The sequence below is a fragment of the Platalea leucorodia genome, assembly GCF_965183815.1.
Source record: "Platalea leucorodia genome assembly, chromosome: 1".
Taxonomy (NCBI): domain Eukaryota; kingdom Metazoa; phylum Chordata; class Aves; order Pelecaniformes; family Threskiornithidae; genus Platalea; species Platalea leucorodia.
The window spans coordinates 159,486,403-159,630,581 of NC_138823.1; the positions used below are offsets into that span (position 1 = coordinate 159,486,403).

At 40.4% G+C, this 144,179-nt stretch overlaps 1 protein-coding gene across 5 annotated transcripts; it reads right to left on the minus strand.

The window, feature by feature from the left end:
• Positions 1–903: 903 nt before the first annotated feature.
• Positions 904–109,275, minus strand: RBM33 (RNA binding motif protein 33). Of its 5 annotated transcripts, none has more exons than XM_082316148.1 (19): positions 109,022–109,275; positions 98,693–98,771; positions 93,708–93,756; positions 91,593–91,669; positions 89,156–89,456; positions 86,912–87,022; positions 80,335–80,506; positions 72,984–73,192; positions 70,882–71,197; positions 65,650–65,708; positions 48,099–48,258; positions 46,941–47,272; positions 45,911–46,159; positions 44,807–45,094; positions 36,567–37,208; positions 23,068–23,274; positions 21,439–21,627; positions 7,845–7,933; positions 904–7,691 (listed from the first exon to the last, which is right to left on the minus strand). In XM_082316148.1, exons 1-19 carry the CDS (start codon positions 109,047–109,049, stop codon positions 7,643–7,645), a joined length of 3,606 nt encoding a protein of 1,201 aa, XP_082172274.1. In that variant the 5' UTR covers positions 109,050–109,275; the 3' UTR covers positions 904–7,642. The 5 variants fall into 5 exon arrangements, with proteins under 5 accessions (XP_082172274.1, XP_082172273.1, XP_082172276.1 ...); XM_082316147.1 differs by having other exon boundaries at positions 23,068–23,277; XM_082316149.1 differs by having other exon boundaries at positions 905–7,691; positions 23,068–23,277; positions 70,882–71,038; positions 109,022–109,274.
• Positions 109,276–144,179: the final 34,904 nt, after the last annotated feature.

The window sequence follows — 144,179 nt, forward strand, 5'->3', positions numbered from 1 at the left end:
TGGTTATTCTTACATTGCTCACTATAAAAATTGCTGCATCACAGGCATTTTTATTACCTCGATGAGCTTTCTAAGGTCACTGCATTGCTGGTCACCAATATGTCCTCTATCGGGGTACAAGCAGAAACAAACAACTTGGAGGATCATCAGTCTGCCCCAAGGTAACGACGTTCTCCTGAGATCCACCCCCAGTAATGAGCCGATGGGCTACTAACGCTTCAGTGAAAATGTACATGCTGGATCACAGGTACCCACTTTGAGTGATACCATGGCAATAGTGGGATTTTTTACATTTAACTTTGTGAATCATTTTAACAAACTATTAAAAAACCCTACGAAGTGCAAGGCAGCCGTTTCTGACCTCTTTTCTTGCTACATAACACGCCAGTGCAATTAGCCTTCATTTATGTTGATATAATTGTGTTCAGAATATAATCGATGGTGACCATACTGAGCTGGCTGAGAGCTCCTCTTTATGTCATAAATGAAGACAGGCAATATTTGAAAGTAGAGATCTTTTATTAGACATGTCATTATGGCTGCAAAGAAGCAGAAAAGCTTTTACACTCACAGGTTTTCCTCCTGTATCTATGTTACGAGATCCTTGTTAGCCTCCAGACCCTTTGAACTAGCCACACAAGCACAAGCCCCTTTTACCTTCATCTATCCTCAGTCACTTGTTTTTCCATCTGGGGCACCTTCGCACAGCTCTGAAAGAACCCCACGCTACGATGCCGATGTAGAAGTAGGGGCCTAGAGATGCTGCCATAATAAAAATGGTAAAATAATATGGTATGTGAAGCTTTTTCTGACAAGTTTGATGTTCAAGTTGTACATCAAGCGACAACACAGGAAACATGATGAAGATCAAGTTTTATTGACATATTTTAGGTACAAAAAATATATTTACATGTTGACATTTTAAACATGGAATTACATGTAAAAAGAACTTGTACATGAGATCATCTTTGTGTTTCCATTTTTACATTCACCTAAATAGGTACGACAAAAAGATCTCTTATGCAAGCCGAGGATTTGGTATAGTTCAGTATTACATTCAAGAAATTAGTAGTAAACACCTTGTGCAGATGATGCTGTAGAAAACATGAGGCAGACGAACTCCCAGTGGAGTCAGTATGATACAGTCGGCTGTTGAATTTATATCCTGAACTGCTAATAAACAAACTCTGTAATCCAGATTAAAGCAATAACATTTGAAGTGGTTCTCAAAACACCCAAATATATACAGTGTTTAAGACTTTACAGGTTAGGAAGGATCACATTCAGTAATAGTAATAGGAGGTAGAATCGTGTCGACAGTGTTCGTATTTCTACGTGGCAATAAAAAAAAGTGCTATTACTATCACTGAATTCAAGAACAGAACTCCTGAAAAAGTGAAAAGGATAAAAGAGTTGTTAATCCCGTTTCGCCTTGCTTGCCAAAAATGCTAGAGCATGTAAACAAAATGTTTTAAGTCTCCAACACGGCTAAAACTGCAAAGCAAAACTGTTAAGTGATGCTTCTCCAGTGCTTTGGGATGGGCAGCATCTCCCAAGGTGTGATACCTGTAAAAGCAACCTCAACTTTATGTACCGAAGTCTGCAAAGAAAAATACAGTACGATGTGCTTTCAGGGTGGGAGATCTAGGCTTCAGGTATCCTCAAAAGAGCTGTAAGAACAGAAAACAGAGGAAAAGATTGAATCCAATGCACTCAGATAGGAAAAAGTCTGGAGAGATGAGCAAAGAGTGAGAAGAGCAGGAACATAACAAGGATACAAATATCCTTGTGGGAGTGGAAAAATGGGGGCAAATGAGATGGAAATGAGGTAAAGCACAGGGCAGAGGCAAAGGGTACCACAAGAAAAAAGAAAGTTGATTTATTCTAAGGGCACTTTGTATCAATAAAAATTGTATGCAATGGTACATAAGATCAGCTGTGAATAAATGAGTGTTGGCACCTTGTCTTTGCTGTAGCTGTAAGTGAAAATGTGTATTAATTAGAAGTTAAACCGCTGAAAGACGTTTCACTGTCTGAAAAAGAAATCCTGCCAAAAAAAAATGGTTTTGTTATTATATAAATAGAAATAAAACTGTAAGGTTCCAAAGTCAGCCTGACAGACACTAGGAAAAATACAATGCATATTAAAAACCATCAGATGCACACAAAGAAAATCCTGAACTACTGAACGAACATACCATTAATACAGCAGTGTTTTAAATTGTGATCTTCCAAGTGACTACACACAACAGTGCAATACAGCTACATTTAACTGTACACAGGTTCTTTTACAAAAACGTTCTTAATCTGTAATACCGTTTAAAACTAGTTAGATGGCAAAAATCGCTTAACCCGAGCGCTGTTACATTAAATAAAAGCAGTGTAACCTGTTGAAAAACAGTGTCTATATAAAGCCCATTTCCAGTTAGTTAGAAAAATCAGTGCATCCAACCAAGAAATGAGAAAGCAACACAGGCACCTAAAAGACCCAGTGAGATTAGCTTTCCCCTTGAGGTTTTCTTTAGTGCAATAAGGACCATACTCTCCACCAAAATAAGCACAGAAGTAGAAAACGGAGGGTTTTTTTGTTTTTTTTTTTTTTTTTTAAATAAAAAAGCCCCAACCCTGCAAAAAGCAGCATTATAAAGAACAAAATGATCCTTCCCAACCATATTATACCAGAAGATGGTATACGTAAGGATCCAATATGAATCAGTGTTTTTGTACACAAGACCCTGTGCTCATGTGGATAATAAGTCATCTCCATGATTAAAAATCAGGTTACAAAAAAACCTTACATAAAATCCTTAGGATTTGATACTAATTGAAGATAAAATACTTTCAAGTATTGTGCTTATGAACTAATTAGAGGTTAAGGCATGATTTAAGGTAACATTGAAACAAAAGCCCTATGTTACCCTAAATGACCTTTATAATATAGCTAACTTTCTGCAATCTGTTCAGTATTTGTTTCCTTCACATTTAATTTCTCATCCAACATGCTGCTAAAAAATAAAAGCACAAAAAAAATAATTAAAAAAAAAAAAAGGTTCGTGTCACTCTGAACAAAAATGCCTTTTTGACAGTGAGCAGATGAAGCCAGATTTCTGCCTTCGAGATCATGACTCACGTAACAAACAGTACCACGCGAAGGACAAGAACAACGTAATATTACGCCAGGGAACAAATCCAGGATATCTCCCGAGTTAAGACAAAAAACAGGCAAAAAAAAAAAAGCCCCAAGAAATGAAACCCCACACCCTCCTGCCCACCCTCTCACCCTGGCTATACGGGCAACGCACCCACACACACATACAGACACGCAGTTACTGTGTGTAACGATGGGAAGCGCCTACGGCAGCTTCTGAGAAAACTGCACAACTTCAAGCTAAACAGATAAAAGATACTCTGTTTAAAAAAATATAAAAAATTCAGCACCAAGTAAAAGGTTTTTTCTTATTCCAAGTAGCTAGATAATGTTAAGAAAAAATGATGAAGACCCTCAAGGTTATTCTGAAATAACCTACGGTTTTATAAAAAGAGCTCTCATCTAGAGCCTTGCAGTGGAAAACTAACACCAAGGAACTAAAATGCTCAGCCTGCTTGGCACTGTGATGGCTAGAAGGACTTTTTTACAGAAATTTGGAAATCTGAAGTGAATCTTCAGATTTAAACTGGGGAGTAAACTAGGTATCTGAAGATACTTTACAGAGGGGGTGCCGGTATTTACTCCTCTTTCCCGAAGTCATATTGGAGATGTATGTGGGCCAAGAACAACATCCCTGTCTAAGCTTATTCTCTACCACTATTTAAACACACGCATGGCAGCTCCTCCAGCTATGAAGATGCTACGGACCTGTCCTCCTGCCTAGCACCAATTACACCGAGCTTTTTGAACACTGCACATCGTTCCATCATACAGTATACGTGCCACATCAGTTGCTAACATTGTGATGAACCAATGTGTTACATGACCAACTTGAATTGTGTGTAAAACCAAAATATCCCAAACTTTTGAGAACAATATTACACGACAGACCTAATTTGTACTTGTACAGCACAATGGAACAAACCTAGAAACCCCATGCCTTGGTCTGACAGCGCACTGTATTTCCCCTCAAAAGTTAAAGGACAGAGATTTATTTTTTTTTTAATTAAAAAAAAAGTAGAACATTCTACTAAAATACCACAGATCATACGGCCAATCCAATCTTTTAGTCAAGGCAAAATATGATTAGTTATAAAGCGAATTCTTCAGTGCTACAAGACGAAAACAAAATAATTTGAAAAAAAAAAGTTGGCTCCATATAATCACCTACTGGAGTTGCCTATTAAAATCATTATAAAATTATGCTAATAAAAACTGTGAACAAATAATACACAGATCAGGATATATGTATTGACTTACTAGCATCTTTATAAAAATTTGAAGATATACACAAAAACACATCAACATTTATGGAACTGTATCCATTAAACTTAGATAAGACAACACAAAAAAACTAACAAATAGCTAAGATGTGGTTGACTGTAAGCATTTTGAGTAACATTTTAATTTTAAAAGGTCAATATTTACATACTACATTAAATGCCTTTTTTTTTTTTTTTGCATCGTATTTTGAATGCATGATAAAGAAAGAACAAGATAATGGTTGCAACAGATCTTCCAAGAAAGTTAACTTAAGATGCTCAGATTTAACTACGTGCTGAAAGAGAACATGGCAAGAACACGTCCATCTAGCTTTACCTCTACTTCCTTTAGGTTTTTTGGGAGGAGACAACAAATGGATCTAAAAGAGCTGTATCGTCCAAACCGATCATTGCCAAGAGATCCACTTTGGAGTTAGGATTTGAGAACTAACAAAACACAAACATTTTAACAAATGACTCACCTAATTGCTACTTTTGCTACTGAGTTTTTTAAGATATCAGAGAGATATGGTGACAACACAGGGTGTAAGTACGTATGTATGTGTATAATAAAACGCATATAGACATACATACATATAGTAAGTTTACATATAGTAAGATACCCAGGTACTGCAATAAGCAGCTAAAATCACCACCAGCAATCTGCCCGTACTCTGTCTATGCACAAGCAATAATCTACTGCAACCGCTTTTAAAGAGGATGCATCTAGTCATTAAACAGGCATTGCTTACATTGCCTCCTACATTTAAACAGATTTGAGGCGATTTCATGTCTTTATTCTAAAGCCACGCATTTGTCTCAAAAAAAATTTAAAAAAAAAAAAACCAACTGAATAAAAATTGTTAAAATGTAAGTTGGCTGAACCTCAGCCTCTTTGGGATGGATTCAAAACCCAAAGCAGGAGTGTTTCTACAAACTTCTTTGACTTTTGAATCAAACCCATATTCTTAGGCTCCAAGAAACCCTCTAACCCCAATAACGTTTGCTTCTGACAGGACAGCTGATCAACTGCAGATGTTCCTACTGCTGAACTCAGCTGCTGGCCTGTCTGGCATTTGCATCTAACCCAGATTTCCAGACACGCACTATTATCGCTCCACTCCGAGATGTCTTCTCGCCCTTCTCATTACAGAGAAGCTGCTCCCTACCAGTGGGATGAATAACTGTTTAATGACTTGTTTGAAAGATAAGCATTTATTTCTTAAAAATAAAAATTACATAACCTGAGGAGGCAGCGTAGGGGTGCTAGTGCTCACAGTGCGAGGAGTTAAACAGCACGTGGCAGAGCCCGTCACCGCGACCAGCTCGCATGAGTCTTCAGGGTCGGCTCCCACTGGGCACTTCCTACCTGCGGCTCATTCTGTCCTGGGCTTGGGTCTCCCCTGAAGTACTAACAGCACTTTATGTATAGTAATTGTGCTGGATGTTCTTAACTATTATGCGTAAATGGGGAACTATACAGACGGGTGTAAAACTCACTTCCACGCAAAAATTCTCATGATGTTACTGCATCTCATCACTAAGTTGTAAATGGGCTTAGAGTATTCTTTAATTTTTTTTCCAAATGCAATATTTCAGAAGTACCACATTATTCTGTATTATTTCAATGAACAAAGAGCTGTTTTATCTAGAAGACTTTTGACAGTACTTATTATTCAATCATTATTTTTAGTAACTTCTACTTAATTGAAAATCTGGACCAAAACTGTAATAAAGCCAATTATGTCTTTGTGACTTGGTTACCATTAAATCTTTAAAAAAAAAACCCCAAAACCCCTCTATGCTACTATAAACTTGCTTAGTTCATCCTTCCACGCTTGGCATGCCTATTTTGGACCCCATTCGCAGCTGTTGCATTACATACCAATAGTGTTCTTCTGCGGTCACTCAGGTAACAAACCTTAAGGTTTCTGTAAGTCCCCCCATTCAAATCGTAGGTGGAGTGCTTAAGAGTACTCCTAAAATAAAGGATGAAGCAACAGCTCACAGTCTAAAAACTAAGGAAATGTTCATAAAAACTGGAATCCAATATAAAGATGACATTTTAATAAGTTTATTCAGAAGTAACTGAAAAAAACTGTTCCTTTGGCAACACCATCTAGATGGTTCTAACCAAAAGGAAATATGGATCTTACTTTGAATAATATATAAACTCCTTAATATTTGCACGTAAATTTTGGGAACTGCCACATTCACCAGCAGATTGACAATGTCCTTAGAGTCCTGTATTTATCGGGAACACATCAAACCAAGTCCTTTCAGTTACGGGTTTCTTATGGTTCAGCATTAGTCACAAAATAAATCTCAGAGAAAAAAAAACCTAATCAAAATAAAGCATAAGGCAATCATGAAACGCTAGCCCAAAAGAACTATTAGGAATGCGCCACTCTTCCTGCGTAACATTTTTGAAGTGAACCATCAAATATTTCTTTTTCCTTGTATCTGGCAAAGTCCTTTAAAACAACCTAGTTACAACTTGGAGTTCACTACCCCACGATGCTACTGAAGGGCAAAGATCCTTGTTTTTAAAAACCAAGGGAAAATACAGCAATGTTATTCCTACACAGGGTTTTATGGAATAAGTGGAACTGGAAGGAGAAGATGGAAGTCTGTGTTGGAATAGAAAAATGCAAAGACAGACTTAACTTATTTACAAAGATCGAAACTACAATTTTCCAGTGTCACCTCCAAAGCTTCTCAGCATACTGCTATTCAGTGAAGTAGACCACGTTTAAATCTATGCAGGAATACCTTCTGTGCTCTCACATATACAACGTAACTAATGTGTTTTGTTCAGAAAAGTGAGTTTTCATTCAAATACCTCGCACTGAAGATAAGAGCAACCATTATCAAATATTCTTTGCTATGAAGGAAGTTTTTAAATCTTTCGATGTAAACGTTCTCTCTCAAGTCACTGTGGTCACACAGTAGGATCTTGAAGAACGGTGTCTACATGCATTGAAAGCATTTTGAAAAAAAAATCTGTAGTTCCACGTGGTTACAACAGAACGTGAACAAACCGAACAGAAATTCCACCTTTGCGGATCCTCTCAAGTTCAGCTCTTCTGCAGGACATCTTGCTGCTTTCTGTAGTTCAACATAGCAATTAAAGACTAAGCTGAAAGGTTTCACAACCCGATGGTTTTGCCACTGCGTCTTGTGTAGCTCCACAGTACGTTTCGGTTAGTGTCAGGTTTTCTCTCGGCAGACATCACTCAACTATCAGTGCCACGTTTATGTGGGACAGATCTATCATGTGCCTGTTAAAAGTTAAAAGAAATTTAAACCTGGTACTCAAACTGATTCTAGGGGTGGAGAACAGACAAGGAGGTTCTATGAACGTCCCTAATAAACAGATGCTTGATTGGCTTAAGAGAAACATTGAGCAGAGGAGACTGCGCTTAATTATTTACCTGTGGAATTTCTGTTGAAATGCTAAAGCATGTGCTGGCTCCTTAAATTTTGCTATGGCTTTCCGTTGTTGAGGAAGCATCTGTAAACTCTGCAGAGACAAAAAGCCAACACATATTTTTAGTATTCACTTAAAATTCCCTTTAAACTAATTTTGCATCAAACCCGTTGAAATTTTGGCATGTTTCTTTTCTCAGAAACACTTATTGGTGTCCAGGGAATGGAAAGAGACTTCTGAGACTGCAGTCAGGGACTCAGCTGAAGGCGTTTGAGCTGGTGCATTCAGTAACTGTACCAACTGGAAAACCCAGACCATCACTGGTTAAGCAAAGGCAACAGCTCTTCAATTCCATCAATAACAGATGAACCAAACCCTGCAGCCAAACTCCCACCAACCGAATGAGAAACATTCGACTGGGCAGAGCTCAACTTCACACTCGAGAGCCTCGGAGTCATTCACCTGATGTACATTAAAGGATTGGGGCTTTCCACGGGTTAAACAGGATAGAAACAGGAAAAAAGTGTTAGGTTTTGACCTCTACACTGTATATCCTCTCACTATTTTAAGAAAAACAAGTGTCTAGCTTTTGACAGACACTAACAACCACATGACCCCAATGAGATGGCTTAGGTCACCACTTCCAAGTCTTCCCAGTAATGGGAAACCAAGAAATACACATCTACCCACAGAAGTCCATGGGATATGTGCTTCCCATACCATGAGAGCAGCATTTCACAGTGCTGTAACTGTCAAAGAAACCCCATGTAGTATTGAGGTCTCCAAAACTATAGCATGCCTCAGCCAGGGCTTTGGAGAACTCATGTCTCCAAACAGTACTCAAGATGAGGCCACCGCTCTGCTCTGCACTGGTGCTGCCTCACCTTGAGCACTGTGTGCAGTTTTGGGTGCCACAGTACAAAAAGGATACGAAGCTACTAGAGAGTGTCCAGAGGAGAGCCACAGAGATGGTGAAGGGTTTAGAGGGGAAGCCGTATGAGGAGCAGCTGAAGTCCCTTGGTCTGTTCAGCCTGGAGAAGAGGAGGCTGAGGGGAGACCTCATCACAATCTACAGCTTCCTCACAAGGGAAGGAGGAGAGGCAGGCGCTGATCTCTTCTCCCTGGTGACCAGTGATAGGACCCGAGGGAGCGGCAGGAAGATATCCCAGGGGAGGGTTAGGTTGGACATTAGGAAAAGGTTCTTCACCCAGAGGGTGGTGGAGCGCTGGAACAGGCTCCCCAGGGGGGCAGTCACGGCGCCAAGCCTGACAACATTCAAGAAGCATTTGGACAACGCCCTCAGACATAGGGTGCGATTTTTGGGGTTGTCCTATGCAGGGACAGGGGTTGGACTCGATGATCCTTGTGGGTCCCTTCCAACTCAGGACATTCTATGATTCTGTGATTCTATGTCCTTGCTCCTTGTTGCAGCAGGAAAAGTCCTGGCAACGCCAAGGTGATCCTGGAAAGCGGTCCTGTGATTCCAGTATGTCACAGCTGGTTTTGGATGTTTAATGGCCTACGCTGCAGCACATTCAAGACAGAATTGTTCTGATTCAGCATTCAGCTTCCAATTATTCTTATGGCTTTGGATGCAAAATTAAAGAATTCCTAACATCTCTCTTTTCTGTGCCTGAGTTTCTATAGAAAGCCAATCCAATTTTGTACTGAGCTTTATATATATATATATATGTACTTATATATGTATGCACACACATACATATACAGGAACCTTAAAACTTTTCTAGATTCATTATAAGCTCCTGGTGGTTACATATAAATGTATGTACACTCCTGCATCTCTCCTGGAACTCAGCAGCATCCCCCTGCATTTGGATGATTCCAGCACTCTGATGGTCAGTCTCCAGGATTTTAGATTTCACCTGCAAAAACTCTGTATCATCGTCTAGACTACTAAAAAAAGGTACCACATATCTTTACATAAACAACTATTCCTTGGGAAACTACGTACAACCTCCACTCGTTGACACATTTAAAGGGTGACATACTTTGAGATCTCTCAGCAAAAGAATTTTTAATTCAACTAATGTGTTCCCTGTTCATTCCATCTAATGCTGCATTTTAAGCAAGACGTCAAATGCCTAGATGAAATTTGCTATTAAAATTGCCTACTTATATCTTTTTTGAACAGGCAAGACTCTCATTGATAAGATGCTTATTTAACAAGAACCATGGCACCTGATAGTCATATTTCTTCATTTCTAAGCCTGACAATTCAGCTCTAGGCTTTTTCTGTAACTTATCTGTGATTTTGAAGTCATTAATTTTGGCAGTAGCTACCTTGCACCTTATTGTAATTGACAGGAAACTTCCCTCTTGCCAGGAAAATCACAGAAGTTTAATACTTCCATCACTCCTCTGATTTCAAAGTGAAAGCTGAGAAAAAGTTAAAGGCTTCAGCAAACCTGATGAGCTTCAGTGGGTTCCTTGCACTGTATAGTTTTTGGAAAGCTGCTACGAGGGAAAGGTTTAGCTAAGTCACTGCAACTTCTTAGTTTCTGAGCTGGTAGGAACGGGCTTTATCTTTAAAAACCAAAACACTTGGCAGATGATTTTTTGCGTTTTTTTTTTAAATCAGAAAGCTCTTGACAAGGTTAAGCACATTTTACCAACGACAATACAGTCATGCTGCACAAAGCACCAATGAAAGACCTTGAACAAAGCTCAGCTCTCCTAGAGGTTATTCGCTGGAGTGGGTGAAGGAGGTGCTGAAGTTTGTGTTCTTTTCCTTGACTGACATCTCTTTATTATGATTTATAGAACTGTATCTAATACACATTCTTTTGACACCACTTTTCTGGCTAGAAAAGGACTAAAGACTAAGTAAGTCCTAGTACTAAGGACTAAGTTTTGAAGACTAAGAATTTATCGCAACCATTAAATAATGAGATTTAGAAACAAGAGACTTATAATACTTAAAAAAATTTCTGAACTGCAGTTAAAAAAAAAAAAGAAATCGAGAGAAGTAAATCTGGCTCTTGTTCCTTTGAAAGAATTTGAAACTTTTAATATGAGAAAAACCTGTTTAAATCACTGAAAGGATGAATATTTCAGAGAACAGTGGGACAAGAGGAGCTGGAAAAGAACCTGGAGATGCATCCCTTCGGCCGTACTCTGCCCGTCCTGCTGTCACCTGCTTCTCTCCCCTCTCCTGAACCATCTCTAGCCCTCCTGCAGACAACTCATCCTCACAACCACCTCAGGTCTCGCTCAACTACCACAGGAGATTCTCACAATGCTTTACGCTCCAGACCCCTGTTATGATCAACTGGAGAAGCTGCATTTAGTGACTTTTTCCACAATAATTGAGCTATTATTGTATTAAAATTCTTGAGATGCACAAAAGTAAAATGTGATGTTGCAGTTTATGCACTAATAATGATAAATTATTAAGAAGCTGCTTGATAATTAGCATAAAAAAATTGACTAAAGGAAGACATTCTGGTATAGTGCAGACATTAGCAAAATTAGGCAAAGTTATCTAAATCTTATTATAGACAACTTATTTATACTTTCATATGAATTAATAAAGTTTACTGACTGACTAGTTTGGATAGTATGTCACAGCCTGTTCTTACGTTGTATTACTGCCTTATTTTCCAAAGCAAAAAAAATAAAGCAATCAAAACACTAAAATACATTTGAATTTTAATACTCAGTTGCTTTGGCAACAAGACATCAATTCTTGGATAAGTCTATTTAAAAGCACGTTTATCAGATTTTATTTCACTTGTCAATACAGACACAACTGTGGAAACAAAAAGCCAACCCATCTGATCCTTTGCTGAACTGCCTAAACACCACCCATTACACAGCCCAGGGGTAAGGCAGCAGCTTCTAGCATCAGGGTCTTCTCAATTACTGCAGTTACACGTGCCTGTGCTTTAACAAGAGAGAGAATTAAGGACTTCAAAATGAAAGGCTAAACTAACGCTACACAAATGATACTTCTCCAGTTGGAAACTGTCCAAAAAATTTTAATGCAAACTGTTTTAATAAAAAGCCTCAGCCTCCACTGCACTCAAACTATGGTAGTGAAAATGATGCAGAATGACTTCATGTTTGTTTAGGTATACTAGGTATATACACCTTATTTAGGTATAGAAAAAAGTTCTGGTTTTGTTTTGCCAAGAAAAAAGACAATTACTAAACTAAGTTACTTTGATGATATGACCACCATGGCCTAAAATACCACCATAAATATCTTTGCTGACAAAGATTTTTAATATCTCAACATAAATCGTGATCTACATTGTGTTTTCAAACAAATCCTAATCTATCATGACTTGGAAGTACGAACATTATTCATCCTGCTAACAAAGATCTCTGGAAAATTTATGTTCTGATTTTGGGACAATATCTACGCATTACTATTTAAACCCCGAGTTTTATGCTTAACAATATTGACTGTCAGGCACAGAAAAAGTAGGTAGAATTTTGCCAGAGTGGGTAGGTCCTGAGCTGCTGCTATCCCACCCTGAGCAGATGGGTTATCAGCCGGGCATACAAACCAGTGTTCCACTTCAGTGGAAACCTGAAGTAAAGTAACTGCATTCTCTTGCTACTGGATTATTTCCGTCTCCTTGAATTTGGGATGATATGCAGTTCAGAGCTGATCCTGCATTTAGATGATGTAAACAGTGATAGTCTGAAGAAAACACATTTTTTTGTGTAACCTGTGGAATTTTATTAGCTCAAAATTTTGTTCAAGGCATTATCTTAAAGACTTACTTCACCAGCTTCTGCTTTTGTTGATTCCAAATACACGTGCTAGGAAAATACATACAAAATTAATTAATTTTGCATATCTTAATCATGCTACCTTGCTAGTTTAACACACTTAAATTTTTTTCACCTTTTTTGAATAAATTTGGCAGCCATTTTTTTCACTGATAACATTCAGTATTTCTAGCATCTATAACATTCTCAGATAGCTTGAGTGCTCACACATTCACTACAAGGTGATCTTGAAATAACCTCCTAGAGAGATGTTATTTTTAATCATGCTTTTTCACCAATCAGACTATCCACTGTGTTAGCCAGATTACTTGTAGAGAGTGCTCTAATAAGTTTCCAAAATGATTGGTACCACTGCCTAATGTATTTCATTAATGTAAAAACCCACACATATGCACACATACATCTTTCATTTTTAAAGTAAAACTTGAAGTATTGCATTAGCTATCGTAGAGCTTGCACAAAAATAGATGCTCACCTATAATGTTTTCAGTATTATTTTTGTTTTCCCACAATATATCTAACTTGTATTTCCAATGCAATACTGTAATCAGTACATCAGGATAGATTTAATCTTTTGTGATTTCTTTTCATACTGCCTAACTACTTCTGGAGAAGATGTTATAACAGGTTAAGAAAAAGTTTCACTGAACAAAAGCTCTTCTTGCATGATTCTCTATATAACTAAATCCACTAATCTAGTATTCGTACATTTTTATCTATTGACTTTGCTTACTTTTGAAGTTACTGGCATTTATTTGAAATTATTACATGTTCAGAGACGAGGGGTTTTTTTAAGTTAATATCTAATATCATGAACAGAAACGACATGATTTTAAAGGAAGCAGTTAAGTCTTATTTTTGGACTACCGACCTCAATGGCTGCTAAAACTTCCACGTGAAGCATGAAATTATGGATTTCCCTCCTACAAATCACCATATGAGAAGCCTCGAAGCAAGAGCTAACTATAACAGCAAGAGGCTGGGGAGATCACTGCCGAAGTAAGGTGAGAAAAAAATACAGACTGGGGCGGGGGGGCAGGGGGAATCCTCAGTGTGTGACAATTAGTAGGAAGCACAACAAATTTTAATCCTGAAGAAAATATTTCTGCTTGACAATGTTTAATATGGGCAAGATTTACAAAAGCTAGTTTGCTCAGAAAAGCTTTTGTCCCTCATTTGAGCCAACAAAGCCAAATGGACCTACAGCAAGTCTCTGCAAAAATATCAGTCCTTCGTGAGAAGTGCTAGTCCTCCTGCAGCACCGCATTTCCAGAAATACCACAAGGATTGCTACGGGGGACTGTGTCAGTGACCTGTTCTGGGTTCAAGCCCTTAACAGCTAGTGCTATGGCTAACACCCGAGTGCCACAACACAAATGCCTTGCATACTACTGATGGATAGTTTTTTTTTTTTTTCCTTACAAAACCCAGATGACTTCCAGTTTGTACTCTAAGGATTGTGTTATGTCCTACTACACACATAACTATGTTACTTAGAAACAGACACATTCAAATCTCTATCAAATACTTCTTTCAATAATGTTCAGATACGGTGAGCACCACAGATTAATGGCATTTTGTGGTGGGTTGACCCTGGCTGGACGCCAGGTGCCCACCAAAGCCGCTCTATCACTGCCCTCCTCAGCTGGACAGGGGAGAGAAAATACAACGAAAGGCTCATGGGTCAAGATATGGACAGGGAGAGATCACTCAAAGACTCATGGGCAAAACAGGCTCGACTCGGGGAAATTAACTTGATTTATTATCCATCAAATCAGAGTACGATAACAAGAAATAAACCTAAATATTAAAAGACACCTTCCCCCCACCCCTCCCTTCTTCCCAGGCTCAACTTCACTCCCAATTTCTCTACCTCCTCTCCCCCAGCAGAGCAGGGGGATGGGGAATGGGGGTTGCGGTCAGTTCATCACACGCTGTCTCTGCCGCTCCTTCCTCCTCAGGGGGGGACTCCTCACACTCTGCCCCTGCTCCAGCGTGGGGTCCCTTCCATGGGGACACAGGTCCTGCCAGGAGCCTGCTCCAGTGTGGGCCTCCCATGGGGGCACAGCCTCCTTTGGGCATCCCCCTGCTCTGGCATGGGGTCCTCCACGGGCTGCAGGTGGAGATCTGCTCCAGTGTGGACCTCCATGGGCTGCAGGGGGACAGCCTGCCTCACCATGGTCTTCACCAGGGGCTGCAGGGGAATCTCTGCTCCGGCGCCCGGAGCACCTCCTCCCCCTCTTTCTTCACTGACCTTGGTGTCTGCACAGTTGTTCCTCTCTCATATTCTCACTCCTCTCTCCTCCAGCTGCACAGGTTTTTTTTTTCCCCCTTCTTAAGTATGTTATCCCAGAGGCACTACCACTGTTGGTGATGGGCTCAGCCTTGGCCAGCGGTGGGTTCATCTTGGAGCCAGCTGGTATTGGCTCTGTAGGACATCGGGGAAGCTTCTGGCAGCTTTTCACAGAGCCACTCCCATAGCCCCCCCACTACCAAAACCTTGCCAGGCAAACCCAACACACATTTCTGAAAAAGTAATTCAGTGTGTTGGTTTTAGACCTTAGGTAGTATCACAAAGAAGCTAAGAGCATCAGGCAGGTTTTCATACAGTACTAATGACAGCTGTTCTCTCATTTTCAAAGAGCACATAATACTAAAGTAATCCTTAGTCTTATGATCCCCATTATAATGACAAAAATATCAGTCTCTTTCCCAAAGTATCATGCCTCATTAGGAATTTGATCTGAATTTAGTATTATTCCGTAACCTACTGATTTTGAAAGGCCAGTCAGTGAGGCAGGGAATGACCAGCCACGCAGCATGGCCTCTGGAGATGGGCTGGTTCTACCAAGCATCACGTGGCTTCCCGTTTAATGGTGGGACACTCATTTTTTCCTCCACAGGAGATTTCCCTGTTGCCACACTGTGCTCCACTAGAATCTCCTTCTATCATGAATTCCTAAACCGAAATATCACAATCTTCCCAAATGTCATAGCTCTGAGAAAACAACTTCATTCACATTTTCTCTTTAAGCTGACCTAGTCAGACGTTCACCGGAGGATGAAAACCCCCTTCCCAGATCCGCTCAGGTGTAAAGGATTGACAATACACACAATAACCTCCAGGGGATTTCAAATGACTGGATACTTTACAGATTCAGGCATACAGATCTACCATACAGCACTTCCCGAGGCCAGCCTGAGATCAGAGGTATTCTGGGCATGTTCCCATTCGACTCTGGAGAAGAGAGATTACATTCTGACATATTCCTAGCATTAAAAATAAAAAACTGGTTTAGGCTGAAGAGGAGTATTTTATATGGAAAGGATTTAGGCAGCATAGAGCTCATACTCATCTTGATTATCTCCTTTTTCTGCTTCCTTAGGCACTGCCATGGGAAGATGCAGATCTTGTGTCGAATGGAAAATGCAACAAAACCAGCATGTCACGATCACTCGTGCTTTTGATTGAGAGTTTGCTTACAAACTGTTTTAAACACATGCTATTTAATTCAACAACTTAAAAAAAAAATGATCAGCAGCTCCGGCTTTTTCTGCAACTGAACTATTACCAGTGACTAAAGCATGAATATCATAAAAGGACCGTTCCCTCTGCAGACCTACACTGACCTCAAATTTCTCCTTTACACATGCTCTGTAATTAATTCTACACTTTTACATCATCACTTAAAATAATATTGAAATAGCCTGTATGATAATAGCAGCACAATAATCTCTAGTTAAGCTTCACTGAAAAACAAAGAGACTTGAGACAAGCAGCAGGACATCCATGAGTAGAAAGCAAGAGGTCTCTTGCAGAAAGCAAACATCTTTGACAGTAAAACTCTTAGGGGTTACACAGAGAGGAAGAAGTTAAAAGGGAGATAACAGAGCACTGGGAGATGGAAACCAAGCAGGCAAGAGTGAGACTGGAGCAAGCACTCATTTCAATTATAGGAGACACACGGGAAATGAAAGTTTCCTCCTTTACTTAATTTCTTTCACTGAAGTAAATGGATTACCGAATAGACTATCCCTTTAGTTCATCAGTGAGTTTGGGACTAGGAGTCGCAGTCCATACAAACCTGCTAAAAAAGGGTATAAGCAAAAAGAAAGTGTAAACTTTCCTAACCAACATAATCTCCAGTACGTGATCCAACCTGCTCTGCAACAAGTCGAATAGCAGCACAGCAGGCACTTTCTAAAAAGAAAGATCAGATTCTATTTATTCTTCCCTCCCATCAATAAATGCAGACAGATTTTTACTATCGCCACAGTCTCCTGACACCTGAAGCATCTTTCCTGGGAGTGACACTTCCTAGCCATTACCAACACGCATAGAGGCTGGCACAGAATGTATTTATTTCAACCTCAGCTGTTGCAACCAATCTCTTCCACCTTCTGCCCCTCGTTCCTGCTTTTCTGCCACCTCTGACTTCCTCCTATCCACCTTTAAAAGTGCTCAGCTTTCCATCTCCATATGCAAGGCAAGATGAAAAGAAAGGATCTTCTCTTATCACTGAGATGAGCACCTCTAGCTCACACGCTCTACAGCAGGGCTGAACTGGACAGGCTCATCACGGACCTGCTCTTCTCTTTCCCCAAGGACGGAGCAGAACTGCCTGTGTCTTCTTCCACAGTCGATGGAGCTGGCAAAAACTCTTGGCTGAAAATGTTTTTACAGGTAGGAAGATCACACAGGTCACCAGGCCAGCCCTGCGCGCCTTGTTTTCTGTGCACACAGAGAACCACCCTGCTGATCCTGGAGGAGCACTCATGTTCTGGGCATGCCCATCATTTCCACTGGTATGCCTTTAAACTAAAAATATATTAATCGATTTTGAACAGAGTGTCAGTGCAGATAGCTGCCTTTACCCTAACTGAGCACTAGGTAGCACTGTCACTCTGAGAAAGCGAACCGAAGCACATCAACATGCCAATTGTTTTGCCCTTCCGAGACCAGAAAAGAAAGGACTGCGTTATCAGAGTAAAACACATATTTTAAAACTTCTCAAGATACACCTACAAACGCAGCATTCTCATCACCTCTGATATACAACAGTGGATTTTCTCAAGATTTTCTTTCTCTTTTTTTTTTTTTTAACATCAGAATTCATGACCTTAAATCTTCACAAAGCAATACTGAGATTTTGCACTGATGTTCTATGTTTGCAACCATTTGATGTAAGAAAATAAGATTAAAGATGATGATGGAACACCTCCACAGAACAACCACTCAGTAGTCAAGTTATCTGGAGATCTAGCAAACGATCCCCTCTACCTACCACCACCTAAAAAAAAAAAAAAAAAAATAGTAACTAGCTGAACACAAGCCTCTTTCAACAGTATAAACACTAATCCTGGATTGAAGAGCACCAAAAAAATGCGCTGGGTTTTTCATGACCTTTGCAACTTGTTTGTAATCTACTTTAGCAAGTGGTTCTGGATGGATGTGTACTGAACGTCACTGCTCCAAGCACAGTCTCCAGGAGGCTCTGTTTTGGTGGTGTGCTCAGAAACCTTCTGTACTTTCCAACACTTTGGAATGCGTAATTTTATTTATAGTATGTATTTATTTTAGATTCAGCCCTCAGATTCTACTGCAGATACATTATTTGTATCTGAAAGCTTATCCTCTCCAGAAACAGTCTGACAGCAAACCATATGTTGAAAGGAAGTACTTTTCCTGCTAATTTAATCATGTTTGAGCTGTAAAATGCAGCTATGACTAAGGGGCTGTTCCTGGAGCCCCAAAGATTTTCCTCTATTCAGTATCTTGAGAATCTTAATGGTATTTTTTTTCTCCTATGTTAATAACAGAGCAGCTTTAATGAAGCAAGGATGAGAATTAAAGAGTCTTCAGTGATTAGGCAATAGAGGGTATTTCAAAGCTCATATACAGGAAAAGAGAATTTTCTCCATTTCTAGGGTATGGAAGAGAAAAAATAATGCTGAATTTCCAACTTCAACTGCAAAAGCCTCCTTCATCTGCTCTTATGCATGCCCAGCTATTCCCAAACCCTGACTCACAGAACCGTCATCTCAATGCAAACTGATGGCAAAGCTAGGAGCATTGAACATCATAAACTGAGGGAAGTTTTCAGCTTCCCTTCCCAAGGTTTGTGCAAGGTACTTGCACCTCAATAATGATATTGACATGAAAAAGCTAAAAATAGAAGTCCAACCCTTTTGTACCCAGAAAAACAAAGTAATGTCTTCCCCCCCCGTTCACCCCATTGATAAATTATAGACTGTTTCCATAAATACGTTAAAACTTTGTTACGCCAGTGAAGATCCTCTTCCTGAGAAAACACATGCAGGATATGCACACTGCAACAAAACCAGGAGCCAAACTATATATTTGAAAATAGGAGCTGGTGCGGGATCAATTGCTCTACAGATGCACCAGTATGGAAGGTGCAGATTAAGCAGAGTACCTGTACCAGGTGGGACAAGCGCTCGTGATCTATTCGTGTAGTCAAAGAGCAGAGAGGTCATTGGGAAGTCTCTCTTCCCCTTCTCTGGGAGCGATGCCTCAGTGTGGCCATTCCCATGTTCATGTCTTCACTGCACCAGAAACTGACACACAAGGCACAATATTCAGATTTATCAGCTGCGTTTGCATGTCACTTTGAAGCAAGCAGCTTGCTTACCATTAAAGGCATATGTCCTACAGTTTGGGAATCTCTACCCTTAACCAGGGATTTGGGTTTTAGATAATCAGCACGTGTTATTTCAAGACACCACCCCGGCCGGAGAACTCCTTAAGTTCTGATTCAGATTTGAAATTTCTTTTACAATTGCAAAAAATAAGTACGAGTGACACATGCATCCTACCCCCAGCCCCCCAGATAAATAAAATTCAAGAAACCGATGTCTCAGAGTTCAGTTCATTAAGGAAAGTTTTGCTGAATATAGTTAACAGCTAAAGACAGGATATTCTCCACCTTAAAGATGGAGTCAGCTACAACTGACTCACCTTTCCCTCGTCTGTCTGTCTCTTGAACTCCATCTGAACCAGCTAAAAACGTGGGCACATTGCTTAATTTCTACAAAAGCAGCTACAATTTCTCATCTTGCTGTTTTCTTGCAATAGCCATCTCCCTGAATCCCTCCTATTTCAGTTCATCAAGCTGCCACACTTCATCTTAGAAGATGAGAGCTCTGCACTACCCCAGATCTCTGTTCTGGTCATGGCCATGACCTCCTGTCCTCATATTCTTGCTATGAAAGGATCACTTCTCCCCTGTATAACTCACTATCCAAACTTCTGAAACATCATTCAGTCTCAAACAAGCCAGGAAATTTTAGCCTTCTACAAGTCAGACTTGAAATTCAAGTGCAGAACTAGCGCAAAAGCCTTCTGCATCGTTAGCTAAATTCAAGCATCTCTTTCAAGTACTACTTCTTGACCTCTGATAACGTGAAAATAGATGATGATTTACAAACCATAATTTCCAAAGGTACAGCTGATGCTGTTGCAAGAATGCAAGTTCTATAGGGCACAGGGATGCACCAAATCACACTGGAAAACTAGTTATCCATTTTTTCCTATAAGCACACCCTTCTAAATTGGTCTGTGACACTGAATTGAGAGACCAGAGTTTGGAGTCTGCTACGAAACAGCAAGCACTGAATAAATTTTTTAGCACATTCTCAATAACTACTCTCAATTGTGAATACTTCCTAGCAGGGTTTCTATTAATCTCCTTCTAATATTCTCATGCAAGATTTAGCAAGTAAACACTGAATAAATGTGCTTTGGAACTGTATGAATAATTTCCAAGAGCACTACAGAACATGAAGGGACAAAGTATTTTGCGAGAGTATTTTTGCTTTCACAAACAAATTAAACCTCTCTGAATTGACGACCTAAATAATTCAGCATTATTCCATTTACTAAATCAGGAAGAAGCGAGGCAGAGCGTACATCTTTAGGAGAGCAGCGTGTTTTGCAACAGAGAGATGATCCCACTTATAAAGAAGTCTCACAGAATAGCTCCAATTCATGCATTGCATTTGTCTGAAAATGTTGATCCTGCCAAAAGGGGCACCCAAAACTGAAAAAAAGAAAGGAAAAAAAATTCTCCTTGTCTGTATGTTTCATTATTCATTGACTGGTATTTTCAAATCTACTACCAAGTCAGACAGGGCCTCCTAAGCCCTTCAGTGCTTTGAAAAACCTCCTGTTTTCCTAAAGTCAGTTTAACTGATGTATCAGTTCCAGGAGGCAGTTTATGAACAGAAGCTTCACAGTGTGTGTGTGCGTGTGTTATAACCTTGCTCACAGGCCCCTCCTAAAGAGAACCTTCTAAAAAAATAAAGGATAAAGAAAATCCTTCAAAGGAGACAGTGTTTTCATCTGAAAAAGTAGATGGTGCTACATGGTACAAAATCTCCACTGGGTAGTGGTCATTAAGTGCTCTTACCCCCCGACTGCAATGACAGGGATTGGTAAACATTAATGCAAGCCAACCATAAAAACAAGTACAGCAACCAAAAATATATTCACTTTGATGTGATCATTTGGCTTTAACAGCCTCACAGAATGGACGTGCTGGTATTGTCTAAGAAAATAACAGATAGTACAAGAACTCCAAAATGAAGGAGACTCTTTTGCAGCAGGAATGTGATGGTTAGCAAAATCCTACCGTACCTCCCGTGTCGCAATATCATCACATGCTTGTCTTTGCTACCAGGTGTAGCATGTGTGGGTGAGGGTGCCTTCAAACATAAATTACCAATAAACACACATTGTATTTAGTGTCAGGGAATTAATTGAGCTTTCCGGAATGAAAGCCTTTTGGCACAAAAATGATAAACCGAGGTTGACCTACCTGAATGGGTCCCACTGACATCAGCAGGTTTTTCAGTTGGACATCAGTAGTTGATGAAGAAAGCCCTTCAACTGACACAATACAGGGCTGAGGTTTGCACTCCACCACTCGCAGGTTCTGTTTATTTGGCATCAAGCGTCCTCGGCCCATCTGGCCTGCTACTCCTCTGCCTCTCCCGTGCATAATGACCTGCCAACAACAAAAGTAACAGTATTTTGATTTACTTACCTAGTGCTTCTGCTCGCTGCATTTGACAGACGATACAAAAGTTGGCGATTTACTTAAAGACTTGATTAAAGTACGCATTGATTTAAAACAGCTTGTTGCTGTTTGCTGATTTGAAAGGCCACTTATTAACATATTCATCCACTGCTTATACAAACCTCTTCTAGAAGGATAGCAAGTTATATATTGGGTTTTACATATATGCATTGCATTGAGGCTAAAAGCCTCAGCGTTAGCACAGATCAACCAAGCAATGGAGGGTCTCAGACCAAAATATATAACCTAGTTTTCAACACTGCTCACATCAGCAGCGTGTGTTCAGCTCACATATTTTGAGTCTGGCCAAAAAAACCCAATCAGTGATCCCTCTCCCTTTTCTCTTCTCAACCCATGGGTAAATTTAATGTACCCACAAGACCAGCAAATTCATTCAAGCACCTCCACTCTCTACTGCTGCCAACTCTCGGGCTGTTATCAGGATGGAGTACTTGCATATGGTAAATAACTTTAAAACAATTTTTTTCAAAGTTCCTTTCCCCCAAACCCTGTAGGATCTGGCACCACAGTATCCTCTGGAGCAGGAAATGTGTGGATTTAATTCTTGTAAATTAAAGGTTGAACAGTTGGAGAGAGGAAAAATAGCAATGAAACAGAGTAACAAACATTAAACAGAGTTAACACTTAACACTGAGTTAACACTCAACATGGTTTTTTGATTCCTACTTGGAAAACCTATGGAGGGTAACAACTTTTCATACTTCTCTGCATCAGCAAGGAAACTTTATCCTTACATGAAGCAGGAAGATTATGGCCAACAGTTCAAAACCAAGATATAATTTAAAAGACAAAATACCAGCTATTTTCAGGGAGTGTGCCAGTTTGCAAATGCAGAAAAGGCACACGCCAGTGCCACCCGAATCCTCTCCCTACCTCCTCCCAGTGCACAATCAGTGCGAAAATCCAGTTACGACATCACCATCTATTTTGAGCAATACCAACTTTGAGGATCGACCAAAGAGCATCCTGCAACAGTCACTGTGTGCTCCTACGTATGCAGGAAACAGCCGGAATAAAAGCTTAAGCACAACTTCAGAACAACTCTTGGTTTTAAAGCCAGAAAGCATCTTGGATACCATCTCCTACAGTAGCTATCTTGGGACGCACGCATTTCCCCCAGGGAGTACTGTGCTGGCCAGAAAGTCAGCAGATGAAACAACCTGCAGGCATCTCCAGTCTGTGCTGGGTACAAACAGGCCTCTCTAGAGTAAAAGCTTTATATGCAATTATGCATCTCCTGGGTCATGCAGCCCTGTGCTAGCAATTGACAAACAGAATGCTAGTTATTAATAGAGCAACACAGCTAGACAGTAAAACTTCTAGCAGCAATATGCATCTAAAAATCACCTTTTTAGGTTGATGGATTCCCTGGATGTTTTTGACTCCTTGAGGAGCTGGTGAATGGATCTGTGCCTGCTGCTGCTGTTGGTGCTGCTGCTGTTGCATTCCCTTTGTCAATGTGACCTTCCGTACTGGCTGCTGTTTCGGCTCCGGGGGTTGTTGAGGCCGCTGGGGCTGGCCCTCTGGGTGAAAAAAGCCAGCATCCTCTCCCCCCTGCTGAAATCAACAACACAACAGGCGGCTCAATGTCCAGGCACTGCAAACCCTCGCCCTGAGCAGCCTCCTGCCACATCCAGCTCGCTCGGCACACAGAGAACGCCCGTCAGTTTGCCTGCTAAAGCAAACCAGCGGCCATGGCAGGCGTGGGCAAGGGCTCAGACTGGAAACTGTGCTTCAGCCTAAAATAAATCCATGGTATCTGAAGAACAGTTTACTTTGTTCAGACTTTATTATAATTACAATGCTCAATAATGTCTTTTCATATACAAAGAAGCAAGGTGTTTTCACCTCTCTTTCCAAATCATTCTTCCTTCCAGGGTTACATGTGAACTATGGTGTGCATTTTGGGGTTTTTTGTTTGTTTGTTTTTAAAAGAGACATACACATTGCCAAAGAAGGAGCAAAGTACGGTGAAGGCTGGAAGAACCAGGCAAATACTCTGCTCATCTTTAAAACTCCAATCTCTCTTTAGTTAAAAACTGGTATTTATTTTGAAGCACATACTTATTCTGCCAACTTCTATACCAGCAGCCTTTTAAGCAGTCTCCTTCCTCAAACACTGCCCATACTTGCAACAGTTCTTCCCCAAGTTTTTCTTTGTTTGTTTTATAAAGCTCCTATTAGAGATATTTATAATCACAAACACAATGAAACACCACCTCAGTGCCTCTCTCATCCAATGTAGCTCTTTTCACTACATCTCTCAGTGCCATCAAGCACAGCAAAAGCATAAGCTCAAAGCACTAAGAGAGAAATGATTCCCTTCCACTGCCTCTACCCAAACAGTTCAGTGTTTTCTACCACCAGACAGGTGATTCTTGAATTTGTGTCCCGCTGTCCAGATCAGATCAATCACTGAAAAACATCCCATGGAGCAAGAGACAGCAGAGGCCAACAAAAGATCAGGTACTTTTGCATCTATAAAGCACATCACGTTATTGCATGGTTTCAACAGCAGTATCTATGCCTTGACTGGATTCCAACTTTGGAACTCAAATGCTAGTGAACATTATAACTGCAGCAGGAAGGCTTTGTCTAAGGCGCTAAACAACCTCAGGTAACCCTGCAAAAGTTCTCAAATAGAAGGCATGTCTAAAGGAAAAAAAAATGATGAAAGCATCTTTATTTACATCGTTTTTTTTCCCCTTTCCTTAAATATTCACAAGTCAACACTTCTTTTGCATCTGTAACGTATGTCACAAGCCAGAGGGTTTCACGCTAACTGACACGTTTCTTGCAGATAAGGAGACAAAATACAAGGCTGCAGAAGGAATAGGTTTGTGGTCTAAGAGCAAGATTATCTTGATTGAGAACATAAATCATTTCCTCTCTACCAGGATTAAACAAAAGCAAAAGAAACACCTATTGAGGACTGGTTACTAAGTCTCTTTGCTATCATTTGAAGAGAAATAGTCCAGTACAGGTGATATGCAAGATAGTCTCATGTTTGCAAGTTCACAGTTCACATCCCTAAATCAAGTCCTCTTTATTATCAAGTATATGCAGGCAACAACTTCTCAAGAACTCAACCACTTAAATCCCAGACAAATCAGCTTCATAACCCCCTTGCACTGTCTACACTTCAAAAGCACAATCGGTCATAGGGAAAACCTTGAAGTTCTTCCCACTTAAGGGCTTTCATCCACAGTGTCCAAAGTGAGAAAGCAATAGAAAACTGCATCTAGCTTTTCCACTTCTAATCACGTTTTTTTCTCTGCTAAACTGAATGGCTCTGTGGCTTCACAGAAAATTTTGTACATAAACCTTTGAGAGCAGTAAATAGTGAGAAATTATAAAGCTTTTCCTTCAGAATCTCTCTTCAATTACTGCTCAAAAATTTAAAAGCAACAGCTCTCCTCCTCTCCTGAAAAACCCAAATGTACACACACAAACAAAACCTTACCAAGAAATCAGCGTTAAATCCTCCTCATTTTAGTGTTAGTTCCAATATCAGCATCACCATAAGCCCTATGCCCTGATCAGGTAATTTCTTTTATTCAACTCTACAGCAGCTGGAAGATGATGAAACTAAAAGGAACAAAAAAATTCTAAGAGGAATTTAAATGCAATAATTGGGAGTTAAAATCTAATCTCTGCTAACTGCCTGCTGTGAAAAACAACCATAAATATTTGCAGCCATTTCTTTCCAAACCAAAAAGCAATCCCAGCACATAGGAAGAGCATTTGAGAGCGAAGCCCTCAGGTACAAACCCATCGAACACGCTCATTACTGAAACTTCAAAAGCAAACAATCATTTCCCATAAAAGGCTAGGATGGCCAACAACCACCCAATATTTAACTACCAAGCCCAATTATCACCAAATAAAACTGTATAAACTAAATACACAACTATAACAGAGTTAAAGGCATAAGCACACAACATTGGTTCACACTGATGAAAAATTTGACGGGGTTTGTTCCCTGCTGGGGTCTCAAATGCCACCTTTGGGTTCACTGCTAGCATGATGCTCCTGAAAAAGTCTGAAAAGGTGGAAACCTCTCCAGACTTTTTAATGAATTAATACATTTCAGAAATAAGAAAACCTATGCAAAACAATAGAGAGTCCACAGGGGAAGAAAAAGGGGATGGAGCAAGGTCTGCTTGTTCCTGCAGCAAGAAGGAAGAAAGGGCAACTGGATCAAACCCTTTCTTTATACTACTGCTCTGAACATCTACTGCTTTTTGAGATGACTTGCAGAGGAAGTGCAGCACCACTTCTCAAGGGAGGTCCGAGAGCAAGCGACTTGGTGCTCGAGGACGAACAGTGCGCCCTGCAAGCCAGCAATATATTGTTTCCCGTCACAGGTAGCCCTGGCTTCAGCTGAAGACAAAAGCTGGTGGTTTTCTTAAGAAAATGAAAACCAAACGTAGACTCCTAGGTCACTATGTGCCTAACAAGCAAAACAACACAGCCTCAGATAACACATTTTAGCACCCATTCTTTTTTCACTGGTTAAAGACATGACAGCGCAAGGAGAAGCACTGTCTGAGCCAAAAGGAACAACCTATGCAGTAGTATTTAGTGGCAAATTAGATTCACCACCAACATCATCCTTTAAACTTCTTCTATGCAAGACAATTAGTGGCTTCTTCAGGCACATCCATGAAGAACTAAGTCAAGCAGAACACCCACAAAGAGCTTTTAACATCTGGACTTAAAGCTATAAAACCTCAGAACATTACTTACAGGTCACATGCTCATATGAGACCATTAACATTTTGGAGGAAAAGACATATGATTGTAAAGATGACCATACATATGTTGACTCCTGATTTTCACTCATGAGGTATACAATAAGCTGGCACCCAGAAGGTAAATCAAAACACACAGCAAAGCTACAGGCAAGCAGGTAAGTGAACTGAAGCTGTATTGCAGAAGCTACCCAAAATGACGCCTAAATCAGAGAAGCTAAATTGCCAGCATCTCTTCTACTTAAAATGTCTCAATTCTAGCTCATTTGAAATCAGCTTTTGCTTTTCCTAAAGACAATTTCTGTATTGCTCATTTTTCATTAGCTTACATCACTGCCCTCCCCAAATTTAAACATGTAACAACAGAAGGAGGTGTTAAAATTTGAAGTCTTCTCTTGTCCAAATACATTTTTATCTGTTTTTTTTCTATAGCATTTTGGGATGTATAAGGCAACACTACATTTTTGAGATGCATCTATTCATCATCATGGCCTGCCTCATACAATTTGATGTACGAAGTGTTGAAACCAGGTAGAATACTTCTCAGTCCACCAGAGAGACCTAAGATTGATGGATACAAGCTCTGATTTTATACTGCAAATTTCCTCTCAAGTCCTCTGCAGAAAAGTGAATTTCCATTCTTTGTCTGCAAACCAATAAAGGAAGAATGTTTTTCTGTTATTGCCTGCTGCTTAATTTCTATATTACAAATCATTCTGACCTTCCAGCTCTGAATTTCCAAGTTTTATAAAAGGTCTACCTTCCTAACATACAGCCAGGAACGAGTTCTCTTGAATGAAACTTTACCATTATTCGGTTAATTCTGGAGTAACGAAAATGCCTTTAAGTGGCAGGAGTTCTGTTTAGGGGAAAGTATAAAAACTACCCTTCAAATTTGAAGTACTGCAAGACTGTTAGCAGTGCCAAAACGACAAGTTAATTTCAAACACTGTGTGTAATTAAACAAAACTCAAAAGATCAAGGCAAAAGGGTTTGATCTACCTGGTGAATTGTTCTCAGACTTCTACTGTGGAAAAGTCTGCACAGTTTGATCTGAAACTGGACTAACAACACAGAGAAATTACGCCATTCAATGGCCATGAATTTTAGAACCGATTCCCTGATACTTATCGAGGCTGTTCTGCAATAGTGAGACCCTCTCACTATACATATATAGAGTCAGTGTTGTGTTTTGAGAAACGTAAGACCATTCTGTCAAATATGAGATCACAAATTCTAAAAGCAGAATTTTATGAGTGACTGCTTGAACTTAGCAAGCTGAAGCTCTCTATCATAATCATTATGACAGTTTTACAATGAAGTTTATTTGCCACCAACATTAGCAGGACAAATTTATTTATAACAAATGCTTTAAAATGTACTGATAAAAATGCCTATTGATACTGTCAGAGCTGCTTGCAATTTGACAGATCAAATCTTATTTTCATTCTTAAACCCCATGAAGGAATGGTATCACCAACTTGCATTCTGTAGTGAGCAAATTGATTAATCCCCCTCTATAGAAATCTCAACTCTTGATTACACCTATCAGACGTTAAGCAGCATTATTCTAGAGTGACAACACTTGACAAATTCCCAAACCATTTTTCTCAGCCTTTGTGGCCCTGCTAGCTTGTATTAACCCTGATGAAAAATTAATTTTCCTTATCTTCGGCTAAACCCCAAAATCCAAATCCGCCAAACTGGCAACTCTTTCTGTAAAGGTATTATGAAAACCTCTAAAAGATTAATTGCATGTCTTCAGGTGACATTAAATTAATTTCTGTACTCGTGACAGACATTTGATACTCCGTACTGAGAGGACAGATAACATTGTCAGGATACACAGAAGGACAGTGGTGCAGTGTCCCAGGGCAGCCTCTTATGAATTCTCCTTTCGATAAGGCCATACCTCACTGTCATTGGCACTGTTAGTGATCTTGCAGCCCATAGACCTCACTGCACAGGTTTCTATTAACTACGACAATGCTGTGTCTATCCATGTAATCTTTATAAAGCTAATTCAAAATCACCCAATAGTAAAGGGATGCGCATGCTGGATAAAGCACTTAAAGGAAATAAACTCTGGTTGATTTGTGTAAAAATAACAGAGAGAAGCAAAATGTTTTCTCAGATGCACTATAACTCAAATTCTCTGTAGCATGATGAAAGCTTAAATCTTGCAGGGAAATCTCAATCCAAAAATGTCTTGTAATCGATTTCCTTTAAGAAAGGAGAAACCCCTCATCTGTTACCAGTTTAAGTCAATATTTCTAGAAATCAGTACCTCTACAGTATCACACTAGATAAGAAGGGAAAAACCCCACCCTTTAGGTTATTAAATTCATCTTCACTTCAAGGACAAGAGAAATTACTATTCATCAGCTATGTAGTATGTAAACTTGTATTTTACTGACACTGCAATTGACTACAGTAAAAAAGACAGACATCTACACAGCCAACTGTGAGCCCCATGTAACAAAGAAAAAAGCAGTAAAGCAAAAACCATGTAGAGCAAGAAAGACTGTCATCTAATATATACGAGTATTTTCTAACCATGATTATCAGAAATGTATATTAAAGACAAACCCCTAATAATTAACTATTTTGACTGGTGCTCCAAATGCTTTACCACTTTGATACGGCCAGTTGACAGACTGGGGACCGGGAATAGGAAGCCTAATCATTTGCCAAATATCCCACGACCAAGTGACATGACCAAGCACTCTTTCTGAACAGTTGAAGATCTGTTTTCAATCTGTCAAATGCCAATGGGAAACACCTGGATACCTTTTTAAAGGCCTTCTAAGACCTTTAAAAGTCTTTTTTTTTAAATTCAAGAATAGCAGTACTTAAAGAAACTCCTGCTGTCTAGCCAGGCTAGAATACACTATGAATAGAAAACTTATCATTAATAACTAGCTTAAGACATACTAATGGTCTAGTTTTGACTCAGAGTACACACAGAAATAAGCTACAGACTACAGAAGTGGTGGAACAACCAAAGCATTCCCCAATCACACCTGAAAAAAAAAAAGACACTTCTGGTGCTGGCCAGTGAATTATGGGTTATTTTTCCCAGCCTAAAACTTTTGCATGGGGCAAACTTACCTCAAACAAGAGCACCCAGACTAAGCAATAAATAAAATGCAGAAACGGTTCCCTTCCTGTGATAAAAAGACACTGCTAAGCTGCTTCAGCAAGCCATGATGTGATGACTATCTTCTTTTCTGTGCCTAATGGTGTATGAAAAGTCAGAACAGCAAGAAGAAAACATCTTGTAAAAAAAGCAGCTAACTCAATTTAATCCCATGTACTAATAGAATTCTTACCTTAAGTATCTCCTCATCTGCCGGAGGAGAACTAAGGCATGGAGAAGGACTGGCCAAAGAGATGTTAGAGAATCCTAGCCACACCCATGCTACACTGAAGTTTTACCAGGAATGACAGAAACACAGTTGATCAGATGTCAAATCACAACATGTTTGTCTAGTACAACTACCCATCAGTCCATTATGAAAAAAATACAAATTCTGTGTCAAAGGTATGGCAAAATCAAGGTTCTGGACTGGATATGTATATTATTCTCAGAATTACAGACAGAAACATAAAAATGAAGGTAAAATACATGTTAGATGTCAATAAACACATTTTTGAGCAGTTTCCAGGTTCCCTTTTCAGTTGCCAGACTCCGGGATAATTTTTTGTATAGAGAATTTTAGCGAGGACTGGACACGCAGAGAAATCACCAAGAGAAAAGGCTTCTGTTGGAAAATATCAGCGATTCAAAACTTCTGACAGCCCAAAGCTCCTGAAGGAGCATTTCTCAGCCGGACACCAGCTACGGCACAGAAAGCCAGTACTGAATATCAGAAACTGGTACAACTGGAGCTTCCCTTTTTGTGCCATGTCTAGTTTTTCTAGTTCATGTTCCTTGAAGCTTAAAACTAACGGCAAGTTGAATCCCTCTGGTGTGTTGCCCTAAGCTCCCTGTGCAGCCTTGACATGGACAACCCGCTTCACCTCCCTCCCCAGCCACTTACAGTGGCAGGATTCTCCCGACTCAGAGCCACACCTCTGTACTAAAGGTCTATTCCAAGTGCTCAAACCTGAAATACCGTTTAACAAAGGCATTTGTGACTTCTCGAAATAGTAAATTTAAATTGGACAAATCTGCGTGTTTCCCTCCCAAGTTCGGAGATTGCAATCAACCGATTTTCATTTGAAAACTAGCTCTTTCTCTTTGCAATGTACTTCAACAGTTACAGTTGCCTTTAGTCATTTCCCATCATGAAACTGGGCTACTAGACTCTCTAACACCAACATCGTATCAATATGAATTTTGCACTATAACACGATGGCAGAAAAAGTCTCCTTTGAGACTTAACACAAGCGACAAGCAATACCAAACACCTTGCTTTCAGGGTGTTCGGGAGGAAGCAGCACTCTTCAACATACAATTTAAAAGTCTCCTGAGGAAAAGGAGAAACCTGTTCTGCAGTCTATAATAGGAAATACTTTATTGCACTTTAGTTCCAAGTTATCCACAGCAAAGTTAAATTCAATTTAGGTAGATATCTCTTCCCCCTTTCGAGGATTTTATTACAAACCCATAAAAAGTACTATCTGCGTTTGGTGTGGTTGTCACCTTAAGTCCCTCTAGTTGCTAAGTGTGTCCACATATGCCCTTATATTTCATTTTCCCAGTAACCAAACACACCCCAACCAGTACAGCATAGCCCACCTCACTACCCCCAAGCCACGAAATACTCTGTCTCTATAGGGACCATCCTCACTGGAGGTCTGGGAGGGCAGGGCTTATTGCTCATTTACAAATGTTTCATGAAAATACTATGCCTTTTTTATAATCTGAATATCACGGGGCTCCCTGACTTCCTTTTTCCATCTGTTTTTTTTTTCTTTTTTTTTGTTGTTTTTTGTTTGTTTGTTTGTTTGATTTTTTTGAGGTGGAAGTAAGAAATTCATGTCCATTTGTGAAATATTTCCAGAGTGAAATCTTGCAGGTTGTGGCAGGCGAAGTCCTTTTTCAACAGCATTTACATTAGCACTGGTTCAAAGGTCTGGCCCATTTTGATACTCTCTAAATGACAAACATGGCATCTGGGCATTCAGATACCATGGTTTCTGCAGCATCTTCAGTCCGCTCCTGATAGAATATGGACATATCCGTACCTCCTTCAAGTACTGGGATACGAATAAACTGCAATGCTGTTCTGCCTCTTAAGAAATAGTACGGTATGCAGCGCGAGTTCCTGCGCTGTTTCTCGCAGCCGGTAGGGCTGCAGAGCCGGGTGAAGGGCTCCCTCAAGAACTTGTCACGCAAATGCCAAAAATCTTTGTGTTTGTCATTCCTGACATATTTAGATGAAAGGCACTATAGAGCTTTCAAGTCAAATATTTTAATTAAACTTGAACATACACATGCAAGCAGAAACAAGTACAAACATTGAGCAAAGTTGGTTGATAAGGTTACATTATCAAACAAGAATCATCTTAATCAGTATCTTTTTCCATATTTAGAACTCCATATTCATCTCTTACACGTCTCAGTTACTCTAAAGATGAATAAAGCTGTCTATCTTCCATTCCAATTCTCTTTTTACAATCCGAGGATGTTTTTTGTGATAGGCTTTTCGAACAAAAAGAACTTGCCAAATCTTTCTTCAAGCTTTTAAGATGAAGCATCATCTCAGGTTTTCAGGAATTACGATCACTAGTAAGATACTGCTTCTAATCCAACAGGGAACACTGAGATTTTTATGTATTTTTATACATATGTATTTATGAAAAAAGCTCATTGTGCAGCTTTCCACAGAGACAAAGATTGGTGTGTTCTTGGTGCAGCATAAGAACCAGCATTTTCAGGCCTTTGGGACAGACACACATCTCTCTGAGCATGGCAGGCCATTTTCTGGCTAGAGAGAAATCACCCAACAACAATATAAGACGACTGAACGATACAGAGATTTTAAGATATTGCCATTTCCCACAGAACCTCCAACTAAATGAAAAAACATGTTTAGCACATTTCATATGATCTTAAGATATTTAAGGTTGTAGCTGGCACAAACCTGTTCTTCCAGGACTAAAGACACGTCTAATATATTAGCTTAAGGAATTCAATTGCACTTGGTACTGGAACTATTTACCAACAGACGGATCACAGAGAACCCAAATGAGACCACCACAAACAGCCAACGTGTTAGAAACCATGCTCCATCAAGAGGGAGTGAAGGACATGAGTGCTCAGAAACAGTTAAGAGATCTTTAAAGAGAGAGACAGCCACGAAGAGGGATATAAATTCTTTCCCATGCCTCTTGAAGGATAATATAATTATTCATAGATTCAAAATTGCACCAAGAAAATGTGGTTTGGTCACTGAGAAAACTGGCCAAAGAAACCTCCAATAATGAGATCTCAGAAAAAGGTTGGTCAAATCTGTCAGGAATGCTACAGAATTCATTCTCCCTTCAAGACAGAATAAATTATTTCTACGGTCCTTTCACCCCTATTTTCTGTAATTTTATGATCACATTCTTAAGTGATTTATTAGGGTGTTTCTTCCCAACAAACAACATTCTACAACCTCACTGAGTTTATTCTTATGCATATCTTTAGGATTGACTTCAGGCTCCTCACCAAGCCAGGCAAATCTCAGATGTTTTCTTAGTAAAATATACTCGTATGAATACTCAGCAAATGTGTTGAACTCCTATATCTGGAGAGGATGGCTCTGAAGACATGCCACACAAACCATAAAGAAGACCAGATCCATCAAAAGACTTTTGTGCTTCCATGAAAAAAAAAAACACCAAACCTCAAAATCCACCTGCTAAACACTAAGTACTGTCTCATTTTCCAGGAACATAACATTAAAGGAGTAATTAAAATTGAAAACTATTCACTGTACTGCCATTCCTGCATAAATTACAGGAGTATTAGAAAGGGATGGGCACATCAGTATTGGGGGGGGGGGGGGGGGGGAAGAGAATTTGTTTTAAAAAGCATCAGACAATATCTAATGATGGTACCTAACATATGTCTGGTACCTAACATATGTCACCTTGACATGCAGACTTAGTCTGACATACTGGAAATACTAAATAATTTTCTACTTTCTTTTCTTTAAGTATAAGAAGCCATAAATTAAGGCATCTTATGCATCAGATAAAGTGGAAAAATTAAAACATTTCTTGGAATTTAATTAGTAATTCTTACAATTCCATAAAAATACTTAAAAAGCAAAATCCTCTGAACAGAGAATTTTGTGGAAACAGATGAAAGACCATTTTATCTTCTTAAGAAACAGGGAATAATTCTACCTGGAGGTCAGAGATCCTCAGTAGTACTGCAGTGCCCAGCAACACAAATAAACATAGTCAGAAGCTTAGACTGGGAAAGAAATTGCCCACAAGAGAAGAAACCATTCTCTTCTGACAGTATTTGTACACCATAAATCTCACCAATACACCAAGTATATCTCCTTGACTGTTAAACAAAAAAACATCACCAGCAACAACGCAACACTATTTAATCCTGTTCTATGGATGGTCCTACTCAATCTAGAACAGTCCTTGCTACCAGCTCCTGTTTTAGGTCAATTAGCTCTGGACAGAATTAGTACGGGTCTGGCCTGAATCAACTCCTTCAGCTGACACCTCTACTATTGTGCTGTACCATGGCTGGCAGGCTGAAAGAGAAGGGACTTTCCAAGTCTCTACCAACACGCATATCAAGAGTGCTTTGAAAAGGAATGTGCGTTGAATCGCAAGCCATCTCACTCACACATGGGTATTCGAAACACCTCTGCACAAAAGAGCTCTAGAAAGGAAAAAGGGTACAAGTGATTAAACCGAGAGCAATGGCAGGGCTGCCTAACCGCAGGATCAAGTCAGAGCGTATAGATAAGAGATACCAGCCACCCCTTCAGCCAAAGGCAGGGAATTAGAGGAAGCACTATCACATGCTAAGGAGAACAGCTAAGAAAAATGAGATTTGGCTTTTGCTTTATATTTAGGGTTGAGGCAAAAGTTGTGAAAATAAATAAAGCATGTGGCAGGAATAAGCACTAAAAATGGAAACTAAATGTGATTTGTGATCTTTATAGTATACAGAGTGCAAGCAGCTTTTAATTCTTCTTTAAAATCCTATCAAAATAGACAAGATTGGTCCCCCTGCTGCTCAATTTTTTCTTTTTCCTTGTGTGGTCAAAGAAATAAAGTCATAGATTTGGCTTGTCACTAACTGGTTAAAAATTAATCAACTATCTTGTCAGTGTTAAACAGCTAATTGCAATGCTTGCTTTTATTCTTCCACAGTTGGAAGAAAAACTTAAAATGTCCATGGCAATATGAAAGAAGTAACAAAGGCTACATGTAAAGAACCTACTTTACCTTGCTGAAACTTCAGTAGCTGAAAGTTAAGAAGGACAGAGCAAATCTGCTTTGTATACAATGAAAGAGGGGTTACACATGCATTTAACGAAGCTAATTGCTCTTGCTTACCATAAGACTTATTGAAACAAATAACTTACGGTTTTCTGAAATAGAGCATTATGATAAAAACTATTTCATTGAGAATGCTAGTTTGGGCACTGATACCCATTTGTTATGAAGAGCTGTATACAGTGGTGACTGGCATTGTTTTGTCTCACCACATAATAAAAAGTTGTGCATGACTGCTTTATTCAATTATTCATGATAACAAACCTGTCATACCTCTTGCAGGCCACTGGGATTCCTGCAGACATATTCAAAAATAAATATTTTTAGCCCAACAGAAGCAATTTCTTTGAACTTCTTGTACTTTATTCTTCTGTACTTAAGTTACCATGTCTGAGGAACTAGACATCCTCCAAGTCAGGTTGTCATCAGCTCTATTTAGTCAATAACATCCTTTATGTTAATATTGTGAAAGACCACATGGTCATTACACAATTCACAATTTTAAATGTATTTAAGTTTTATGAGCTGTAGGAAAGCATTTATAGAAAGTCATTAAGACTTTGGCATTTCAACTTCCTCTCCATCTCTACAGAGTAAAGCGGAGCCTCGAAGGCCTTGTTCAGTCCCTGTTAACACACTGTTCACTTCGTCACAGATTACAGCAGTTCTGCAAGTTTCTCTAATTAATGCTTTGAATAATTTAAGAAGCTTTCTTCCAAAAAACACCTCCAATATACCACAGCATTAAGCCACATCACATCCTTCTTTCTTCCTCAGCATAAACCCAAGGACAGATTTCACACTGATAACACCATCTTGCTATGTCCCCTCATCTCAGTTTCTTCAGAGCTGTAACAAATTAATTTGTCTTTTCATTAAGACAGAAGAAATTTGGTTGAGATACTTTCTAACCAAAGCCCCAGATCTTAAATATGCACACTGCCATCAGGACCAGCATTGTGAGTCCTCCACAACACTGGTGCTCAAGGGACACTCTGCAGATAATAGACCCCTCATCAAAAGATAAGGAAATCTCATTTAGATGCAGAAGTGAACTGGTAACATTTTAAACCCAGCCTCTAACAGAAAGCATCCCCCTCCAATATACTGCTTAAATTAGTTTCACAACACACTTCCCAAGAAAATAAAAACAATCTTCCCTTGAGTACAGAAACCACACTAACACCAGCACCTGCACACAACTAAATTAGGTGGCTTTAACTACCGACTAAGCAGAGCCTAGCTTTTTAACCGAACCTTAAAAACAGCCATCCAAATCCTCTTCTCTGACCAATTATCAGAACTGCCAACTGTAAGCAAAAGGAGCTCATTTGAGGAGTCTTTCAGACTCAAGTTACAATGAACTTAAAAGAAAGGACTATTATATTTCAATGTGATTTCAGTGATAACGGCCTGGCAGTAAAGCATTATAGCAAACATCAGTTGCTGAATAACTGCTAATAACTTACAATTCTGAAAATATAAAATATGGATTATTAGGTCTGCTAAACCTGCTACTTCCCTCGTCAGCTTAGACCCATTTTTTATTTTGGGATTACACGGTATGAAACACACAAAAACAAACGACGACGACACACACACACGAGATGAGCCTTGGAAACTTACCCCTCCTGACAACTTAATCACCCTGACTTTGCTGCCGACATGGGGCCCATCTCCACTACCACTGTTTGTCCGCTGCATGACAGTCCTTTTCACGCCAGGTTTCAGTTCCTGGGGCCTTGCTTGTGCCGAAGCCACTCGAGCAGCCTGCGTCGTGGGCAGCGATGCTGCAGCAGGTTTTGTCTGTAATACTTTCTGCGGCGTCTGAGGCTGACTCGGAGGTACTGTCCTCGTCTGCCGCAGCTGCTTCACCGGCTTCATCTGCTGTCCTTGATACTGCATATTCGCCCCGACCTGTGGGAAATCTGTGGGTTTGGGTTGGATATTTGGAACTACCATATCTTGCTTTTTAACAAGGAGTCTGTTTTTCACATTTTGCCTGGTCTGTAAGCCAGAGTGGGGTATGTAAGGGCTGCCATTGGTGGGGAACTCAGAGGAGTCGTCCTCCTGCTGCATGTAGGACTGTTGCGTAGAAGGTTGCTGCTGCTGCTGCTGCTGCGCAAGTCTTTCGAGCAGTTCCCTCTTTCTAGCACCAGCCTGCTGCTGCCGTCTCAACTCCTTCTGCTTCAGAATTTCTTCTCTTAGACGCTTCTGCTCCTCTATCTTCAAACGATACAATCTAGTTTCTTCATCTTCCTCTGGATACTACAAAGGAAAACACAAATGGATTTATAAAATTCTCAACAAATGCCCAGCTTGGTCAAAACATTACATTTTGTTTCAGATGTTATAAAGCTATGACTCTCTGAAGAGCTTTTTAAATTATCCCTGATACCAAACTAAGGCTATTAGCAGAGTATATCTGGTAAGGTTTATTTGCTATTCATTACAGACAAACAGCTCAAATCTTGTTTAGGACTTAGATACACTACTTCCTAGATGGGGGGGGCGGGGCGCGGGGGAGCTTTAATACCAGTTGAGAAATCTTATCAGAATGCTAAAAAAAAAAAATAAAATTAAATTTTACAAATTGGAACTCATTTAGAAGTTTCTAAAACCAATTAAACTATTAATATAATTCAAGATATCAAAATATGTTTCAAATGGAAAGTAACAATACGGAGGCAACCCACTGTCACACAGGTTTTATCTTGCTCTTTTCTGACAAAGTAACAAAAGGTAGGGTGGTAAATGACCTGAAAGGCCCTGATTAGAACTATTGATTTTTCTCACAGAATTTTCAGCCTGATCTCAAACTCATTTGTCACACAATAATTGGTTATAATGAACAGCGCAAGTCAATCTCTCTGACCTTGAACTCATGCACTCTCTTCAGAATCAAAATGTTGCCAAACGCAGTGTTGGAATATTAATGGTATATAGAGAATGCCTTTAATATTCCAGCCCTGGGCCCTTCTGAAATATTACACACCATCAAATAACGCTTCTAAAGATTCTTCAACTTTGGCACAACAGGTTCTTATGAAAAGCAGTTTGAAATGGGTAAAAGTCAAGGAAATGCAGATTCTCATCATCCTAGAAAAAAAATCAAATTGCTTTTGTGATACAAACACATTCATTTTTCAAAATTACAAAGCATACCTTTTCATTATGTTATTTTTGATTTCCAACAGTTTGAAATATTAAGTTAGAGACTTGTAGAGACTGCTTACAGATGGTAACGAGCATAACATTCTACTATACCCTAACAAAAACAGGCTCTCAAAGTAACAATACTTTGCATTTTCGTAAATTCCAGCATAAAGAATGCTAAAATGTTTCTCACATACTGGGAATCCGTGATGAAGTTATTCACCTTGCAGTAATTGGGTGCAAGCTCTTGTCAACACAAATGCCATTTTTTGCACATACAGGACCCAAATGTGCAACAATTTTTTTTTTTTTTTTAATTCAAGTGCTTTTATCCCTGGTACATCCCAGCATCCTCCCCAACCCAAGGAAAAAAAGGGCAGAACGGATCCCACCATAAAGTTTGTTCACAGATATAAAAGCCCAGTAGAGCAGTATTTGTACTCGCAGAATCCAGATGCACAAATCCTGAACGCTTGTTTCCTTCAGATATAACTGCTTCTTCCCTGAGCACCTACTGATAGGGATTATTCCCACAGTGACTACAAAATAGCTGCATGTCTCACGCTAGAATTCAAGCCTAAACAACGGCTAAAGTAAGACTTCAACAAAACTGGATTTTTTTTTTTTTTTTTTTTTTTATTATGGGCTATAGTTCTGAGATGAGGTCTGACAATGTCCTTTTTAGGAGAATGCTTCATATACCAAAGGGTTCTGATCTTCCTCTATACTTTTCAGACTACAATGGTAATGATTAATGGCTAATCACTGTAACAACTAGATTACAGGTCTTCACTGATAAATGGTAACAGGAACGTACTTCTACAAAGTAAAATGGGCAGTAGTAAGAGACTCAAATATTTCATCTTAAATTGAAAACTGGAGATGATGGATTGTAGTAAAAGAATAAGGCTCTTACAAAATACAGCAAAAGGGTAAGACGCTTAAATATAGTTTGCATAGGATGACAAAATACAGATAAGCTCCAGATAGGAGGAGGAGGATGTGCTGTTATGCAGATCCTGATGCAAAGAATAAAATTTTCAGTCACTTTCAGAAACAGTAAATATCTCAATTACTGAAATTGTCCAAACACAAAACCTCTTCCACTTAATGAGTTAGTTTTTTCACTTGCTTTGCTTTAGATCATAATAGTCTACATTTTATCTAAATGGGTTTGATAGATGCCAGTGAGCCAGTACCAAATTGACCTTCAGAGGTAGCACTATATTTTTTTTTTCTTTATTTTCAATTGAGGGTGTCAATACCAGCAAGAATCTGCATGAGACCAGCTCTTCTATCAGCTGTCCTCTATTATCAGGGACTTGTCTCCTCATATTATCATCTAACCAGTTCTGAATGCCTTGGAAGATGTAGATCACAATCCAGTAAGTACAAAACACTAACTCAAAGGCTACATATAGCAGCACAGAGATGTGTACTTTGTGGCACACTTAAATGAGTCTTGCCAGCAGACAAGGAACGAATGCCCTGAGGGACTCTGACCAATACGGCTGTGCAGCAGGGACAGATACACTGATTTCAACTGCACTCGCAGTAAACACAGAAGACAACTGACAAACTGTATTACCAACACAGATGAAGTTAGATGAATGCTTAGTAAAATCTTCAGGCAACTTGATCTCAAATATAATCTGAAATTTTCCTTTCAGGAACTCAATAATTAGGAAATCAGTACAGATCCTATGAAGTCAATTCCTTCTTAAAGGGTAAGCTTTGAAATCAAGGTCCAAGAGCTCTGAGGTTATATGACAACTGCAGATCAGCTTGTTAACAGGCTATAGGTACCCCTAAATCCTTCACCTACATAAGCAAGTTGCTACTACTGTTAAGTTCTCAGTAAAATACCCTTGCAGGTAGAGTAAGACCAAACAATAAGTGACCCTGCAATCATTAACAAAGTGTTTGAATTAGGAAGTCAGGTTTAATTGGAATTAGTTGTGCAAATCACCCAACAGTACAGATTCAGAATGGGCAACAAACTCCTCACTAGGCTGAAAATGGGCAGTTATATCCTCTGCTGCTCAGCTTTAAGAGGACCTTATATATACTGCGCTATAGTGTGTGTGTGTATATGTACATATGAGCTATAGTACATACAAATGACCTATACTATGTAATAAGGAGCTTCATCATACAGAACAGGCAAGAGTACACCAGGTCAAGATGGGAACAGCGCACAACACCTATTGCTAATGATTTTCATCCCCTTAGTTTAATAAGTCCGGTACAGATTTCTCCAACAAGCAGTAGCACTGCCAAAAACAAAAACAAAAAAGCAACTGGGAGAAAGGAGACATCCTTCAAAGATGTCAAAGTTCACAGCTTTGGAAGTATCCTGCCAAAAGCAACATTACCTGTAGGTGAAGCAGCAGAAGAACTTGAAGCAGCCTTTTTCCTAGATAAATTCTTGACGCTTCACCTTTTTCTGTAGAAAACTCCACAACTTGAAGAAATGGTATATTGTAAACAGCTCCTCCTGTTACAGGAGGCTACAGAGTACAAGGCCAGAGATGCAAAGCAGCTCCCTTGGTTTTGTGGAGGGGTTTTTTTGTTGGGTTTTGGGGGTGGGTGGGGAAGGTTGGTTTTGTTCATTTGTTGTTGTTATTGCTGTTTAGGTTTGTTCGGTTTTGTTTGTTTGTTTTTGAAAGTGGAGATTCTCATCTGCCTTTGAACAATTCTTGAACAAAACTTATTTCATTGCAGTTTGAAGGGAAGACCAAGCCTTAGCTATAGGTTTTCTTCTGCCTTAAGGTCAAAAGAGGCTTTGATGGAAAGTGCCAAAAGAAGGTGTTACAGGCTGCTTTTCCAAGTCTAACTGAAGAGCAGCAGTAAGAGAAGCAGCAGTTCTACATCATTCTCCAGGAGAACTTAAGATGGCACCGTTGATTAAGGAAAAGACAGCAAAGACATGCTCTAAGACAAGGGTTTAAGTTTTCTACTGTAATTTAAGTCCTAGTATCAGTAGCTTGCTTCTTATATAGTGAATAAAAAAACCAAACCCACACCTTTTTAGACGTCTGCAGGCTTTATTACTAGTTAATAGAATTAAATGCAGAGTCATAAAAACCAGATACTATAATTGTTCTGGTTTGCTATCAAGGAACAAAAAAGGAATCATGCAGCCAGGCTCACTTGTGTCCCTCAGCAGAATGGGTGCAAGGACAGAGCAATCAAAATGGTTCGATCTGTGGCACATACACAAACCTGTTCAGCAGGTTTTTTACTTTTTCAGTTGTAACAGAAGAAACAAAAGAGGCTACAATCATTTGTCCAAAAATTTGTGACAAGTCTTCATAACAGGTAAGGCCAGATCCAAATGGCTTTTGGCTTCTTGTGATCAAAACCACAAAGTATCTTCAATAAAGGCACCTGCATACACATTACACATTTCACATTACTGATGACATTGGCTCCTGAACCCCAGGAAGGTACAAGTCACCCTACAAAACACAGGTGCTGTGCATCTTGGACAAGGAAGAGAATTAAGAACAAGGTTACAAGTTACTCTGAGAAGCACACTGCCCTCTTGCAATCTTCTAACTGGAAAAAGATAAGAAGAATCTTCTAAGCACAAGACAGGAGGCAACATTATAAAAATCTGGAAATCAAAACTATTTATACTGGAGAAAACTCAAATTTAGACACGTACAAATTTTCAGGTAGTTAATTTCAAAAAATATGAAAAGGACTTAGATAGATTTGCTCCAATAGCAATGTAGCAACTGTTTTCCATATTGCAAGTCTCTTTAAAAAAAAGACAGCAACATAAAACCCAACAACCCAACGTCAAAATTTACTGGATTTGTGAGAATGGAACGTGAAGGCTTTCTTTCAGTACATCAGGGACATTAACTGCAAAGTAGTTGATAATTAACAGTAGTAGTAGATACTAAAAGTAGTAGTATCACTACACCTGTGATTATGCAGCACTCCACTAATTTCTCTCCTGTCCTGAGCTCCAATATCCATTTCTGCTAAAGAGATTCACTTCACCTTTCTACATTCCCTCCCTTCTTTAAAGTCAAAAATGCTTAATATTGCCTTAATTCCTCTTATCCTAAATTGACCTCAACACGAGCAGAATTAGGCCCACAGTCATCACCCATGCTTTCCAATTTCATTGACAAAATGATTTTTCAGACTGAGGATGTGCAAGTGTAAATCCTGAAGAGTAACTGCTATTCTAAATGGACAAAGGCATTTCAACTCAGTGTTTTGCAGCCTCACAGGAACAGGAACACAAGCATACCATTAGTAAAGTAGAAATATAGTGTTTAATCTTCTAGTCACTCAGGTTGCAAACCTTTCAAATACCTATTTTGAAGGTGAGCAAAACCTTTAATAGCCAATATTGCTATTTTTTTGGTGCTTCCTGAATGACAGGGCATTCATAGATATGGCCACTGACTCTTCAGGAAGAAGGATGCAAAGAAAAGTCTTAATAATTTTCCAGTTGAAGACACTTGCAAAATAACCTGCCCAATTCAGTTATGAGCAATACAGCTAGAAAACATGACAGAACTTAACTCTTTCTCATCTTCACAGAAAGCAAAAGAACAGGATGAAGTTAGCTAATTACAAGAAAAACACACAAAAAGACTGGAAAACATTATAATCTACCTAAGGGGAGAAACGTAATAACCTACATTACAACAATAGTGAAGAATACAATCAAATGCCTGGAAACGAACATTACTAGCGCAGCAATGCTGTTTGTAGAAGTGACAGTAAGAGGCATCAGTGAACAAGGCTATCACAGCGGCACAGCTGAAAAGGTACAACTGCTACTACACCGTTGTTTGCAGCGCAAGGCTCTGTTTCAAGCCCGCTTTGAAAGGAGAAGCGTTCGGCGTGCGCACACATTCACAGAGTTTTCTAGTACTTGCTAAGTGTATCTACAAAGGCTTTACTTTTCTGGTTAAGAATAGGAAACACGAGGAGACATCATTTTTTCCAAGGTAACTTTTTTTTTTATCCTGTTTTGCAAAATCTTACGTGAACTAGGTATCAAAGTGTTTTCAAAGATAGCTTTGACATAGAAATAAAAAGAAAGCTTTATTTGTAAAATCAAGAATTCACATGAGTAAGGCTAGTTAGTCTTTTAACTACAGGTTTGTTAGAATATGTTTAAAACTTAAAATGGAGAGAACAAGATGACTGCTTTGTTTGGATTTTTTTTCTTTTTAAATTCATTTGATTAAGAGGAGTGAAAAATAGTCATTCACGTTTCTAAACACTGGCAGAGATATTTTGGAACTAATGCCTCAATTTTCATATGACTAAACTATAAAAGAACTATAAAAGATGTTTTAGATGAGGAGGCCTGTAGCTGATTTTCTTCAAAACTTACCTTACTAATGTCTTGAAAGACAGAGGCTTCTCTAAGAGGCACTGCATTTTCTGTGACTTAGATTATTCCAAGAGACTGAATTGAGGGGAAGGGGATTACTTAAGTCATTTTTTTCAAAAAAGATCAAAATTAAAAGCTGAAAAGCTGAAATAAGGATTTTTTTTTTTTAATACTACCATTGAAAAGCAAGTGCAGAGGAGGTCAAACACTGCTGGCTATGGGTTTCTTTTGTGCCTCATTTGTGAAAATTGGTTATGACCATCCCTAATTCAAGAAAAAGATGAAAAGCTAATTATGAGCAGCTTAAAGGGAAGACAGTATTATCACAATTAAAGCTTTCAAAAGTTGAAGAAAACCTGGTCCTTGAGACAAGATTAATGGTCAACTAAACTATAAAGATTTACAGTTCTGCTCAGAATAACCTGACACTCAGAAATTATACAAGGGGCATTTAGCCATCATGTTCCTCTGGTACCTCCTGATGTTCAGGATTAACAGCACCATCAGTGCGATCCTACCCACTCTCTCAAGCTAACAGCGCTCATGGAGAGTCTTCTCCAGCTTCCAGGAGGATCCGTGCAGGGAGACAGTCATCTGTTCACACTCCATGATCCAGTGGAGCCCAACGCACTGGCATCTCATTTTTCAATTTTGCAGAGTACCAGCAGAGCAAACAGCATAATTTTCTCCAAAATGAAAAACCTGAGAGCATCTCCTATTTTCCCTCACATCAAAAGGTTTCATAAAAGAGAGATTTTCTTCTTCAAGAGCAAGAACCTCCATGGACGATGCAGCTGCAACCTCCTGCATGCATGCTCAAGACCCTAGAGGAGACTGGGCAGCCTAAAGGAAAACAGCATGAGGACGACTGCTCTCTTAAATAGGCCTTTTTTTTTGAGCTATAAAGCATCATAGGAAATGGAAGGGAAGAGGTTTGCTGACTTAGAAAGAAGTGATTACCTGAAAAAAAAACAAACCAACCTGATCATAATCCTGGAAGACAAAAATGGGCACAATGGGTATTTCAGAAGCTTCTATCATTGATGACGTTTACACAACCTGTCTTTTCATAGTAGAAATGACTCCTCCTCCTGCAAAACAGACTCGCCACAGCCCTGCCAACCTTCTAGACTTCTTTTTTTATCAATGAAGACTGGTTTTGCTATCACATTAAAAAGGAAAGTGCTACTCAGAAGGGAGGCCTCTAGTGGCACCAAAAATATTGGGTGACTAATACATTAAGCGTGCTTACAGTTCACAAGTCAGACTAGAAAAGTTTTTTAAAAGGTGGGAGCTTTTTGTTTGTGGTTTTTTCTTTTTTAAAAAAGAAAAGCCTTACCTCTGGTTCAGATTTGACTTCTGATTTTGCTTGGCCCACTGGTGTGATTGCTTTAGCTTTCATCTCAGGCCTTCCCTGTGAGTTTCCAACACCAGCTACAGATTTGGTGGCAGACATTGTGCTGGTAATGGGTTTGACCTGAGCAGCGGGGGTAGAGGTTCGCCTGTTGTTGCTCATTTCCATAGCATGGGATGGTGCTATCGGCAACTCACGCAAGTTACTATTTCTTGGAGCAGTTGACTGTAGCTGCTGATTTGGACGCTTGACAATATTTTGTGATGGTGTATTCTGAAAAGAAAATTTAAAAACCACAGACTTTCACTACAAACCAGACTAAAGTGTTTCCTGTTTCACATTTTCATGATTCAGTTAAGTTTGAGGGGGAAAAAGCTTTTCCAAGAGGCACAATATTTTCAATGTGAAAAAAAATTACCGAAACGAGAACATTTTAACAATGTTTGTATTTTTCTTTAATTAAAAGGAAAACTGAATCTCACTTGTTTAACATCTTTCTCAGAAATTGGCTGCACTGTATGATTTATTTCCCTAAGCAAAGCTGTTATTCTGAACTACAGTCACCTTGTCTTGAGCACTGCTTCAGACTGTTGTGCTACCCCAACCTACCGGAGCAACAGAACATGCTGCACTGGAGCAAACTCATAAGACGTGAGTGGCACTATCTCAACCAGAAAGCTTACTAGCAGTGGTACAGAGAGGCCTTCAAATTGAAAGACAGTGTCAGAGAACTGGGCTGCAACACAATCACAGGCTAGCAGCAGTTTTAAAATCTTACTAAGCAAACCTATCCTCCAAAACCCCTTTATTGCCAGTTCTTGGGCAACTGCATCATCTCTTATTGGACCCAGATCAAGAAAAACACTGAAGACTGGAGGAGAAAAAGGGAAAGATGCACATGCTATTTTTGAATGTAGGTTATAAAATGATTAAGGCAGAAAAGGAGCAAGAAATGGTGAAAGAAGGTGACAGAGCAGGACGGAATAAATAGGACTCAAAACCCATGCTGGTTAGTTTTGAAACCTGTGCTTACATGCCTGTTACCCATGCAGAACTATGCATGGCCACACTGATGTAAGTGGTACTTACGTGTCTTGGCTTCATTGGACCCTGTCGCGGCTGACACTGCATCCTGTTGTTATTTGGCTGCTGCTGCGTGGCCTGCATGTGAGGCCTGAACTGTGGCTGGTTCATGGGCATCAAGGGCTGTGGTGGCCCTTGGAGATGATGATGGTGTTGCTGCTGCTGCTGCTGGTGATGGTGCTGCTGCTGCTGCTGGTGATGGTGCTGCTGAGGCTGAGGTTGTGGCTGAGGCTGTAATGGAGGATGCAAGGGACCCTTCACATGAAGAGAAAAATTGGGTTTAGTTTCAAGGTAATAAACTCCTGAAAAGTAGCCCCAGGCTCCCAAGTCCTCAAAACATCTATAAGGAGCTAGGGACTGGGCTAAATCAAATATATACTGAGTGAAAACCAGACTAACAGAAGCTGTGCAAGGTAGTTCTACACTTAAACCTGTGTTAAGTCAACAGCTGAAGTGGAAAAAGACAAATGCAAGGGTTCCTGCCCTCTGCCCCCTTTTGTAATGACTTTTAAACTGTTTGGGTTTTGGTCATTTTTTTTTTTTTCCTTCCCTGTTGTTTTTCCCGCAACATCACCAGACCACAGGATTTCCCCACGTTCAAAACACAGACACCAGGAAAAGAACCCACACAAAGCCCACCGACCACGCAGGGCCCTTCACATCGCCCTGCAACATCCCCAAAACATTGACCCGCTTCAAGCTGCGATTCAGCTTCCTCCCGGTTTGCGGGAGGCCCCCCGGCTCCCTGCCGGGCTCCGCCGCCGAGCGGCAGAGGGCGCTCCCGCCCTGCCGCGGGCCCCGCCGGCCGGGGCCGGGGCAAACACTACGGAGCAGCCAGGGCCGGGCCGCAGGCTCGCAAGCGGAAATACATTAGTGCTGGCAACTGGGGAGAAAACGAATCACTTTTAAATGTTACAGGTCCATCTGCCTCCTACCTGTAATCTCAAATAATCCCACTTTAGTTACGCGAGTCCTGTAAGCCTACAAGGCAGCACTGGGCCACTTGGCACGCTCCCTTCCCGCTGCAGCCCCGTACCTGCATGCTGGGCTGCGTGTGTGCGGCGAGGAAGGGCTGTCCGGGAGCCTGCAGGAACTGCTGCCTGGGAGGGATGAACGGCCGCGGGTTTGCTGAACCCGGCTGGTTGAAGTGGAGAATCCCCACGGGACCTTGCGGCTGCATGTTCGGCCGCACCGGCCGCTCCCTGGGAAACACCGGTTGCTGTCCCTGCTGATTGAAGGCTGGCCCAGGCTGGCTGAACGGCATCGGATTTTGGGTAGGGACAGGGTGCGCGCTGTTAAGAAGCGGTGGAGGTGGCGGTGGGGGGGGGCTCCGCTGCTCGAACAAGTGATGGCTTGGAAACCTCGGATCTGTGGGAATCAGGTAAGTACTTAAATGACAACCTCCTCGGGACACAAACACACTTGCAAAACACAAAGCTCTATTTTGACTTGGAAAGGTAACCTGAAATTTGTAGAAAGCAAAATCTTACGAGATGTTTTAATTTTAAGAGCTACCCTCAAGGTTACATTTCTCTTGCTTCTGCCACCTGCATATAAAAGGAACTGATGCTTGAAAGATCAGCACAACTGGGAATTCGCTGGAATTAGGAATACCTTTTAGGAATTCTACTCTAATGAAATAAATGAAGGATTCCAGGGATTAGAGTTTAAAATATGCAAGAACTCACAAAATTTTGATGCCATTTGGCGACCAGATATTTAGCAAAGTTTTATATATTTTGCATGTGTGTGTAAAATATCTATAAAACATACATTATATATATGCACATTACGTATATATGTGTATCTATATATACACACACTACCTATTTTGTTTGCTATGCTGTATCATTTTAGCTAACCTTAAGAGATTTCTTACAGTACGCATATAGTCCAGATGGTTTAAAGAGTTACTAGTGGAAACTAAAGTGTGTGGAGAAGTACCAGTTATCTAAAAACGTAACAACTCACAACAACTTTATTGCAACAGTCACTTAGATACTAGTTTTATTTTGTATCTGTATAAATACACAGATTGATGGTAGTTACAGATGGAGACAGAAGATTACAACAAACAGGGTCTTCTGGTCATCAGGCTCTTCCAAACACTTCATGTTATATGATACACACTTACACTGCATAACCACTTTACAAAAAGTGGATTTTTTATGCTCATGGGAATGAAAATGCCTACCTGCCATGAAGAATGGATCTCTTTCCTGAGGAGGCGGAGGAGGGAGTGGTGGTGGCGGTGGTGGTGGCCCTCTCCACTGGTCCTGGATCGGCAGCCTTGGGGCTTGGGAGAAGTTGGTAGGAACTGGTCCAGGGGTATGCTGCTGAAAGTCTGGAGGGCCCTATTTAATAAGACAGAACCGAGATTAAGACTAGCATCCAGCAGATTATGTATTGCCTGCTATAACTTTTTTCTCTTAAAAATACAATTGCTTTATGAGTTATCTCCTATCATCTGTATAAATTGGCAGCCCTTAGTGAGTCATTGTTTCACAGTGGAAGAGATATTAAACCCCAGTACAGTATCTTGAAATGAATTCACAATGTTTTAGTAATCACTAGCACCACAGGAATGCCATTTCTTCTCAAGCTTATTCAAGTCCATGCAATTATTGACCTTCTTTCCCATTAATCCAAAAAAATCTGAACGTCTACTTTAGAAGACATTCCTGACATTTATCTTCTTAAACTGTGCTATTCTTCACCATCAATTTAGCACAAACGTAAGCTACAGAAATGAAGCAGCTTTACTTAAAAAAAAAAAAAAAAAGGGGGGGACGGGACGACATGACAATTTATGGCATCCAGAAAATTAAAGAAATCATCTTGCAAAAGAAATAACGGAAGAGTAATGCTTCTCTCTATTCACAACTTAGCATCTGAAGCATTATATGAAAGAGTGCAAAATTATCTTTCATCCAGTAAGGTTTTTAAATGTAAAGTGAGCCTTTACATATTGCAGAAAGCAGGATGTTAATCCAAAAGCAGAACTTTGCAGAAGCCACACTTAAAAGTCGCACTATCACAATTTTTTGTTTTATATCAAAAGTTGACAAAGTATCTTGGCAACCTCTGATAACTGGAAGAAGCCATGCCTCACATAAACCATTATATTAACAAACATTTCCTTATTTTGTGTGAGTAAATCAAATAAGTAACGAAAATAATCTAAGAACATCCGTGTTTTCCTCTTTACATGGATTCTGAAATCAGTCATGGCATCTGTTCTGTCTACATTTGATGCTCAGCTTAAAGCTTGCCATTGCTGAAGATGAGCTTCCCAAAACAGATTTCAGACTAAACACTCCCTGCTAGACTGAAATACGGTCATCAGCAAAGGACCAAACAACTACGGTGTTATCATTTATCTGTTGAGCTGCCCTCACCAACAGCACGTGCAGTCTCACTCTATCTTATCTGTACTGCAAAAATACTAGCATTTTAGGAAAATAATTTCTCACACAGCAAAAATGGGTATTTGCCCTGGAAACTGAAGCCCACTCACCATTGAAGTAGTACAAGACAAAGCTGCTTCACACCCTTCTACCAGTACAATACAACTGGGATTGGCAAGGCCCAAAGAAGCAGTGAGAGAGGCACTGAGGATCACAGCCATTATAAAATTGGTGGCCTTCTTGAACACGCCTAAATGGGGATATGTGAGCTACTAAGACCTCTCATTTGGAAGCGAGACTGACTACTTATTTTATGCCATTATACAGCCATCAACTCTAAATACATTATCATTCCTACAGATTAAAGGGTCTATATCCCATTGCCAGTGCTCCTAGTCAGCCGGTCTCCTGTGGGTATTTCATTTAGTGGAAAGACATTATGTTACACTCAAGCATGACAGTCCTCATAACATATATACTGTTTGTAGGAGGAGCTGCTACACTTCTGCAAGTGAACGGTTACCAACGCAAAATATTCTTGCCACCTTAGAAGGGACGAATGCCTTTGAATTTCACAGGCTGTCTGCAAACACCAGCAGTTGGAGGAAGAGGGAGCTGAGCTATTTAGGCTGGAGAAAGTGACATTTGTTTGTCCCATCAAAATCCGTTCAGGTTTAGCTGAACAAGGCTGTTCAACTGCACTGCCCTTCCCTGGTGTTGAGCAGCACGGCACTGGCTGCCTGCCAAAAGAGCAACTGAACACAAACCTTGAAGACCCTGACCCTTCGCTCCCAAAACGCGCCTCTACCATCACCGCATGTAGGAGCTGCCAGAGGTACTTTCAAACTAAGGTTAAATACATTCCCTCATCTTGGAAGCCTCGGTAATAAAAGCCTATTTCTCAAAGCATTGCTCTTACAGCCATCCTAGGGAACACACAGCGCTTCCGCAAGCCGCACAGCCTCGAGGGAGGCACCCAGCAAACCAACTGATATTTAGCTATTTAGTTATTAGTTTATCACTGCATAATACATAAGGTCATTGCAACAGAGGCAGGGGAGAAACCAGTTCATCAGGGCAGTTTACACACAAGATGGTTTTTATCTTGCATCTTATTTACCACACGTAGTCACATGAACATATTGCACCTGGGGAGAGAAAGCAGTCTCGACACACAACCTGCTTTTTCCTATTTTCTGAGAGCTTGACTTGGAAGCTCTGAAATTCTCTCTGTATTTTTCTCTAGACACAATATATGCCTACATATATCTGAGTTATTTCTAAAACAGCCAGCGAAAAACAAATTATGTGGAAACTTACTGAAACCCAGGCTAATAAAGCATAAGTATCACATATTTGCCAGCTGAGCTAAAGATCTGGCAGCAGTAATGATCAGGCTGGGCTTGTTTCCAAGCGCCAAATGGCACTGCAGTGACCAGTCTCCTCTACCTGTTTCTTCCAAATGCAACATATTCTGCTCTGATTGAGGTAACAGTTCCTTATCAGTCTCTCCCCTCACTCCCAAACTTCAGTTTTAGTGCTAGGCTACAAAATACAGGCTTAGGCTACAAAATAAGCAGGCATCTCTGCTTCTATGACCAAATTTGTAACCCAGTCTCAAGCATCTTCCCCAACATTAATTTGTTGTCCAATTAGCCTTACTGTTCTCCTGGTCCTGCGTGCTTTTCAGATACATTCTCTTATCCCCATCATGCCTTTCACTCTGCCCGCTGGTTCCTAATCCCACCGTGGATCCAGCTTCCCAGCTCCCTGACTCCAAGCTGGTGGTCTTGCCTCGTGGCGGCGGGTCGGGAGCTCCTGTTTGCCCCACCCAGACCCTGCCTTTCTTGCCCGTACGCTTGGTCCGGGCAATTTCCTCTCTTTTTGCTGCTAGGGAAGGAGAAGTAAAATGAGAGCACAGGTTGAAAAAGACCCTCTATTTGTATTTTAAATACACACTTCTTCGTACCAGCTTTCCCTCTCCTGCCAGCCCGCACCCTTGTTATTATGCCCAGCTCTACCTCATCCCAAAGGAGCCCTGAATTGCAAATGCATGGGAAGTCCTGTTGAATTTCACACAGCTCTTATGTACCGAAACATCCTCAGTGCAGCCAAACTCAATTTTCTTCCTTGAAAAATAGAGCAACAATAAAACATTTCTAAATAATTCACTTGGGCATAACAATATTTTTCCACCATTTCAATCTTGGTATGAAAGTATTTGGAAAATTTCAACCAAAACGATTCAAAATGAGGCAGGCAACCAGCACATCATCTTGGTTCAAACCACAGAAGTCTGGTAGTACCGCACACGCTGAGAGCAGCTTTGTATTTCCCATCATAAGGAAACTAAACCCGCATGAAGTAAGCTCTAGTTATGGTTTAGAACTGAGTAATACAAGGTTATTTTAGATCTAAGAAAGCTCACACTATTAAAAAAAATGAGATTATAGTTTATTTAAAAAAAAAAATTGCAGAAACCAATAATCAGCAACATATTTTACTGTTAAAGATACAAGTAATACTGATTTCAAGCTCCCTTCAGTACCAGAGGTGTCCATCCACCTTAATTTAAGAAGCAAACATTTACTGTTCTCTAAATACTTTCACTGATTTTAAGACAAACTAACAGTTACTCAACTATTATCCAAAAGCTGGGATCAAAAAATCAAATGCTCACCAAGATACACTGTGAAAATATTTTTTTGCTCTAGTTTCATTAGTGGTATTTCATACAAGTATATCCCACAACACAAGTTTGGGCCAAAATAATTCCAAAACACTCCAACAAAATCAGAGCAAGAAGGTAGTATTTGAAGTCTGGAGTTCTTCCCATTGACCTCTCTCTTTTTTCCCATCCCTCACAGTTAAGAATTCAGGGTTTTTTTCACTTTTTAAGTAAGATTCCAGTTAAACTTTGAGGCTGAGAAGTTTTTAAAGATAACAAATATTTTTCCAATCCTAAAGCTAACTCTCCTTCTCCATTTTGCATTTAAAGTAACATGAAGATCCTCTTTATATCATGCAACAAACATGAGCTGTCCCTCAATGTCAGGATTCATTAGTGCCGAAACAATGACCCTTCCCTGCCAGAGCACTTACTCCACACACAACGGAACAGAGGGTTGGGCTTTTTGAAACCTAAAAGTTTCAAAAATTGCAAAACTACAGAAGTACGGCTGATATAAATCACACCACAGTAAAGCTGCATGCTACACAGGTAACTGAGTATCACTAAGAAATAGCTACTTACTTGGTCACTGAACAGATTTTAACTTTATGGATATGAAATTTTGAAGAACTACTAAAATATGACTGGTCACATTTCTTGGCTGATAACCAAAGGCCAATCATGCAAAATTAATTGCAAAGACATTTGTTATTTGCAAAAAAAAAAAAAATTAATTACCAGTATTTGCTTCTCAAAAAAAAATTAGTTTGATTCTCTTCCATTCACCATCCGTGAAAAAGACCAACCTTCGCTTTTTTCCTAAACTAGCTTTGCTTCTGCTATTCCTGAAGAGTGAAATGAAATTCTGCCCTAAAATTACAGTAACATGGGTAGGGGGAAAGCTTGTATTTTCAGATTTTACATTGCTGAGATTTTTCTTCTAAAAAACCTTTCAGGACAATTCCAACAGGAATTTGCTTGTGTGATGGATTAATTTCACACACTACATGTGAAACTAAAACTCTAAGGTTCAACCAGAGCTACTACTTCCAGGCATAAATGAACTTTTTTTTTAAAAAAGGAAAACTATAGCGGATATAAGTTATGAGGTACTTGACTATTATTCTGAAATACCATTACAGTTTTATTTTTTTCCAATTTAATAGGAGTACACTAATACTACAACTTCAAATTTTACTTATTCCAAATTTTAATTGTCCTAAAAATAGTACAAAGTAAAATAACAGTTGTCCATTACTTAAAAGTTTTTGAGGGTGGTTTGTTTTTATTTTTTTTGCTTAACAGTACTTAAACTACAATTCTAGGAGTAGATTATTTTACCATTAAACTCTACATTCAGCAAGTATTTGCTGGTAATAACCCCCAAGTGCCCTCTGATATTTTGTAGAAAAAAACCACACAGAGCCATTTAACTTCAAAAATTAATGAAGAGCAGGTGCAAAAGCCAGTTTTCATAATGGTCTATTTTTGATAAAATAAGCATACTGTAACATAGATGCATAATAAATCTTTATATGCACAGTAGTTACTCCCATTTTTCATGGTTTTGCTATCCGGACAGTTTCAAATTACAACCAACTATTCAGTACACATATCAACTAAGACTCTCTACAAAAAATAATTTTAACTATTACTTCACCGTTATACTTTTTAGGAAACTTCCCAACTTAATACATCTCAGAGTCTTCAAAATACCTGTTTTCTAGTTAACAGGTTTCAACCGAGCAAAAGTGAGAATAGTAAATTCATATGATCAGCCAAGGCTGCCAGGTTCTACATTTCAGTCCAAGGCTGGGGCCAACTGTGACGCTGGGGGAAAAGAACAAAATATTTATGTGCCTTTCCAGCGAGACCCCGCAAGGCTGGATCACATTCATACAGACAACGGTTCCAAAGACTTGAGTTACCAAACACCCACATGAGAAAGACCCGGCAGAGTGTATATGGTAACTTTTTGGAAGAGTCTTCTCCCCTTCTCATTGTTATCAGATTGATTATTTAGTACCATTATTATTGATTTAGTATCATTATTGTTGAGTATCTAGTATAATTACCAGACTGATTATTTAGTAAAAAGTGCACCAAATGGCAAGGAAAGACTCCTAAAATGGAGCTTTTAGCTAGGTTTAAAGCTGGTTGCAAGAAGAGCACAGAATCAGAAAACAGCACAAGACCTGAAGCAGGCATACCCACTGCAGTCTGGCCTAGACGTCCTTAACCAACTGACACATACCCCTTCCCAAAACTGCAACCACTTCAGCACTGTAGTTCCTTCTAAACCACCACCTGCAGCCCTGGTGTTCACGAGTATTTCAAAGATCTGAGAGAGAAACTGTAGGTTTTGAAAGCTGGAGGGCTCTTGAATGATCTTCTCAGCAAGGCTTTGTGGGCTGCGAGGGAGGACTGCTCTGGCCATTCTTATCTTCTGTGAAAACTAAAACATACCAATGCCTGAACACTGAAAGCGTGGTACTAGACATCAAGATTTTTCTTAAACTACCAAAGAAAGTAATTTTTGGTCTGTATTTTTTCCCTGTTTTTAAGGAATGTGATGAAATCTCATTTAATTTATCCTCTTATAATTCTACTTTGAAAATTCTTACTTTTTTTTTTTTAATACAAGAACTGAGGTATAGAAGGAAATGACATTGGAAATGGGGTTCTGTGTGGATTTCCAGAGAGACCACAATCACAGAAGTTTTAGAAATACTTAAAACAAGAAGATAACCGCACACTGAAGTGCTACTGACAGGTATTTTATTGTCTTAAATCCTTAATTTTGTGAAGTTCACTCTGACAAAAAAAAAAAAACAAACCACCCACTCTTCCTCCCCACACACTATAATTCATAGCACTTCAAACTGACATTTTCATACAATTCCGCATGCCCGCAGATTGCACAATTTGCCTTTTTACTAACTTCCATTATTCAATATAGCTAAGGCATAACTTACACCTTATCAATAATTTTTGGGGAAAAAAACGTAATGCAAACTTATGCTTACAATTCATTAGAGTTGTGAATAGCTCATTGAACATGACTTTCACACACTCAGGCAATCCCACCTTCTGAAAGAACACGAGATAAGGTTACTTTAATCCTTTCAAAGAACTGCACTATTTTGCCTTCCTTTTATCCCTTTAAATATCCTTCCTAGTTAAGAAATTAACATTCTCTCTCATACAATTCTTACACAAATTGTACTTTTACTTTTCTGCATCTCTTGTTAATTACATGATGTTATCTCCAATAATCTATTCATGAAGCACAGATAACTTTGGTTACCAATAAAAGGGAAAACTTAGCATAAATTGCTTAGCACAAAGTTAATCTTATAAAGCAAGGAATAAAGAGGATCTAACAGCTATTATATGACTTATCAGCTTCTCTAAAAGGGTCACTCTACTTTTTTTATGGGACTAATTAAATACCTTAACAATGTCATTGAAACTTCATGAGTCTTTCAATAAATTACACCCTGCCTCTACAACATGTTTTCATTTATTAATCTCACTTAAAATGCAAAGACCTAGGAGAACCCCATTGACAGTTAAGCAGGGCCACTCAGTTAATTCTTCTTATATGGTTTAAATGCAAAGAATAATGACCACTATAACCTATGACAATTAAAACTATAGCCATCTGTCACAAGATGTTAATCCTCTTATTTCAGCAGCTACTAGGCTTTTTGAAAAGCTTTCCTAAAATGCCTACCTTCCAGCGCAAGGAACTGACTTTCCATCCTCTTGTGTGAGAAGCCCTGCTTCATATATCTTGGATATGGTTCAAAAATTTTCAAATAGAAATGTATACATCCCACAAACCATGGCTCTTCACATTCAAGTTTCACAGTATTCTCATTTACTGTGCACAGCATACAGAAAGGGAATGATTCACCGGAATTTTATAATAAAACATATTTTGAGTTTTCCTTAAATATCATTTAAATGACTCATTAGTGTCCCTGTGATTCGGTAACAATCATGTAATTCCATGAAGGTGAACTAAAACCTAGCAAGCACCATGATTCTTCCAATGGATTTGGTATTATAAGACCCCCTTATACAAAAATTCGTGCTTTAAATACATTACAATCAAGAAGGACAAAAATTGAATTTCAGAGCAATCATGAAACTCAAGTCAATGAATGTACGCTACTCATACATGAGTCTTTTCAAAGCTTTTGCGATATATTTTCTGAAGGGAAAACGCAAGGAGATAGCAAGTGGTGGTTCAAGTACGTGGACTGCACAGATCCTAGTACTACAGGCAGATTGAGCCTGAGAGAGAATGGGTTGATATTTCCCTCAACAGAGCTGAAAGTAATTTTTAATAATAAGATGTTGCATATAACTTGGACAAGCGTCTCTTTGACACTACACAACTTCAAGAGATAAGAATTGTGTTGGGACGTTAAGGCACAAGTCCAAGTTATCTGTAACAGAAATCACCAATGCCCAATTTCACTGTTTAAGGTCCCAAAATGTAACTCAGCCATCATGGAAAACCAGTACAAGCAAGGAGAGGAAGGCATGGAATCCCTTGTTATTTAAGCCAATTCATGATCAAGTAGCTAAAATAAAGACACAAGCGATAAAGAAAAAGGAGGATACTCCCAGCACACTAAGACAATCCCAAACATGTCAGGAGATTAAGCTAAAAGTTAGATCCATTGTATATTAAAAGTATCCCTTTTCAGCAAGTTTCAGGGCATCCCCCCCTAATACATCAAGCAGGGACATATTCATGTTGCAAATGGAGACAAAAATACTCACAACTTCAGTGTGTTTCTAAAAGCGAAGCAACAAAGCAGAACAGCCCACAAGCAATCAGTGTTACACAGAAGGATTGCTTCACAGACAGGTTTCTTGGCCCTCCATCTGCTCTACCATCGAGGTATGTACGTTAGAAAAGGAAAATCTGCAGGATAAGTGGTGCCATTCAAGAACAATTCTCAAAAAACACTCCTAAATGAAATGCAGGCATAGGAAAGATATTGTTAACAATAAATCCTAACTCTAGCTTTAAATTCCTAACAGTGCTGATGTACAGAAAAACCACGCTCCCATCTGTTTTGTATGGATGAAGGAAGAACGTCTCCAGCAAGGACAGGCCATAATAAGAAATAGCGTGACAGACAAGTTGTAGCAGCCTGCACTGCCTGAAGGAAGAGTAAGCCCAAACCTCTCAGATTAGAGCACAAACCTAAGTAATTTCTTAAACAGGTATTTTAAACTAATTCATTTGGAAGATTCAGTGTCACTTTAGTTTGCAGTTCTCTTCAGCGGTATGGTGTAGAAGAGTGTGTGATTATTTTTGTTTAGTGCCCTCTAACTTTTTAAGATTAAGTACAATATAGAAATATCACAAACAGAAATTGGAGAAAAAGTGTAAGAGACATTAGTGCCATTCAGAATGATGAACTCTCCTGTGAAAGAAGAGAATTTCATAATCATTTTATTTAAAGAGAATAAAACCCTTCTGTGTATTTTTGTGCTGAAAGCTAACAGTTTTAGGGATGTATAAAAAATTAGGGACCCAAAAGTTTTGGACCTCCTCTGCTTTCAGAACTATTGAGATAAAACATCTAGCAAAATTCATACCTTATCCTTAGACTTGCCAGGGACTAACTCCACAGAAATGTTATTACAATGTTTTTTTACCTAGTGTATCTTGGTGACCTGCAAGTCACTGATAGTTAGAAACAACTCTGAGGTCAGAACTAAACTGGATCACGAATATCGAATTCAGGATTTCTACATTACACTCCAAGCTTGAAGGTGCAGTTATAGTTAATTTAAAAAACAATCTGAGAACCTCAAAGATAAATACATGTGTCTAGGGGATGATGCTTCTCACTTCAACGAAAAATGCTCAGATTGCTAAAAAAAAAAAAAGTCAAGCAGCAGCTAGCTTTACAGAAGACAAATATTAGAATTGCTGCTAACCTGGACTTTGATCTGCATTAGAAAATGCCATTTCAGACCTGACTATTTAGTAGTTAAATGACCTGATTCCTGATTTTTAATTCTGTAAGGAAATCTCATTTTGGTGATGTTTTACACATCTCTGACCTTGCAAATGCTTTGATGCGAGAACTTTACATATCCAAGCTCCCAATGCACCTGCAAGTACTACTCACGTGTTGCATATGAAGGATTGAACATTTTTTTTTCCTTTTTGGGTATCCTACTGTCAACCCATAATATTCCTCTAAATTAACTCATTTTACTGTAACCAGTAGTATGACTTGCTCTTTGATAATGAATGAAGCGTTTTTTCCTTTTAACATTCTAAAGAAATGGCAAGAACTGAAAGTGCAGAAGGTGAATAAATGTCAGTTTATAGATTTGTCAGGGGTTTTGTTTGTTTTTGGTTTTTGTTTTGTTTTTTGTATTGGGATGACACAAATGTACTGAATTATCTTTTAAAAGGAAATTTTCTCAGCTCAGTGAAAATTCCTTAAGAGAACTATACTATCACCTAGAACTCCATATTGTTATACCTAATATATTTTAGTTATTCATTCAGTGTTTAAGCATTAGGTTAGCTTTACTGCATTGTAGTAAGAAGTCAACTGTACGTTTTAATTGGATTCCTTTATGAGTCTTGACTTCTGCAAAATATCTCTTTAACAGTGTCTAATTAATGGCTACATAGCTATACGCGTAATACTTTTTTCCTCTTTGTCTCAATAAAAATTTGTGCTTTGCTCACAAGGCTTCAAAAAGTTCAAACTTAATTCATAAAACTGTATCAGCATCACAGTATATAGCTATATATACACTATATATATCAGCATCTATAGCTATATAGCATATATAGCTATATATACTATATATATCAGCATCACAGTATATAGCTATATATACTATATATATATAAACATATATCTATATCAAAACTCTTTTACTGTGAGGGTGACTGAGCACTGGCACACATTGCCCAGGGTGTGTGGAGTCTCCATCCTTGGAGATACTCAAAAGCCGTCTGGACACGGTCCTGGGCAACCGTCTCTAGGTGGCCCTGCTTGAGATGGGACAAGATGACGTCCAGAGGTCCCTGCCAACCTCAATCATTCTGCGATTCTGTATTTAGCAGGTACCAAATAAAAGCTGAGACTGAAGAAAATCTAGCATCATTAACACAGGGGGAAAAAAAAAAAAATATCTACAACTCTGGTTTCCTTGGCAGTGTTAAGTAGCAATTACTTAACAGAAAGGTAAATAACAATAACTACGAAATATAAATGCACAACTTTTCTGTTTGATTTTAATATCTACAGAGCATGTGCACACTGGAGCTAGCATGACAAGTTAAAGGGTTACTGCATTTAGAAACCATCTATTTCTTTCTTATTTAATAGCTGTTACCATCATGTTTAGCTGCTGCTGCTCCTCCTGCAGATGGGAATTCATTGATATGATTAAATTTGATGGTATGATAATGTATGGTAATCGTGATTAATCAGAAGCCCACTAGCAAATGGAGGATGTTGGGTATTATGTCACCTGCATTTTAAACTGCATTCCCTCTATGCCAGCCTGACAATATTTGACAGCTGGAGGGATCTCATGCTGCATCTGCTTGCTACTACTTATAGATCTGATAAGAGAAAGTGCCCATCATTCCTTCACTATCTTAAGTGCTGTAATTATAGGGCTTTGCAGTCAAGTTGTGAAAACAGTGTTAAAAACGAAAGCTTTTTGCTAGCTGCTGAACAAGCTCCGTCTCACATCTGCAAGGGCTATAATCTGAAAGAAATGTAATTTGATGCAGCAGTCTCATTCAAACATGATTTGCATGAAATGCTGTATAAAGCACTATCCAAGAAATGTCAATCAACACCACCTGATACCATGTATCCTGTTAAATGAAAACAAAATGCTTTCTACACTACCTGTGATCTGCCACTGCTACACAGTAATAGAGAGAAAATTTCATTTACTGTTACTCATTATAGTAAAGCCATAACTAAAGCAGAATAATTGTGAGGAAGTAGGAGAACCATTTTCACAAGGCTTTTTATTTCCATTAACAGTTTGTCTCCTACATACATACTGTTGCAAACATGCACTAGTTACTAAATATCATTAATTACTAAATATCAGTTTAAAACAACTGCCTGTACTCAGATGCAGGACTGTTTAAATTGTCCTTACTGTGGGTACTGGAGAATATGAGCCACAACCTTAGTAACAGTTGCTAAAACCCTTATTCACTCGTAGGAACTCACAATCGAATTTGAAATGATGGGAAAAAAAAAAAATTACTCCCCATTTGCATTTCCCACAACAAACAGCAAACACTATTGCAAGGAGGTTTTCAAAAGCACCGCAAATTTCTGCTTCTACATGCTGCAAGAGGTGTTTACATAAAGGCACGCCCACGGAGCCAGGTACATTGTGATAGCTGTTCAACTGATCCACGTTTGCTAAAATGGTGTTCTAGGCTGATCCAAGTCAGTCCAAGGGCCACTTTGGGGAAAAAGCAGTAAATCATATTCTGACATACCTTTTATAATTAATTTGCATAGCACTAATACATTGTTTGTCTAAAAGAAATGTTTCAAGCAAGTAGCAATGAAGGACACTGACCTCTGTTTGAGCAATAACTGGGCACCTGTTTAAAAAACCTCTCAGATTTAAGCATAAAGAAGCATTTAAAAGCAGCATATGAATTTCAAACAACACTTGAAGGCTCAGAATTCGTCAAACGAGAGCTTTCAGAAATGGTGAAAAAACTGAACCAAGACTAATCAACTGCCTTTCACAGCATCCATTTAAGACAACACCTGACGTCCTGGAAATCAAGCGGAAGCACGTTGAATGGAATATAAAGGAAGTTTACTAAGGTTTTTGCAGCTTAAGAAAAAAAAAAAAATCAAGCATTCTTTTGGGATAAAGATGATTTCGAAAGGAAACTGTAAGGTAAGTTCCAAACCCAAACCACATCAAAACCCCCTGAGAACTGAAAAGACATGCGATGCAGAATATTCAAGGGCCTGAGGACAAGTTGCTCTATTAAAGTCTTATTTTTATACTGAATAAAGCATAACTCATGTTATACAATTCAACTTTTTCAGACTTGAATTCCACAGTTACCTGAAGGGTACCTGGTGCACAAAGGTGTCCTGTCAGAGGAGAAAAGCTGCGTGTGTTAAAAAGCATCAAAGCCTTCCTGGCGTAAGTGAGTCAGGCAGACGCTAGTGCCAGTTCATCTTGTGCTTCGTGCCACTGCAGACTATTCCTAACTGCAGCTCTGAAACTCAGGTTGACTCCAGTAATAAAATGTGTCTGTGAGATGGACACTTGCCCAGCTCACGCTACACCCAGGATGTCAGGTTAAAGACAGAAGCTAAAGTGGAATTTATCCCAATTTCCTGAAAATTCTCCTGGATAAAGATGCAGAGCTGCATTAACAGGCTCTCCTCTCCCTGCAGCAGTTTCAGAGGAGGATCCAGGGCAGAGACAGAGGGGAATGGCCTCAGATCTGAAGAATTCCTCTCTTCTGCCTTGATCAGTGTGAGGCGGGTTCTCCCCAGCTTCCTCTTCACTTCGAATGTCCCACTCCAACCCCAAATTTGGATGCTAGGGATACCTCACAATTTCTGCCTGAAGCATGTTGACAGTGAAAACACCTTCTCTCTGCCATGCTCTATCCCAAAGCGGGCATGACACTCGTTCCACTTTTATATGTCCTTAAAAAAATTGCACACGTGCCACATATGAGTATTACTTCAGTGTTCATTAAGTTAAATAAATGATGTTTGAAGCAAAAAGTCTTCATAAATTTTTCTTCAGGCAAACACTGAAACATTTCAGATGCAGAATGTGCTGGGGGACTCACATAAGGGATGAAAAGATCTGGACCATCAACTTAGCTCCTAGTTTCATATTAAGTAATGATCTGGCCTCTGTAATAGTCAGTTAGCAGCAGCCTACATATAAAGTGTTCAGAAACACCTCTTCCATTTTCTATTTAATTTCTTCTTCCTGTGTTTTACCCCATTCTTCTTCACAGAACACAGGAGTTGAAAGAGAAATTAGCCTAGATAACAAACACCAGAGGACAGGAACCACGATGGTCCCCCTTGTGTAGCAAGAAAAACCACAGGCTCCGTACCTGCACTGAGGCATCTGCAAGAATTAATAATTTGATCAGAAAACATGTGAAAAGTTCAGAAGACCCATACAACTAGTTTATGAATAAAGTCTACTGTAACCTTCCCTTCAGTCCCCAAAGTAGACTGTTATTTGTGAAATACCAACTGCAACACAGACGGGAACTCGGAAAAAGGCATCTTAATGACTTAAAAGCAAAGGCAGATGATAAAGCAAGACCTTCAGAAGGACTTTGCCAAAGAGGTCAGCTTAATCTGTTCTTCAAACAGTTTAAAGAAAACACACAGTTGGCACTTGCACAGTTCCAGGTTAATTCAAGCACCTGGAAAAATATTACCATCGATTATGCTTGAAGATTGGATTACTATCACCTACAGCCACCTGAAGAGTACTGTGCAATTCAGACAAGAACAGAAGCCTTCGCAGAACTCATGTCTTTAACTCCCAGTTACCACAAGTTCACCAGGTTTCTCAGCTGTAACATGCCTCCATTTATTCAGTCCTAATCAGTTAAATATAGCTCTCAAACATCATTCACACTAAGTCACCTTGAATGCTTACAGAGTAAGTGACAGACAACTTCCTTGCTTGATTCAAGATTACTGTAAATGTTAAAATAACTCTTAAGTAGGGAACACAGCTTCATTCCATTATGTCCTTTCTAGTACTTCCTCTCTAAACGCTTCAGGAGTTAAGCTTTAAGTAGGAAACAATTGAAGAATGAGCCCTATCCTGAAATATTAAAATTTAGATTCAAGGTTAAGTGAATTTAATCAGTCCCAACTCCAAGCAGGTTCAATCCTGATCAACATTACCCTGATTTAGTACTACATTATTTCTTATAATTTAGAACTCACACCAATATGCGAACGTGCTCATTACAACTTTGTTCAACTCTTCAATTACATCCTTCTGCAAAAGGCTGTAAGAATTAACCATTACATGGTTACAAGTCACTTCATTAGCACTAAATTAATAACACCTGGTTTCCAATGGATTTACGACTTGCAATTGATTAGCTCTGATTGAGGCTCTTCCTATGTTCGGAGCATACACAAGCTCTCTGCGCTGAGAGGTTTCTCTCCTAGATAAGACAGGAACTCAGAGGCAATTTTTCCTTCAGTTAGGGCCCTAGCCACTTTTCAGTCTCTCCCTTGCAAGAATTTCATTACCTTTAATTCTTCCACCTCTGCCACATTCAATCAAAATAACCATCCAGTTCAAAGTTAAAGGGGAAAGCAGGCTACAAATATTTAATTCTAACCCCACAGTTTTTTAGAAACAAAGCAATCAGAAAAATCAGTTGACTATTACCCTTTGATTAGGCAATCCTAAAAACAAGAGCAAATTCAAGTTATTACATATCCAGAGATTCTTTCTACAATGAGGAAAAGGATGAATGAACTATAGTCTGGAATACTACTTTGATCTTTTTCAAATGGCTTGTCAAAGTTGTCTAACCATTGCTATATTGCTGTAAGTCAACATTTATACATAAACAAGTGAATTATAATGCCACAAAGGCATGTGACATGTAACAGAGCAAAAAAGGTAGTTTTGCAAGATAAAGCGTTCAAGTCAGAAAGCAAATTTGTCTTCAGCTCAAGAGCTAACATACTACATTCAATAAAACAAACATGAGATATGTACACAGTGACACTTAATTCTTAATCTTAATATGACTGATAACCTATGCAAAATTTATAAAGTACTTCATAAAAGAAGTCCATATTATACCCATTTTTTAACTCAGTGAGTCATGGAAAGATTAAGTAACTTTCTCAGGGTCATATAGCAGGTTACTAGCTGAAGTACAGAAAAAAAACCACCAACACTCAGGGCAACCAAACCACAGTACTAGATCCTCTTAGTTAAGCTAGCCCTCCTCCTCGAGAAAAAAAAATATAAATAAAAATTACACTGACTCTTTGCTAGTGTGTTGTTTACATAAAAAGGCAGCAAGCAGTCAAGTATTTTCCTTCAGGCAAAAGGAGCAAGAGTCCTACAAAGAATGTTCAATCTATTTTATTCCCTTTTAAAAACTGTTGCATGCAAGATTAGCTAGGTTTGCAGTACTTCTCAACTTGCAAAACCAAAAGTGAACAGAATTAAAATTTAATTTCACAGTCAATTTACAAAAAAATTAATTTCCAATTTTTCTACACCGATGTAAACACACTTCAAAGATGTCAATTACAATGCCTTTACAGACATTCCTCCAATTTCTTTTCCATCCCAAATTGTGTTTATTGGCAAAGCAACTTAGTGTCAAAGGAAAACAAATGCAAGATACTTGTTTTCATAAAAAACAATTAGCAGTACTTTTAAAATGGTAATAAGGTCTTCACATAATGCTGAAGGCTGCTGAAGAAAACTATTTCCTCTGAAAACCGCAGTATTTTTTAATAGAAAAATACCTCCGGTTAAATTGTTGATGATGAAATGATATAACATGAATTTACTTAATGAAACTGTGGTTTTACTGCTTAACCTTTTTATACTGCACAGAAGAAACACGGCAATTTAAAAACTCAGTTACTGTACAAAATACAGACATCAGAATTCCTCAGCTAGATGTCCTGTACAAAAAATATTCTGCGTCAAAAACAACCAGGTATGTACCTAGCAATGAAAAGTCACAGCAGGTTTCTGAAACCTGCTTCTTTCAAACACATCTGATCTTTATGCAAGTAATTCACTGTGTGATATAAACATCTATTTTCCTCCTTCAACACTGCACACATTAACAGAGGATAATTTTTTGCGTTTTTTATATATTTGGGAAACATAATACATGAGTCTTTATTTGAAAATATTTAAGGCAATATTGCATCAACTATTTATTCTTTTGCTTATTTTAATACTCTGCAAACCACTTGAACTAAAAATTTAGGACAACAAAATTGTGAAATGATGAGAAAAGGTCTAGAAGTATGTACTCTGCCCATTCACAGACCTAAAAAGAAATTATCAAGTGAAATTAGCCTAGTGAAGCAGCTATGTGCCTTGTTTGTTTTGGAAGTTAGAAACATACGAGAAAGCAAGGTCATGCAATGCGTTTCCAATTTTTTACATAAAAATATGAGGGCATTTAAATGTCTGAAGTAATGATAAAAATGAAATTTTGCTCATTTTTACAATGAAAATATATATACTGCTTTTTAAGCTTAGGGATTATTTCAAATAGCCTTTTATTATATCAAATAAAATCAGGATTCTATTTATACAGAAAGAGTCAAGTAATAAAATGAAGCCCATATTCCTTAAGACAAGATGCATTCATGCCTCTCCCACTGGAGAGACTGGTTCAACAATTTTACAGTTAAACAGAATTAATTCTACTCTCAAAAATCCATTGACCTTAAGCTTTTAACAAACATTTTCAACTGCAGAGTGTATTGTCAATATTTACAAATCCTTAAAATTATATTTCACTAGAATAGCTTTTATTTGCTATATTAATATTTCCTTGCAAATGTATGCTTATCCATATCAGAAAAGAAGAAACAGCTGCTACTCACAGGAAATCTCTGGGGTCCTACAGCAGGTCTTGGCTGGGCTGGAACTGGCAGCAAGGGCACTGAAACAAGAAGCGCCTTTTAACACCATTTGTTTTACCTAACAGTTGTTGCTGTTATTTCCAAAAGCCATTGCAGTAAGAAGCCATGATTAAAAATTTACCCTCACATGTCACAGTTCCTACAATTAACTTTAAGCAACCATTCCCTCCCCCGCAACATGCAACAGGGCAATTACGATTCTCCTAGTTAATTTACATAATTCAATTCTGCATTTTCCAGAATTAAATTGCTCCTTGTTGCAGGAAGGAAAACTAGAATACTTATTCAGCCAAAGATGTCTCTTGGACAAAGCTGACAGAGACTCTAACAATAATTTCATGTTCCAAATGGAAGGATACAACGTTAATTTGTCTTCTCAACTTCATGCCCCTCAATATTTCCTAAGTATCTCCCAGTCTCACCACCAACCTCCCACAGCAAGCATGGGCGTGAGAGGCTCTATCTGGTATAAATCACTGTTCATAGGAGGGTAAAATGAGGCAGACAGTGGCAATTAACAGTAAGCAAAAACTGCTTCATCTGGCCTTGCCACCGTAATGGTACACACAACTGTGATCACTGTGCTGATCTCAGATGAAGGACTGCTATTTCATAAGGAGACACCAAGAGGAATTAGGAGAACCTCTTCCTGAAAAATAACCTCCAAAATTAGGATTTCAGGGGCATTAACCTGGATGACTTGTCTATACAACTGCATTTCAAAAGACGAGTCACAAAAAAAATTTCCCAAAACATTCACTTAGTATTATGGCATAATGCATAAAGTATCTACTGCTGGATCACTTTGGGGACCGAATATCTATTTGAATCCCCAGTATGGAGTGTAATGACAGATTTCCCATTTTCCAGTGCAGTTTTTTTCCTCGTTGAGTTGTCTAAGTGTTAAAAGCACAAATTTTCAACGTTAAACAGAAGGCCTAGAGAAGTTAAATAAAACATTTCAATCAAACAGCACTGAACTTGTTTGCTCATTTACTAAAAACTTTTAGTAAGTTTATTTTTCTTCAATTTGTTTTTGGCATTTCTGAAAGTGACAGGGCTAAACATCGACTTTGTAGACAACTACTGTATTACACTTCAGAGCAGGAAACACACCCAACTCATCCCTTAAACTAGCTGCATTTCCCAACAGAGAGTTTGATAAGATGCCTCAGAAATCCCTTTTTCCTTGGTAACTGAAGCACAAGAACTAATGCATTAGTGGTTATTTTTAGTTCACGTGCATGTCTGGTTTTTATCCACTTTTGTTGAGTACTTGTGGTTAAACTAATCGCACCAGTCTTTCAGCGCCGAAGGACTGTGGGCAAACTTTGTATCAGGTTACATGAGAAAATTAGTCGAATAGTCTTATCTTGGCTTCTAATGAACATCTGTCGATATCGAACAGCCATGGCCACCTGGAAAAAACTGACAGGGTGCTCTTGACAGACCTAGGACTAAAACAGCTCAGGTATTACAGGTCAGAGAGGCACTGAGAAAAATCGCATAAGGTGGGAAATGTAGAGAAATGTCAACTGAACAGGGCACTCGTGTCTATTTCAGTATCCTGCCTCTGGCAGTAGCATACAGAGATATATATTTATGTATTTTAAGCAAATTAATTTAATACTCATGAAAGATAGTAGTTCAAACTCCGTGCCCTTTCAATCCTTGGACACCTGCTGAAGCAGCAAAGAGGTCTCAAAAAAACATTCATTTTCCTGATGTCAAATCTTCCACAGGTTTGAAAAAGTATGTTTCAAAAATAATACACAGCATGTTGTTAGACACTATTTTAAGAAGATTATATTGCTTTTGGCTGTAAACTCCAATGCTGTACCTGAAAAGATGAAGAAGCAATTCCCATATTGATTATTTACGGGAATTATAATGTAATTTTTCCCATCATACCAAACAGCTTTTAAAAGGTAAATGACATACTAATCTACTGAGCTGCCATAAACTGCTCATTAGTTCATATCAATTTTGGCAGCACCACAGTATCCTTGAAATAGTTATTTGTGGTATAAATATTAAGGGGAAAAAAACTCAATACTTATTATCACAGGTTGAATTAGTATTTCATAGTACATCCGTGTACAGTCATTCAGCATTTGTAAATCGATCATACTCAAATTTGGACATGTATTCAGCCAAAAATTACTTATAACTCAAAACTAACTTACAGAATAGAACACAAAGAGAAGAGAAAACTATGACAAGCAATGAAAAGACATGAGATTCAAATGCCACAAAATGCACAGCTGAACACCAACTGAACAGTATCTACAGCAGGTATGTGCAGAGACTCACATAACCGTTTTAGGGGTTTTGATAGACTGAGTCCTTCTTAATCACTTATGAAACTTCAAAGACTAAAAATAGTAGAAATTTGTCTGAAACAAAACTGACTTGAAAGTAGCTATTTTTTTGAACCAAGATTCAAGGCTGGGCAGGGAGATGGTGGCCACTGTAAGAGATTTGCCTTTGAGAGTCAAAGGAATAAGCCAATGACAGGATTCTTCAACTCACTTTCAGGCTGAAGTAGCTGGCTACTAGAACTCTTGTACATGCTATTTTATTCACGTGAAAATTTCGTAAAAATTTACAGGAGGTTTGAGTCTATTTTAGAAAATACTGATATACTCGATGCATTTCAAGACTAACTCAAACAAAAAAGATGTTGAGAAAGTATATTTCTATGATTTGCAGTTAGAAAAAGTGTTCCTGCTGCTGACAATTAGAAGTATGTGAGCTTAATCCTGGCATAAAATTAAAGAGGAAAAAAAGGCCAGTCTACACTAAAACATGACAGTACACCATTAAAATTACCAGAATCTAAGTGTGCATATCATACACTTCCAGACATGGCATTTTTAGTTTCCAGGCATCACAGTTTCAACAACAGAATCCTCATAAACTTTGCATCTATCTGACTGTATTCTCCAATGTCTAAAAACCCTCATGTATCTGGAAATATATTCAGCCAAGAACGGGCAGGACATCATCAAGAACATGAAGGCAATCTGATCTTTCATACTTCCTGTTACCCTAAAATAAATGATGCTGCATGTGAAACACATCCTAACGTTGTCAACTACCAGTCTCTGCCTATTGGGGCCTCAAGCAGATGGATTAAACCGAGGAGGACCCTTTAAAAGGAAGTTTAGAACAGGTCTCCCTACTCTGGAATTTCTGTCTACCGTTTGCCTGCAGTAACTGCTTAAAAGTTCATCTTAGTATGCAAATGCCATTGAAGATTTTAGAATTATGCTCCTCTTCCCTGAAGACGACTACTGATTTCCCACACATTTTTCTTAGGTGTGCAAATGTATACTTTCATGTAACATAACCGTACTGCTGCAGACTGAGATGGCCACTACTCTCAGCCACTGCAGAAGACTCAGCTTCCCGTACACGCTCTCTAATGAAGATTAAAATTCTACAGTGTTTTAAAAGATTGCATTTAATAGTATGCTGCACACCTATTAGCAGAAATATTAGGTAGTCTTTCTGAGGATTCCTTCAGTAAAATGGACGGCACAAAGGTATTTCATATGAACCAGCTGCCATCAATGTGTGTAGCAAAGATCTTCCCCACTGAAATACAGGTCTTACACCGTTCAAAAATGGATCACTCATTCTCCAAGGCTGCTCACTCTGAGAGGACAACTAGACTTTTACCAGTCAAGAAATGAATGTGCACACGAAGTCAGCAGTTAAGATTAAAAAAAAAAAAAAAAAAAAAGGACTACACATCCAATATTGAAGATCTCCTAACATGCAGGAGGTACACAACTTTTAGAATGAGGATCTGAAAGTAAAGATAGAAAAAAAGACGATGCTCAAGATAAAGCAAGGCCTCTGGAATACCCACGGTGCCACAGATGATGTGGTAAGGCTGAGACAAGCCTAAACCCACCTGATAATGCGAAAAAACCTCAGACAAAAGAAAGAAGATACACTGGTATACTTTTAACGTTAGGCAAAAGCAAAAATCCTCAGTAACCATTGCTGGCATTAGGAGGAAAGTTGTTCATCTAGATGCAGAAGATTTGTTGACTGTTTCATGGGGGGAGAGAGGACAGGCATCTAGCGTAGTCTAAAGACAATTTTTGCTTTTCACAATACAAGAACTGTTGCTTCGGAAATGTTAGGAAAATGCACAGAAGGCATACATCCAAGACTAAAGTACCTTTTGGACTGCTTCCAGATAATCTGTCCTAATGCATAATTTGGTGGGAAGCACTGGTTTTATTAGACAGGAAAAAGTGAAATAATCTCTACAACGCAGCTACTATGAAGCCATCTGTGAGAAGCCTAACAGATCTCTATCAACTGGCAATATCCTACCCTGCCAAATTCCTACCTTTCATTGGTCAAATAAATGAAGCAAAGATAGCACTGGCTTGGAGCTCTGCCGATTTAAACGTGTGAAAAAAACCAGAAAACCTAATGGTAAATATGTATAAATATATATATATGTATTTCTTTACTTTGCCTAGTCGGAACAGAATCACAAATCAGAGCTATATAGGTGTCTCTTTATTTATCCTCTTAGGGATTAAACACTTCCCAAATAAGTTGTAATGTTAACAGCTCTGCTGAGAGCTGCCCTAAAAAGTGTAGCCCAAAGAATCCTTGTGTTAAGTTAGGGAAACAGTGTACTTGCAGGCTGCAAATCAAACAATCACAAATGTGGCACTGAAAGGAGAACTGAGGGCAGGTATCTTGTCAAGCAAGGATAGCAGCTGGTACCTTTCCCAGAGCAATTACAGTGCAAGGAGTGCCTCAGTGCACTCTCACTGAAACAGGTGGGTGGTCATTCTGTGAATGCTTCGCTGAAGCTGGAATGACATGGGAAATTATAAACTGCAGTACTTACCTAGTTTTGAAAACTGACGTTTGCTACTTTTAAAAAGCATATTCTGTTTTCAGTTCCCATTTTTACTGCTCTTTGCATGCTTTGCAGTAGAGTAACAAAGATGATAAAGAAGTTGAAAAGGCTTTACTATTTCAGCTGGCCACAGTCCAACAACATTATGTCTTACTTTAGGCAAAACATTTGTTTCAAGCTTAAGGAAAATCAGCCTGAAGCACATTTCCATGAAGTAATAAACAAATTGTTGCATCCCTGGCAAAGAATAGGATGAGTCATGCTCGCATGACTGCGAAGGTGTTCAGAAAGCTCACCTTGTACAGGTGTCACTACTGTCCCCTTGAAATGCGGATTTATGTGTATGTTCTTCGGTTGCTGAGGTGTCACTGGAGGTGGAGTCATCATTATTCTAGGCGTTTCTATCTGAGGGGGCATATGTAGCCCTGGAGGAGGAGAAGAATGATGCTGATGCTGTAAAGGAAGCAGAGATTGTAACTGTTGCTGCTGCTGCTGTTGTTGCTGCTGCTGTTGCTGCTGCTGCTGCTGCTGTTGTTGCTGTTGCTGTTGTTGCTGCTGGAACAGACTCCTAACAGGTTGCTGGTGTGTTGGAATTAACCTCTGTGAATGAGTCTAAAGTCAGACAAAAGAATAAAGTCAATAGGCTTTACAGTTAAAATATCCTGACATAAACCAGCACAAAACCAAGACACCTTTGGAGAACAATTAAGGCCAAATATGAACAGAAAAACTTCTTTCCCATATCATCAACTGGAACTGTTAAGAACCATCAGCACAGGAAAGCAAAGGAACAATCGAAGACATTCATGTGAAGGAGAGGACGGCAAAGACCAAGGAAGCACACAAGGAATGCAGACATTCATTCACTTATTTTTAACAGTGAAACTGCCTAGTTTCATATGTAGGATTCTGCATATGTCACTGGAAACTGTCGTCAACTGCTATAAGGTATATGTGATGACGACTAGAAATCTGAGTCCTAGTATCAAAACAAATCCGTTAACTTTTGTCTCATGTATAGAAGAGCCTCTCTGAGAAAACAGACCTAACAGTAGCAACAAAAGTCCAAATACAAATTAAGCTACATTAGGACATCTGTGCAGCCCACCTATCCATACTGCTCGAAGAAAAAACTACTTTAAAGATACCTTTCAAAGGTACCTTTCATAACATAGAAGAAAGTCTCCTGCTGCTCAACACTCTCAAACACAAATGGCCAAAATCAGCTATAATTAAAAAAAAAATCATGTTTCTCTTCAGACATTCTTCTGCTTCTGAACTCACTGACACCAGATATCAGTCCTAGCCCAGTAACTTCCAAATGGCAGTGCAAGAAGAGTCCCAAACAGGCAACCTTTTAGCAACAAAGATGTGACATCATTTTTTCAGCAGCCATATACATAAAGCAAAGCAGCTACAAAGTATGCACAAGAAGAAGATATTGTGATGAGCACAATATGTTTACAACATTTAAGATCAAAATAACCAGCAAAGACTGCAGCAATACAGAAAAAAATTATTCCACCTTCACTGTTTTAAAAGCACGCAATATTCTACTGCAGAGCTCTCAACCGCTGAGATATCCACCGACTCCTGCTAGTGATCAGCACCTAGAGTTACTGCTGTTGGAAAAAATCCCCTTTGTTTAATACAGATGACCTTGTCCTGCAAAGACATACACAGGCTTTGTTCTACAATCTCAGCTTCCAGTACATTTTATGACAGTTAACAAAAATAAGTGTGGGCTACCTCTTGATCACACACTTGCTGGGTTTTTTTTTTTTTTTTGGATGGAAAAAGTAACATCTTGTAGTTTGTGATACAAAACGTGGCGGGGGAGTCACAAAGCTAAATTTCATCTGAAATCCCAAAATACTAATTTATCTAGTGGTGATTACCTTCCTATGTTTTTCTTTGCCTCTATGGCAGCATGGTAGGTATATACAAAGATTTTTCTATAAGTATCAGCAAAAACATTAGTTTGACAAAAAACAAGAAATATTTTTACAGAATCATATTTTTTTAAACTAAATTACTATTCATAATGTGGGACTGAACATGCTTCCATCTTGCACGTAAAGGACTTCCCAGAGGAATTAACTTTTTGGTCCATCCTTATGCAAACCAGTAGGTAAGCCTGATTGCGTTGTATGAGTCGAAATCCACTTTTCATTTGGAGGCCCTGAGATTCCTCAAGTTGAGGCTGGTAACAGGACTAAGCACATACTTTCACAATCACCATGTTATGCAAAGCCCACCTTGCCTAACAGTGCCCTGAAAGATCAAGAAGTGTACATTGGAATATATATTCCACCTTTGTAAAGATTCATGATTTAGAATGCATTCCTCCATAATTTCCTGAAAGTATGTTCAAAGAATACTAAGGATTAAAAGGTACCATTGTCGATGGCTGGTTTGGCAGCAGTGCAGGCCTGTGATCCTTCATTCTTCCCCTATCATTATTGTCTCGCCTTTGTTCTCCCATTCCGTGGCACATAACTGAGCCTCCTCTTCGCCCTCCTCTCCTTGAGCCATACCGTCCCTGTTTAAGCTGCCTTTCCCTCTCTTCAAATTCAAGTAATGCTGCTTTGGCTTCTGCAGAAAGTTCTGTTAAAAGAGAGAGATGGGGAAAAATATTTAGCTTCGTGCTGAAAAGATGGAAAATATCTGAAAAAAAAAAAAAACATTCCTAGAACTATAGAAGCATTCCTGCAACTAACAAAATTTGCAGGCACTTTGATCTCCTTTAGGTGGCATGTTAACATTTCATTGAAGACATCTTTAAAAGGAAAAAGCACACAGATACTTGTGTCTGTTGCACAGTCAAAAAGCAGCAGGTAAATGAAACAAAGATGAACAAAAAGGTTTGGGGGTTTTTTTTGTCGGTTTTTTTGAAATGCTATTGAAGTTTGCCTTATGCTGCAAGAGAAGGCTGTGGCTCCTATCACATTTGTGTTATCCTAAACAACATCTCACTTATCTGCAGAAATGTCGGGCAGCACAGTGAAACCCCCAGTAAACTTTACAGTAAAAGATATGTTGAGTCCTCTGTATAAATGGATTTTATCTGCCAGACTCTTTTGCACATTGGCCTGTTCCAAACAAGGACTTTCTGGTCGATGAAGTGTTTTTACAGTATGTAATTACTTAATATTTTATCTATTATAAATGGTTGAAGAACCAACTGTACTTCACAAGTGATAATTTCACTTAGAGAGAGCACACTTCAAAATCTGTGCTCAGCTCAAGTCAAATACACGGCCACTGATAACACCCACTCAACTCACACCACAGGCAAACACCAGACAGTACCCAATGAAGACTGCCAAATTTGCTTGAAACCTGGGACAATGCTGATAACATTAAGAGAAAACCATGCAATAACAGGCCCAGGTAATCAAATTACTTGGAAACCTAGAAAAAGTCTACAACAAACTTCAGGAAACACACTGTGACAGTATGAGCAGTGCCACTCACCAGGTGTCAGTTACGTAAAGGGGATAAACTTTAACCCAAACGCAGCTGAGGATTTTGCCATGTGCCAGTCAGATCCCTTGTTACCCTCTAAAATTCACTTCTGCCTCTAACAGGGCAAAATTAAGCTACTCTACAAGAAACACATTCCTGACAAATAAAAACATATTTTGAATTCATAAAAATGGCAGTTAGTGCAAGAATTTCATTTTTCCGTTTAAAAAAATCTGCTCTTAATGTTAAAGGAGACTGGGTACAGGGACCGCTTTTCAGGGCAAAGTGGTTTTACTTGCTAATACTACACATAATGGCTATAATATCTGAACACCAGAATAAAAATAGTTTGTATCTGGCAGCTGAGACACTACTACAACGCCTCCGCATCACTACATATCCTCCATCAAGAATACGTAACGGCAGCAATTAGAAAACTACTACAATTTTTTGCAAGTCTAATAGCCAAAGCTACTTAAACCACCATCTTAAACATCTTTGTAAGTAATCTCAATTAGTCTTTGAGGCTGAGGATTGACAGAAGGGCAGAAAAGGGCAAGGACCGTGCGTTCCCACTGCGGCAGTTGTTCTTACTTGGCTACAAAAACTACCTGCACGACTGAGCTGCAAAGACTGTAAATTTGCATGGCCCAGTTTTCAGAGGTATTTAGTACCTCCAGAAAGCAGGGGCTTTTTGATTTAAAAAAAAAAAAAGTTTAGAACTTGCTGACAGCCTAAGAGCACAGCAAAAGTGACAGACTTCTAGAAGCCCAGGATCTGCCATATAGTCTCCGATTTCATTTCTGCATGTTGGTGATGAGACAAGTTTCTCAACCTCCTTTTCTCTCCCCTCTCTGACACCGCAATTAAGTGGCATAAAGCCTTAATTTACAACCACACCAGGTATTCTTATGAAATGCTACCTTTGCCCTAGCACCTGCCTCGAGAGATCGGCAGAGCCCAAGACAATTAGGCTTTACCAGGAAAATCTCAGAGCATGCTTAGAAAGGGGCAAGGAATCACACTCCCTCAAGTCTTAGTACGGTATTAAATGTGCACACTATGGATTTCTGAGAAAACTTAAGACAAATGTACTCTTGTCCAAAGCAATTAAAAGCATTAGATGCGACTAAAACAACCACCTTATCCATCTTTAGATGTCAGGGATGAAAAAAGCTGATTTAATGAGAAAAATAGAGCTCTGGTTTCAAGCCTCCTTCCTGTCCACACCTGAAGCAAGTTCAGTTTCTTCACAAGCTTGCAAGTGTGAAAGGGCTAATGCGGACTTTTAGTTGGTCTGCAGAAAAGACAGACCACTAGCTCCCATATACTTATGGGAAGAAATGGTGCCATTACATTGCAAAGCAACAGCTCTCCTCCCTTTAACCAGAGAGGATCCAAATCCTGCAAGGCGTCCTGGGCGTGCTGCTAGTTGGAAAGTCTTGTTTTCCAAGAACAGGACAGGCAGGGCAATTTTTCTGCCATCTTCCACACTACAGCCCTGAACTTGGCAAGGTAGTTTGGAAAACAAAGTTCAGTCATTGCAACAAGTACCTACCACTGATACTCGTTCAAGATGATAAGAAGCTATTTCCTATTAAACAGATTACAAGTCACATGTGAGAAAAGCAATTCTTAATGAACCCAGGAATAGAGCTAGGCTTCCTACAAGGCCAGATCATGTCTGAGTCTCCCAGCCTCTTGAGCACATATTGAAGGACACTGAATACAAACAACTTTAGAAGAAAGAATGGGCTGCTCCAAACAAAATAACTTCAGAGGGCTGTGCTGATTAAGCTTGGGGAAGGGATGACAGCATCCAGAGCAAAGTCAGTCCTGATGATCTTCAATCTGCAGGTACTTTTCACTCTCTCTAAAATGAAGACTAATAAATTGTTTTCCTACTCACTTCACACAAGTTCTCAAATTTTAAAGGCTGTGTCTTTAAAGACATAGTCCACGTATTCAGTTTTTCAGCCAGAAAAGTGAAACTGTGTGTAACACTGACCTTGGAAAAGATATCCCAACCAAAACAAAAACCCCCGTGAATTCACTGCAGCAAGCATCATTACATGCATACCACATCTATGATGACAGAAGTACAATATAACCATTTGATTTTACAAAAAAGAAGTAAGATTACATTAACATCAAGCACACTTCCCCCACAACATGCCACTGAAGGCAACAGTGTCCCACCTGTGAAGAATGTTGCTTATACACAAAACTGCAGGTTCAGAGCCTCAGAGACAGACTGCAAAAGTGAAGACTCATGCAGTGAACTAAACTTAGGGATACCTCAAGTGCTTTATATCGCTATCAGTCACCACGCAGCACAATATACAGTCAGCTCAGTTATTAGGTGGGCTGTTTATCGAATTTGAGAGCATTGTGCCACACATACAGAGATCAAGGAGAGGAGATAGCGTGGAAGGCAGTTTTGCAGGGAGGGGAGCATGGAAAATAGCCCGTCTTCCCTGAAAGCAAGATCAGACTGCTAACTAGAAAAGAGGTGATGAGCAAAGGAAGAAGAGATCCTCTTTCCCTCCCTAGACTCTTCCAAAACACAGCCAGGTATTCACATGAAAAGGCCCACTGCTTCTCCCTGGCTAAGCGCTTGTGTGCGTTGTGGCCAAAACACACCGAGCCAGGCTGGATGCTGCCGTGCCCCCTGGACAGCGTGCGCAGGCTGCTGCGGCACACGGCCACCGGCTCCTGCCTACCCCAACCCTGAGCACAGGTCTCTGCGGCTACATCTGCCTTGGGTGGCTCCCTGAGAGCAACAGCATTTCAAATCCCCAGGTTTGAGAATCCCAGAATGCCTTTTATCCTGGATAACGCAGAGATTTACAACATAAATCACATTCCAGAACAGCTATTAAAAAATATATATGCATATGCATTTACATATATATGCAAACTAAATTAAGGAAGAAAGAAAATGTTTTCCTTTGTTTTAACTTGTTTTCTCCTCATTATCCAGACTTGCAATCTGATTACACTATGAGCTTCTGCACACACTGCAACAGGACAACAGTGACACCATTCATTTTAATTTCCTAGTTTTGCCTGAAGTCTCAGCCACTAGTTATCAGAGCGAACATAAGCCAACTAAGCAGGATGTAACAAAAAGTACCATCACATCCAGTAACCTTTGTTATCACTTTGCAAATGGCTCTGCATAAGTGTAGGGTTTGGTTTTGTTTTTTAAATTAGGTACAGAGAGAATACTCTAGTTTGATGATGCCAAACAAAGCCATTTTTCTTCACATTCCTTAACAGGTAACTAAATCCAGAGCATAATGACAATTCCAACTCTGAGAAGACTTTAACTACATGCACTGAAAGAAGTCAAATATTTCTCATCAAAGATGATAAACTCAGTATCTCTAGAAATCAATTGCATAGTTGTCCTACAACACCTCTCCTTTAAACTTTTCAAAAGCACTACTTACATTATCTTGGATAAAGAAATGTCTAGAAAAGATCTCAGATACATTCATGAGAATACTCCATATTTTTACATATTTTACCAGCACACACTTATTCTCATCTTGACTGTACAGTTCTCACACACAGTTAATGCAGTGAATCAGCAATTATTTTTCTAGTGTCTCTAAGTGTCAAGATTAATTTCACTATTGCTGGTAATAAAATGGTTTCAAATGACATCTTTAATCAGCAAGTAAGAATGCACTCCTCCAATAGAGACAAGCTGTCACAAAAGGTCACCAAAATGTGACAGGATGGAAATTACGTTTGTAACTTCAACTGAAATGTTAATTCCTCTTTAAGTGTTTTCTCAACTATGTTCAGATTTTAAAGTAAAGAGATGTAGATCCGCAATGAAGTTTAATTTTTAAACCAGTAGCATCTGTAAAAATTTGCTCTATAATCTCAAAAGCAAGCAGATATTCATATGCAAACAACAAGTATTTATTTGTTGCTTATCTTTCCACCCCATGGTCAATCATTTGGTCTCTTTATCAATAAATTAACATGAAAAACTAGTATAAATAGAAACCACTTCATAACAGCAAGATTGTATTTTTGCCAAAGATTAGTTTCAAAAAAAGCTCTTTCATTATAGATTCATCCACATTTGCATCACCTTTTCCTTATATCTCAGAGCTATATCCCAAATCACTTAAACTTAAAAATAAGTCTAATTCAAATCACTGTTCCTTTAACACTCAAGCTCCACTACAAGGTTTCTCCTCATTGGCTGGTCTTGTCTTCACATTAAACTATAGAGTAAATCCACAGATATCCAAAAATGCATGCGATTGTCATTTAACCTTGCAATTATGTGCAGAGATGTAGCTATTCCAGTGCACTCTTGTTCTTAAAATACTCTGTTTTGTAAAGCTACCAGCACCTTTTGTATAAATAAGATATAGTCTGTTTGTTGTATGTAGAAATATGGTCTTATAGCCGAAAACACATTTGGAATGCACCTCAGCTAAAATATTCCTTGCCCATATAGATGACCATGTGCCTCTAGAGGGTTCCTTTCAGTCTTATTCTAATCGGAATCCATTCCTGATTATTAAAACAATGCTGAATAAAGGCCCTTAATGCACACTTTGCCTGAAATTGCAAGTAAGAAGAGCTAAATACAAACAACAGATGAGAAAGATCTTGATTCAAAATCATGCACTGACATCTCACTCACAGCACAACATGGCCTACACGAACACCACTGTGAGAGTCTGGTTCAGCCTTTGCAGCTGACTCCTTGCTGCTCACGAACAAGTCCTCTTAGCCACAGCACCTTTGTTACAGAATTAAGGCTTCTTAATTTTTGCAGGCATAGTAAAAGCCCAAATTCCTTGCAACCGAATTAAAGAATTAGGAGGCTATGCAACTCAAAAGAAAAATCCTTAGAACTAACATCCCTTGCAAAGTAAAGCTTTTAAGGTAAGAGGAAAATTTCATCAGGATGAGTTCTGGCAATCTAGGTATGTGCTCTAGGAACGTAATTCCAAAATGCCCTTTTGTCCCAAAGACACTGACCCATCTGGAAAGAAAGCAGAAGCACCCAGCCACCAAGCTCACACTGCATGGCACCCATCTTAAAGCAATCCCGTGTAAAGAATTCATCCCTACAGTCTGGCAAAACTTGAAGTATCATCAAAAAAATACATCTTCCTCCAGTGGTATCTGACAATTAGCCAACAGTATCTGACAATTTGCCTTCATTACCAGTTCACCTCTCGTGCATATCTTGATTCTCTTCAAAAGATCAGGGCTTTTTCTCCATAGTTTGAATTGATATTTTGGTTCAGTAGCAAAACTACGAGAATGGTACACCTTTCTGAAAGCAAAACCTAATATCTGCCCATCTCCCTAATATCACCTTTTTAATTTGACTTTTTATTATTATTTATTATTATTACCACCATGGTAAAGCCAACAGGAAGAGGCAATATAGTTATCCCCAGTGGGGCAGGTACAACACCACCATCAGGACACATCAGGGGTCTTCAAGTTAACTCTCAAAACCATAAACCAATGTGATTTTATTTATAGACTAAAGAAAGCTGCAAATCTACTGCTTCTACTGAACTAGCAGTGGCGAATTCATTAGCTACATGGAGCAGCGTTCCTAGAAACAAACACACTTGTGTTACACTACTCAAATACGAAGAAAATACACCCTTTTAGACACTGCCTAAAGAATCAAGGTGGTGTAAAAGATCCAGATTGTTCCATGTTAGAAAAGCTGAACCCAGAAAACAGGGGTTTCCATATTTTTATAACACACTCCCCAGCAAGCTACAATTTCTCTAGGCCAATCCAACAGTAGGCACACAACGGTTCACAGCACGCTTACGTTCCTGGGGGAAAACAGCAAACACGCAGGTATTTCACAGCAGAACAAGTAACAAGATTTGTGTTATCAACTGAAAATCTTCCAACGATGGAAGTCCAAAGGAATTCCTTAAAATGTATTCCACCACAATACACAGTGAAGCACGGATCAGACAGCTGCCGCTTGAAAACAGGAAAGCTTTTAAAGACAAAGGTCTCAATGAACAAACATTGCACTGGTTTTCAAAATATGATACGCTTCAACATTATTCCCAAGGAGACAGACACTACACGTACTACAACAGACTACATATGACTTTGGACAACTTGGATATAGGCCAGTCTAAATCAGAAGGCGACCGTTCTACCTTTTGCCATTAAACTCTTTTCTAAAAGCTTTGGCAAGCCTGTCTTTTACTTTCTTTTATTACAGCTCTTCAAAATAGTCCATTGCCACAAAACCTCACCCAAAGTTTCTGGAATGTTTCTCCTTTCTCTTGTCACATCTGAGAGCCTAATTATCGTTCCTTCTTTCCGTTCAGTTTTGAAACGTAATCGTCCAGACTCTTCGTCATCATCCTCTTCTTCATCAGATTCTTCTTTTGTTTCTTCTTGAAGTTCCAGAGATTCAATAGCTGCCTGAATCACAAAATAGAGGACATGCAAACTGAAAAATCTACTTTCTTGTGATCAGTGAGTGTCAAAAACAGCTTTCTTTAAAGGTCCCACTATACAAAATTTGCTGGCATTACACATTGTTCTCATACATTACTCAGTAAACATTTAAGAGCTTGGTGAATTTTCTTAAAATTTAAAGATCTGAATTATATAATAAATTATACAGTAAACTCTATTGAGAAAACATATTTTGCTGCAATATTTCAGGGAATATGGAAACTCCAGTTAGAACCACCATCTGACTAGTAGCTACTTTTGCACACAGAGTGACATTTTATCACTGACTTGACTAAGATGCAAACCTGGGATACCACAAGATTCAGGTAATACAAACATTAAATAACTTCTTTTTTTTTTCCATTTTATAACAACTGTCAGTAGCAAAACACAACAAAAAACAGATAACCTCACATCTCAATTTTTTTCCTGTAGATATGTGTAAGTGTACTTGTCTTTACTTTTTCTACTCCTTGAACACTTCCCAGTTTTAATTCAGCAATTGATGAAGAGAATGGAGAACAGGATTGGATAAAATTTGAATATACTAAATTTGTATATTGGAATACGACTCCCTTGTCCTTATTTACTTTCCAGTTCTCTCCATAACAGAGAACATTTATTTAGATGAAACAGTGTCCTAAATGAAAATGGATCACTCTCCTTCAAATTAAAAAAAGGAAAAAAAAAGTCAATTTCATTTTCCTGTGCTGGCATGATAAAATTAATGTTCATAATGTTACACAAGTTATATTTGATTTCTAGAGTTGAAAATTCTAAGTGTCCTAATATAGTACTATTTTCCATAAAATATTTGGTTACTGTGTGTTTGGTTATTTCTTGTACAAGCCTACTTGCTCATTTCTTAGAGCGTGCACATGCATTTTAATTCTTTGCAAAGCCACTAAATACATCATAACTTTTATGTGGCTTGAGGACAGCTAAAAAATGAGCGAAATAAAACATGCAAAAAATTGTTTAATGTTCTAATTAACAAAATTGGTGCAGTAATTCATATGAAAAAGGCACAGCACGTGTGTCAGTCAGGTGAGCAGATACTAAGTCACAAATCAAGAAAAAGAATTAATGGCAGAATGGTGCAAGAGACTGCAAATTTCCTTATCCAGGAGCCCAACTTCATCCAAAACCAAAAAGAAACATAGGAAGCAAGATCAGAGACAGGATCTGGCAAGACAGTTTCTACTTTAAAAGACAGCAGCACACCATATGAACTTCTGCTCAAAGCTTCTCCAACTTTGGTCTGGCGAATAAATGATCTGCATGCTTAGTTACTGGGCTACTGATCTGAAGTTATTTTAATTTTATCATCTCCTTATCTCAGAATGTGTTTTATCCATTCCAGGCAAACATTCAAGCACTACATTTCCTGACCTCACAAAAATGCTTTATGATACAGCTAAGAGAATAGCCAAAGTTTACAAAAAGCTTTAAGGCTTAATTTTAAAAAAATATATTTACTTATATAACAGCTTTATTGTATCAAAAAATGCAGCTAACAACGGACAGGATAGCAGGCAAAAAAAAAAAATATCCTTCAAGACTACAAGAAATCCAAACCTCAAAAGCAAACCCAAATTGAGCACAACTGGTCTGATTAACATAACTGTGTATAATCAAAGCACCTCTGAGGAAAGGCAGTTGAGACTCATGGAACAGAGGAGGGATGTTAGCAAGGAAAGAGATGCTAACATGGTTTAATAAAAACAAAAACAAGCGAGAAAGACACAGTTAGCATTTTACTTTCAAAATAGGGCCTCCCAAAAGAGAAAGGAGTAGCAACCTCTCTATCAAATCTATGTTTTTAAATACCATAAACCCCATAATTTTACTGTCCCAATGTTATCTTTAAAAACTTCCCCTTCAGGATCAAGATTCGAAGTCAGAACTGTTTTGCAAGACATGCTCTCTCACCACACTGAGCCTCCTGCTTTACTTCAGAGCATAAACCCCAGACACATCCACTCTATGTCCATGCCCCTTAAAAGCTACATTGGAATTCCAGTTTTTATTCACCAAAACTGGTCTCAGTCACATAATATCATCTGTGAGTGCAAAACTTACTCACACAAGGTTCTACATGTGGCTCAGACTAGAATGGTTAATGCAGTCTGCATTGTCCTGAAAAATTTTGCAATGCTTTAATGAAATGCTACAGAAAATATCTGTGGAAACTCCGTTGCCTTTTGATAATTATTCATTTGGGGGGAAAAAAAAAAGGTATCTATTAAAAAAAAAAAAAAAGCAAGTTGTAACAGACTACAAGACTTCTTTCCTACGCAACAATAAAAAACATTTCTCAAACTTTTCTAGACCAGAACTATTCTATTCTTAGCTACTTAAGGCAATTCTGTAGTCTTCTGAGTCTAACTCACTTAATTCATCAGTATAACGCTCATGCCACCTATTAACAAACAACAGCCGTACAAGTGTTAAATATCAAAGACAAAAAAAAAAAAATCAAAGGAGCTAATGAAAAAGCAGGCACCAAGGAAAGGCAGTGCTCGAGAATGCTAACTGACCCATGTCCAAGTCTGATTACATGTATTATTGAGGGATTTATATTAGTTGTGATGGAGATACAAACATGTCTGACAGCCAACCATATGTTCTCTACATACAGCTCCAGGAAAGGTTATCTGAGCTGTGTAGGAGCACACACCCTTACCCCGCAATTTGTTCAATAGCTATAGCATGCAAGACTTCTTTAGATCGTCTCATCTTTTCCAACTTCCAGCCTAACAGGATGAGGTGTTTTGCCAAGATTATAGTATATGAATGGATTCTATGTTTCAAAAGAAATTTATACAGGAAAAGACACAAGTGCAGACATAGAATTAATACATACTAGTACTTACAGGATTCTATTTAATAGTTGCTAATCACGAACATCTCTGAATATACATAAACAGCCCTTGAACAGCCACTTGAGGTCACTTGACTGGACTAGCCAGCCAAGGCTTCTTAGCAGCTGTCCTCAAAGGCAGCTTAACATTTCCCATTATGACACTTTACACAAAGCTACCAAAGAGCTTTGCTGACTCTTCCTTATGAAGAAAAATAATGACCTTTCTTCTATCACAAGGTCAGTCTCTTCTGCCATCCTCATTAAATAATTATGCCATAAATCCCAGTCACTGACCAGAACTCCCCATGCTGGGTTATGATCTGCTATGGAGCAAGACTGAGTGCTCCTGCTCCAAACAGCTTGTCATGCAGTTGCAGGACTGATAACAGACATAGCCCAAGGAAAGCAGGAGAAAACACTAGTCAGCATGATAAACGCTGATCTTAGCACAGGATCCTCCTAAACACGGAACTGTCAAGTGTTCAGGAGAGTTTTGTGCCAGAGTGCTATGATTTACAGAACAGGTAAGCACTGTGAAGGCTAAACCAGATGCCTTCCATGTGAAACATTATGAAGGTGAAACAAAGAACTTCTATTAACTACCTAGAAAATAAGCACTGGAGGCTTCTACCAGGGGCTAACACTAAAGCAGCAGCAATTGCTCAATCCTAAGGGATCAAGAAATAACAGAGAGCAGATAAGAGGATGTTACATCAATTCCAAGGGCACCTCCACTTCACAGATGAAAAAATAGGAATAAAAAACAAACCTAAAAGCTTCTAAATATGTTTAAAACTTGTTGTTTTGATTTGCACTCTCAAACATTTTCCTCCAGGCTGACAGTTAGTATCTTCTAACTTGAACAAAAGAACTAAAATGCTAAGTTTTGGCTAAACACAGATGGAACAATTCAACAGACAGACACATTGGCCTTTTTTTTCCAAGTCTGTATTCTATCAAAAGAAAAGCAGTATGCAGCACTTCTTCATGATTTTCTTGATGAAAGTCCTCCTAATTTCTTAGCAGCATGACCCAAGACACAGTTTAAATTTATGCAATGAGGAAACCCCCTATTATAGATTTCACAGGAGATTAGTTCCAATATAAAACAAAGAAATTACGAATTCTAATTTTTGGAAGTTACATTTTTATGAACGTTTCGTAGAAATAATTAGTGATATTAATACTCTAAAAATATTCAGGATATGGTAACTCATGTAACTGACAGTTTTACCACACCTATTTGCTGCTGAAACTTCTGAGTATTGGGTTTTGCTACAAAGCAAAATATTTTCTGAAGCATTGCTACATTTTTCAAGAAAGCTCCACAAAGAATGTTATTTATTCAAAATCCAAGTTCTAAACACTGTTTCAAATTAAGCATCAAGTGAAAAAGCATGCCTTGAACCTGATCCGGCCAAGGACACAAACTTTTCCTGCCTCTTCCTCACATCTCCCACCCGAGTGCCACCCTCAACAGGTCTCTCACTTCCCTGATTCACCAGTTTCCCCTCATGATGTTCCAACTCCTCAGCCAGTCAGCTCTTCTCTTGGTTTACAAAATTTCTTCATGCAAGATAATAAGAGGCTTTATTTGGTTTTAATGTGGAAACTGCTTAAAATACAACACTACCAAACCCTTTTCTCTATCAGCTTGCTCTCAGTTATTCAGATGCCAACTTTCAATCAAGAAATAATAATGCTATTTATTTGTACTGCATCTATTACAGCTCCATTCTTGTGTTGCATTTTCTACAGGAGAACGCCAACAATTACCCTTGTTTACAAGCAGTGAATGTTATAAGATTTAAATATAAGATTCAAATAAAGAACAAAACTATTCAGAGCTGGAGGCACACATCTAACCATGTAATAAATAGAAGTGCATACTCTACAAAGGTTATCTCTCTTGGTGGTATTCTCATTTGGAGAGTGCAACTGTGAGCCTACAGACTAATGTAAATAAGCTACTTATGAAATAATAAAGGAATAAAAAGATGGTATTATTTTAAAAACAAGAAACCTGTGGCAATCTGCAAGCCATCAGAATAATGCCAGAATGTAGATTAACAGAATAAAGATGTGGCCAAAACATTCACATTACATGATGAATAAATTCTCTAAAACATCTATTAATAAAATCAATTAAAAACTTGCATTAATGTTACCGTTTGAACGACAGGAATTTAGTTCTGAATCGGACAAATTTAGACACCATGATTATTACAGAATCCTCACTAGTTCATACTCTAAAAATAAAGCTATGCTTTTTTAAAGCAGTAAGTTTGACAGTGAATCCCAGCTATGTTCTTAATTTTACATGATGTGCGGTGCCCTCATCATTTCATACAGACTGTGGCTGCAGATAGCACAAATGTGTCAGGCTGCTTTTAAAACACCAGAAAGAAAGCGTATATAATCCAGTGAATGCACAAAAAGTGTCGAAGTGTTTTACAGTTCTTTGGAAGGGTAGATTTAATACTTAGGAAATAGGAAATTAACTATGTTTAAAGTATATTTGGTGTAAGATGTCATGCTTGCAAAGGCAAAGACTGAACAATGCAGGTGACCCCTTTCAATGCATCTCTCTTCACCTACCAAAGAATGTTGTTTTATTATAATAAGTTTCATACAACTAGAGAGTACCACAGCACACGCACTTGTTAGAACTTCATAGAAGAATGCTGCTGTGTCTTTGAGGAATTAATTGCCTGATGAGTTAAAGCTCCAAAGAGGGAACACATTCTGACTACACTTCTCAGCAGGTAATCCATTCAATCCTATTTAATTAAGAGGTGGAATAAAAGTAAAATTAAAGCAGATTCCTGTTGGGGAAAGGAAAAAATCCCACATCAAAAACTTGCTGCAAATTAATAACAGGTATGATACCACTGTTCCAGGCTATAACCAGAGAATGTATACTTGATGGTTTTTAGCATAGGCTTTCTTCTTGCAAATGAAGGAACTCATCCTTTTTCCTAATCGAAGAATTAAGACAAACTTCACAGAAATTTCAGTCCCAATACAACTTCTTTCAAAACAACAAACAATCTGAACTTTGCCTTTCTAAATACAGAACCTTCCATGCTTGTGCTCCTCCTCAAAGTGGGATACCCGAGAACTGTATCTACATTCCCAACAGCAGCAAATGATCCATCTGGAAAGCGAGGCACCATAGCTATTGGAGATTTAACAGACAGCATGCAGTATTACTATCATTCTCCTACCCAAAAGGGTCCCTGAAGTTTCTGATGTTGAAGCTAAGATTAAATATGGACATTTTGAGCTCTCCGTTATGATTTTCATCCCAAGGGGGAGAGGGGATCTGATGTATCCAACAATATAGACGCTATCACAATAAAATCTTATACAAAGAGTAATACCACCAACAATGCAACATTGGCAAAGCTTCATCAGTTCTTACCCAGCAATATGGACAATTCTACAAATTCAAATTCTGAAACAACTAGTTATTTTAAGTTTCCATTAAATTCACAACATACCTCTTCTGATTCATTTGTTATTGTCTGGGATTCTTCCAGCTCCTCATCAGCTGTATATTCTTCTTGTTCTTCCATTCCTTGCTCATTATATGATTGCATGTAATCTTCGTCCTAAAGGCAATAACACAAGGTGAAAAGTCAGAGGCCAACTTTACAGAATTGCAAACCCATTAAGAGATGGGGTCTGTATGCATTGTTACTGTTTCCCGAACTGGAAGAGAAGTATTGTATCTATCAGAACTGTCAGTTGTAAGTGACATATCATATAAGGTTGTATTGCGTTTGCGTGGCAAGGTTTTGGTAACAGGGGAGTTATGGGGGTGGCTTACGTGAAAAGCTGCTAGAAGCTTCCCGTATGTCCAATAGAGCCAATGCCAGACAGCTCTAAGACGGACCCACCGCTGGCCAAGGCCATCAGCGATGGCGGCAGCACCTCTGGGGTAACATATTTAAGAAGGGAAAAAAAGACTGCATAACTGCAGCTGGAGACAGGAGTGAGAATATGTGAGAGGAACAACTCTGCAGACCCCAAGGTCAGTGAAGAAGGAGGGGGAGGAGGTGCTCTGGGCACCGGAGCAGAGGTTCCCCTGCAGCCTGTGGTGAAGACCATGGTGAGGCAGGCTGTCCCCCGCAGCCCATGGAGGTTACCGGTGGAGCACCCCACGCTGGAGCAGGTGGATGCCTGAAGAAGGCTGTGACCCCGTGGAAAGCCCACGATGGAGCAGGCTCCTGGCAGGACCTGTGGCCCCGTGGAGAGAGGAGCCCAGGCTGGAGCAGGTTTGCTGGCAGGGCTTGTGACCCTGTGGGGGACCCACGCTGGAGCAGGCTGTTATTGAAGGACTGCACCCCGTGGAAGGGACCCACGCTGAAGCAGTTCATGGAGGACTGTCTGCCATGGGAGGGACCCCATGCTGGAGCAGGGGAAGAGTGTGAGAAGTCCTCCCCTGAGGACAAAGGGGCGACAGAGACAACGTGTGATGAACTGACTGCGACCCCCATTCCCCATCCCCCTGTGCCACTTGCGGGAGAGGAGGTAGAGAACTCAGGAGTAAAGTTGAGCCCGGGAAGAAGGGAGGGGTGGTGGGGAAAGTGTTTTTATGATTTGGTTTTATTTCTCATTACGCTACTCTGATTTGATTGGTAATAAATTAAATTAATTCCCCCAAGTCGAGTCTGGTTTGCCCATGACGGTAATTGGCAAGTGATCTCTCCCTGTCCTTATCTCGACCCACGAGCCTTCCGTTATATTTTCTCTCTCCTGTCCAGTTGAGCATCCAGCCAGGGTCAACCCACCACAAAGGCATAATTAGCAGGGCTTTATCTAGACAATAATTTCAATGTTATCAAAACCGTAACAGTTTTCATTCAGATCCCAGCAATGTCATCATAAAGATCCCATCTACTTCTGTACTTCTACATCCTTTGACTACAAATCCATAAAGCAAACATTGTAGCACTTTCTTACCAAAGGAAACATGCTCCTGTAGCACATTGCATTAACATCAGGTTTTACCCCATCAAAAATATAAACACTCTTAAAACATTCTGCAAGTGCTCACACATAAACAGGTTCAATTCTGAACAATTATGAACAAAAAACAAGAGCAAAACCTTTCCCAAGTTTGCTTGTATTTTAAAACATCTCATTGAACACATACAGTTTTAATTAAGATTAAATCATTTCACTAGCAATTAAAGCCAGTGCATGTTCTCTAATACACTGCTTAAATTATATTGAATTATGCAGGTGACATTTTCTGAACTAACCTCCAATCTCTTTATTCAGGTTTAGACAGTTCTCAGTTACAAAAAGGATGAACCAGCAGGACATCAATCACTTTGGGATATTAGCACCTTAAAGATGTCTTTAGCAGGTCAATAATCTTTTCACCTTCGAAGGACTTTATCAGATCTTGTCTAAAGCCTGGATAAAAGCTTTTGCATTAAGTACTTCTAACAATTGGCAGTGTATCTCCACCACACAAAGCTGTTTTCTTCCTTAAGGATACAATCCTCAAGGTCATGATTCTCCACTGCCTTCCAGCATGACAAAGGAGCATTACCTACCGCCAAACAAGCTGTCAACATAAACTTTGTCACAGCCTAGATAAAGAAACTGGCAGACAGTGATAATAGGTCTAATTTCCCCTCCTCCCTAGGGAGGTAAACAGATTTCAAATCAGTCTAAAACCCTATGCACGTGAAGCAACGTTATCTTTGAAGATACAATAGAAAGAAACTCACTGGAAATTCATCTAGGGGTTCATTGATTTCAAGGTCTAGCACTTCATCTTCTTCTCCAGGTTCTTCCCCATATTCTATTTGGTCTTCTGTCAGTTCAGGATCATTGCCTTCATAATGTCCTTCCTCTGCATACTCTGAAGCATATACTTCAGGTGCTTCAGATCTGTCATAAACAATTTCATCTTCCCCTTGGTCATACTCAGACTCATGTTCTAGCGATTGATCATTGATGGTCTCAGAGAGCTCGTATGATGTGAGTATGCTGGACGTAGCATTGAGGCTAACTGTGACGCCTTGAGAACTATGGTATGGGGGGAAAAAAAAAAAAAATCAGAGGTTGAAGCATAACAGCCAACTACTCACAAAGATTTAGCAAAACAAAGCCAACAAATACAAATTCTCTAAGTTGCTGGACAAAATTATACCTCACACTCTATTTGATTCCATGCCATATTCTCATAATGCATACTGTACTGCAGCTTATCACCAGCTGCAGGCTATTTGACCAGGGGAATCAAACCAACCAGATGGTTTAGCAGCTCAAACTGGCAAAAGCCCTGCTTGGTAACGAAAGCAGACTGGACTCAATTTTAATTCAAAGACTAACAAATACACAAAATTACTATAACTGCATCTGTTTTCCCAGTATTTCAGAATAAGCTAGTAAATTCATTTTTGTTAAACGTATTAATATTGTTCCTTCTTGATTATCTTGAATTGAAACTTACATTTTTATGACAGATTTAATGTTCTACTCAAAATAATGTAAAATATATAGTCAAGATCTGCCATTTAAATGCCTAAGATTTATTCTAACTTAGTAACAGCACTGGCACAGGCACTGAAAGAAAAAAAAAACACACCAACAAAAACTGGCAAGTTTATAATCTGGAGGAAAAGCAAAACTCGGAATTTACTGTTTACAATAGCTAGTGCCATGAACACATAAAAGTGTGACTAACAAACTGCGGACTACTTCTAAAAGCAGGGGGGAAAAGCTCTTCTTGATTTGATGGCTCTGGGTACAAGGCAAACAATTTTTTTTTTTTATTGCATTCCTATTATTCACTATTTTCATAAGTTTGGGGGAACAAGATCCAGGCAGCTTTGAGCTATTTGCATCTGTAAGACGGAGAAGATTTAACACAAAAACAAAGACATTATGCAGGATTATCATTAACCTCCCAACTATAAAGGCATAAATGAGTTTGAATGGAAATAGAGGAAGAAGGGAGAGGAGCGGAGCAACGCTCTCACTCCCTGGCAATAAAACTGCTAAAAATGCAAGACTTGTGTACAGAAGCCTGCTGCCACTGAGCAATATTATCACACTTTAGATACTTTCTCATCACTCGTGCAGTCACATAGCCATCCCTGCTACCCAGGGCTCACAAGGAGGAAATCCAGAGAAGAAACAGCAAGGACTGTAACTGGGATTCCCCACTTTGAAGGCAACAGTCCAGTCCTCACTCTTGCAGGGAGGAAAACAGCAGCCAACAGAGAGACTGATGGTCTGAGGTATTTCACTACACCTTTATCAGTCCAACACAGGGACAGGACTCCTTATCCTAATTCCAGCCAAGGACAGAACAGAGATCTCAGAGCATATACATATGTATATATGTTATATATATATTCATATATATACATATACATATATACTCATATACATATATATGTATATATGTTATATATATACTCATACCCCTTCAGACAACATGCCTGCATAGCACGCAACAAGTAAAGGAAAAGTTGGCAACACACACAGGCCATTAAAAGCAGCAGTGGTACTGCATCACTTCTGCATCACAAGCATCCTCCTTCCCCCTTCAGTCCAGCTTGAAAAGTAAAAACGTCAACACACTCATTTTGACTTGTAACGCCCATAATTCAATTCTGGAGCTGTATCACCACAGGGTATTCACAGGGCAGGATCCTCAGTAAACTCCCATGGAAGTACCTGCTCAACCCTATGAACTGTGTTCTGCTGTGTAATTGCATACAAATATTTAAGCCACAAATCAAGCCTTACAAACTATGAAGCTCCCCTCCTCAGGGTCCTAGGAGTTAAGATACACTTTTAAAAGAAAGATAGCAGAAAAGGAAGCTGACAGCAATACCAAGAAGGCACAGAAAAAAAGCTCTGTAAGTATTTATAAATAATTCTAAACACATAGGAGATGACGCTGTTTCTTCTTTATAAACTTTAAGAGATTTGAGTTAAATTTATTAATTTGAATAAACAAAAAATAATTTTACTGAAATGTTAAAAATGCTACTGAACACATTATATATACATCATTAAGTAGCTGACTAGGTAAAAAGCAAAACTATTTAAGTATATACCAATAACTTCAGTTTAGTAGTTACTAGTTATCAGTAGTAGTAGTCATTAATAGCTTAGAGTTATTCAAAACACAAGACTTGGAAAAGATACCGAAATTCTTGTTCCTCTTCATTGTCACTTTGCAGAAGATCATCATTCAGCTCTTCATCTGACAAGTCTGACTGATTCTAGGTTTCAGAAAAAGTCAATCATGAATATAAAAAAGGATATAAACTTTTAACTAGGTACTGAAACTACTAAAACTTCTGAACACTAAGTATTTTTATGAAGAATGCATCCCAGACTAAGACCATATCTTCAATGAAATTCCCTAATTTGATGAGAAAAAAAATACACTACAAGACAACAAATCTGAAAAATGTTTGACAGTCCTACAGAAATTTACAAAACTCAAATTTGGCTACTTATCAACACTTTTCACTGACACATTCCCAAATATAGCCAAAGACAACACCTCACTTAAAATACCAGGAAGAAAGGTTAGCTTTAGTGCTCTTATTTAACTGCCTTGTGACCTTGGTACATTAGGCGAGTCAAGAAAAAACACTTAGTTACTGCAGTTTCTTGGAAGCAGAGATACTTAGGAGACTGGAGGAAAGGATATGATGATATGAAGAAAACCGAAAAACCGTAATTATTTTGTAAGTGAAGGAAAAAAAAAAATGAAAATATCATGCCTTTTCTGAACTCCTCTTAATTTATCTATCATACTTTCAGTTTTGGGTTTTTTTGTTGTTTTTTTTTTTTAAATAATTGCCCACTAGGAAGAGATAACTGCATTTTTTCTCAGCAATATTATTTCCATCCTCTAAAGTAATAGGGGCAGAAAGGTTATACAAGGGTAGATTTATCTAGGACTGGGATGAGATTAAGTAGAAGCAAGTTTAGCCTAAATAGCTCAGGGAAAACTTCCGGAGAAATCTATTATTACTCCATCACATGACTCCATACCCACAGGTACTGCTCAGAGACCTGTAACATGGCAAACTGCAAACAATAATAGAAAAAGCACAAGAACACATAATACACTGGAGAAATCTAGTATTGGTTAGTATTCATACAGATAAATTTTTTTTAAGATAAGTAAGTGGCTTTATCAACTCATGTTTCAACTATAAAGATGTATGCAATGTTAACTGGTTATGTTTTTGATAATTGCGTAACACACATCCGCAATCCCTATCCTCCTGGTATTTTATTTTATTTTTTAAACCAGTACGTGACACACAGGAACTTCCTATCTTTAATAGGGATTACTTATAGAATAATTTCAAGAAGCTAACTTGCAACATTTAGAGTGTGATTATAAAAAACTATATCAATTAAAACTCAACTTTTACCAGATCTGGGTTTCTTAAACCTATTCATCTCCAACTAAAACTTTAAAAACTATTTTCTAAATGAATTCAGTTAGCAGATGAAGTGGAGAAAGAGGTGACTAGCCAGTTTTGATTTCCAAACAGAAGCCCTGTCTTCTCCTGCAGATATCTGGCAAATCCAAATACACATTTAGCTGTTCTCGTAGAGTTCAATTTTGGAAACAGGTATCAGAGTGAGGTGTCTATAGCAGACGTGGTGGAACTCATTTCTGTTCTCCAATGCCAGCTGCTCCCATACCCTGCCCTCACTGTAGAGGGGGATATCCTCTGCCTACTCATTAGACAACGCAGTAGTGGACTGTGTGCAGTGAGTAGATCTTTAATAGACACCACTGATGGCTTTTTTTATTTACTCTTTGGTAAATACTGATGGTATTTTGACGAGTAACTTTCAATAGCCAGGAAACTGGCAGTTGAACCGAATTCTCCAGAATGCTAATCGGCACTCAGGAGGCATAATTAGGGGTTTTTTGTTTTGTTTTGAATTGTTAAGTCAATACGAGCTACAGAGAAACTGATTTTGAGAACCATCTCCTTTTTGAACCATGTGTTATGAGAAGAAAGGTTACCTCAGAAAAAAATATTTTTTCTGTAAGTTTTATTTTAAAAAGCCACACTTGGAGGTACTTCCCAAAGGGAAACAGAGCTCTGGGTGCAGAGCGCTCTGGCAACAGGGCAGATCTCTGCTACCTGTGGCTGTCAGGCTTTGGGGAGGTGACTGTAAAATACGTACAAGGCTATACCAAACAACTGAAGTAAGCGGGCAAGTTGAACAACATTCACATTTTAATATTTGTAACAATTCACTTCAATACACATCTCTTACCTTTTTGCCAGTTAGCAAATCCTCTCCAAGCAAGTCATCATCAAGTTCACTGAAAAACATTAACAAATTTAAGAAGCTGAACCTTAGAAAATAGAAACAAACACCATATAGGGTATACACCTTAAAAAACTAATTTGAGGAGAATTGTCACTGAGTCTGCACAAAGCTTTCCTTTCAGCAAAGTATTCAGCAAGTTGAAAAAGGAGATTATATATATTTTTAAATGAAACAATAGACCATACATATTAAATAAGACTACTGTTGCAGTCATTTCATTTCCATATGCTCTCCTTTCCATAGCCCTCCAACTGTAACACAGCACATCAACCTAGACAAAGTGCAGGCATTTAAAACATGGTTAGCTAGGTCCCCACTCCAGATCCTTCACTTCAAGGTTGTTTAGGCATACTGTCCAAAGTGCTGTTTCCCACCTCTCGAGGGAAAAAGCAAGTGAGACAGTAATGTCCTGTGGGCAAGACTCAGTCTACAGGCCACTATGTGGCCCAAGCTGCGCTTCAGCAAGGAGGCACTGGGAGGCCAGCTGGCCTGGGAGCCACTTAGGCCTAGATCTTTCATAAATACTTTATTCCCTCCTCCTGAAGTTGAGGGTAAGGTCAAACAGACATTTGTAGGATGACAAAATCGAATGCATGTTTCACCATCTTTGTAAGGGTGGCTCAGAATTCCGGAAGCACAGAAATACCTGGCTTACAAAACTTCTGCCATCACGTAGCACCTGTCCCATAAATAGGATGCAACACAAAGAACTACAGTCCAGATTAGTTAAGCTTTAGCACAACTGCTTAATCTCATTCTTCCTTCAGTGAAAGAATTACCTAGTGACAGGAGTAAACAGATTCCTCCTTCTATAATAAACACTTATTACTGACAAATGCTCATATTAGAACACGCATGTCCTAAGACTAAAACGAGACGCCAGTGATTTGAAGTATGAGCTGTATTTCAAGAGTGTGAACTTATTTCTACCTGCACACCTTAAAAAAAAAAAAAGCCTTAGATACGCATAAAATTTAAATACCCCAAAGTGAGAATGGGCTATATGAACAGAATGGAAATATGTATAAGAGTTCCTTAGGACTGTATAGGATGTACTTGAGAATGGGGAAGCCAATCCCAAGACATAAATCAGTGCTAGAAGTTGTTTTAGCAGATGGAAACATCTCTTTCAGAGCTGGTTACTGTACAGACAATACAGGAGGGGAATAAAAATCTTGTAGGCTAGATGATATTCCAAATCAGCACGAAATAGGACGTTGTCATCCATACACAGTATTTGTTCATAGTTACTATCTCAAACAGTTCCAGGAATGACTGAACATTAACAAAAAGCAATTGTTTTGCGCTCACTGCAATATTAAACAAAAATTGGGACATAAGACATATCATACATCCCAAAGAGCAAACTGACTAGAACTTAAGCCCTTTATTTCAGAGACAGAAAACTCTACGTAACAGAAATGGTTTCAGAAGAATTTAGAGCCAAAATTGAAGCAGGAAAAAGTCACTAATCTCTTCAGCTGCCAGTAATCTGACAAATGCACCACAAGGTTTGAAAAATATTTCCCAGCACTATGGTCCACCACTGACAGCTTTTAATAAAGCTGCATTAGAGAAATTCCAAAAGACAGCAAGAGTATGTGTTATAGCAACATTCAGATGAAAAGCAAGTTCAGGCAGTAAGAAATCCAGATCAAGAATGAATGGAAAAGAAGGCGGAAGATTAATTTAATTATCTAAACATAGTTAGGGCTATTCAACACATTACTAAAAAATATCCTCGATGTGATTTTTTTTTTTTTTAAAAAGATTAAACGTTTGGTCAATAGAAGTAATCACTTATTCTAGTTTTTTAAAAGCTCTGGCTTATTACTTGACAGTCAAAAAAATTCACACTAGCACATAAATGAAGCTCATAACAGAAACAAAAATGTTTCACAGAATGCCCCTCAAAACATATTAAAATATTCAATGTTATTCAATATTTTCATTTTTCATAAAAAAAGAAAAATCACCACTGGTAACTTTTTGAATAAACAAAGTAACAGAGAAAAGCCTGCAAAGTAAGCAAGCTTCTTTTAAAATAGCCACATCTGAAGTTATCTATCAGAAAAAGGAGGGACCAGAATTACCAGATCTGACTACTAAAACAACAACAACAAAAAAAAAAACCAAAAAACCCCACCCAGATACTAAAAGACCTTAGGTTAGCTGAGAAAAACAGACAAAAACGAATGGTTGCAATCTGATACGACATGAAGCCACACAAAATAAATTAAACTGGAATAAAAGTACACATCTGTGATAGTTCCAAAGACAACTCACCCTCACTATCATCAAGACACAAAGGTCTTTCCAAAACCACAATTCTAGAAAATTAGGGTTAAGATAATCTGAGTTCACTGCTCTCAGAAGAGACGGACCCATTTCCTCCCCTTCCTCAACTCCCAATACTCAACATTCCCCTCACTGAATGAATTGAGCTCACCAAATGAGGAAGAGAATAATAATAAAAAAGAAAGACAACAACAAGTGGAAAGTTTTCTGCCACTGTAGAGAAATGAATAATCTCAGAGAAGGGTCAAAACAAGTGAATTTCAGCAGAAGTCAACTACTAAATCAGCCCTGTCATCTCACAGGATCGCACCAGACCTGCATGTTTTTCCCAAACCCAAGCCTTGGGCTACTTATAGAGATAAACGTATAAATTAATAGCCTGTGATAAAGACGTTAGACTGGCCCTTTCTGGCCTCCAATTTCATGAGCATGCCTCATTAAACATGAGCAGTAGCAAGCACACAAGTGTTTCGGGAAAAGAATTTGCAAAAAAAATGTCATGGGGAAAGTTCTCCAAGAACAATGTTACATTTGTACTCCCAAATAACTGGGGTCTTCCAGCTCTCAGTTATCACCCTCCAATGCCTGAGAAAGGAAAGTGATCTGCAAATTCAAAACTATTTAAATGACTGGGGGATGGTACTCAGTTAAGTAGCAACACAGTAAGAGTTGATGATCAAGATGTATGACTAACAGCATAACTCCTTCACCCTCCCCCACAAAAAGCGATTTAGGTTGCAAAACAAAGCATGAAGGATTAAAAAAACAAGTCTACTGTGTTCATTCGGCCTTCTTTCCATCTTCAAGAAACTGTATTCTATACTGAATTAGGCCAGTAGTTAAAAAAATTAATGCAATTACATTCGGCAACAATATATCTATGTACAGCATTTGTAATTGCCCAGACAACCATAGAACTTAACACTTCCAAAGACAGTTTGGCGATCTGAAAAGAATTAATAATAATAAAAAAATAAATAAAAATTCCAACACATGCAAATAAAATAATATTCTATTAGATACAGTTACAAAAAAACATTTTCTGAAATGATCAGCAAGATGAAACTCTGGAATCTCCAGCACTGCACCTGAAACCACTTCCCTTACAATTTCACTAAAGAATAAACAATATGATTTTTGCCCACCTATTTTAAATTATATGCAATTAATAATAAACACAAACAAAAACTTTTCTGAAACTGAATCCTTGTGTGCTTCAAAGTCTCAGCTTAGTGAAAATACTCTATAACCTTTCTCAAGTCCTATAAAAATAGCTTTGCCACAAGGAGTTAACCACTGGCAATAAGCTTACAACTTCCGATACAACAGCTGTTTGACTCTTCCAAATTTTCTGAAGTGGTAAGAGTGGGACAGCTAAAAACAAATGTGACCAGCCAGCATCTAGGAGCCCACCTATTCATACCATGAAGTCAGCAAGGGCAAAAAGTTCAGAAAATGTTCTAATACAAAGCATTTCACCTGTAATATTGGCTTCAGTATTTCCAAATACCCAGAGTGGGGCTGGGAGGCAGCACAGTACAGTGACCAAGGCTGAACAAGTTATTTTAATTACACTCTCAAACCAGATCATTTCCTTGATGCAGTTCACCATCCAACCCGCAAAGAGCTGTGCTGGCATGACAGAGAGCAGACGCCCCTCACCAGCACTGGGCAGAACACCCTGTACACTGAAGCTATTGTCCAAATTCCTTATTCACTCTTACTCACCTCCTACAGCAATGAAAACTACCTACTTAACCTAGCAGAAAAGCACAGAAGAGGAAACTAATCCCTCTGGAATGACGATAAATGCGGAGTAGCTGATTCACTCCAAGGGCTCAGCTCAGCGGAAAACTACTTTGGGTAAAATCTGTTTACTACAATCACTTGAATGGTTATTAGAAAAGACAAAAATCCATTTGGAATGTTTTTTCCCCCTTTTTACAGTGAAAACCACTGGCAAAGTCTGAACAAGTCTCTCTGTTGCTAAAAAGGAATAATAAAAAAGCAACCCCACAAAAAAGAGAAAAGTTTTCTCCCAGAAAGAATAGACAAGTCTAGCCAGCAGCTTGATTCAAGTCTTTCCCAGCTAGAGTGCCTTCACATAAAAGAATATGCTCTTATTCTCCTCCAAAATAACCAAATTCATACATACTTCTAAATCTTTACAACAGTCATATTTTTTCAATAGAAGCCCATACCTAAGCTCCATTACTCTTGCCCAATGTAAAACTGAAGGAGGATTTTGAGGGTAAGAATTTAAACATCTAGTTAAAAAAAAAATTAAGTTAAGCAAATTCAACTACTAGCAAAATCTATTTAAACCATTGAGATCTACTTAATATTTAAAAGGAAAACCAGGACATTAATTGCAAAGTTAATTACACACCACAAATACTTTGTATTTATCCAATTTCAAGTGGTATCTCTTCACAGCGCTCTCTATATTCCTCAAGGCAAGTATATGTTTGGCACAATCCAGCATCGGCTGACACATGCACAACAACTAACATCTTCATTAGTATCTAAATGTGTGCTACTCTAAATGTTAGAATACAAAATGCCAGAATGGGAAAACAGAGCAATGTAATTCAGCGTACAGAAACTGAACATGAAGATACTCTACCTACCTGTCCCAGTCGTCATCTCCAGCTCTTCTTCTCCAAGACCTTTCTGCACCAGGCTTATCAAACTGATCAAAGTCATCATCTGTAAAGAAGGTGACCACATTAAGTAATTCTTACTGAAATGAAAAGTTTCTGAAGTAATCACTTAGGTGGGATGGGGGGCTGTTTTTTAGAAGATGCAAAAATAGCTTTTTCTGCTTTGCATTGTAACGTGAGGAAAACAGATAAATACCAACATGCTTCGATTAAAAAAAAAAAACCAAAAAAACCAAACAAACAAAAAAAAACAACCCAAAAAAACCATCAGGTACTATATAGCTTTCCCTCTTCTCACTGTTGAGGTGAGGATGGCCCAAGGAAAACAGACAGAGCATGAGATAACCTTCGTTGGCAACATTTACCAGTGGTTTATCCCAGAGACAGAAGCTCCCTAGAAATGCACGAAACTGAGGTGCAACGGAGGTGAAGGGAACCACGCCTGCCAGGTCTCTGCTTGCCTTGGGGGCCACAGGCTCATCTACCTGCACTGAGCCTGCAAAGGCTCTTTGAAAATAGGACTGAACCTCAGGTCAGCACAAGGCCAGACAGCACCAGCAACCCGAAACGGAAGAGGGAAGTCAGATGTAATACAGCATCAATTATCTCGACTGGGGCATTAAAAACACTAAAAGTCATTGAAGCAGGTTACACTGTGTACCTAAGCATGCACATGCCTTCCAAGATAAAACTGGTGCTCCATGTATTTCTCTGAACAAGTACCCTCACTATAGCCTAACAAATCACAAATTACTCTTGTGTAGCTTAGTTGCAAATGATAATTTTGCTACTTAAAAATATTAAAACTTCCACTTATCTGCAAAAGAAATGCAAAGCTCATCTGCTCTGTTCAGACATCCATGTGTCTCATCTGTAAACTGGAAGCACATACCCTTACTCTCCCAACCTGTGGCTACAGCCCAACAGAGAACGCACACCTGAAATAAGTGTCTTTTTACACATTTTAATGACTTTTTTTAAGAGTCAAACAAGTGGGCAAATAAAATTTATGCTCAGCACATGGGGAAACTGGCTGCAGTTCAACAGTCTGCAAAATACAGGATGTGGAGCAATCCAGTCCTTCCAGCCTTACAGTCTGAATTGGTGAACACTAAAATGCCATATATCCAGTCATTCTCCTAACTCTATTTGCACTCAACTCTTTGACCAAGTACAATGCCAAGGATCAACTCTTTTTTGTGTTTGTTTGGGGTTTTTAATGAACCTTCAAAACCAAATCTGTCTTCAGCCCTTTAAACTCAACCCAGTACCCTTTAGTGAATATTCCCCACATGCAATGACAAACCTATTCACTCCTTACTTCATATAATCAAAATATGGGCATTAGTGACTGATAGAAGTTTAAAAGCAGGTAAAAACATTAAAAAGAGAAAAATCGGTTCTTGCAGTGAAACTAAATTAAAAGCTCTCAAACCAGAAATTTCAGTCATAAACAGTTATGAAAATAAGACTGCTGAGTATGAATTACGATGCAACACAAGTCAAGTGTGGCAACTCTTGTTTTGAAACAGTAGGTAAAAACAATTCCCCCTGATCAGGTTCCCCCTCTTACTCCCTACAGATACTTTTATATTTCAATTAATCTTCTATATTTAAACTAATTTACATGGGCCAACACCATCGAAACAAACAGTTGTTTTACATTTCTCTGCTCAAACATCTACATGTTGCAACCTCCTTCACTTCCAATTCCTATTTCACCCACAGGGGAAAGCCAGACAGATATCCAAACATTTACTATCTTCCTCTTAAACACTGAATTTTGTGATCTCTGAAAAAAAACAAAAAAAACCAAAAAACAATGCCACCTTGCTCTCCTCATGGTCATTCAAAACCAGGCTGCAGTGATTATTAGTGCACTGCCATTTTAAGGGCACAAATATTCTGCACCGTCATTGTTCTTACAGCTGGAAATCCACTGACTTGATGTAAGCACCGCCAAAGATATTTTTTTTTTTTTTAAGGTAATGCGACTGGTTTTGCAGCAACCCAAATTACACGTGTCCACATACTGAGTAGCACAGCTCAAGACAACGACCACCATCAGGAAGACAGCAACTTCTGTTTCAGCTATGCCTGCTTGCTTGCAAGATACCGTATTTTTTCATGCCAGGCACCACTTTGAGAACTACAGAGAGCTGTATTATAAACCAACCCCACTTGAAGACAAGACCTTAGCTCTTCAGCACACAATTCTTACACAGATGGACCTTCACATCAGCCAGGTTTAAATCCAGACAACACAAAGTTATGTGCCAAACTTTTTCTCTGTTGAGATCTCTCTACAGCAAAAAGAAACATTCTTCAATATAATTCATAGTGCTTTTCCAGGCCCGACAGTTAACCTTCACGGCCGTAACAGCACTTCAACCTAGTATTACTGCTAGTGAAGAAACAATAACAAAAGCGGGTCCAAGTTCCTGCCAAGCTTGTAGTGTAGACCTGGACCCCACTCAGCCAACATCACGAACCTCCACCCTCCAGCTCTTCCAACCCCTCCAAATTTCTCACATCCTATTCCTGATTTATGAGCAACTCCTACCAAAATCCAAAGCTGAATTACATCCATGCAAAGCCCTTTTCACAAGTCCCCTCTTGCAGGATGCATACAAAAGCCTCAAAAATGACTGGTCAATCTGTGTGTGGTGACCGTAGCTTTTAATAACTGTTCCACCTATGTCCCCACCACCTCCCTGTTCTCATCTCTTCTCTCCCTGTCTCATCAAACACTTATGATATCAAGATCTTTGGGACAGAGGGAGTCAGCTTTTCTTTTTTATGCTTGTTTGTTCTGTGACAGCTGACACTAACAATGAGCGTCACAAATTACAGCATTTTGACATTAAGTGTTGTCAGAGCCCAAAGCAGGTTGTAGCTCTCCTTTAGAAAAAGAGGTCACAACAGTCACGCATCTACAAACAGCATTCATTGCCAGCTTCACCGTTTGTGAGCCAGCAAGCACTGAAATGGACATAGGCCTCACACCTGCAGCGCGATGGGATACCTAAAAAACCTCAGTGAGGAATCATTTTTTTTCCATTTCTAGAACTACACATATTTTCATTTTTCTTCTACTTGTCTAGGCAATAACACTGGAAAATACCAGTAAACAACAGTCAGTGTAACATTTATGGATGTTTCTCCTTAAGAAATTCTTATAAATCAATGTTTGCGTCAAGCATGGTTAAGTGCCTGTAAAACATTAACTTGTACAGAAAGAGGCACACTCAGCATCAGCAGAGCACAAAACCACTGAGAACAACAGCCAAAGATTATTTTTTTATATATGTAATTTTCAGTACTACTGTGTGGGACGTGAGGAGAGAAGAAAAAAAGGGAGGGGGGAATCCATGAACATAAGCTTTTTAAGCAGGAAAATATCCGTTGTGCGAGTTGGAAGAGGTTTTGTATTTCTTCCAGCAGTATCTGCAGCCTAGAAAGGCAGTCGTACATAGCAACTGTTGCTAAGACGTGCCACGCAATGGGTACGGCTCCTCGCCTCAATTCAAGGCTCTGATGGCAAAGCTCACGAGGACGTGTGCGCATTAGCTGGATATCAACCGGAAGATCCTGACAGGTGATCACTAAACACACCAAGGACCCTCTCTAACTTCCAGGCAGCACTAGAAGGAAAAGAAAAACAAGACCTATCAAATACCAAAAAAGCACTGAGTAAGTAAGCAGGACAGACCAGTTACACAGGAAAACAAAAGAAATAATCCACCACTTGGCTCTTCCTACTGCAGCTCTAAGAAAATCGCCATTATCAAAGGGACAGAGAAGTTGCAGGATGCTGCAGAGACTGACTAACACTGGCTGTTTTGTTGACCAGCCTGCCTCGCCAGGCTCTGGCCAGCTGTGAACCAGGATAAGCACAAAGACAGCCAAACACACTTGATTCCCCACACTAAAAGGTTCCTGTTTGCTTTACACTTACCCTGGTGTAGCACCAGTACTGCTATAAGCTGTTCTATACGGCTTATTTTTTGGTTTTATGATATATGCCCAGAACTGTTATCTTTTTTCCTGCTTAATAAGGACAGATCATCCACACTAGAAATCCACAAAGTACAAGCCTCATTTCCTCTTTGGCTATGCTGATGGTAGTTTCTAACTCTGTGGACACCCTTTCAATAAAACCTTCACTAATCATTTTTCTATGTAAAATGGAAGTCCTAAGCTACACAGTCAAGTCTCACAAGCGTAGAAGATGAATCAGCGGGAACACTGCAGAGCTCTTAACGTCTTAAAATGGTACCAACATAGCCTAAAAAGGTAGTCCTACATAGCAACTGTTGCTAAGATGGAGTATTTTACTGCAATGAGATGGCCAAGACTTCTAGACTAGGAAAAACATTTGATGACTGCATTGTTTGTTCTTCCTAGAAATACACCTGCACACTTTCTGGAACACTAACCACATGCCGTCTCATAAACCTCTGTAACAGTTCAAAATTTTGTATTTTGGTTCCCTTCAATATTACACTATCATGAATATCAAACATACTATTAGTTTTAGACATTGAAAAAGCATCAAAGATTTTTCCTTATCCAAAACAAGATGAAGAAGCCACAATGATCCAATAGTTCAATGGATAAAAAAGTATTACACACTGTTTACCCAACAGGTCTTCCAAGAAAGTAACTAAGCTGCACTGCTTTTGGGCAGAACAGGTAAGGGAGCTATTAAAAAAAGGAAGAAAAACAAAACTAGAGGAAAAAACACCACTTGTCTATGCTTAGATTTAATGCTGAACATAGCAAGTCCATCTTGGTCTATCCCATTCCCCAGTATCATATTTAAAACACTCAACATGACAACTTGACAGCATTTCAAGCACAAGTCTCCAGATTAAAAACAGCTTACCAGCTTATCTTCATGTAATAGTTTATATCTACAGAATATTTGTCTTCATATTTCATTGCAAAAGGTTACACAACACACAGGTATTGTAGTGTCTTGATTTTCAGGAACTGAGTATACCATTTAAAAACAGACCTATGCTTCTGCCCGCGACACTGAACTGAGTTTCAGTATCTCTTGCCATGTGATACAGAAGAATAACAGGTTTCATGAGAAACAGCCGTGCCTAAAACACAAGCTGGCAACGCAACTGTACTACTAACACCAGTTGAATGAAAACTTCTGGTAACGAATCACAACAACGTCTAGCAGTAAAAGCACAAGGTCAACAGGAACTCCTGAACCCGAGTCTGTGATGTAAACCTAACACATTATGAAGCACACTATGAATCAAGTCCCATTTATTACAGATAATCAATCCCTCTATCCCCATCATAAAAATCACGTTCACTCCTACTACTGCATTATGCACAAGAACACACATGCACAAACACACCACACAAACACAAAGGGTTCAGTTTATCTTTTCAGGGACAGACATCATGGAGTCTTTATATTGGTAAACAATTACTCACAGAAGCCTTAGGTACTCAGTGACTAAGTATTTGTAACAATGTAACGATTGCATGACATGTTCCTCAACTAGTGTATTTCATGTTTTCCTTCCAAATTACTCCTACAGGACAGAGTTTAGCTTCCTCAAACAAATAAAGTAGAAAAATTAATTTCTACAGGAGATAAGTTCTTTTTAGCTTCTCAAAACCAAGTTTTTTTAGAGAGTTTGTCATGGTGCAAAGCAAGTCACTAGCTTTTTTTTTTTTTTTTTAATAAACTACATCTAAACCCAGAACCACCAAGCCACAAAAAAACCATTTCCAAAGTCTGCTTGGATTTGAAAATATACTTGCTTTAGAAAAACATTTTAAAAGGCCTTGCCTCACAAACGCTTAAGAGTGAATGAAGGCCAAGGGTTTAAATGAAATCCACATGAACTCAGTTCCCAAACGGCTTTGGACACTGATGAGAAACTGCAACGCTCCAGAAACTCTCCAGCATCTTTCACAGCCACCAAAAGTTATAGTTAAAACTGAGGATGCATTACAGCAGAATGTAACACTGGACCAATCACATCACTTACTCGGAGGTTTTGTTGGTCAAGTCAGCGACAACCATCACCTTAACTTATCCTGGACAACAATTTCTGCGTGACCTAAAATCTGAGGTTTAGTATTTGATGCAATAAAGCATCATTTGGCTTTTGTAAAAACAAGTGATACTAAGGCTATGTTTAATTTAGATGACCTGAAATGAGGGAACATTCAGAAGAACGTGACTTTCAGTGAAAGCTTGTCAAAGAAGCATAAAGAGATTAAAAAATGCTATGCTTTAAAGCAAATCTGCCTGCCACAAGCTCATTCAAGTAGTAACGTTTTTTTGGCACTAGTCCTTAGCTGGTACAATAGCCCATGATCATATATTTGTATTTCATGAATTGTAAACTCTATAGGCCTTTGACACTTAGAGGAGTTTTAGTGTGTGCATATTGCAATATAACTGTTTAGTGACCAGTTGCATCAGTCCACCTAATAAAATAGGATGCAATACCCACAGAGACCAAAATATGGCCAGCACTCCATCCACTTTCACCTAGGCACAAATGCAGAATCTATTTCCAGTCCCTGTATGCTGCTGCCGAATAGCCTGAAGCACAACAAATTCAATGGAATTTGTCACACTGGGGAATTTTTACTACATCTTTGAATAGGATAGTGACCCACAGCACAGAGAAAGGTGCTTGCTGTGCTAGCAGTATAAGCTTTTTTCCAATTTTTATCAACAGCTTCACAAGAGGTTTTTAAAGCCACTACATTGCTGAGAGCACAACAGCAGCCCTCAGATTAGTTAAAATGAAATTAAACTGATGACAGCTTAAGTTCAAGCTGAAGGAATAACGTAACAGGCTCAGAGGTAGAGAAACACCCACTCAGCTACTCTTGGTGCAGGACTTCAGCAGGAATATGGAGTAGACGTGTATAGATGGGGTCCTCTTCAGCTCCTCCTCTGCCCCATCCCCTGTCGTGATTTACACCCCAAGGATATCTACACTCAAAGTCTTCTAGACCACTGAAGTTCATCAGCAGTGAATTAATCTGAAAGGAAGAAAACTTACAACAGTTTTCCCTTACTTCAGTATGGCAGACAATCGAGATAAGAAGTGCTCTTTGCTTTGTTTTAGTGATGGTTTGTTGTTTATCCTGAAACCATCTCTCCCTAAATTAGATTAAAATCTAGCTGTAAATTGATTGTAGTAAATACCAAGAAAAAATTTCAGCATCTACACAACACAGTTATTACATTACACTATAAGGAGATTATCCCTAAATCATAGTCTTTTGAGGTCCTTTCCAGCCTGAGCTGTTCTATCTGGTCCAACCTTTCGTGGGAAAGGGAGCCTAGATGAGATAAGTTATCTAGCACCCTCTCCAATCGCATCTTGAAAACCTCCAGTGATGGAGACTCAATCATCTCCTTGGGGAGGTTTTTCCAGCAAGGGATTGTCCTCACTGTTAAAAAAAAAAAAAAAAAAAGTCTTTCTTATATCGAATGGAGCCTCTCCTGGCGCAACTTGTAGCCGTTGCCTCTTGTCTTCTCCATGTGGCTCCTTGTGAAGAGAGGGCCTTCGTGCTCTTTGTAGCCCCCCTTTAAGTAAGAATATGTTACTCAACTTTCAACATGTTTGCTTTGGTTCTGTTCTTATATGAAAGTTTGAATCAAAGTTTGGGAACCATTGACTTAACCATATCAATGGACTAATGAGCAGCTATAAGCCCTCAAAGTGCCTCTTCATCACCAGCATACCCCCTTGAACTTCTGTGTTTCAACACAGCCATTCTAGAATTAGAAGCAAGTTCAATCAGGCTCCACAGCAAAAGAATTTGTGAAGTAATATGAAGCTGTGAATCACTCCCAGAGACCTCACAGACCACCACTTGAAAACTTCACAGTTTATGTTTGTGAAACCTACCACCAAAAGAGCCTTTACCTTCATCCTTAGAAAGCTTAGCTGCACCAACACAAGTATCTGGTCACAAAAGTACATACTGATACCTTATTCTTACGAATTAAGCCAGTATTTCCCAAGAACCTAAAAAATTAGAAATGACCAATGAGTCCACACATGCTGTCCAACAGACAAATCACCTTCCTTCCATCAAATATATTTAAGTGTTCAGCCAACAGAGCCATTTCACATTTCATTTTTCAGCCCTGCAACATATCCTTACAGAAGATTTAAACTTTAATCTGCATCTTCAAAACCAAAACTATCTCACTTTGCCAATTGTTACCCTGCAATGTCATCAAATTAACACTGTTTTTCCAAGACCTATTTTGTATTACTTTATCAATCACTAGATCCTTTTTTTTTTTTTTTTTAGAAAACACTGGGGTGCTGTTACTGCCATATTTTAAAGTCTTTCCCTCCCCCCAAAAAAACCAAAAACTAAATCTAAAACATTAATTCCTACAGTTAAAACTTTAACTGGTCAAAAACATTTAAGCCAAATGACCACTTAGTCCTGGGCTTCTTTCCCATTTGTTACCACTATTGACTTTGGATAGTAGTCCCTTTCCAAGAAGAGTTGCATATACCATTCCTGTAAGTTCTAGGCTTTTTTACCAGGTTTTAAGTGTGTATTTAACAACTTCAACCAGGAATTTTCCTTGACTAGTCATACAGACATAAGTGTGTGACACCTCTGGGTTTCTTCATTCAGGCAAGTGCTGCACAGTGATCATCTAGACTAAACAAATACTGCTTATACGAGCAAGGGTCATATTTAATTGGCCACCATTTATTGATGAGCATAGTGTTAATGCTGAACAAACAACTGCTTGTGCCCACTTAATACAAGCGGATCCTAATTAATGGTTAGACACAAATGGTACTAATCCACAGCAACAAAAAAAATAGTTTTGAAACTGCAGTTTCACCACATAGTTGAAGGTTGTCTGCTGCATACAGCCTTGTACATGAAAGCATGCTCGTTCAACTTGCAGCAGTTTTAAACACAAGAACCAAAATACTCCAGAATTGACACTTCCTTTACTCTGTCCTCACAACACTACAAAAAAACTCCCAGAGATAGAACATGCATGCAAAGTTTACTTCCACACCACATGTAACAGATCCAAACCACAGAAACTAGCACAAAGACTTTTGTATAACAACTTACATTGCAATATATTTAACACCATTAAAACAATGCCCAAGATATTAAAATATTTACTGTTTTACCAATCAGTGCTGTCCTTCCTAGCCTTCTTCCCAAACTCAACTCCTAAACTTGGGAATTTCTTTGTAACATTTACCTTTAGTAGGAAATTTAGTTGTGTTTATGTACTTTGTTACCAATTAAGCTAAAAATGGTGAACAGTATGACCACTTAGGTGAATGATCACGTGGACAAGTCACACTCTTCTCTGTGACACCTACTTACAGAAAAAACACTGACTAAAATCATGACAAACTTTTGTACAGACACGGACAAGTGGGTCAGCTGATGGCTCTGACCAGTCTTTATCAAAAGTGTTATTCCTAGAGAAACAAGGCCCACACCACCAGAAATGGATATGTTCTCTTAACTGTATCTCTTCTGAACACCTCAGTGTGACTCCTGCAAGTCTTTCTTTTAATCACTCAACCAAACGTTCTCATTTTAAAATTTGCTTAATATACCAGTCAGAGCCACAGAGGGTTTTGAGTTGTCATTTAAAATGCTGTGAGAAGAAGTGTCCTTAGTCAAGAAGGAGAGAAGTGGTGCGCCTGAGAGTCCTGGGGCCAAGCACTGACTTCATTTTACAGTTTCCAAGTGAGACCTTCTGCTTCTGGGCAGTCTGTAAAATAAATTATAACTACTCCCCAGATGAGAGGCAAGTTATTCAAACAGGTCACATACTGTAGCTGTAAAAGGTACAAGAAGGAACGTCTCTAAATAAACACATCCATCTCGCCCGGAGGTCCCACACCTGCGGTGAGGGATGAAACTGCTGCCCCTTCCCGGCCCTCCCCGGCCGAGGGGAGACAACAGCTCCCATCACCGCACGACGCCAACCCCCATTAGCACGAGGGGAACCCCTGGGGCCTTGCGGTGCCGGGGAAGCTTCTGCTCCCCGCCGGGAACGCGGGGCCCACCCGCTCCGCCGGCACCCCCGACCCCGCCGACGGCGCCCGGGCGGGAGGCAGAGGGGCGGCGGCGCCACCGCCCCAGAAGGCCCCGCAGCCCCCGGCTCCCCGCAGCCCCGCCGGCCGCTCCGCCCCCAGCCAGGCCCCGCTCCCCCAGGCGAGTCCCCGCAGCCCCGAGCCCCCCCGCGCGCTCCCAGGCGAAGCCCTTCGGGGCCGCGGCACCCACCTGCGCCTCCTCCCAGGGCGGCAGCCATGGCTCTTCGCCTTGCCCAGGCGGCGGCGGCTCCCGGCGGCGACCCCGCGCCGCCTCCAGGAGCGGCGGGGAGCGGGGGGACGGGGAAGGGCTGGGATTCAGCGCCGGGCGGCTCCCCCTCCCGCCGCCCCTCCGCACGCACCCTCGGCAGGAGAACAACAAACTACCACAACATGGCGGCCGCCGCCGTCGCTGTCGCCGCCGCTCCCGCGCTGCATCATGGGACGGCGGAGGACCGGACCCTCCCTCGCGGGGAGGGCGGGCAGCCGGCGCCGCTGGTTGGTTAGCCGGGACCCGGCCGCGCCGCGCGCCGGCCAGCGTCAGCGCCCGCTGCGCATGCGCTCAACGGCTTCCTCCCGGAGGCGCAGGAGTGCGCGTGTGCCGGGAGCGGCACGTGCCGGGGCGGGGGGGCGGGGGGGGGGCGCATGCGCGCAGGGCGCGGCGGCGGGGGCGCGCTGCGGACGCGATGGCGGACGGGCCCCTGCCCCTGCCCCTGCCCCTGCCGCGCCGGGGCGGGGTCCCGCCGGCCGTGGGGTGTGCAGGGAAGGGCCGTGGAGCCGTGCCCGAGTGGTTCCTCACCCTGCCCGGGGTCCCCGCGGGCAGTCCGCGGTGCCTGGGCCTAGCCTCCCCCTCACGGGGCAGCAGGCCCGCCGGCCTCCGGCCCTGAGGCAGGCTGCTGTCCGCAGCCTGGCTCTGTGGGGAGGGCGGCCGAGTCGGCTGCTGTGCCTTTACCTGACCGGGACAAATAGTGGGGAGTGGGAAAGGGAGATTAAGGCGCTGCTTTTCAGCATCCCACGCCTCCCTGACGAGGGTCTGTAGATGTCTCTCCCCAAAGTGGGAGGCTCCTCATGGCACATCCGAAATGCCCGGCTCACGTAGAGCTGCTTCGAGGTTTCAGTAGGTTGTAGGTCCAGCTGTACCCCCCCAAGTTCACCTGCCATGAGTCTTTTCCACAAGAGTGTGGAAAAAACCCCATGTATTAGTGGGATTAAAATACACCATGAAAGGGACAATTTGGGCTACGTTAGGTAGATCTGTGGTTCTCCATCTTTTAAGGCTTGAGAGTTGCAGGAGAGTTAATGCTTGCATAAACTAACTAAAATAGTTGAGGCCATGTTGTTCTTGCTTCTCCCCTCAGACCTCACCTGGGTATGTACTTTACAGGTTCAGTGTTAGAACATGCCAAATCCAGTTCCACTGCAAGCTAAAAGTCCTTTTCTGCTAGCCCTTTCTCTTGGCGCTTCCCTCCTGGCTGCTTAGCTACGTGCTCCCCCTCCCCTTTTCAAAGAACCTAGTGATATTGTGGCTGCAGAGTAGATCAGTTTGGATTACTGATCCCACAGTAAAGTAATTCACCAAAAAGAGTTTTCCTTTTGAGTTTCCTTCCTGCCTTTTCCTAGTTTTCCTTTTAACAGGGGTATCAGGACTTGTGGCATTCTGCACAGACCGGGTTAAACGCAGTATAAAATTATGCCTTCACATAAAACAGATTTTTAGGTTACACCACTTATGAAGAAGCCCAATCTGATCTAAAACAGTTTAACAGAGCCTACTATAACAAGACTAGTTCAAGTAAACGGCAAAACTTTCCCAGGTGGGTGAGTCTTCATGGAAATAATTAACAATGTTAGTATTTAAATTATCGGCATTATCTGATTAAACCCTCGCTATGAGAATAGGGAAGTTCTCATGTCACTTTGTTCCGGGCTCCCTGCAGACTTATCTCTGCATTGCATTTGGTCTCATTTTTTAGGTTTTCTTCACAACTGTACAGCTAGAGATTTATTCTTTACATGTTCCTACAAACTCACAGCCAAATTCTGACTTTAATTTAGGAAACAGACCATCAGTAGGAGATGCTTGCTGATAATTTAAGTCCACCTCTGACTGATTGCCTGATGTGGAGGTGGTGAAATGTGAACTACTACTATCAATGGTAAAAAAACATGATGATTTCCGTGGGGCCAGGATTTCAGCCATCGCTGCTTGGTATCGATCTTTCTTTGTGTAGCTGGTTTGCAATACAAACAGATTTCCTGGCAAGGGGGGCAGTTTTCTGGACCCTTTAAAGGCTGGACAGAGGAGAAGTGTGTGGGGCGACACTCGACCAGCAGCCTGTTACAGTTCACAGCTCTCTTCTCATAATTCTTTGTATCTCTTCTGCTTGAGGCTGGGAAATTAAGTGTTAAACTGTCCTGGTTTCAGCTGGGATAGAGTTAATTTTCTTCCTAGTAGCTGGTATAGTGCTGTGGTTTGGATTTAGTATGAGAATAACGTTGGTAACACGCTGATGTTTTAGTTGTTGCTAAGGAGTGCTTACACTAGGCAAGGACTTTTCAGCTTCCCCTGCTCTGCCAGGTGCACAAGAAGCTGGGAGGGGGCACAGCCAGGGCAGCTGACCCCGACTGGCCAAAGGGCTATGCCATACCGTACGGCGTCATGGCCAGTACAGAAACTGGGGGAAGAAGGAGGAAGGGGGGGGAGGTTCGGAGTTTGTCTTCCCAAGTAACCGTTACGCGTGATGGAACTTTTCCTGGACCTGCCTGCTGATGGGAACTGGTGAATGAATTCCTTGTTTTGCTTTGCTTGCATGCGCAGCTTTTGCTTTACCTATTAAACTGTCTTTATTTCAACCCAAGAGTTTCCTCACTTTTACTCTTCCGATTCTCTCCCCCATCCCATTGGGGGAAGTGAGTGAGCAGCTGTGTGGGGCTTAATTGCTGGCTGGGGTTAAACCACAACATAAACATAAGCAGTATTCGCAAGGAGGATCTTTATGGCATTCAGATATGTAGAAGAGTGTATTTTATAGGTATTTTATGCCCTATATTTTTTCTCATTTTAATAGCTGATTTGATTTCCATGACTGACAGTCCAAAGACAAACCAAGTTACTATTTGCTTAACACACCAATCCGTTATTAAAGAGGAATAAGAGGATAGCTCACTATTACTCTGTTTGTTAATATACAGGCCCTTCAGCCATTTTGCACAGCTCTGGTACAAAAAAGTGGCCGTTCCCGGATGTCTGAACTTCAGCAGGTGTGGAACAGGGACCTAAAATATGATGACAGATAGAAGTATGGTGACTCACCTTCACTCAGGACAGTCCTTGAGTTTTCAAACTCCAGGAGCTATAGTTGCTCTGGATTCTGTACAAAAAACTCCAACTTTTTCTCAATACTACCTAGCCTGTGCTATAAAATGCAAGTGTGCTCGTGCCTTTTCTGTAAGTGGGGGTTAACATACTTGCTGCTTCTGGAATCCATGAATTAAAATGACTTTATATGAACTAATCATCATCAATTTATTTAAATACTTTTGGAAGTTCTGCATGAATAATGTATTTGCCTGTGTGTCTTCCAAAGCAAATCCAGCTGCAGTTGGGAATGCAACAGATTGTCTTGCAAGGAGATTTAAGTGAATAACTGAGCCAGAGCTCAAGAAACCTGTAATCCTCGTTCTGCACTCGCTTGCTGCATTACTGGGGCAGGTTGCCTTGCATCTGCTGCCTCAGATTTCCCTCTCTAAGCTGGGGAGAATAATGCTAAACTTCTTTTTTTCTGATTATTTGAAACCTTTTGGTAGAAATTATTGTGTCCTAACTTCTCCACATTAAGCTGTTTCCGCTGCAATAGTCACTATCAGTTTTATATACACCAGTTTTGGATTTTAACATTTTTTTCCAAAATACTTAGTAGCTTATTTTTTGAGCAGACACATTAATTTCTGATGTTTTTAAAATTTATTTAAATTATTATTTATTTTTGCACGCACACTCAAATGGTTAAAAATTGCCAGTCAGAAATCCAGTAAAGCAGACTTCCAAATTTAATTCCTTTAAACACTTAAAATTAATATGAGGGTAGTAAGAACAGTGATATCAACAGCAAATGGCTCCTGATTCCCTAGAGAAAATGTGCTTCTGGCTTATTTTTTAACCACAGTTACCTCTTCAGGAGCTTTCATTGTAGTCCCACTCAGTCTGGCAAAACCAGCCTGAGTTTTTGTAACATGGCGGGCTGGCTCATAACCTTCTTGTGATGAACCTCTCGAAGTGCCATCTAACGCCAAGGCACCATCTTCCATTCGAAGTTAAGCCTGTTTATAGACGAGTTCCTCCAAATCGGACACTAAACAGATCTTGGGTTATTTCAGCAAAATCCTGTGATGCAGCAAATGTTCTGTCACACCTGGCAGGAAATTCTGGATTTAAAGTGTACAAATGAGGGGTGCAAAAGCAAGTTCACTCTCTTGTAGGTGCCACTGGGCCTGATCTATGACCTATTGACAGTGGCAGTGATCTAGGGAGGCAGCGGTACCTTTTAAAAGATATACACAGGTGAAAGATGCTTTTTCTCTTTAAGCGTATTCCCCAGAAGGGCAAAGGCAGAGTAGGAAATGGGAGAGACTTTAAAAACTAACGAATATCTTACTTAAGGAAAGAGAACAGTATGAGCATTGAAATAATTAAAATATACGAAAAACACTGGTGTGATAAACTTTGAACAGAAAACATTCTGAGCGTGTTACAGCCTCCGGACTAACCGTAGTTCCAGAGCTGCGGGCAGTGTTAATGTGTATCAGCTTTTATTGCTGTAATTTTTCTTTCGGTTTCCTCCCCCATTCTTGTTACTTATTTATCCACTTGTTGCAGCTTATCTGCCTTGTTGTCTGCAATCCACTTGATGCATCTTATTTCAGCTGTAATTTCTTCAGAGCAGCGTGACCTAAGGACCCCTGAAACAGCTGCTAGGGTGGAGAATAGGAGAGCTTGTGTGCTGAGAAATGGTCTAAACAAGCAATGTGTCTGTCAAGTGTGTTATTAATATGTCACGTGTGGAGTCCCTAGAAAGCTGGTCACCCACCAAAGATCAAAATCTCAACAGAATGCATATATTGTTGAAGTATAGTGTAAAATATATAAATTATTACCAGCTCCAACTGGCTGCAGGGAGGTTTGGGCTGTAGCTTTGGGTTCTGAACTAAGAGCAGCACGCAGAAGCCTGGGTATTGCCCTGGACCCCAGTGTTTGCAATATATTTTAGGCATCTAGAGAAAAGAAATCAAGACAAATCAGAGGAATCCAAGTGTTAAACATATTACAGCATTTTATTTGTAATTTTTTTTTTTTCAGTCTGTATGCTGGAAGTCTTACTGACTAAGCTTTGCTTTGTTTCACCAAGAAGCCCATCTGGTGTCAGGGACAGCAGGGGAATCGGGGTGAAGCTGACAAATGTGAGGTAGTCCTTCCTTCAAGAATGACTCAGAGTAAAGTGGAGAATGTCTAAGATGCCCCGTTCTTAGGCAAAGGGAGTGGTACCCTATGATAAGCGTATCAAAATAAGTAAAGGTTGAGTGTTTCCCAACAAGGAGCCAATATACGGCATTGTTGCCCTTGCCCGAATGCTGAGGTTTGCGAAGGGCTTGCTTCCTCCGGACACAGGCCAGGCTGGCCCCTTGCACTCTGTAAAGAGCAGAAAGACATGTGGTGGCTCTAGGCAAACCTCAGAGCATCACAAGCAACTTCTGTGGCCCAGGTTCTTGTGGCCCATACCTGTGAGCAAAGCCCCGTGCTCTGTGGAGCCCCACTGAATGTAGAGACGTTGTGCACAGGTACCAAATGTCAGCTATCGTACATGAACTTCCAGATCAGAGCTTATGTTCCTAAGAACTCCTCATACCAGAAGGCTATAATCCCGTTAAAAGCCTCTGGGAACTACTGCAATGCAAATAATAGTAGCAATAATTAGCTCTGCTTTAATTGATACAGTGTATTCCTCAAATGTCAGTGAAAATTTACTCTACTAAGCCAACAACTTCTCCCCTGGAACTCTGCTGGCTTTAACAGAATTACACGAGGGGTGAATTTGGATCATTGTAGGTTCCTGGCATAAATTATCAGCTGTTGATTCCTTGCCCTTTAAAACTTGGCAAGCATACAGGAAGAGTTTGCCAGACATGCAAGAACTAGGTCTATGCATTTATGGGGAAATCCTTCGGGACTGTGCACAGAAAGGAGTACAATTTGCTAGAAGTACCCAGCTGTGAAATCCAAGAACTCCTGCACACAGCTCTAGCAACTTAGAGCGTATTTAGCTTGGCCTCGATACCAGTGGTTCCTGGAAGCAGTTTTTGGGCCCCCAGCTTTATGAAAGCATGAATATGATTGTAACAAACCCTGTAAACGTGTGGAGATGCTAAGTTTACAGAGTAGCCCTAACAGGGATGATTTTGGTTGGCATAATCTAGAGTCATTTTATGGTTACTCCTGTTTAGCCCAGTGGCAAAGAGTTGTCTCTGCTTAACATTGACAATATAGTTCTGAGCATATCATTGGCATAAATAAGTAAAGATAACACACTTCAAAGCAATCACCATCTTCAGTATGAACAAGATCCGCATCTGGACCTTTTGTCTCTACTGAGCACCCAAGAATTTTGATGCCCCATCCTTCATGGACAGACGTTTGTGTCATAGCACAGCTGCATGCTCAGACACTCCTTGGGGATTCTTTCTAAGGGAAGAATAAATGTCCTCTCGCTCTAGCTGGCTAAAAGTTAGATGCCTAACCTAAACTCGCTGTGTGAACCTCCTCCGTTTAGTTACATTAGATGGGCTGAATGGTGGCTCTTAGCTGTGGGACACCTGTCCTGATAAAAGTGAGGGGAAATAGATCCCAACCATAGAGTCTCTATTTTGACAGTGCTGAGCAAGATTAGAGCCAGTAGCAGATCTCAAGTCTAAAATTTTCCACATTTGCCAGGAAAAGACTCCTGGCTTGTAGAGCTTCGGTGCATATTGCAGGATCAAGCCATCTCTGTGTTTTCTGGGCCTGATGGGTAATGGGTTTAGGCTATAATGGAGTCCTTCAGAGACTCAGAGATACAATGCACCTGATTTTATGGATTATCCATATGTACAAAAGTGTTGTTGCCAAACAAACTCAGGAACAGATCACTCTAGCACATTACCAATAAGCCAATTAGTGAAATGAAGCATTGCAATTATTAGACTTCTTTATGCAAATATGTTTGTCTGTGTGGACAAGAGAATCATTTGGGCTGGGTTTAGTATTCAGGAAGACCTTGCCGGTATGATATCTGGTGATAGTTGCTATAGCTATTATTGACCGGTTTCTTTTTTCGCCCTGATATGTGCGGATGTAAATGCATTGAGTGACGTGAACCTTAATGAATAAAAGGATGGTCAGGATTTAGACCTTATCATGTGGGATTTTTTCAGTAGCTGTGTTTGTTCCATGGGTTTCACAACATCTAACGTTAACTTTGGTTATACTATTTTTCCATCACAGTGATCGGCAGCATCAGTATTTTATTTGGGCCAAAATCCACAAATCTTTCACATTCAACTAATTTCCTTACAAGGAAGACTGACAGAATTAGGCCGTACATATCAAATCAGTTTCATCTGGGGACCTTAGTTTATCTAGTCGATCCAACAGATTTATTTATCACAGCCCGTCCACATTAAGCTGAGCACCTTTTCTATAATGAGTTCCTTGCAGCCCAGGAGCAGGTTACAAACCATGACCCATTACAGCATGCTGTGGTACAGGGAACCAATAGAGATGCGTTATCCAATACAGCCATGGCTTGAAGTGCTATCTTGTATAACAAATTATTGACTTCATTGTACATAGTACTAGGATTTAATTAAGCGATAAGGCCCATCATAGTGGTCCTTTATCTAGCAGATAAGGATTTAGCAAGCTTACCCAAGAGGTCTTTATCTGAAAGATAAGAAAAAGGTACATAAGGTGCCTTCTCCTGTTTTTAAATCTTTAATTGAAAAGACCTTATTTTTTAAGTTCTAGGTTGTTGTCTTTTCTTCATGACTTAGTATTAAAATTCAGATGGACTTTTACAAGGGAGGTTGTAACAGGGAAGAATGTTACCAATGGCCTTCACTGGGTGAAATTAATAGGATTTATGTAGTTTTTATTCACAGTGCACCAGCTCACAGCTCAAGTGGAAATTCTGCCTCTGATCTGCAGGAGATTTTCCAGTGACTCCATGATGCCATGGCCATAAAAGAGATTCATTCATTGCTGATTTCAGAGGGCTACAATTGTGATTATGTTGTAAAGTTTAGAAAAAATTGGGATTACACAATAGAAGAAAACAGGGGATACAGATAATATCAAGACAGTTCTGTTAATGATTGTATTGTCAGCTAAATGATGCCAAAATCTAGTCCTTTACCTGTGTGATGTAAAAACATATAAGCAGAAAACATATTAAAAAATTAAGGCTAATGCAAAGATCTGGCACTTAAAGTAAGATGAACACACTGGAAAACACAAAATAATCCTACTGCTAATGCTCGGTGGAGAAGAACACAGAGGAAATTCTAGAGAAAGGGGAGAAGATCCTATGGTTTTTGTGGGAAAGGCACATAAGGGCTACGGTGTGGTTGAAAACAGAACAGGATCTTTGGACTTAGGAGAAGTAATCCCTAATGTTACAGACACTTTTTTAATAGAATCCTTTCATAAAGGTTCAAGGTTTTTTTAGAAGTAGCTAGACTGTTGCCTCCCCCTGCCTTAGAGGAAGGCTGTTGTGCAATGTCCTTATACTAATAGTTACCTGAGATCTTCCAGGTTACAGTGTGACTGTATCCCTGGCCGGTCCATACTTGTTTGTTCTTACGTGTTGACATTATCTTTTAGCATAAGCGGCATTTCTTCCTTGCCAGCATTTTTCCTTCCCATCCCCATGTAAGCCCAGACAGCAGTCAGCCTTTACTATGCTACATAAACCGAGCCCCCCTTGGACCGTTCTGCCCTTGCAGGTCCTGAAGTGACAACCACGAATTGACTCTGTACCCCGTCGGGGATCAGGGAGGTTTCAGACTCACTGTTCGTTCCACCTCAAGTTGCTTTGTGTGGGCTCTGTGAATTTCTCCTGAATTTCCAGGCATCCAAGACCTTAAGCTGCCAGATACTGGAAATCCAGTAGGTTACTGCCCAAAGCAGTTGTCTACCACATAAATTGATAGCGTTGGCAGCTCTGCTTGTGAAAGACTCCCTGTTCCCCAGATTGTATTAATCATCCTGTTCTGCACCTGTTCCAGCTTGAATTCTTCATGCTTGAACAGGGGCAGTAAAGCAGGGTCTGAAGGGATCAGATTGTATTAGAAGTGCTTGGAGCAATTCAAGCCAGGACCGAGTAGCAATTATAATGAGAGATACCCTCCAGGTTACATGAGAGGCAAATTGCCTCAGCGGTGAGTGGAAGTTTGTAGTACTGCTCTGAGCCTATTTTTCAGTAACCAGGGGATTTCATTTCCATTGTTGACAATCTGACACCTTTTATGGGCAATTGATTCACTTCTTTAAAAAGTATCTGGCACGGAAGCAATAAGTGAGTGGAAAGGTGTGAATTAAAATGTGTACACAGCTAAAGACGATTACTCAGATATTTGCTTAGACCTGAAATCCCAGCTGCGAAGCTGGGATTATTCTTTCTTGCTCCAACTACCCTTCGGTAATTGCCTCATGAGCAATTTTTCTGCTGTGTCTTTTTACTTATTTATTTGCAACTTTGAAAACTGATTGAGCTTTCTGCCTTAGAGAAAGCTATAAGCGTGGTCCCTCACCTTAATATACCCCATATAGAGTTCCCTCACCTTGGAGTAGCCTCTCATTCCTTTAAGCCTTTGAAACAGGTCTCCGATGGCTCATACTCCAGAGAAGCCAACAGACCTTCATCCACTGGCTTCAGGAGAATAACTTTCCCATCACATACTTCATGCTTATTTCACTCGGAAAAGGATTTTATCTGAGTGCTGCTAGCAGGCACTCTGCTGTCCTCTTCTGCCCTGACAACTAGGGAACAAAATCAACCCCCTTCGCTTACATGTATTTCAACATGAAATTATTTTGCTTCATACATCTGAATGATATCTTATAAAAAGGGATTTTTTCTTCCTTCAAATCACGCTCTGGTGGGGCTGCCCCAATCAGCAACGTTTGGTCTCTTGCTCTCTCTGTGTAGTTGTTCCATTAAAGTAGTGTGAAAGCTACAACTGTGTGTCCACTGTCATTCTGTATTAGAAGTCAGGGGTAAGGTAATGATATGCAAGCTTGATCCTTCTGTAATACTTTCCTTGGAAGTACGGCTCTGCCGTTTCTGCTGTCAGCCTGCATTTATAGTGCGGAGAGTGCAGCATGACTTGAAAGCAGCAGTAGGCAATTCCCAGTCTAAGCCTTAGACATTTACATATTTATGCTCACTTCAGCGGAGTAAATATGCTATGAATAAATCCTATTATGTTTGAGACTGTACTTACAGTATAATAAAAACACACAGTACGGTGGTGCAATCTCAGGTTTTCTTTCAGTGTCAATATGGGCATATATTTACTAAATTATGTATTGTTAACATGGCATTCAGCTTCCAGCAGCTGTTAGAATTCCTTGTATAATATGAGAAAATAATGAGAGAAAAGTCCTTTAGTCTTTAAACAAGAATTGAGGAAAAAACGCTGGCTGCAGGTAAAACAGTTCTGCGGGAAATGGCCAGTCTGTAAGGGCTGACTCTACAGCTGTAACTTTTGTTATTATTGCTTTTGAAGTTGGGTGCATCTGAATGTGCCGTCTAATGCAAGTGAATCTTTCAGAGGACATTGCCAGGTATTGCTGATAAAATGCCACGATGTTGCACATGTCACAACCATATGTTGGCGCTGTGTTCTGGGGAAGAGATCGTTTGACACCATAGTAGGTGCCTGCCAAAATTTCTAGGAGTTTCCTTACTGGAAAAGGTGGCTGGCTGATGCTTGGGTTTACATGGTCCCCTCAGCGGTTACTTCAGCATTATGCTAAGATAAGGGATCCCTATGAGAAGAGAGACGGTGTTTTCTTGTTACGAAAGGGCCAGCCAGAACACCTGGTTTCTGTTCTGAGTCTTGCTGCCGACCTTTTCTGTGACCTTCCTCAAGACACAACACCTTTCTCTGCTTCCATTTCCTTCCCATCCTTCTCCATGTGTATGGTGTGAACTCTTCATGATATTATTATCCAAAGAAATTTGAAACGCTTTCATTATTTGAAAGCAATGATTTTTTTTGTGTGCAAATCTTGAGCACCAGCCATACAACATATCACCCAGAGAAGTCCCACAGAAACCAATGAGCTGTTCACTGTAGGAGGCTCTGTATTGGGCTTCACATCACTGTGGATATCTCTTTGCTTCTACAGCTTGACCCTAAATCTGTTGAAGTAGAAGAGTTTTGCATTACCTCAGCACAGACAAGCCCCTAATGTTTGCAAAAAGCCTTTCAGTAAAGCAAAAGATCGAGCCCATCTGCTAGATCATGTATGAAGCCTACCTATCTGAATTGGAATAGTTGTAGGACTTTCCATAGAGTATTTTACAGATTCTGCCTAGGCTCAAGCTTTCACTTCTTCAGACATGACCTGTACTGCAGAGGGAACTTCCAGGCTGAGAAGCAGACTCAGAGGACCTGAAAGTGTAACAATTTTGTGTATGTCCTCCCACTACAGGGTATGAGGAGTCTCTTATGGAGAACCTAAACAAAGGAAAAGATGCTTACAAGACTTGTGGAGTAAGGAGAGTTGAAAAATAAAAAAAGGTAAAGAACTATAAAAACTGTAAAAAGAATAAGACAGAGCTCCAGCTAAGCACAACAGAACTCAAACCGTAGATAGTCATGTAAGGTTGTTGATGATAATTCAGGCTTTGCCAGACACAGGGATTTGGGCTGAATCCAGTAACCTCTACTTGACAGAGAAAAGATACGAATATCAATTAAAGGCTTTGATATTTGCCATTGAGACCAAAATGTTCTTCTTAACTTTGAGGGAATAATGAAAAAAAAAAACCCTCCAAAAAGGTGTTTGATGCTCATTTTTCAGACAAAGTATTATCTGTGAAATTTCCAGAAGGAATGCTTTTTAAGAAAGACCAATTTTAATAAACAGTTGCAGGAAGAAGTTTGTGCTAATGCAGTCTGCAGCCCTGAACATGCTGTGGACTGTGTGTTGAGTGTGTGACGGGTAGAAGAAGAGTTGCTGTGACCTGTGCTTATCTCAGAAGAACACCTTTACACAATGCCGAAGTGGCCGTGCTTACTTTAGGACATAAAACGTGCAACTTGCTTTATGTGGAGTTGGCATGCTGTGACAGTGGCCGTTTCACTTCTCATAATTGCCCCTCTTTTCCTTTACGGTCATCAGGACTGTTTTTTAAATATATTGGTTGTCTTGCTTTGTACATTTACTTTGTGAGGTCTTTGAGGTAGGGACAGTCACAAAAGATAGGCAAATGCAGATCCCATTCTCAGTAAGAGTCTCCAGGTATAATGAAACATGAAGACCTCATAGGAGCATCACTTTGGTCAAAGCTTGAAGAAGATTAAGAATCAATATGCAGTTATACTCTGAGCAGCTACCGGAAAAAGTAGCTCAAGAAACAGAAGAAATATCTTGTTTACTGCCTTTCATTGAAGTCTGGATCAAATTTGCTTATATTTCATTGCAGTTTTGGTTTAGGGAAAACAGAGATTTCCTTCTGTTAGGCATCAGCACTCTTAGGAACTGTTGAGATTGTGATACATTCACAGGCCATTTATTCAGTCAGCACAATCTCCCTTCACGCCATTTACCATAGGATCATTATTTAAAAAGCAAATGAGTCCTAGAATGCAGAGTGCCTACACCTGTATCAGTAAAGAGAAGACATCAGAGATTACCCTCTGACCCTGGGGATGAGTGACCCGGCTCACTGAACTCTGTAACTCCCAAAACAGGGTGGCCAGACTTACCTCACCAGTCAGCACTGTCATACCCATTTGAAAATGAAGAATAAAATGATACAGGAGGACTAATGGTCTACGGAGATATTTGAGCTACCTCAGCTATTGCTAGAAGTCTAGTGTCGCAGGACTCAATGTCGGCTAATTTTCAGTCTTTTCAGGTCTATGACTACAGATATACCCTCAGGGTTACAATGCAGATCAGTGTAAAGATACCAGCATGAACTCATCCAGACCTGGCTCAGGACCCAGAAATAAGCTAGCCACAACAGCATGAGGCTCCAGATACACCAATTCATCACAGTCAGACTGCTTCCCAGACAGTGCAGTGTAGACCTTCACAAGGGTGTATCCAAGATCACAGAAGAAGTTTGACCTTATGGCAGAAATCAATTCCTCTCCCCTAAATCTCCACAGGACTGTTGACTCATTGTTTCACTCTTTAGGAGATTAGTTTTCATTTCTGCGGCAAATCAAACACGAGTCTTCTGAGGACCGTTGTTCCACGGGGTGCAGACTGCTGACAGTTTTTCCCAGACTTGAAGGCCCATAAAATAAATTATGTGGTTATCTATTGGGGGACAGCAAGATACTTTTAAATCTGTAACAAATATATTTCTAGATTGAGTCTGTTAAGATTGTAGTCGGTAGGAATTTTGCCACTGTTCTCAGTGAATATAGCCCTGAGAAATTTGAAAGCACTAAGACCTTGAGTGAGTTTTCATTTTAGAAAACATGAGAAATGGTATATGAAGAAAACTTTTGTACAAACTACAGTAACTTGACAGATCTTCTGCTGAGGATAAAGCGCACCAGAGCAAACCAATATGTCTTAATTAATAGTTCTGTCTACTCAGTACAACTGCAGTAATACTAATCATTGCCTGAGAAGCTGTGGAAGAGTCTTGGCTGAATACAAAGCCTTTTTAGATTTCTGTTTGATTTGCTCTTTCAGGACTGTGGTGTTTTGAAGATAAATAAAAACTGCTAATGAATATGTATATGTTTCCTGATGTAGAGTATGTCAGTGAATATTCTAGGATGGTTTTGTAGTCTGCAATGAACATGCTCCTTTGAAGTTTTTACTGATTTAAAAATGCAGTCATTATGTTTGGGTCACACATCTGTTTACTGATTTAGTTAGAGAAAGAAACTAAACTTAGACAAAATATTTCAAGACAAGAACTCTTTTCAACCTCAAATGGCAAAACACCTGGAAAATTCTTTTCAATAGCTGCAAGACTGTTAAAAATTCTTGTAACAATATGGAACAAGCTTGATCTTTACCTGTTAGAAAAAACAACAAAACCCACCATTTTCTCATCTGCTTAAACAAGAAAACTGAATTTGTTAAGAGACACAGGAGGACTAGAGATATCCATATCAAGGTCGTCTAGGGACTATACTGTTCAGTGCCTGCTGTCCAGCATGCTGACTTCATGCCCTGCCTTCCAGGGAGAGCGGTGGCAGCTGGGGTCTAGTGGGGCAAGCACCCATGCTCTGCACCCCTGAGCAATCCCAGGGACAAGAGAAGAACTGGCTGCATGGCGATTTACTCGGCGGCTGTTCGTGTGGTCTGATTTCAGAATCACAGCTGCAGGAACATCCCTTGACTCGACTTTGATGGGAAGCCAAGGTGGGTGAAATGAAGTCTTAAGTTTTACTTCAAAAGTAGGGGAAAAATGGAGCACCCAGTACTTAACATTAGATTTGTGTTTTATCTTTGTGATTTTTAACATTCCAGTGTCAATCAAAAGACTTTAGTGAGAGCATCATCCTGGTGCATAAGGTACTGCATAAGCTTAGGATAAGGCAGTTCCTGTCCCAACAAAATGACAGTCTAAAAGATAAAACAGAGGAGATGGGAAAAGGAATAAGGGCTTGAAGAGGCAACGTTGCTTACACCACGTTGTAAGAAGTGAAGAATGTGATGTCCCCTCCAGTCTAATTCACAGACTGGCAATAGATTTGTAGGCAGCAGCCTCACAGAATCACAGAATGCTTGAGGTTGGCCGAGACCTCTGGAGAGGTCATTTGGTCCAGGTCCCCTGCTCAAGCAGGGTCACCCAGAGCCAGTTACCTTGGACTATGTCCAGATGGCTTTTGAATATCTCCAAGGATGGAGACTTCACAACCTCCCTGGGCAACCTGCTCCAGTGCTCAGTTACCCTCACAGTAAAAAAGGTGTTTTCTGATGATGACGGAGCCTCCTGTAGTTTTATTTTGTGCCCATTGCCTCTGGTTCTGTCACTGGGCACCACTGAAAAGAGCCCACCTCTGTCCTCTTTGCAGCCTCCCTGCAGGTGATATCATTGATAAGGTCCCCCCTGAGCCTCCTCTCCTCCAGGCTGAGCAGTCCCAGCTCTCTCAGCCTTCCCTTACAGGAGAGATGCTCCAGTCCCTTCATCATCTTCATGGCCATTCATTGGACTCTCTCCTGTATGTCCATGTCTTTCTTGTACTGGGGAGCCAGAACTGGACACAGCACTCCAGGTGTGGCCTCACCAGTGCTGAGTAGCCTCCTAGATATTAAAGGTGAAACACTCAGGGAACAAGAAATTAGGGCTACCTAACACTAGCATCTATGAGAAAATGCAAGCCAGATTTATCCAGCGATCTCCTTGCCTTTCACTCTGTGGAACAGCTGGAGGTGGTTTGTTCTGAGCCAGTAAGGCTCTTCCATTTTGTACCAAACTGACACCTAAAATTGGATGACGGGGAAGGCATCTTACAGCCTGAAATCAGCATTCCCCTGGTGTCAAAAGGGGAAGGATATGTTACTAATGTGTACTTGAGATTTGAGTCATGTCCGGTTGACATATGCTCTTGGAGTCCTGAAGAGTGGCTTGCTAACACAGATCACGTACTGAGAAATATGGTAACGGGCTTCCCTTGCAAAGACCATCCTGCAAATAGTGCGTGGAGCTGTCTGAAGACTCTTGCTCTGTCCCTCACCCTGATGAGCTGCAGCTCTGCAACATGCTGCTGGGCAAGGTAACCATGGGGGGACATAGGTACGTGAGCAAAGCAGCAGGTCTGGAGAGTCATGTGGATGAGCTGAGGGAGGAGCAAGTGGTGAAAGTGCCTTAGAGTGGATACTATGAGGATTTGTGGGAACACTGGAAGGTGCCGTAGGCAGAGTATGGTCATGTTTGCAGATATTCTGAGGTTGCTTTAAGGATCTGCTGTGTGGATCTAAATGAGTAGTCCTCATGAATAACCTAATAGTAATGTAAACATGGACAATGTGAACCCTGAAGTTAACAGAGGTCTCAACCTAGTTCCATGAACTCAGGATTTGCTAGAAGCCAAAATGCATAATATTTTCCCAACTGAATCCACCTTGCTAGACTAAGCTTTATTTTATCAAACAAATGCTATAGTTAGTGCAATCCATCCAATTTGGTAGTTGAAATTAACTGTATAGAATAGATGGCATTGCACTGCCACTTAGATACTACATCCAGCCTCTCCCCAGTACAATCAAATGGTTTCAGGTATTATAAACACCATGCCAGCGTTACAGAGATGTTCATTTGAATTTTTGATAGTCTGGGATAAAAAAAGCTGAGCTGTTTAGATCTTTTAGGTGACACTTTCATCATCATTTTAGCTTCCTTAATTGGTTGCTTCTCTCCAAACCTGGGTGTGTCTGTAAAATAGAGCATAGCTCATCTTCTGTATGTGAGCGCTCATTTAACCTTCCCATGGATACTCGTGGTTTACTTTTCAAGTAAAAATAGCTTTGACATCTTTGCATATCTCATGGATCTTGTTCTTGGTACCAGGAACAAGATTCCTAGGTAATCTAGATTACTAGACTGTGTCTAGTAAATTAGATAGATGAAACCTTTCCCTGCTCTTCTGTACCTCTCCAAATTGCTCTGGGCAACATAGCTCATTTGAATTGAGTTGTTTTTTTCATGATAGGAAGCAATTCTGCATCCACCTTTGGAGAAAAAGGGATGGCATTGGTCCTAGGAGCACTGCTGATAGCTGTGTGCCAAACAAACCACTCAGATCAATCTGCAGCCATCAACAAATGGGACCCCACTCCCTCACTCCACCCATTACTTAATGAGTGAGATCAGAAGTGGGCTTTCAATACATATTCCATATATTTATTTCAGTTAACTACAGAAGCTTATCTCACAATTCCTTCCTGGATTGGACCTTCTTGGGTCATTCCTGTTGGAAAATCTGTTAAATGCTGTAATCTCTAAAAGAAATGCATGCACGCATAAATGTACATATGTGCTTATACCTAAAAATGTGGTGGCTTTCTCATGAGTAGAAGTCTTCAAATCAGGAGTAGAATGTTCGCTTAACGATACTTCTTAGCTCAGCCAGAAATAATAGACTGAGCAGAGGGCTTGATGAAACTCTGTTACCTGTTCAGTGCAGGAGATGAGACAAAATAATTCCCACTGTCCCTTCCGACCTTGGAGAACTATGGAAAGAGAAGCCAAGAAATAACCAATGTAGGAGAGGGGATACACGAAAACTTAAAGCAGATAAATGCTCCTAAGTGTCATATAGATCTTTTAAGCAAAAACTTACACTTGATTTGAGTGGAATCAGAACAATTTTCCTGGATATGTAAATTCCCTGGGAGCAGCTGCCTCTCCTCTGACTCCAAGCTTTCATAGAGCTTGAACCCTTGGTCCTGTGCAAGTGTGGTGCCTCTTAATTGCAAGGCTGCATGCTTTAGGAGAGCCTGAGACCAGGAATCAGCACAACCAGATTGCAAGAGGTGTGCCTGCCTTGGACTCAAGGTATGTTTAAGCACAATGAGGAGATTGGAGGAAGTCAAATCATGAACAGGATTGATGCAGGGTAAAGCCGTGGAAGGGCCATCATTCAGTCACCAAACATCTTGGTGCAGCTGTTGGTGCAATAGCAAAAATCCCAACCTTAGCTACACCTTGAGGTGCATCAATGAATCTTGAAGTAAAGGCAGAGATTTCCAATATTTGTCGGTGTCAAGATGTGCCATACACATCCCTTCACACACACACGCATATATAACACTTTCCAAAACTGCTGTCCTAGCAGACCAGCCACATCCAACCATTTGGGTTGCATTTAAGGTTATTTTGGAAGCAGTGTTCACCTCTGCTGTGGGATGTGGGGACACTGCTTAATATGAGGGCATTTATAAGACTCAAAGCACAGAGAGTTGACTTCAGCCACCAATGCTGAAGCCATTGTAGCCTGCAGCCCAAACCTCCTTACAGCCCTGAAATCCTCACTCTGGATCTCTCTGGAGCAGATGCTGCTCTGTGTGTGTGTGTGTGCGCGCTACTCCTCTGATGCAACTAACTGGAGATTAGTGAAACCCTGCTTTTACTGATGACTTAAAGCAGGATTCCTAATCCCTGCAGGGGAGGGGACCACTCCTGCAACCAGCAATGCTCAGCATCTGACATAAGTACAGCACTGCAGTCCTGTAAGAAAATTAGCATTACAATCAGCTTTACTGCATCCCCCAGAAATCCGGTAAGGAGGAAGTCTCCAGTGAGGTCATTTCATGCCGGGTGGTTTGCCATGGTAACTCCAATTCCAGCCTCGCACTGGCGCTACCTGGCTGGAGCTTCGTGCAGGCAAGGCAGGAGGCTCTGCCACTGAGGCTCCCCGGTTCTCCATTCACTTAGGTCGCTGGTGTCACCCCCTGGATTGGTGGCAGTAGCAGAGAGCCCTTGGAGCAGACCTGTGACATGCCGGCAAGTGCTGTTTCTCTCCAACGTAGGCACCAGATTGCAGATGCCAATGGGAGGAAGGACACTTATCGATCGGCATCGGGCTCTGAACGAGTCCAGGCTGAGCTCAGGTTGGGCTGCCTGATCCCAGGCAGAGCCGGAGGGTTTAGGGAAGGTTTCAGTTCCAATGATGAAGCTGACAGGTGTCAGGCTGCAGCTGCGGAGCGAAGGCTGCTCTTTGATGGGAGCTGCTGACCTTCTCGCTAATCTGGGGGAGAGCCGTGGCCAAGTGCTCTCTGCAGTTAGAGATTTGCAGGGAAAACTGCAGCATCTTTTGCCTGCTTGATGTTTTGTCTATGTCAGGTTTGACAACTACTTAGAGAAAAGATTAATTTTGTTGTTTTTTTTCTTGACAAGCATTTTGTGTTTAGTTATTCAGAAGCCAGGGATTAACAGTCGCATTCCTCGGTTTCCAGCAGGAGCTATGCCAAAATGCACGTTTGCTTGCAGTCAGGAACCAACGCTGCCTGCTGTGGTGCTGATGGCGCTGACTTTCATTGTACCTCCCAGAATCTGCTCAATTTACATTGTCAATGTGAATGAACTCAAGAGCAAATGTCTTGGTCAATGACTGCACAAGTACCACCTCGTGTTCAGTCCTTACGTTTACACAGCAGCCTGCGGAGCTGTGTTGAACAGATTATTTCAGAAAGTGCTTTCGGACCATGCCAGGTATCCATTAAGCAGAACAGGTTAGCAGTGCTGGTTAGTGCCTGTTTAGCAAAAGGGATCTTCTGCAGCAAGCTAAGGGAGCGCTGTTACAAAATGTTTCTGGCTTGAAAGCCAGGCTTTGTTGGACTAAACATCCCGCCTACCAATTTGATCTTGTTCCAGCAGTTATTCCAAAGAGCTGACGTATATCTAGTTTGTTACCATTCTGACTGTAAGAAAAGAGCGATCTCTGAAACACATTGGACCAATTCTGCAAATGCATATAGGGTGGATGTCTCTGCGAGTTTTGGATGTGGAAGCTCTGGCCGAAGAAGGATGTCAACGCCAGGTTTTGTCTTGTGCCTCCCAGGAGGCTCAACACAAGACAAGGGAGGAAAACGGCTTCATGATGTCTTTGCGTTTCTGGGCCTCACGACTGATCCAAGGGCTGGCACAGCTGCCAGCCGTCACCCCAAGCGTTGCTATAGCTCATAGATGCTGCCCATAGTTGCCCACCAGCTGCTATGCAACCCAAAATAGCCTCAGCACAAAGCACTCCAGGAAGCCCCCTCTTCTTTTCCCTCCATGTCCCCTTCATCCAGCGCTCTGATGTGGAGGGGTTACACTGAAATGAAGAGGTTACCTCATGAATGAATTGAATTAATTTAATTCAATTTTAATGAAGTGAAAAAAAAAGCAGATTTTCTCTTGCAGATTTGAAATGAAACAGCATTTTGTTTTTCTAATGGTTCTCAGCATTTATTTTCACTTCTTAAGATAATGTTAATACTTGCTTCATCTCTTTTTGCCTTGTAGGAAATAACAAGAGATATTAAGGATTTTTCTCTTCCCTTTTCCATCAGCTTTTCCTCTTGCCACTCTGTAGCTATTTAATACTTGTCTGGTTATTACAAATGGTGCAGGGAAGAATGGTAAAAAAAACCCATTTATAAATGTTACTAAATTGATGGCATTTCTTTTTCTTTTCTATTTTTCCCTTTGAAACACTTCCAAAATGTGTAAATTTAGAAAAGCTAGGTCTTGATCCTACAGCTATGTAAGAAGTTATGTACCAGGTCAGGACAGAAGTCCATCTGGCACAGTATTTTTCTCCAAGAATGACCAGTAAGAGGTACATAGTGCCAAGACCGAAAAAAGAAAGCAAGAACAGTTATATGTACTCAAAGTATTTTCCGCTGGGGGACTAGAAATGATACCTTGGCATGTAATACTGTTTCACCCTCATCACTGCCATCTTCTTTTTCGCTTGGTATGGGACCAAGGTTCAAAGACAAGGTTAAATCTTTTGCTCCTGCTGCAAAATTGAAGTAATGAACAACCACAAGTGACCATTGAATTTGGGGGGGGGGGGGGGGTGTCTCCAAAATTTCAGGCCATACACAGTGAAATATTTATAGACATTCTTAGTTTCTAAATGTGTTGTGGCCATTCAGCACAGACTGCCTGTGAAAGACCTGAGTACAGCCATGGTGTGGGATGAAAATATTTGTTGAATAGGCAATACCAGTCAAGGAGGTTGCTGGAATGCTTGGATGAGAAATTAATCTTATCAGACCCAGTAGAAAATGGAGAGGACATATATTGAGAAAAATTGGAAATTAACTGAAAAATATGTTTAGGAATTTTTACTTAAGCCTCTTAAAAAATAGTGTAGAAAAGCAAGACCCATTTGTTTGCTTGTTCTTTTTGTATTTCTCTTTCCCTTTGGTGTTGTATTTCTTCCTGAATAAAGGAATTTCTTTCTAAAAGGTTTTACACAATTTTCCCCTTTATACAGCATTGGTGTATATTACAGCATAGCTTAAACATCCCATCTCAACATCGCCTACGTTTCACTGTGGAGCAGGTAGTCCCTGATCACCCACACACCGATATCTCACGACTGTACCTGATGGATGCTGCTCGGGAGGTTTGTTACGAGAAACCATTACTGTTCAACTGATCAATGCAAAAAATCTTACTGGGGTGCTGATGGGTGTGCTGAGAGGACAACAAGGTCCCCTGGCCTCCCAGCCCTGATCACGTTATATTACGATCATGGAGATGCTCTGCTCATGGAGGGGGCTTTTCACTCTCCTTTGCCTGCTCAGCTTTTGACAGTTTTTCTTTCTCATTGAAGAAGACATCCTGCATCCTACAAAAGAGATGATTTAAGTGACGTCTTTGAGGCGTGCAAATTGTAAGCAGGATTTGCTGCTTTGAGTTAGTATTTCATTCCCTGCCATGAAGACAAGTGTAGGACAGCTCCTGAGGGTTACCCTGCCATGCCTGCTGCTAACGTGCATTTGCCACAGCTTTAAACTTACCTCTGAGACAGGAGATGAGCTGTCGGAGAGCCTGCATTTTTATTCCTCCTCTTGCCTCAGGTGCATTGCTCTGGTTTGGTCATCCTCACCAGGACATTTAGAGCTTTGCCATGAACCAAAGGTTTTGGCGTTGACCCTGTGAAGCCACGTGAGGTTTTCACCCCTTGCTTTGGAGCAGAGGGCTGGGAAATGCAACACCATGGTTGTACCCTCCTAGTGAAAGAGGCTGTCAGGGAGAAGATGAGGAGGAAGAAGGATGATCCTAGGGAGCTTTCTAAGGGTATCTGGTCAGCTTTAAGGCAGAACAAAGCTGCCTTAACACTTGGGTTCGTTGCTGACTTTTAGGCTTGGAAAATTGCCCATTTGGCTGCTGAGGCAGCAGCCTGAATTGTTGTGCAACTTGGCTGTGAAGGGAATGCAAAGGGATTTCTTCCCCTTCAGGTTCACGCATCGCTAACCATGCCAGGCGTGTTGCTCCATACTGTACACCCTGAATGAATAAACTGCTTCTAATAAAGAACCGGTGTTGCTAATATCTTCGTGTAATTTAAACCAAGGCTTTTTGAATTTAGCTCATTTGGGGAAGAAAAAAAAAACCACTGATGTTGCAAACGCTTATGCATCTGATTAACTTCGCCATTTAGCTTAATTTGCAGGATCAGGGCCTTAGCTATCAAGAGGCTACATGGCATTACAGCCCTTCTATACATCTTCATTAGAGTATCTTTCTTACGAATTTGCTTTCATGCGTGTTTTTACAACCTCAGTCATAAACTGGATTGTATCTGCCAGCAGCAGTGTTTAACTATGTCAGCTCCTCGGTGCCTGAGCTAATCCCTTGTCCTTCTTGACAGGAGTCGGGGGGAGTGCTGTTTCCTAAGGATCGACGCACAAAAGTTGCCATGTTGCTGGTCATTTGCCTAAAAAATTGAGGAGATCATGAGTTTTTATTTGGGCCAGCATTTATGCCCATTCAAGGTTTTTTGTTTCGTTTTTTTTTTCAAATTCGTATAAAAGCAAAATTGTTATTTCTCTCAAATTTACTCATTTTCAGGATTTCAGGTGGGCGGTTCTTCCTGCTAAGCTTTCTCTTCCTTGTATTCCTCTCCTTTCCATTCTGGCCTCCCCACAGTTTTTACTCTTCCTTTTCTATTTTTTTCTATTTCTAGTCCATTTTCTCTTCCATTTCCAATTTTTTTTCAGTGACATGATGGCAAAATAGTTCCTCACAGCTTCCTCCAGCTGCCGCGGCTGCTGCATCTCCTATTTTCAGATTTTAAATCTGGCAACCCTAGTGGGTATCCATCTGGGGAATTATACAGGTGCAGAAAGGAGCAAGTGTTTCTCCTCGCGAAGGTCTGCGTTGTTGCTGCCCTTCCTGGCGCTGAAGGACATGCTCCCTCAACCGGCAGCTCCCTCCGAGGTGCCATGACTCTTGGCTGTCCCCCACCCAAAGCACTGTGTGAAAAGCTTGACAGAGGCTGAGATACGAATGCAGATATTAAAACACAAAGACTTCATTTTTTTTAAGGGTTGCACCTAATCCTTTCCCTCCTGGGGCCCTATTTTTTGGAGTCCAAATATTTGTTACAGGACTCGTAACTTGTAGAGGCAGATGTAGCACTGGCAGCCTCCCAGTTGTAAGAGACATGGAGGAAAATTTCAGCTACGTGGGGCTCCACATAAGTGCTGGTGAAGCATCCCCAAGCCGGGGGATCCTGCCAGCTGTCTCCTTGCCATGCCATCAGAGACGCAAGTGCAATATGTGGGCACTCAAAATAAACACGCGCGGGCAGTCCCTGCTGAGAGTTCATGGCAGGCAGAGCTCTGCTGGAAGTTGCTTTAGATACAGGGCTTTACATGCCTCAAAGATATATATACATAATATATCTGTTTATTTGAAAATTGTTTTATGAGTTGTTGGGTTTTTTCCATGGCATGTGCAACCTTAAATTATGAAAGAAGTAAATTACGGCAGAAGTAGAGCAGATATCTGTAAATTAAGATATCCTTTCCATTAGTCACAGTATTATGTTAAAGTGCTTTAACTTTTTTTTATTTGGTTACATCACTTGGTAAATTAGGCCCCAGTCCTACAGTGTGAGACAGGAGAAAGGAGCCCAAAGTCCATACAGAGCACCCGTGAAATCTTTGCACCTGCCTTCTTGCTGCACAAACTGGACATCAGTCAAAAGTTGCATTTGGTTATAAAAAAAATCCGGGATGGGCAAGTGTTGGTCATTTGGTGCCTCGGAACTGCTCAGTGGCACCTCCAGGTCCCCCACTGTCCCCAGTGGTTTCTGGAGCTGCCGACTGGTCTCCCTGGAGCTGGGGCCACCTCGCTCGCCTCTACTGGTCCATGGAGCCTGGCCAGAGTGGGCCCAGGGAGCAGGAGCCTGCAGAGCTTTGCGGAGGTGAGGGGCTCCCTTGGGGGACTGTGCTTGCTGAGGTCAGCTGGGCTTTTATAAGGAGCGATGGGCACAAGTGTCTGCTGGTACCCTGAAATGCTGCCTCTCAAGGCAGCATCCCGGGTCTGAGGTTTGAAAAGAGGTTTGCAGAAGGGCTGAGCACCACCTGCGGCTGGGAGCGGGGCTGGGAGTGGAGGGGGAAGATCTTTCTAACACTGGTGGAAAAAATTGTATTTTTTTGGTTCAGTTTTCAGACAGACTTTCTGGCATGCCCACCAGCCTCAGAAGCGCTTCCTCATCCCCAGGGAGCTGCTTTGCTGCTCCTGCTGCTGACTTGGGTCTTCCCCAGGGAAGAGGTTGAGTCTCCATCCCTGGAGGTATTTAAAAGACGGGTAGACGTGGTGCTTAGGGACATGGTTTAGTGGTGGACTTGGCAGTGATAGTTTAACGGTTGGACTCGATGATCTTAAGGGTCTTTTCCAACCTTAATGATTCTATGATCCCTGGAGGACAGCAGTGCTGCTTGCCCTGGGGAACGCCGCCAGGTGCTGCTGCCTGTGTGATGGGAGTAGTGCCATGAGAGCAGGGCAATCATTTGCTTTCCAGTGAAAATAAATCTGATACCAGCTCCTATTTTGCTTCATTGCAATAACTGCCTCAAAGAGACCAGCGAGTGGAGGGTGATCAGGACGGGCTGGCTTTGCAGTCCCCTTTCTGCAAAACTTTCCTTCCTAATGAAATCCCCTTTCTGTAAAATTTCTCTTCCTAACCAATGTCCCTTTTCTGTAAAACTTCCAGTTTTCAATAAAACTACCAGTTATAGTCTCCTTCTGTAAAACTTCCCTTTAAAACTTCCAACCCGCAGGCTCAGGAATAGACCCTGTCACACTGGAAAAGTGTCAGCTCAATATTAAAAGGTGCGATAATCACCCCTGAAAAAAAGGAGCGTTATTGATGCTTAAGTCAATAGCTGCTTATAGCCGTTGGGGACTTGCCGCTCACTTTGTGTTTGCTTTTTCCCCTGCAGGACTCTGTCGGTCAGTCAGCAGAGCACCGTTTCCTTCGCAGTCTGGAGCGCTGGAGACACAGTGTTTAGTTAAGCGCACACCAAGCCTTCATTGAGAGCTGCAGCATCTCCACAGAGGCAACAGTTGAGGCTTTGGATTTTTTTCTGCATCTGAGATTCACAATGCCATTGCCAGATGGTGATTTGGGGCAAGCACCATCCACGGCCAGGCAACAGGAGGGTCAAATCTGCAACCGGGGCCACATGTTGTGTTGCACGAAGCTGCATGACCTCCTCCTCGAGCTCTGCTGCTGGAGCCATCGCTCAGTGCCCTGCAGCCAGAGGGATTTTGGGGACCTGACCTCGCCGGCGTAGGCTGGCTTTGTTCATTAAGCTCATCTGCACACTGGGAGCCAAAGTGCTTGGGAAGACCCGTGCAGCACCCTTCTTCCCAGGCACGCTCGTCGTGGTGGTGATTCCACCTGGCTCCAGCTAAGAAGGCTTTGGCATATATTGACAGTAATGCACACAGGGGGAAAAACTCCCCATCTGTGGTCGTGTAGCGGAGAGACAAGTGGCTGCATTTCTTAACAGATGGCATAACAAACTACACGAAACGCGCGTCCCCCTGAGACATATAACCTGACATCAGATAGTTTCAACAACATATTGAAATAAGTCCTCCCTGATGAACGCTGTGGCTTCAGACGCAGCCATACCTCTCTCCCCGAATCCCTTGACAAAGCTGTGGGTGATGGAGGCACAGCAGTTTTGAGGGGTCCCACCCTGCTGCCTCCGCTGGCAGCAGGATTTGGGGTGGCAGGCTGAGCAGTGACTGAGACGGCCCCCAGATGCCGGGGACTGGAGTAGCGGGGAGCTGAGGCGTTAGTACTTCTCCATAGGTAGTAAGTCTTTTCAAGCTGAATAAGCTCTTTGTTCTGAGAAATGCTTACTTTAAACATCTGTGGTAGGAGTTTTAGTGTTTTACTTTAGGGATAATAGGCTTGGGGTTGTCTAAATGGAAGGGGAGCAGAACCACCTTGAGGAACAAGTACGTTCAGAATCTGGTTTTGCTTTGCATGGTGGAGCACTGCCCTAAAGCTGGGCAGTGGGCAGGTCATCCTGGCCTTTGCGGTACTCTGGACATGTGAAAAAATGCTCAAATATGACCAAATCTGAGAATCTGGGAGCTGCAAATCATAGCGCTCAGCAGCCTAGATGGACCTGTCAGCACCAGAGGTGCCTGGTGTGGCTGTAGGGGCCAGGGCAGGGCTCCCGTTCCATGTTTGCCCAGGGCTGGGGATGCTCCGTACTGGTACAGCAGTGATCCACACCTCTACTGTGTCCTCAGTGACTGCAGTGAGTGAGGAAGAGATGGAAACAGCCCGCCTGACATGCAAATAGCATCAGCATCAGATGGAGCGGGAGCTAGTGGGGAAACAAACATTAAATTAATTTAGTTCACAACTCTCCTGTAGGGTATGGGATCTCCCTGTTTTCCCAGGAAGAAGTCTAGAGAGATTAATGTCAAAAAGATCCACTAATTTTGATGACCCAATTTGCATGCCTAATGACCTGATTTTTCTGAACACTTCACGTTCTCTAGCACTTTATGTGCTGGAAGGACAGTGCCCTTGTTTTCTTTCACAGCAACGAGTGCTCAGCAGTTTTGTGAATCACAACTTGGGGCATAAATTTATGCATTCAAAAAACAAAACCCCACACAATTACCGACACAAAGCTTTCAATGTATGGTTTGGATGACTTGGCAGTATCTCAGAGAAACTCTTCAGCAGGGACAGAGATAGCAGCCAATTCCCCAGGACACCATTCAGCTGCCTTCACCATGTCTCCTTCCTCCTCCTCAAATTTCCTGCCTCGTTCACTGGGCAGCTTCCAGTTTCAGCAACAAATGAGAGGGGAATTCATTGGACACAGGGCTCTTTCCCAGCCGACGCTAGCGCAGGCATTTTCTGACTTCTGAGATCCTGCTCTGCAACCTTAATATATTTGTGTAATTACTTCTGTATAGCACAGCATCTTTTTTTAGCTCTTTTACGGTTCGGTACATCAGATCCCATCTCCAAAGAACTTACACCTTCTTTGAACATCTGGAGTATCTCTGTAGGTTCCTTCTTGGGCTCTGCAGTTTTGCATGTGGTTTTGAACCCAAGGAGGTCCCCAAAGGCCACCACTGTGGTCCCAAAAGGAGCATTGCCATCAAAAGGGGAAGCTCTGCCCTTCCCACCTCCTCCACTGCTGCTTCCCACAGTGCCACCATCACAGGTATGTGCTGCAGTCACACAGTGGGCCAGACCAGAGGACTGACCCAGGCTAAAACCAAGGCTGAGACTTCATCCATGGAACTGAAATATAAAATACATTGCAATATGGACTGGCTGCTGAAAAGGAGCAATATTACTTCGCTTCAACCTCCCAATGTTGGCTGCACCCATTGGGTGCTGGTCTGGCCCCACCACGGACCAGTGCAGGGGGACAAGCTGGCCAAAACCTCTTCCCTGGTATTTGTGGGGTATTTGCTGTGTTACTTATCTCACAGTAACTTGTTCCTCATATGAGGAAAGCCTGCCTCATGTCGGGAGGTTTATATTCACTGCACATACATACGTGCCAAATGCATACTGTCCTACCTGCACGGCGCTCTGCCGCACTATATAGAAATCCAGATCTTTGGGGGGAAATGTTTAAGTGGCTGATCTGTACCTAGGCTGACCTGCATGACCCACAGAGAAGCTAAAATACAGCAGCCTTCAGGAGGAGCGGGGTAGACTTTTGGCTGTGACATGTTACACACGGATTCGAGACAGACAGTGAAGGAAAAACACTGGCGGTTCTCTTGAAATCAAATGTCAAATAAAATCAACACGATTTAATTAAAAAGAAAAAATCTTTCAAAAAAATCTTTGCATTAGATTGAAGACTCTATCTCTTAAGAACATACTGCAAGCTTAATTTTTGATGTTACAGTTAAATAAAGACATACTTATCTGATTAGCTGTAATCCTCTCATGTTTATTCCTTGAGTCAGAGGCCTTATAAAAATGTATCTGAGATTTAGAAGTGGGACCCAAGGACAGCCTGCACCTGGTCTCTGCGTCTGATTGCGGGGAGATATCTCTGCGGTGTTAAAAACAGAAAATTACTCAGCTGTTTTGATAATCTCCATTGTGCTCAGAACTGAAACATAAAACAAACCTATTTGTCCATCTCCTTCCACAGTTACCAGTTCTCACCTGAGATTTTTGGATTTTCCCCACCTCGTAACAGAACTGGAGCATAGACTTGACCAAAATCTAAAGACCCCACATGAAGGGGATTGAAGCTCTCCACATGAAGCTCTCCTCAACCATAAACAAGAACCTCCATCCCCCGATTCGGGCTCCCTGAAGGGGAGTCCTGCATAAAGTCCTCGTTTCAACCACCATCATCCTTGATGGCTGAGCACAAGGGCTTTGTTTTCTGCCTGGCGTCTCCTTGCAGTCAGGTCAGGGCAACCTCCACCATGCATCTGAACCGGTCGCCCCAGCTCCACATACAGGCAAGGCAGAAGTTGGCAGTGAAATCAAGATCATCATTCATCCCATGCCTGAAATAGGTCAGATCGTCAATGGGAATCACACCCTGGATCTTGCTCCCCTGGCTGTAATGAGGAGGTAGCCCTAGAAGTCTATGTTGCAGATGTCTGAAGGTGAGATAAAACTCATCCAAAGATACTAATATTCAGATTATTTTCTGTTAAACTCATATTCTGGCTGTGGAAACGATTCAGGAAAATCTAGCCGGTAACTGTATTTGTAGACATTTAAAACAGAAATACCAAAAGTGGGGCGAAGAACATTTTGCAGAGTTGTTTCTGCTCGCTCTGCTCTGTTGGGAGTGACCGAGCTTTCCCTTGCTGCCGTTAGTGGGAGCCATAGCACAGGGCAGGGCAGGACCCTGCTCTGCTTGGGTTCTCGCTCCACTTCTGCACTGGTTGGGATTTTCTGCTGCAAGAATTACAGAAGCCAAAGTCTCAGAGAATGTCTCAGGTGATTTTTTTTCTATCAATTAGTTCATTTGTTTGTGAAAAAATGCCGTTTCTGAAGACCAAACTTTCCAAAAACTGTTTGATGAAGAGTTTCACTGGTGCTCTGCCCACTCCATACTAAATCTTTAACATCTTTCAAATAAATTAGTTTGAATTTTCATTTTAAAGTAGTCTTTTCAGCCAGAAAATTGTCAATGTGTGCTATTGACCATTATTTCCCTTTACACTTGTGTACTCACAGCTCCTTTACCTGTGAGCAAATGTTATGTACTACTACTGAAAAATTGTTAGATTTATAAATCATAAGAAATGGCATGCTGAATGGCTCTTCTCTGGACTTCAGTCTTTCCATCAGCTAGCCATTTTCTCAGGTTTTATAGTTCTCTCATGGTAAAAATCCCATTATATATTACGTACATCAGACATCAGACTTGTGAAGGATTGCATTGATAGCGATGCTGTTTCTGAAGCACCCATGGTAGGAGTGGAAACTGAGTTTGCAGGCCACTGGAAAAACATTTAAAGAACACAGAGCCAGAGGTCTCTCAATAGTCTTTCCCATTCACAATATAGGGACATATACAAAGGAACTGCTCTTCTCGATGGGGAAATGGGTCTGGTTGTGTTTCTTGCCCCTGCAAGCTGCTCTGCTGTGATGCACAGATGCTATCCATCCTTGCGAAGACCTTTCCTTTTCCAGGGACTCGAGGAACGGTCCGACTTCCACTGCAGTCGGTGATAGTGCCATTGCTTTCGGAGGGGGTAGGATCAGGTCCTCCACGCTTAGCAGAACTGCGTTACAGAATCTCTGCCTGTGCTTTGTAAGCCATACAGATAAACAATCAAAAAAAGCTTTTCTAACTGATTTGAGAGCACAGCTGTGATAAAGGTGTGATAAAAGGACCGGCTCCAAAACCTGCGTGATCATGGTGGTCCTAGTGTGAGTTACAGCAACATTTCAGATATCTGTTTATTTTAGTTAAAGAAGAAAAGTTTCAGTTTCTGTAGACTTAACAGATTTTTATCTCGTATGAAGTTTGAGGACACGCTTCAGTATGGTTTCATTGTTAGCAGACCTTCGACAGTTCGTGTCAAATATCAGTATAATGGACTTACACACACTATTGATTTAATGACAGCTATCACTGCGAGGAATTGATCTAATGTTTTCATTAGACTTAAAAAATGTTTTAACAACAAGTTCATTCAGAACTGGCTAATTGCAAAGCCCTACATGGCCAAAGATCACATTCCCTATAGAAGTGTAGTTTAGATGATCTTTCTAGAAGATAAGTAGATTAATAATAATAGAGGCACAGTTGAGGGAAATTAAAGCTAGTCTTCATGCCTTAAAAACATAAATAAATTGAATTATCACCTATTATATTACTGGGGGGAATTTTCTGAACTTTTGAACAAATCTTAATGAATATGCAACGGTATTTTTCTCGCTCTGGTATGCACAAAATAACTGTTTTGGTTAGCCCTCTGTCTTTTTGCCTGTCCTTTTTGCTCCTCACCCACTGGACATTAGCAGAGATGGGTCTCTTCTGCTTGGGTTGGATATAAAATTTTGTTCATTTTTAGCAGCGATAACGTCTTTTGCTCTTCTATGTGAACAGGCCAGGGAGGGGCATTTAGTGGGAGATTTTAGGAGACACTGTCCTCATGGGTACATCAATGATGTTGGACTGTCCTCCAAGGAGAGCTCCATGTTACTGGCTGTGATTGAAGCTACGCTGGACCGATTAGTGGCTCTGCATGAGGGCATTGCCTAAATGCGGGTGGAGAAAGAGGCTTCCTGTTCTGATGTGGAAGCTGCAGACATATATTCCCCAGGTAGCAAGTGGTTTTCTTGCCAAACCATCTTCAGCTTCTGCTCTGCCTTATGCAAAGGCTTCTCCCTTCCAAGTACCCTGGTCGATATTTCAGGTTTTTGCTGACACTGGACCCAAAGGCCACACTGCACGTGCCTACTGTGATGGGTCACAGCTTGCATGTGCTGCTGGATCTTCCTTGACATTGCAGGTTGCTTGCTGCTCTTTGTAAGGGACTGCAGCTTTCACGATGACTCTTGAGAGCCCATCCTGAGCCCGACTGAATGGGCATTTTTGGTGTCTCTGTGCACCTTGTGCTCTGATTGCCTGCAGAGTCTGTGGTGCTCAGATCTTTAAGCCAGATCTCGGATATCTTATGGTGGATGTTTGAAAATATGAGTAGACAATAATGGGGCCACTTCGAACATGACGGTCTCAGCCTTAACTGGAATAAAGCCTGGGTCTTCTCTCTTCCCTCCCACCTATGGAAAGACTTACTTGTACATAAATTACAGACGTCTTTTCCTACCAGCTTTACTTTAGACTGCATTCTGGGGGGTGTAATAATCCAGGAAAGTCTAGAATAAAGAGTTTGCAGGGTTATCTTCACTGGCTATCAAATGGAGCAACTCTGAACCAACACGCCTATATGCTACCTCAGAAAAGTCTGAAGCTTGTCTTTCAAGGAAAATCCTGCCCTTTCATATATGTCATGTAGCTTCACCGAACTCAGGGCTCTGGTTGGCTCAATACATTTCCAGTATAACCATTAATATCTGATTGGGGCAAACATTGGACCTACATGGAGTCCTACCACAGAACAAATATGGGAAGTAATATAAACCGACAAAAAATTCCTAACCCCACCCAAACTACCAAACTATGAGATGTATTATTAAGTGTACTCTTGTAGCATTATATTTTGTAAGAAATACAATAGTGGATCATTCTGATGGTCCTGAAGATGCTCAAAGTGAATAAGAACAATGGAATGAATCCACCCGATCTCTTGCAGCAGAAGTACAACCTACAGCTGCTACTCTATTTCTGCCATCAAAAAGCTGCTTGCAGGCAAACGAACTCCATGGTTAAACTACTGAGGAGCCCAGGCATCCCCGCACGGCCACATGACTAAAACCTTTTGGCTGCAGAGCTGCAGTCTGTGCCACTGTGGCAGGAGGAGAAGAGAAGTCCCTTCCCGAAAGCACAGCGAGCTGCAGTGCGGCAGACAAACCTCACATGCTGTGTGGAGCAGTGAGACCAGAGGCACATCGTGGGTGTCCACGGGATCGCCCTGGAACAAGGCTTGGGCTTCTGAACGACATGACATTTGCTTTAAATAACTTCTATAGAAATTCAGCCACTGTGGGAACTGAATGTCTCCATGTGTCCTTTGGGGCCAGGATTTTGTATGCTTCAAGGTATAACGAAGATTAAAGGCAATATTCTTAAATGAACAGGGAGATGCTTATGCCAAAATATACATGAGTAATCTAGAGCATGATACAAAAATGCAAATGCAAGAATAGAAGGAAATCAGGACACTGTAATGCATATTGCTTTAATTTGAGGAGCAAAGGGATTTGAGTGGATTTCTAGGGTATAATGCAATACAGAATAATACAGTGTTTATGTCAGATATAGCTGATGAAAGCTCCCAACAGATCAATGCAGGAAAAGGGTATAAATCAGTAGTATTGGAAGATGTCACTTGAGAGCAAATCTATTCTCAAGCTAAGGTAATATTTTCTGATACTCCCTGTAGTTGAATACAGTTAATGTGAAACTGTGGGAAAGAGAAAAAATAAATCCAAATGGCACTTGAGGGGAAAATAGAAGTTTAAAATATCATCTCCAGCATCCGTCTTCTGTGCAGAGGGATTTGGGTGAGAGAGAGCACCCATCCTGATAGCAATCACGAAGATAAGGTTGCAATGGCCAACTTTGCAGCTGGGACAGAGGAGAACTTCTGTTTGCCCAGGGCAGGGGACAGCACCCTTCGCCGAAGCATTGCCTCAAGGTGTTGCCCAGCTCTTGGCTCTGTGGACAAACCTCTCCTCTAACAGAGAGGCAGGCACAGCCCAGCTGAAACGGCAGGGCTCCCTGCAGGCGGGTAGGCAGGCGTTGCTCGTGAAAGGAGCAAAAGATGTTGCCACACATTTCCTTTGCATTACATGATCTCATTCATTTTGACCGTGTTAAATCACTTTAAGTTAATGTGCTGTATACTGGTGTATGATGGTGTAAAATACCACTTACAAAGGTATCCGAAACAATCAGCTTTCCATTAAGCATAGACTTTACTGAGCAAAAAGAAAATGAATAAACATAACTAAGAAAACTACTATTCCTGTCTCCAGTAATTGCTTCTCCTTCATCATCTGTTGAGTGTTAATATGTAAATGAATGGAGAGAGCCTTCTGGCTTTGCAGTCTCTGTGACTGAAGGTTCTTGATGACAAATACAATTTTGGAGTAAAAGGGAATTCACTATATGGTGAGCCCAAGACAAGACTCATTTATACTGCTTTTAAATCGGTGGACTTACTTCCGATCATTGCTGGCATGCAGACCAAGGGAGCACCGACAGAGCACCTGGTCTTCTGCTTGGGTTCAGTTCCTCCTGTCCATGCTGCATGCCTTCCTACTCATTTTTTCCCTGGATTGTTGTAATATTCTTCCTACAGAAAAAGAACAGAGAAAGATGAGTAGGTTGTTGTGGGTAGGACAAGAGCTGGCTGCAGCGGAGATGTGTGCCATCCCAGTCCCCTGGGACACGTTTGACTGTCTCAGCTGAGCGCATTGCTTCGCTCCCGAGGTTGTGCATGTGAGGGCAGGAGACACAGGCTGAGTAATTGCCTCTTTTCTCTCCGAAACTGAGTTTAGCAGTACTTGTAGGGACATCCTCTTCTTTTCTGCCTGCAGAAATCATTTTACATGTGTCCGCCTGCTTTAGCTTCCGCTTGATTTCTCTATCTACCTAGAGCTTGGAGTTGAATAGATAGGTAGATAGGTTTGGAGTTATCCTCTTGTGCATGAATGCCTGTTTTTTCAGATAAAATTCTCTGACATCTCAAACTTCTATCTTGAACATATATTAGACAAGTCGCTTCGTGTATATATATATATATATATATTTGCAGTGCTCACAAAGTGATAGCTCCATTGAAGTTTCTGTTAGAAAATGCTTTTTTCCTGCACAGGCTGGAGGCGAGGGGAGGGCTCAGGTTTGTAAACCAGCCTCACAAGCTCGCTCTGACCTGGAATTCAGTTCACTGCAGGGTGAATTCTCAAATGCAAAGAGATAGAGAAGATAGTCTTGTCCTTGGGCCACCAACCCAGATTTGGGGTGTGCATGGTTTCCACTCATGTGCCTGAGTCCTCCTGTGCCTCCAGTGTCCCTTTTTGGGGGAGAAAGAAGAAGCTGTCCCTTCACCCACCCCATGCCATGATTTCTGGTCTCTTTGTGGGGCTTCTCTGAGCCTCTCCTCCTCCATCATCTGGTGGTAGCCCTGGGCTGCTGTCCTGGAGGCAGTTTCACAGCAGAGACCATAGCAGACCCACGGTTGAGGTGATGTGACCTCCTTCCTCCAGTCTGCCACTCGCAGATTTTCCCCAGATTTCCCCTAATGGCATCAGCCATTTTGCACGCTGGCTTTCCACTGGTTCCAGTGCAGCCTGCATGGAAGCTTGTCCGGCATTCCTCATTTGCCAAGGAATTACTTTGTGTCTGACCACACCGATTGCCCATGCACAGCTCACCAGATGAACATCTGTGATTTATCCTTTTGCTCTCAATCACACATCCAATGTCTGTGCATTCTGATGATGGTCTTATTTTTTTCCTCAAATGGTGCATAATAAGAAAGACCGAGGACTTAGAACTGGGACTCTTTTAGAATTATATTCATCTAATGATAATTTTCTTTTATACTTACCTTTAAAGGCCTGTTGTTTAAACATTTCCTTTTCACCTATGATGTGCCAGGTTAGTTTTGGTTTGAGTTCAGTACCTAAGCTGTTTCAGAGTATGGAGTAAATTATTTTATAGAAGTCTGTTACACGTTAGAGTATGATATCAAGTTAACAAACAGTTACCTTCATGAACTCACACTGTGTTGCATTAAGTATATTATTTTTTATATCTGTTATGAATTGAACTCTGAACCAGCACGTCATCCTTCCCAGTAGCTGGGCCAGTGTAGGGTTTGGCCAGGTCATTTCACTTTTGAAAATCAGTATAATGTTGACAGTCCTCCAGCCCCGTGCAACTTCCAAGACTTATTGAAAATTCATATTAATGTCTCAGTGCTAAA

Coding starts and splice junctions, on each gene's coding strand:
- RBM33 (XM_082316147.1), bottom strand. CDS start 109,049: ATGGCTGCCGCCCTGGGAGGAGGCGCAG. Junction 47,273..48,098: donor AGATCCATTCTTCATGGCAG/GTAGGCATTTTC, acceptor TGATTCCCACAG/ATCCGAGGTTTCCAAGCCAT. Junction 45,095..45,910: donor GTCCAATGAAGCCAAGACAC/GTAAGTACCACT, acceptor TTTTCTTTTCAG/AATACACCATCACAAAATAT.